Below are 137,230 nucleotides of genomic sequence, written 5' to 3'. Positions count from 1 at the left end.
TACCTTGATGAACGCCATATGGTCATTAAGTGAACCGGCCTTCCCCATGGACTTTTGCTTGTCAAGACGGTCGCAAAAGAGGATTGCCTCACCCCTGGCTAACACTGCAACCGTCATAACTATGAATCAGTTGGCAAGCATTTGAATTTTGATCGCATACGTGTGAAAAACAATCATAAGTTACCTTTTTTTTCAGTACCGTTGTAACGGTCAGTAAATGAATTGTTATAAGTTCATTGCCTGTAGTGGGCTAGCAAAATGCCGGGGCCATAATTTGCATGGACATCCGAAAGGCATTTGAAAAAAGTAGACCACAACCTACTTCTTGGTATGCTAGAAAAAATGCATGACAGCATCACCACCAGATGGATTTGCAACGGACTGCCAAACACCGTACTCAATGAGTAGTCCTCAGTGTTACTACAACTACATGGAGGGAAGTAAGCAGTGGGGTACCACAAGGTTCCTTCTTAGAATAGAATTTTTATTGGCCAAGTGTGATTGGACACACAAGGAATTTGTCTTGGTGCATATGCTCTCAGTAGACATAAAAGAAAAGATACCTTCATCAACATTTACAACACAATTGATGGTCAATATATCAATATAAATCATAAGGATTGCCAGCAACAAGTTATAGTCATACAGTCATAAGTGGAAAGAGATTGGTGATGGGAACTATGAAACGATTAATAGTAGTGCAGATTCAGTAAATAGTCTGACAGTGTTGAGGGAATTATTTGTTTAGCAGAGTGATGGCCTTCGGGAAAAAACTGTTCTTGTGTCCAGTTGTTCTGTTGTGCAGTGCTCTATAGCGTCGTTTTGAGGGTAGGAGTTGAAACAGTTTATGTCCAGGATGCGAGGGGTCTGTAAATATTTTCACGGCCCTCTTCTTGATTCGTGCAGTATACAGGTCCTCAATGGAAGGCAAGTTGGTAGCAATTATTTTTTCTGCAGTTCTAATTATCCTCTGAAGTCTGTGTTTTTCTTGTTGGGTTGCAGAACCGAACCAGACAGTTCTAGAGGTGCAAATGACAGACTCAATAATTCCTCTGTAGAATTGGATCAGCAGCTCCTTGGGCAGTTTGAGCTTACTGAGTTGGCGCAGAAAGAACAATATCTTCATAAACAACTTAGATGAGGGCATAGAAGGGGAACTCACCAAATTTGCAGATGATATTAAACTGGCAGGAATAGCTAACATCCTAGAAGATAGGCTCCAGATCCAGATGGATCTTGGCAGACTTAAACACCGGGCCCAATCTAATAAAATGACATTCAACAGAGAGAAAAGTAAAGTCCTACACTTAGGCAAGAAAAGACAAAAGGACACATATAAACTGGGGGAAACCAAGCTTAGTAGCAGTAAGTAACCAAGTTGTTAATACTTGGAATACACTACCTGACTCTGTAGTCTCTTCCCAAAATCCCCAAAGCTTCAACCAAAAACTGTCTACTGTTGACCTCACCCCATTCCTAAGAGGTCTGTAAGGGGCGTGCATAAGAGCACAAACGTGCCTACCGTTCCTGTCGTATTGTTTCCTTTTGTTATATCCAATTAATATAGTTATTCCATACTCATGCTTATATATTATTTAGTTATTTCATGCTTATGCTTATATATACTGTGTGACAAAAATAAATAATAAAAATAAATAAACTACGAGAGGGATCTTGGAGTCTTAGTGGACAACCAGCTAAATAAATATGAGCCAGCTGTGTGCAGCAGAAGCCAAAAAAGCCAATTCAATCCTAAACTGCATTAAAAAAGGGATACATAGAATCAAGATCAAAGGAGGTGCTAATACCACTCCATAAAGCCTTAGTAAAGCCACACCTTACTACGCGTGCCATAGGTTCACCATCATGGACCTATAAGGTCTCTTCAGTGGTGGGATTCAAATAATTTAACAACCGGTTCTCTGCCCTAATGATTTCTTCCAACAACCAGTTCACCAAACTGCTCAGAAAGTTAACAACCGGTTCTCCCGAAGTGGTGCGAACTGACTGAATCCTATCACTGAGTCTCTGTTAATCTGTTAAAATGAAGTTCAATGGAGAGAAAAGTAAGATTTTACACTTAGACAAGAAAAAACAGATGCACAAGTATAGGATAGGGGGTACCTGGCTCAATAGCAGTGACCGTGAGATGGATCTTGGAGTCCTAGTGGACTAGGGGTCTCCAACCTTGGTCCCTTTAAGACTTGTGGACTTCAACTCCCAGGACTCTGGAAGTTGAAGTCCACAAGTCTTAAAGGGACCAAGGTTGGAGACCCCTGTAGTGGACGATCGCTTAAATCTGAGCCAGCCGTGGGCTGCAGCTGCCAAAAAGGCCAATCCAATCCTAGGTTGTATGAACAGAGGGACAGAATTAAGATCCCTTTATAATACCTTGGTAAGGCCACACCTGGAATACTGCATCCAGTTTTGGTCACCGTATTATTTTTTTAAAAAGGCGAAAGTTTTATACCAGGGGTCTGCAAACTTGACTCTTTTAAGTCTTGTGGACTTCAACTCCCAGAGTTCCTCAGCCAGCTTTGCTGGCTGAGGAACTCTGAGTGTTGAAGTCCACAAGTCTTAAAAGAGCCAAGTTTGCAGACCCCTGGTTTATACGATCTGAAGAGAAACCAGAATAGCATTAAAAAGATGTTGAGACTCTGGAAAAAGCACAGAGAAGAGCAACAAAGATGATTAGGAGTTTGGAGGGGCTGCGGCTGCCTCAAAGAAGAAGATGTATGGTCCAAAGCCCCCTGAAGAAGGATAAGAAGCAACGGATGGAAACTAATCGAGGAGAGAAGCAACTTGGAATTGAGGAGGAAAATTAAAACTCAATCAGTGGATTGGCTTTCCTCTCGAAGTGGCGGGTGCTCCAATCGCTGGAGGTTTTTGAGAAGAGACTGTAACAGTTACAGCAACGGAGTTGGAGGGGACCTTGGAGGTCATCTAGTCCAATCCCCAGCCTAAGCAGGAGACCCTACACCGTTTCTGACAACATGTTGTTGTTTTTTTTATATCGTGGTGACCAAAACTGGATACAACTTCTGGATGGTTGTGAATGCTCCAATGCTGGAAATTTTTAAGAAGCGATTGTACAACCATTTGTCTGAAATTTTTTATTTTATTTTTTATTTTATTTGCATTTATATCCCGCCGTTCTCCGAAGAGTCAGGGCGGCTTACACTATGTCAAGCAATAGTCTCATCCTATTTGTATATTATATACAAAGTCAACTTATTGCCCCCAACAATCTGGGTCCTCATTTTACCTACCTTATAAAGGATGGAAGGCTGAGTCAACCTTGGGCCTGGTGGGGCTTGAACCTGCAGTAATTGCAAGCAGCTGCTGTTAATAACAGACTGCCTTACCAGTCTGAGCCACAGAGGCCCTATAAATGGTTATAGGGTTTCCTGCCTAAGCAGGGGGTTGGACTAGATGACCTCCAAGGTCCCTTCCAACTCTGTGATTCTATTCAATTCAATATTTCCAAGTGGGGGGGTGGGTGGGTCCCTCACCAAGGCATTATGGTTCCATGTTGGTTGGGGAATTCCAGAAGCCCACAAGTCTTACAGTTGCCCACTTTGGAGGACCTCGGCGGTCGAACACGGGCATCAACTACGTCGCCACACGGGTGAGAAGTTCTTCCGCAGAACGTCCTACCAGTTCCTGGCCGCAGATTGTGATTGTGGTTGTGGTGTTGAACTCAGCATCTGCTGACTGAGTTCCAGGAAAGCCTCGAAATTTTGCCATCAGCAATTTTGCAGAATATGGTTGTCCCCGTTACGAGTCATATGGTCCAACTCCAGCGCTGGAGGAAAGGCCAAAGCGCGCTCGGTTTCAGAAACTAAATTTGGAGAAAATCTACGCAGAAAACAGAAGCCTTTGTCATGACGCAGGGACACACACCCCTCAGGAATTCGGAGGAGGGAGGGGGGGGGGTCACTTAAGGTCCCAAAATGGAACCCCCCCATCTTGAATTAGCCAAGACTGAGAAAAACGCTGCTGTAGATTGTTTTTTTATTTAATTTTGTCACAACAGTATACACAAACATTGTCATAAGTAAAAAAACATATCATGACGAATATATATATATAGATATATAAGTAAAGAATATGCATTAGCTATATTAATTTGATATAATAAAGGGAACAATAGGACAGGAACGGTAGGCACGTTTGTGCTCTTATGCACGCCCCTTATAGTCCTCTTAGGAATGGGGTGAGGTCAATAGTAGACAGTTTTTGGTTGAAGATTTTGGGATTTTGAGTAGAGACTATGGAGTCAGGTAATGAGTTCCAAGCATTAACAACTCTGTTGCAGAAGTCATATTTTCTGCAATCAAGTTTGAAGCGGTTGACATTAAGCTTGAATCTATTGTTTGCTCTTATAATATTGCGATTGAAGCTGAAGTAGTCATTTATAGGAAGGATATTGCAATAGATGATTTTGTGGGTGGGGGAGAATTTCCAGAAATAATTATTCAAATAGAAGAGAATATTTGTAGATTGGGGATCGTTTGTGGGGTCCTTGGTGCTCTCTGAGCTGGGTTGTTTTCTTCCAGACGTTTCATGACCCAACTAGGGAACATCATCAGTGCTAGAAGGGAGGGGGGTTTGTGGAATGGAGGAGTGGGGGGGGGAAAGGAGGAGGATTGTGGGATCCTTGGGGCTTTCTGAGCTTGGTGGTCTACTTGCACCAAGCCCTCCCCCTTCCAGTCCTTGTAGTCCTCCTCCTCCTCTTTAAAAATTCCTCTCCCTTCTAGCACTGATGATGTTCCTTAGTTGGGTCATGAAACGTCTGTCAGACAAACCCCAAGTTCAGGACCACACAGTCCTCCTCCTCCTCCTCCTCCTGCTGTTGTGGTCCGCCAGCAGCCTGCGGAGCTGGCAAAGGACTCAGACAGCGATGAGGCCGAGGAAAAGCATGGGCCAGTCCTGGAGGCTGGGGAAGGCCGGGATGAGAACTCTGCGTCGGAAGCAGAGGTGGGGCCAGGGCCATCGGGGAGTGAGGTGCGGACTCTGGAGCCTCCAGAGGCTGACGGTAGAGAGGCAGAGGAAATGGAGGAGCCTGTTCCTAATGCATGCATGAGAAGAGCTGCCAGAAGGCAAGAGCAGCTCAAGCAAAAAGGACGACTCGGGAGTAAGGCCAAGAGATGATTGGCCCCTCCCATAAGGCTTAAAAGACCAGCAACAGCATTTGGGCTCTTTGTTGGAAAACAACGCTGATAGCTTTGCCTTCTTGCATTTATTTTGTATCGGCGTCTTCTGAACTTTTGCCAAGAAAGTTTGCCTAATTGGACCAAGATTTGCGATAGGACTGAGGAATTTGTGTTGGGAGGAATTTGCTTTGATTTAATTTGGACGAGGCTGAGAATGGAGTAATTCTCAGCTGTTTTAATATAGTCTGTTTTTTTCACAGACTGAGTTTCCTACTACCTACTTGGGCCTCTTAGCACTGATGATGTTCCCTAGTTGGGTCATGAAACATCTGCAAGAATGTCACCACCAGAGAGCACCTAAGACTCCAACCTTGTTTGATCTTGATACATACAAATTCAAATCACCGGGACTTGATGGATGACATCCCAGAGCTCTTGTTGGAAGAAATATCCATCTGGGTTCAGTTCCAAGTGGGGACAAAGACACTGGAAACATGGAGGCTGCTTGGAAAGATGGTTTAATGGTGGTCAGGATCACATGGCTTGAGTTCCTGAACAGAAAAGGGCTGAGATCCTGTGCGCTCCCTGGCTTTATGCTTTCTCTGAGCTTTGAACTTTCTGGGGCACAGGAAGAGTATCCTGATTGGTTGTCAAACTCCCAGGTGGTCTAGGGGTCTTAGCTAACATTGTAGGTTGTCCCTCAAGCTTGCCTGAGCCTTGCCATGTGGTGAGTTTCAGTTGCTAGATGGGTTCTATTATGATGCAGATGATGGTTGACAAAGGTGGGGGGGGGGAAATGAGTGAGCTTAGCTGAGGCTTTAATGGCCCATTGACAAAGGTGGGGGGGGAGTCAGGAAGCTGCTTTGTCTTTAAAACATGTTTCTCCATTTCTCATCCAGGGAAATTTATTCTGCCCTTTTTAATATTTTCTAAAATATTTCATTCTTCTAGGAGGGGGGTGGGTGCTAAATTCCTACGCTCTGAAGGAGCTGGAAGATGTCATCTCAGAACCACTGCACCACATCTTTCCAAAATCCTGGAATATCAGGGAACTCCCAGAGGCCTGGAAAAGAGCTGATGTGGTTCCCAGCTTCAAAAAAGGAGGGGGGAAAAAAAACAGACCCAGGAAACTACAAGCCAATCAGCCAAACACCAATACCTAGGAAGATCCTGGAAAAGATCATCAAAAACAGACCTGCCAACACCTAGAAACGAATAAAGTAATCACTACAAGTCAGCAGGGGTTTGTTAAAAACAGGTCGTGCCAAACCAATCTTATCTCACTCTTCAACGTAGTGACTAAATTAGTAGACCAGCGAAATACTGTGGACATAATACAAGGCATTCGACAAACTAGACCACAACCTACTTCTTCGTAAGGTACAAAAAAGTGGGATAGATAGCTTCACCACCAGATGGATTTGCAACAGACTGGCAAACCGTACTCAATGAGTAGTCCTCAATGCTACTACCTCAACATAGAGGGAAGTAAGCAGTGGGGTACCACACAAGGCTCCGACTTAGGCCCAGGACTCTTCAATATCTTCATAAGGAGGAGAAGGAGAACTCACCAAATTTGCTGGTAGAATAGAATAGAATAGAAATGTTTATTGGCCAAGTGTGATTGGACACACAAGGAATTTGTTTTGGTGCATAGGCTCTCAGTGTACATAAAACAAAAGATATCTTCATCAAGATACAACATTTACAACACAAATGACGGTCATAGGGTACAATTTAACACTTAATGATACAACATTTAATGATAAGCACTTAACGATAAGCAATCAGGAACAATCTTAGATGATACTAAGCTGGCAGGAAAAGCTAACAGGCTAGAACAGGAGTCTGCAAACTTGGCTCTTTTAAGACTAACTCTGGGAGTTGAAGTCCACAAGTCTTAAAAGAGCCAAGTTTGCAGACCCCTGCCCTAGAAGATAGGCTCCAGATCCAGATGGATCTTGACAGATTTGAACCCTGGACCCTATCTAACAAAATGAAATTCAATGTAGAGAAAAGTAAAAGTCCTACACTTAGATAAGAAAAACCAAAAGTACACACAGAGACCAGGTTCAACCCGGCTTAATAGCGGTCACTGTGAGAGGCATCTTGGAGTCTTAGTGGACAACCAGCTAAATAGGAGCCATCCGTGTGCAGCGGCAGCCAAAAAAGCCAACACAATCCTAAACTGCATTAACAGAGGGATACAATCAAGATCAAGGGAGGTACTAATGCTACTCTATAAAGCCCTAGTAAGACCACACCTAGAGTACCGCATCCAGTTTTGGTCATCAGACTATAAAAAAGATGTTGAGACTCTAGAAAAAGTGCAGAGAAGAGCAACCAGGATGATAGAATAGAATAGAATTTTATTGGCCAAGTGTGATTGGACACACAAGGAATTTGTCTTGGTACATATGCTCTCAGTGTACATAAAAGAAAAGAAAAGATACGTTCATCAAGGTACAACATTTACAACACAATTGATGATCAATATATCAATGTAAATCATAAGGATTGCCAGCAACAAGTTATAGTCATACAGTCATAAGTGGAAAGAGATTGGTGATGGGAACTATGAGACGATTAATAGTAGTGCAGATTCAGTAAATAGTCTGACAGTGTTGAAGGAATTATTTGTTTAGCAGAGTGATGGCCTTCGGGAAAAAACTGTTCTTGTGTCTAGTTGTTCTGGTGTGCAGTGCTCTATAGCGTCGTTTTGAGGGTAGGAGTTGAAACAGTTTATGTCCAGGATGCGAGGGATCTGCAAATATTTTCACGGCCCTCTTCTTGATTCGTGCAGTATACAGGTCCTCAATGGAAGGCAAGTTGGTAGCAATTATTTTTTCTGCAGTTCTAATTATCCTCTGAAGTCTGTGTTTTTCTTGTTGGGTTGCAGAACCGAACCAGACAGTTATAGAGGTGCAAATGACAGATGATGAGGGGAATGGAGGCTAAAACATACGATGAACGGTTGCAGGAACTGGGCCTGGCTGGTCTAGTGAAGAGAAGGACCAGGGGAGACAGGAGAGCATCTTCCAATATTTGAGGGGCTGCCCCAGAGAGGAGGAAGAGGGTCAAGCTGTTTTCCAAAGCACCCAAAGGCCAAACAAGGAATAATGGATGGAAACTGATCAAGGAGAGATTCAACCCACGGGGCAGAAGTTGCCTTCAGAAGTTGTGGGAGCTTCATCTCTGGAAGCTTTCAAGAAGAGACTGGACTGCCATTTGTCAGAAATGGTGCAGGGTCTCTTGCTTGGGCGTGGGGTGGGACTAGATGACCTACAAGGTCCCTTCCGACTCTGTTAATCTGTACATCTGTACATTCTTCCACACCGCAACCTCCCCTCCCTTCCAGCCCTGATAATGTTCCCTAGTTGGGTCATGAAACGTCTACCAGAAAAAAAACAAAAACTAAGCTCAGAGACCACAAGGGGCCCCACCCTACCCCACCCCCTGCCCAGAATTCTTCCAAGACAGGTGGAATCCGTTCCACCTTCTTGGGGGTCACAATTCATAGACGTTCATCGAATGCGAAGGCTGGAAGGGACCGCGGAGGTCTTCTAGACCAACCCCCAGGGGTCCAAGACAGGTTATTTATTTATTCCATCCTGGATGGACTCCAAATGGTCACCATCATTATGACTAGCTCCCTCGTTTCGGTCTTTGTCCAGAGATCGTCCAACCAATGGGCCACAGCTTGTCTCTGCTTAAAAGCATTGCGCCAGCTAAAAAACCCACGAATTATGGTTCATGAGGGTTTGTACGGTCGCTTATCTGTCTCTATTGCGTCACATTTTGAGGGTTTTCAGTTCCTCTCTTGGAGGAAATGCTCTTTTCAAGGGGGGAGGGAACCCCCCCAGAGTTGAGGGAGGGGCTGAGCGTGGAGCCCAATATAAAGTGGGGGGTGGCGGGTGCAGGCCGAGCTTGGCGCTTCTCTTTTAGCAAACTTCGGACAAACTTTGAAACTTTGTCCCGCAGGAAGAACATATTGACAGGGCAAAGATCAAGAGAGGAAAAAGTGAAAGGTTGCCCAGCAAGAGAAAGGGCCGTCCCGCTTCCAACCTCAACCAGGACTAGCTTCATCCCCGCTGCAGGTGGGATTTCATTTCTCTCTGGGTCGGTTTTGGGGGAGGTGGGGTGGTGGTGGTGGTTGATCTTGGACTCGCTGAGCCAGGAGCCTTGAAAATAAAATTTTTAAAAAAATATGACTTCAAAGGCAGAAAAGATGTTGCGAGATTGAAAAAGATGACAGGAGGAATATTCGCAGCTCGGGGTTCAAGTGAAGGGGTGGTCTCTGAGCTCGGTTGGGTTTCTGGCAGCCGTTTCGGGACCCGACGAGGGAATATCATCAGCGCTAGAAAGGGTTTGTGAGGAGGACAAGGATAGGGTCCTTGGTGGTCTCAGAGAGCTTGGGGGTTTTCTGGAAGACGTTTCATGACCCAGCTAGGTTATATCATCAATGCTACCGTAGAAGGCAATGGGGTTTGTGGAGAGGGGGAGGGGGAGGAGGAAGAGAACTGTGGGGTCCTTGGCGGTCTCTGAGCTTGGGAGTTTTCTTGCATCGATGATGTTAACCAGTTTGTGTCTTGAAACGCTTGCAAGAAACCCCCTCAGTTCAGAGACCACCAAGGGCCCCTCAGATTATAGGATTACATGTACAGCAGTGGCCAAAATTGTGGGAACCTTTTGGGAAAAGTGTATTTTTTAAAAACTAGCTCATAACACCACTTTTTTTGGGGGGGGAGTAGTACCCTAAAATTATATATCCATGGAAAGATAATTTGATCGAGAATGTAATGCAATAATGGATCTTTTAGGAAGGATCTGCTCTTAGAATAGCACTTATAGTAGAAAGAAGAAAAGTGAAACACGTAGAAAAAACGAGATATGCAAAAATGATTCCCCATATCAGTTAATCCTTCGTTGGGCAACCTTGCGCATGAATTACGGCCTTACAACCAAGTCTTTGAGTTCTGCAGCTGTTCTCATGTGAAACCAAGATGGAATGTTGGCTTCGATTAACTGGGTTTTATTGCTGGGTCGCTTCTGACTAACCAGTTTCTTGAGTCGGCTCCCTAGATTTTCCGTTGGGTGAAAGTCTGGGCTGTTCCCAGGGCCATTCCAGCAGTGGAATAGGACGATCTTGAAACTCCCCCCAAAAAAGTGGTGTTATTAGCCATCCAACTTCAAAAAGACACTTTTTCCAAAAGGTTCCCACAATGTTGGCTACTACTGTACATGAGGACCGTCTTTGGCTTGTATGAGAATTGGGGGGGGGGCTTTGAGGAGTGAAGGGGACAGGGGGGTCCAGCCATTTAGGAAAAAAACCCCACCCGGATAGAAAGGATGGTGGCCGTGTCACCCATGACAAATAAAGCAAGATAGAATAGAATAGAATAGAATTTTTTTATTGGCCAAGTGTGATTGGACACACAAGGAATTTGTCTTGGTGCAGATGCTCTCAGTGTGCATAAAAGAAAAGATACGTTCATCAAGGTACAACATTTACAACACAACACATGAACGGTTTAGGAGTCACCTCGGGCGCCGCTACGTTTGTCTTCCGGGAAAGCAGCCATGTTGGCTTTTTGGTGTTTGCCAGCACCAAGAAGCTGCCTCGGTTTCCCCTTCGGCAGAGCAAGGGACGGTCGCTGAAAATCTGAGTGTCAGGAGAGGAAGAAATGAGGCTGCGGAAGGCAAAAATCTCCTCTTCTCCTAAAATTAGAATTTTAGCTTCCTTCATCCCAAAGTTTCTTCTTCAAAGGCACTTTGGAGACAGCCTGTTGTTTTTTTTCCTGCCGAAAGGAAAGAATGGAACGTGGTCGTGGTGGGAAATGTTGGGGTGGAGGGGCTTGGCGGGACCTTCAGAGGTTCTGCAGAAGGTTCCCCAAAGAGAGAACCTTCTCGTTCGCCGTTCTGGGTTGTTTGTGCCAGGAGAATTTGATTGGGGTGGGGGGGGGGGCTTGGAAAAGCTGCCGGGAGTTGTGAACCGTATACCCAAATAACACAGGATAACAACAGAGCTGGCAGGGACCTCGGAGGTCCTCTAGTCCAACCCGCTTCTCAAGCAGGAGACCCTATTCCGTTTCAGAGACACGGTTGGCCAGTCTCTTCTTAAAAACCTCCAGTGTTGGAGCAACCTGCAACTTCTGGAGGCCGGCGGTTCCACTGTCAAGAACGGGGGGCAGCCGGTATTCCTTGACCAAAAGGCCAGAAATGATTTTTGAGGCTAAGGAGGTCCTACAGACAGAGCCCAGGAGGAGCCACGGGGTTCAGAAGCGATAAAGGAGAAGATTTGTAGCTCAGGGTTGAAATGAGGGCTCCTTGAGCTGGGTGGTTTTCTTGTAGACGTTTCATGACCAAACTAGGGAACATCATCAGTGCTACAAGGGAGGAGGAGGAGGAGGAGGAGGAGGAGGAGGAGGAGGAGGAGGAGGAGGAGGAGGAGGAGGAGGAGTGGAGGAATGAAGATTATGGGTTCCTTGGTGCTCTCAGAGCTTGAGTGAACTTAAAACCTATTTGTTTCGTCTCGCTAGACTGGCTTGATTTTTTTAAAATTTTAATTTGATTAATTGGGGTTTTAAATTTTCAGTAATTTATAGGGTGTAACTGTGTTTTAGTTTTGGCCAATTGAATGAGTTTTTTAAGGGTTGTTTTTAATATTGTCTGTATTTTAACTGGCTGTTCACCGCCCTGAGTCCTTCAGGAGAAGGGTGGTCTATAAATTAAAATATTATTATTATTATTATTATTATTATTATTATTATTGTTATTATTGTTATTATTGTTATTATTGTTATTATTGTTATTATTATTATTATTGTTATTATTGTTATTATTGTTATTATTATTATTGATGCTTTTCTTGAAGACGTTTCATGACCCATCTAGGTAACGTCATCAGTGCTACCTAGAAGCGCCTGCAAGAAAGCAGCTCCTGAAAAATTATGGAAGGAGGACCCACGGTCCACGAACTGAGTGTCTCTGTGTGTGTGTGTGTGGTCTTGTGACCCTTGTGTTGTGCTTCCAGGCCTTTGGGGAAAGGTCTCAAGATGATCCGCGACTACCAGGATCTGGCCACGACGTTTGAGTCGGAAAATGAGGACGCCCCCCGGATCAAAGGTTGGTGGGCTTTAATTCAGAGAAGAGCTTCCCAGATTCTCTCGCAAAGGGCCTCCTTCCCCGAAGCCCCCAGACCACGCTCTGGCAAACCACGATCCGTGGCTCCATCTTGCCCCCCCACCCCACTCCCCCAATTCTTGAAAGGTCCTGAATAAGTGACAAAGGACTTTTTTTTTAAAAAAAAAAGAGGAACAGCCATAGTTAGCAATTCAACCACAGCTGTGTTGTGAAATGCCACGATTTGTGGGTTTTGTGGCGTTTGCCTGGCCTCTCCCCCCCCTTTTTTTTTAAACTTCTCTTTCTTGCCACAGGTTTAAGCGAACCCACCCCCGTTGTTAAGTGAGCAACGTGGTTTGTTAAGCGAATCCGGCTTAACCTCGTCAACTTGGCATATATATATAATTATAGGCTACATCTGGAATTACTAGGACTTTAATGCTAGGGCAGATACTTCATCTCGTTTATTACTCCACGGTGTCCTAATTCCTATTTTTCTCCTCCTGTCCTTCCAGTTTTTATTTTTTTTCCGCTGACCTGCTCTACTTCCTTCCTTTATTCACCAGGGTTTTTTTGCAATTTATTTTATTTATTTTATTTCATTTCATTTTGTCACAACGTTGTACACAAATCGTACAAACTGTACCAATTTTGTTTGTACAAATTTTTACAAAGTTTGTACAGATTGTACAAACACAAATTGTAGCACCTTTCAAACAGCTTCCTTCACTGGCTGGGGAATTAGAATAGAAGAGAGCCGGAAGGGACCTTAGAGGACATCCAGTCCAACCCCCTGCCCAAGCAGGTGTCCCTACCCCATATCTGACCGATGGCAGTCCAGTCTCTTTAGAATTAGAATCATAGAGTGGAAGAGCTAGAAAGGATTTTGGAAAGGAGTCAGTCTTGTTTTTCAATCTTGGCAGCTTTTAAACTGGGTGGACTCCAACTCCCAGAATTCCCCACTGGGGAATTCTGGGAGTTGGAGTCCACCCAGTTTAAAGTTTATTTAGATATTCCTTACGGCGTCCAGCAAACAAACAAACCTGATTATTATGGTTTGGGAAAGAAACCCATGTTGGCTCCCTCTTTTCTTAGCCCCTCCGAAGCTGCCCCAAAGCCAGACGTGGCTCCAACGTACATTCCCCAGCCGGCGCCTGGTTCTAATCCTGCTGGTTTTGAGTTTCATCCTCACCATCTCCGTGATGGTCTTTGGAGTCAAAGGTGAGTTTCGGGTGGCTACGCCCGAAAACGGCATCCTACGGTCGGAGCAAACAACAAAAGTCGAGGGGAGCGGTGACCACCAGGTGATCACCAACGGGGCCCAAATGAGACAATTACTCTCCCTCAGCCGTTTTTGTTTTTTCTTTTTCCTTTTCCTCTAATCAGGACATTTTTACAACTCGGAGTTGAAGGAGACCCAGGACAGCATAAACAGCCTCAACCAAACCGTTGGGAAGCAGTTCGCCAACCTTCAGGATAAAGGTAAACTTTGCCCAGATTAACAGAGTTGGAAGGGACCTCGGAGGTCATCTAGTCCAACCCCTCCCTCCCCCCCCCGCTCCCGCCCAAGCAGGAGGCCTTACTGCATTTCCGACAAATGGCAGTCCAATCTCTTCTTGAAAGTCCACTCGGGCAGAATTGAAAACTCAGTTGGGCTGGTTCTGAGTTCTGATCTCCAGCCAAATATTCTTAACCTTCAATCAGAAGAGAGCCAGGAGGGGCCTTGGAGGTCTTCTAGACCAACCCCCTGGTCAAGCGGGAGACCCCATACCGTTTCAGATTTTTAAAAAAACCCTCCAGTAATGGAGCGTCCACAACTTCTGGTGGCAAGTAGTTCCACTGGTTAATTGTTCACACTGTCAGGAAATTTCTCCCTAATTCCAGGTTGATTAGTTTCCATCCATTGTTTCTTGTCCTGGTGCTTTGGAGAACAGGTGGAAACCCGCCCCACTCCACTTCTTTAGGGCAGCCCCTCAAATACTTGAATTCTGCTATCCTGTCACCCCAAGTCCTCCTTTTCACTAGATTAGAAGAGACTGGATAGCCACTTGTCTGAACTGGTGTACGGTCTCCTGCTTGAGCAGGGGGCTGGACTAGAAGACCTCTAAGGTCCCTTCCAACTTTAGTTCTGATTTCTGAGCTCACGTCTGAGTCTTGCTTGTCTGGACTACCTCGCAGGGCCGATTTTCATTCCACCTCTGTTTTGCAGAAAACAACGCAGACGCGAAACTCAAGGAACTGGAAGGGAAAGTGAAGCAGTTGACCGAGGAGGCCAACGTGGGTAAGGAAGGAAAACCCAAATTGACCAGGTCCAATTACAGGCAGTCCTCGACTTACGACCACAAACGAGCCCCCCACGTTTCTGTCGCTAAGCAAGACCACTGAGTTTGGATCCGTTTTACGACTCTTCTCGCCACCGTTGTTAAGCGAATTGCTGCAGCTGTGGAGTGAGTCACGCGGTCGTTAAGTGAACTCAGCTTCCCCGTTGACGGGGATTGTCGGACGGTTGCAAAAGGGGATCCCGGGACCCCCACAACCGTCGTAAGTTCATGCATTTGGGTGCCGAGCGCCCGAATTTGGATCACATGACCATGGGGAGGCTGCAACGGTCGTAAGTGTGAAAAAACCGGGTTTCCGATGCCGTTGTAACTTGGAACGGTCACTAAGCGAATCGCTATAAGTCAAGGGCAACCTGTCTGGCTTTGATCCCTGGTGGAAGCAGCCGAGCCACGAGGAGGGTGTAACCTCTGGGTAGAATTCCACCCTTCCTGCCTGGCACCCGGGGGGGGGGGGGGACGGCTTGGATGCCAAGACAGCTTTCATGTGGCCCGGCTGCCTGGCACCAGCGGTGGCTCCTCTTCTGGGGCATTGGCAAAGGGCCGGTTTTTCCCCCATGGAAAACAGGGAATAAAAGAATAAAATAAAAGAATAGAATAGAATAAAATAAAAGAATAGAATAGAATAAAATAATAAACTGAAAGAAATTAGGGAAATGGACTCAGCCCATTTCATTCTATTTTATTTTATGTTTTATTATTTCTTTCAGTTTATTATTCTATTCTTTTCTTTTATATTTTATTATTTATTTCAGTTTATTATTCTATTCTATTCTATTCTTTTCTTTTCTTCTTTTCTTTTATGTTTTATTATTTAATTTCTTTCAGTTTATTATTTTATTCTAACAATAATAATAATAATAATAATAATAATAATAATAATAATAATAATAATAATAATAATAATAATGATGATGATGATGATGATGATGATGTTTTAATTTGTATACCGCCCTTCTCCCGAAGGACTCAGGGCGGTGAACAGGCAGATAAAATACAAACAAACATACACAATAATTAAAACAACCCTTAAAAAACTGATTCAAATTCTATTCTATTCTTTTATTCTTTTATGTTTTATTATTTCTTTCAGTTTATTATTCTATTCTATTCTTTTATTATTTCTTTCAGTTTATTATTTTATTCTATTCTATTCTTTTATTTTATTCTTTTATTTTATTTTATGTTTAACTATTTCTTCCAGTTTATTATTTTATTCTATTCTATTCTTTTATTTTATTCTTTTATTTTTTATTTCATTTTATGTTTTATTATTTAATTTCTTTCAGTCTATTATTTTATTTTATGTTTTATTATTTAATTTCTTTCAGTCTATTATTTTATTTTATGTTTTATTATTTAATTTCTTTCAGTCTATTATTTTATTTTATGTTTTGTTATTTAATTTTTTTCAGTTTATTATTTTATTTTATTCTATTCTATTCTTTTATTTTATTTTATTCTATTCTTTTATTTTATTCTTTTATTTTTTATTTCATTTTATGTTTTATTATTTAATTTCAGTCTATTATTTTATTTTATGTTTTGTTATTTAATTTCTTTCAGTTTATTATTTTATTCTATTCTATTCTTTTATTTTATTCTATTCTATTCTTTTATTTTATTCTTTTATTTTTTATTTCATTTTATGTTTTATTATTTAATTTCTTTCAGTCTATTCTTTTATGTTTTGTTATTTAATTTCTTTCATTTTATTATTTTATTCTATTCTATTCTTTTATTTTATTTTTTATTTTTACTTTTTTAATTTCTTTCGGTTTTGGGCGGGGGGGGATTGTTTTGTTCTGTTTTGTTTATAGGGTCTCCCTCTCACTTATCCAGAGAGACTCTGGGGTGGCTTACAATGCAATAGAAATAGAAATAGAAAAGCAATTATGAAAAGCTGCCCACCCCGACAATCTAAGTTGTGAAACTATTCCTAATTGGGGGACATTTCATCCGTCTTTTTAAAATATGTTCTCTTTCTTTCTTTTTCTTTCTTTCTCTTTTTTCTTTCTGTCCTTCCTTCCTTCTACCCTCACTCCCTGCATCCTTTTCTTCCTTCCTTCCTTCCTTATCCCCTTCCCTCGTTCTTCCTTTCCTTTCCTTTCCTTTCCTTTCCTTTCCTTCCCTTTTCTTCCCTCTATCTTCCTTCCCTTCCCATCCCTCTATTTCCCTTTCCTTTCCTTTCCTTTCCTTTCCTTTCCTTTCCTTTTCTTTCCTTTCCTTTCTTTTCCTTCTCTTTCTCTTTTTCTCTTTCACAGCCACAACCCACCTCCTAAACCAGTTGAAGGAGCTACGGAAGAATAACATCGCTCTCAATTGTGACTTTCAGGATTTCAAACTCAACCGGACAGGTGCGGAGGGAGGGGGCGGTGGGGGGGGCATGCCAAGAGTGAGGCCTGGCACAGATTGGCAGAAGGAGCAGGTCCCTACTCATCTTCTTTCGCCAGGGTTGGCACCCACAGCTTCCTTGCCACGCCACGGCCTCGGGTTCAAAGGTGTGGGGGGGCTCTTTGATTTTTCAGCATTTTAATATTTGTAGTTCAGGGTTGGGCTGTGGGATCCTTAGTTAGGGTTAGGGTGAGGGTGAGGGTTAGGGTGAGGGCGAGGGTGACGGCTAGGGTGAGGGTGAGGGTGAGGGCTAGGGTGAGGGTGAGGGTGAGGGTGAGGGTGAGGGCTAGGGTGAGGGTGAGGGTGAGGGTGAGGGTGAGGGCTAGGGTGAGGGTGAGGGCTAGGGTGAGGGTTAGGGTGAGGATTAGGGTGAGGGTGAGGGCTAGGGTGAAGGTGAGGGTGAGGGTAGGGCTAGGGCTAGGGCGAGGGTTAGGGTGAGGGCTAGGGTGAGGGCGAGGGTGAAGGTTAGGGTGAGGGTGAGGGCTAGGGTGAGGGTTAGGGTGAGGGCTAGGGTGAGGGTGAGGGTGAGGGCTAGGGTGAGAGTTAGGGTGAGGGTTAGGGTGAGGGCAAGGGTGAGGGTGAGGGTGAGGGCTAGGGTGAAGGTTAGGGTGAGGGTGAGGGTGAGAGTTAGGGTGAGGGTGAGGGTGAGGGCTAGGGTGAGGGTGAGGGTTAAGGTCTCCGAGCTCGGTGGTTTTCTGGCAGACATTTCCCCACCATTATCATAACATCATGCTCGAAACGTAAATCCCACTCTGTCCTAGGACCGATGATGTTATCTAGTTGGGTCATGAAACGTCGCAAGACACCCTGAGAGCACCAGAGACACTACAGACCTCCTCCTCCTCCTCCTCCTCCTCTCCACAAGCCCCGTTCCCTCCTGGCACTGATGATGTTCCCTAGCTAGGTCATGAAACGTCTGCTAGAAAACCCCCAAGCTCAGAGGCCATCAAGGACCCCACAGTCTTCCTCCTCCTCCTCTTCCTCCTCCTCCCTGCAAACATCTGCCAGGAACCCACCCCCCCAATTCACAGACACCCCCACCACCACCTTAGCCTTCCACTTAGCCAAATCGCACCCGTGCTGCTCGGCTGCTTCCTTCTGCGGTCGGCTCCCGAGTAGGCGCTGAGGATGCTGACCCCCAGTGCATGATGGGAATATCCCTCCCCTTGGTGCCCAGCAAGGTTAACCGATGGCTTCAGTAGCTTGGAACGAATTCCGGGATGAATCACCAAGGATGGGAGGAGTCCTCCTTTTCATCTCTAGGGAACTTCTCCCCATCCTTTTTTTTTTTTCCCGGCTGGCAAACATCTTAAGGTGCCACCTGCATTTTTTGGGGCACCTAAAATAATTCCTGTAGGGCGTTTGGAGCCTCGCCCTGAATTTGGGCTCAACCGATCCGGCCAGTTCTGCCACATAATTGTTGTTTTTCGGATGTTTTCCCCTCTTGCTTTTATTCCCTGCCAAGCCTCCTAGCATCCTGGATGGGCAGCCCTATAAACAGAATTAGAGAATAACATCGGTCGACCTCGACTTACGACGATCCATTTAGCGACCGTCGGAACGGCCCTGAGAAAAAGGGGACACGATAAATTTTTCACACGATCGCAGCCTGATCAAAATTCAGGCGCTGGGCCGTATTTACGACGGTCACAACGTCCCGGGGCGGGGTGGGGTCAGGGTCAGGTCAATAAATCCCCCTTTTGCGACCTTCTGCCGCAAGCAAAATCAACGGGGAAGCGTGATTCGCTTAACGACCGTGTGCTGCGGCCAGAAGGGTCTTAAAATGGGGAAAAAAACTTCATTGAATGAATGTCTCACTTAATGACGGCAATGTTGGGCTCCGTTGCGGTCGTAAGCCGAGGACCCCCCGTACATGAAAGAAGTATTTTCCCTCCCCAAAAATGGCACGAGAGGAAAACTTTATGATGCCCAGCAAAGCTCTTATCGATCAATGACAGGCTTTTTCTAACCGCCCAGAAGGAGAGGCAGGGCTAGCTCAGCCTGATGGGTCTTGTAGTCCAGCACAGCTGAAGCTCTTTCTGTCTCTCTCTCTCTCTCTCTCTCTCTCGTCTTAGCTAGTTTTCTTCTTTTTCCACCCAGATCGGAAGGAGGCCTGCTGTCCCAAAGGCTGGGATGCATTTCGGAAAAGCTGCTACTGGGAAAACCGAGAGGGGAAATCGTGGCAGGAAGCCAAAGCCGAGTGCGAAAGCTACGATGCTCACCTGGTGATCATTAACTCCTATGAGGAGCAGGTAGGTGCTGATAGGTTCCTACCTGTGTGGCTGTTTGGTCCAGGAAGCAGTTGGATTCGACCACTGGACTCCAGATGTGGCCCCTTTAAGACTTGTGGACTTCAACTCCCAGAATTCCTCTGTAAACATTGGCCTTAAAGAGGCCAGGTTTGCTGGCTGAGGAATTCTGGGAATTGAAGTCCACAAGTCTTAAAGAGGCCAGGTTTGCTGGCTGAGGAATTCTGGGAATTGAAGTTCACAAGTCTTAAAGGGGCCAAGTTTGCTGGCTGAGGAATTCTGGGAATTGAAGTTCACAAGTCTTAAAAAGGCCAGGTTTGCTGGCTGAGGAATTGAGAATCCCCCTGTAAACATGGCCTTAAAGAGGCCAGGTTTGCTGGCTGAGGAATTCTGGGAATTGAAGTCCACAAGTCTTAAAGAGGCCAGGTTTGCTGGCTGAGGAATTCTGGGAATTGAAGTTCACAAGTCTTAAAGGGGCCAAGTTTGCTGACTGAGGAATTCTGGGAATTGAAGTCCGCAAGTCTTAAAGGGACCAAGGTTGGAGACCCCTGGATGAGACCAATATTTTTTCAACTTTGCCCATTTTAAGCGGAGTGGACTTCAACTCCCAGAATTCCTCTGTAAACATGGCCTTAAAGAGGCCAGGTTTGCTGGCTGAGGAATTCTGGGAATTGAAGTTCACAAGTCTTAAAGGGGCCAAGTTTGCTGACTGAGGAATTCTGGGAATTGAAGTCCACAAGTCTTAAAGAGGCCAGGTTTGCTGGCTGAGGAATTCTGGGAATTGAAGTTCACAAGTCTTAAAGGGGCCAAGTTTGCTGGCTGAGGAATTCTGGGAGGAATTCTGGGAATTGAAGTTCACAAGTCTTAAAGGGACCAAGGTTGGAGACCCCTGGATGAGACCAATATTTTTTCAACTTTGCCCATTTTAAGCGGAGTGGACTTCAACTCCCAGAATTCCTCTGTAAACATGGCCTTAAAGAGGCCAGGTTTGCTGGCTGAGGAATTCTGGGAATTGAAGTTCACAAGTCTTAAAAAGGCCAGGTTTGCTGGCTGAGGAATTCTGGGAATTGAAGTTCACAAGTCTTAAAGGGGCCAAGTTTGCTGACTGAGGAATTCTGGGAATTGAAGTCCGCAAGTCTTAAAGGGGCAAGGTTTGCTGGCTGAGGAATTCTGGGAATTGAAGTCCACCAGTCTTAAAGGGACCAAGGTTGGAGACCCCTGGATGAGACGAACTCCCCAGGACTCAACAACTTCGGACCTCAACCTTTTAGCGAGCTTAAAACTCACTTATTCATCTGCGCTGGACTGGGTTAGTTTTAAATTTATGGGTTTTTAATGGGTTTTATTCTAAATTTTAATCTTGGCCAATTCAATAAGTTTTTTTTTAACTGTATTTTAATTGTATTTATTGTATCATTGTGTATTTAAAGAGGCCAGGTTTGCTGGCTGAGGAATAATAATAATAATAATAATAATAATAATAATAAGTCCACAAGTCTTAAAGGGGCCAAGTTTGCTGGCTGAGGAATTCTGGGAATTGAAGTTCACAAGTCTTAAAAAGGCCAGGTTTGCTGGCTGAGGAATTCTGGGAATTGAAGTTCACAAGTCTTAAAGGGGCCAAGTTTGCTGACTGAGGAATTCTGGGAATTGAAGTCCGCAAGTCTTAAAGGGACCAAGGTTGGAGACCCCTGGATGAGACCAATATTTTTTCAACTTTGCCCATTTTAAGCAGAGTGGACTTCAACTCCCAGAATTCCCCAGCCAGCCAAAGTTTACCAAAATTTAGCATGAGTAAATATGGCTAGATTATTTTTTGCATTTTTGGGGCACCTAAAATAATTCCTGTAGGGCGTTTGGAGCCTTGCCCTGAATTTGGGCTCAACCGATCCGGCCAGTTCTGCCACATAATTGTTGTTTTTCGGATGTTTTCCCCTCTTGCTTTTATTACCTGCCAAGCCTCCTAGCATCCTGGATGGGCAGCCCTATAAACAGAATTAGAGAACAACATCGGTCGACCTCGACCTACGAGGATTCGTTTAGCGACCGTCGGAACGGCCCTGAGAAAAAGGGGACAGGATAAATTTTTCACACGATCGCAGCCTGATCAAAATTCAGAATTCAAAATTTACGACGGTCACAACGTCCTGGGGCGGGGTGGGGTCAGGGTCAGGTAAATAAATCCCCCTTTTGCGACCTTCTGCCGCAAGAAAAATCAACGGGGAAACGGGATTCGCTTAACGACCGTGTGATGGATTTAACAGCTGTGGCGATTCGCTTAGCAACGGTGGCCAGAAAGGTCACTTAAATGGGGAAAAAAAACTTCATTGAATGAATGTCTCACTTAATGACGGCAATGTTGGGCTCCGTTGCGGTCGTAAGCCGAGGACCCCCCGTACATGAAAGAAGTATTTTCCCTCCCCAAAAATGGCACGAGAGGAAAACTTTATGATGCCCAGCAAAGCTCTTATCGATCAATGACAGGCTTTTCTAACCGCCCAGAAGGAGAGGCAGGGCTAGCTCAGCCTGATGGGTCTTGTAGTCCAGCACAGCTGAAGCTCTTTCTGTCTCTCTCTCTCTCTCTCTTCCTTTCGTCTTAGCTAGTTTTCTTCTTTTTCCACCCAGATCGGAAGGAGGCCTGCTGTCCCAAAGGCTGGGATGCATTTCGGAAAAGCTGCTACTGGGAAAACCGAGAGGGGAAATCGTGGCAGGAAGCCAAAGCCGAGTGCGAAAGCTACGATGCTCACCTGGTGATCATTAACTCCTATGAGGAGCAGGTAGGTGCTGATAGGTTCCTACCTGTGTGGCTGTTTGGTCCAGGAAGCAGTTGGATTCGACCACTGGACTCCAGATGTGGCCCCTTTAAGACTTGTGGACTTCAACTCCCAGAATTCCTCTGTAAACATTGGCCTTAAAGAGGCCAGGTTTGCTGGCTGAGGAATTCTGGGAATTGAAGTTCACAAGTCTTAAAGGGGCCAAGTTTGCTGGCTAAGGAATTCTGGGAATTGAAGTCCACAAGTCTTAAAGGGGCCAAGTTTGCTGGCTGAGGAATTCTGGGAATTGAAGTCCACAAGTCTTAAAGGGGCAAGGTTTGCTGGCTGAGGAATTCTGGGAGTTGAAGTGCACATTCTGGGATGCTTTGTGCACAGTCACTCACGCCCTTGTGACGTCTCGTCTGGATTACTGCAATGCTCTCTACATGGGGCTCCCCTTGAGGGGCATCCGGAGGCTTCAGTTAGTCCAGAATGCAGCTGCGCGGGTGATAGAGGGAGCCCCTCGTGGCTCCCGTGTGACACCTATCCTGCGCAGGCTGCACTGGCTACCTGTGGCCTTCCGGGTGCGCTTCAAGGTGTTGGTGAACGTCTTCAAAGCGCTCCATGGCATAGGGCCGGGCTATTTACGGGACCGCCTGCTGCTACCGGATACCTCTCACCGACCCGTGCGCTCTCACAGAGAGGGACTCCTCAGGGTGCCGTCGGTAGCGACAGTGTCGTCTGGCGGCGCCCAGGAAGGGCCTTCTCTGTGGGGCTCCCGCCTCTGGAACGAACTCCCCCCAGGACTCCGTCAACTTCCGGACCTCCGAACCTTTCGTCGCGAGCTTAAAACTCACTTATTCATCTGCGCTGGACTGGGTTAGTTTTAAATTTATGGGTTTTTTAATGGGTTTTTATTCTAAATTTTAATCTTGGCCAATTCAATAAGTTTTTTTTTTTTTTTTAACTGTATTTTAATTGTATTTATTGTATCATTGTGTATTTTAATTGGCTGTGAACCGCCCTGAGTCCTTCGGGAGAAGGGCGGTATAAAAATTTAAATAATAAATAATAATAATAATAATAAGTCCGCAAGTCTTAAAGGGGCAAGGTTTGCTGGCTGAGGAATTCTGGGAATTGAAGTCCACAAGTCTTAAAGGGGCAAGGTTTGCTGGCTGAGGAATTCTGGGAGTTGAAGTCCGCAAGTCTTAAAGGGGCAAGGTTTGCTGGCTGAGGAATTCTGGGAATTGAAGTCCGCAAGTCTTAAAGGGACCAAGGTTGGAGACCCCTGGATGAGACCAATATTTTTTCAACTTTGCCCATTTTAAGCGGAGTGGACTTCAACTCCCAGAATTCCCCAGCCAGCCAAAGTTTACCAAAATTTAGCATGAGTAAATATGGCTAGATTATTTTTTGCATTTTTTTGCATTTTTTAATATTGAGTAACTTTCTTAATAGACGGTGGGAATTGATGTAATATATCTTGATTTCGGCAAAATGAAGGGGGAGGAATCATCTATGAGAAACTAAATTAATAAACAGATTAAATATGGGCTAGATCAGGGGTCTCCAACCTTGGTCCCTTTAAGACTTGTGGACTTCAACTCCCAGAGTCCCTCAGCCAGCTTTGCTGGCTGAGGGACTCTGGGAGTTGAAGTCCACAAGTCTTAAAGGGACCACGATTGGAGACCCCTGGGCTAGATGGCCTGACAATTAATTAAAGAGGAAACTGATATGCTGGATAGGGAATTCTGGGAGTTTATTTTATTTATTTTATTTATTAATCATACTTATATACCACACCATCTCCCGTAGGACTCAGGGCGGTTCACAGGCATATTAAAACAATATAATAAATAAGCATTAAAACCCGGTTAAAATTAAATATTTGTTGAAGTCCATATAGTTGAAGTCCACCCCACTTAAAGTTGCTGAAATAGAGATATTTCTATCTATCGATTTCACTTCCCAATGTATTTGACTGGATATTTTTAATTATATTTATTGTTCTATGCCGGGATAGACATTTCTTCACTGGTAGAGCAAGATTTTCGGGTGCTGGGGTGCCTCCAATTTTCCACTTTTCTTCTTTTCCGACAGCAATTCGTGGCGGTTCGTGTCAGGCCAGAGTATATGTGGATCGGGTTGACGGACAGTAGCGGCAGCTGGAAGTGGGTGGATGGCTCATCCTACACAATGGTGTCACGGTAGGTTCAACTGGAACCCCACCCAAAACCACCCAGAATTCCTCATCCATAATCAGCCTCAAGGGGAACTCTTGAGGCCATCTACACCAACCCCACCCCCCCACCCCTGCATTTAGCACAGCAGGGGAATTCTGGGAATGGAAGTCCAGGCATCTTCAAGCTGCCGACAGATTGTTCTACACAGGTAGTCCTCAACTTACGACGGGTTGCGTGATGGCAGACTTTTTAACACCTACTTATGACCTGTCCTCACAGTTAACTTTACTTCGTTTTACTTTATTTTAATTATTTTGTTTTATTTTATTTTAGCTGTTTTTTTTTTATTTTGGTTTGGTTTATTTTATTTTATTTTATTTTATTTTATTTTAGTATTTTATTTTACTCTATTTTACTTTATTTTATTATATTTTATTTTATTTTTATTTTATTTTATCTTGTTTTGTTTTAGTATTTTATTTTACTTTATTTTATTTTAGTATATGATTATATTTTTATTTTATTTTAGTATTTTGTTTTGTTTTATTTTATTTTATCTTGTTTTGTTTTATTTTTTTAGTATTTTATTTTACTCTATTTTATTTTATTTTATTTTAGTATTTTGTTTTATTTTATTTTGTTTTGTTTTAGTATTTTATTTTACTTAATTTTATTTATTTTATTTTAGTATTTTATTTTACTTAATTGTAGTATATTTTATTTTATTTTATTTTAGTATTTTATCTTGTTTTGTTTTAGTATTTTATTTTATTTTAGTATATTTTATTTTATTTTTATTTTATTTTAGTATTTTGTTTTATTTTATTTTATTTTGTTTTAGTATTTTATTTTACTTTATTTTATTAATTTTGTTTTAGTATTTTATTTTACTTTATTTTATTAATTTTGTTTTAGTATTTTATTTTACTTAATTTTAGTATATTTTATTTTATTTTTATTTTAGTATTTTATTTTATTTTGTTTTAGTATTTTATTTTACTTTATTTATTTTATTTTAATATTTTATTTTACTATTTATTTTATTTTAGCACCTTGTTTTATTTTGTCTTGTTTATTTTGTTTTGTTTTATTTTAGTATTTTATTTTACGTTATTTTATTTTAGTATATTTTATTTTAGCTTTATTTTATTTTAGCATCTTGTTTTATTTTGTTGTAATTTTATTTTATTATTTTATGTTTCATTTTATTTCACTTTAGCATTTTTGTTTTATTTTATATTTTGCTTTTTGGTTTTGTTGGAAGGCGTGAAAATCTTAACCAAACCTTAACCAAATCCCCCTGCCCACCCCCACCCACCCCCGCGGCCCCAGGCCCAATCTCACGGCACCCGTCTTGTCTCCCTGACGCAGGGACTGGTGCCCCGAACAGCCGGACAACTGGTACGGCCACGAACTGGGAGGCGGGGAGGACTGTGCTCATCTTCACCACAATGGTTGCTGGAACGATGACCACTGCAGCCGGCTCTACGGCTCCGTCTGCGAGATGGAGGTGAATAACTAAGGGGAGCAGGAAGCCCACCCACCCAGAGATCCCTAAAACCGACAATCGACAATCCTGGTTTGGACCGGATGCTGGCTAGATTCCTTGGTTCGCCCTCAAGGTGGTCTCTTCCATCTTGAAACTGGGACTTCCCGCCTTCGACAGCCTCCATTCTCCCTCCCTTCCTCGCTCCGTCCCCGGCTTTACAGGTAGTCCTTGACTTACAACCGTTCATTTAGTGATGGTTCGAAGGCCGCGGGATCAAAATTCGTAGGCTTAGCAACTGGCCTGCCCTTTTGCGACCTTCTGACAAGCGAGGTGGATGGGGAAGTTCGGATTCACTTAACAACCGCGTGACCCGTTGAACAACGGCGGTGATTCGCTTAGCAACGGTGGCCAGGAAAGTCGTACAATGGGGCAAAACTCACTTAACAACTGTCTTGCTTAGCAACCGGAACGTTGGGCTCAATTCTGCTCGTAAGGTAGTCCTCAAATTAAGACCAACATGGAACCCAGAATTTCCATTTTAAGTCAGGACGGTCATAAATCAAGGTACGCATTATGACCTGATCCAATTTTATGCCTTTTTTTTTTGTGGTGGTCATTAAGTGAGCCACAACTGTTATGTGAATGCCATGTGTAAGGAAATCAATGTATTCCTATGTACATGTTTGGCTGGAAACAGGGAAAAATGTATTATCAAGATGGGTGGCCCAGAAGTTTTACAAACAATCAAATGAATAAATAAATAAGGGTCACTTGACCGCAGAACTGGATTGTAAATAGCTTTTGGGGTGGTCCGTCGTAAGTCTCAACAGTCGCTAAACTCGTTGGTCGTAAGTCGAGGATCACCTGCCTGCTTTGACTTCAAACTTAGCGGAAGGGGACAACGGTCAGATGTCCGAGTTAAGTTTGACCTCTTCCCTGGCTAAGAGAGACTATTTTGCTCATGTGTATCTTAGATGTAAATGTATTAAAAGATTCCCTGATCCATCAGATCCAGATCCCGTCGTCAGCATCAGTTAGGCAGGTAATCTGGTTGCCTGGAGGAATAAGCCTGCTTTGGAGAGTGAGGACAGCAGAATGCAGAATAACAAGAGTTGGAAGGGACCTTTGAGGTCTTCTAGTCCAATCCCTCTACCTTTTCAGGCAAATGGCTGTCCAATCTCTTCCTAAAAACCTTCCAGTGTTTGAGCACTTACAACTTCTGGTGGCAAGCTGTTCCACCGGTTAATTGTCCTCACTGTCAGGAAATTTCTCCTTCGTTCCAGGTTGCTTCTCTCCTTGATTAGTTTCCACCCATTGCTTCTTGTCCTGCCTTCAGGTGCTTTGGAGAATAGCTTGACTCCCTCTTCTTTGGGGCAGCCCCTGAGATACTGGAACATAGCTATCATGTCTCCCCTAGTCCTTCTTTTCATTAAACTAGACATACCCAGTTCCTATAACCGTTCTTCATATGTTTTATAGCCTCCAGTCCCCAATCATCTTTGTTGCTCTTCTCTGCACTCTTTCTAGAGCAGGGGTCTCCAACCTTGGTCCCTTTAAGACTTGTGGACTTCAACTCCCAGAGTTCCTCAGCCAGCTTTGCTGGCTGAGGGACTCTGGGAGTTGAAGTCCACAAGTCTTAAAGGGACCAAGGTTGGAGACCCCTCTTCTAGAGTGTCCACATCTATTCTGTATCGTAGCAACTAAAACTGGATGCAATATTCCAGATGTGGCCTTACTAAGGCTTTATAAACAGTATTAATACTTCAAATGATATAACAGAGTTGAAAGGGACCATGGAGGTCTTCTAATCCAACCCTCTGCCCAAGATCATAGAAACATACGGCTGGAAGGGACCATGGAGGTTTTCTAGTCTAGTCCAAATCCCTGCCCAAGATCATAGAAATGTAGGGCTGGAAGAAACTTTGGAGGTCTTCCAGTCCAATCTCCTGCCCAAGATCATAGAAACATAGACCTGGAAGGGACCTTGGTGGTCTTCTAGTCCAGGGGTCTCCAACCTTGGTCCCTTTAAGACTTGTGGACTTCAACTCCCAGAGTTCTTCAGCCAGCGAAGCTTTGCTGGCTAAGGAACTCTGGGAGTTGAAGTCCACAGGTCTTAAAAGAGCCAAGTTTGCAGACCCCCGTCCAGACAAATGGCTGTCCAATCTCTTCTTTAAAAACCTCCAAGTGATGGAGCATCCACAACCTCTGGAGCGCCTACAACGTTTTGGCGTCTTGAGGTTCAGAGAACCCCGCCAACGGCTAGTCCGAAGGTCTCCAAGTCCCGGCAGACGTGACTGGCAAAGTAGCAGCCGCTTGGGGAGGTGCCCAGACATGTCCTCTGGCCCAGGTAGGATGTGCCGAGCCGTCTGTCGCGGAGCAGAAAAGGATGTGAGACAACCTTTGTGATGTTTTTTTTTTGATTGACTCACCTGCCTCAAGTCCGGGCGTGAAACCAAAGTCGATTTGTCCAACGGTTTGGATTAAGGACCTTTCTTCCTTTAGCACGATGGAGCATCTTCACGGATGACCATCTCCAAATGTTATACCTTATATCTCCAGACTTGAAATCCTGGGTTTAGAAAACTTAGAACTCCGCCGACTCCGACAAGACCTGTGTTTAACACACAGAATCATCTATTGCAACGTCCTTCCTGTTAAAGACTACTTCAGCTTCAATCGCAATAATACAAGAGCAACCAATAGATTTAAACTTAATGTTAACCGCTTCAATCTTGATTGCAGAAAATGTGACTTTTGTAACAGAGTTGTTAACCCTTGGAACACACTACCTGACTCTGTGGTCTCTTCTCAAACTCCCAAAAGCTTTAACCAAAAACTTTCTACTATTGACCTCACCCCATTCCTAAGAGGACTATAAGGCACAAAAGTGCCTACCGTTCCTGTCCTATTGTTTTCTTTCATTATATGTGCTTGTACATAATGTTGTGACAAAAAATAAAAAAATAAAAAAATCAGGAGAAAGGGACTTTGGAAAGTGGGATCAAGTCAAATCCAGCCGGGTTCTTCAGGAAGCTCCCAGGGTGGCCCTTTGGAGCCATCTCGGCTGGAAATATCTAAATCAGATTTTTTTTTTCCTCTGGGAAATCGGAAAAGATAACAGGGTTAGGAAAAACTTCTGGAGATCTTCAAAGGCAATTTCTCAACCTCGGCAATTTTAAGCAAAGTGGACTTCAACCCCCAGGATTCCCAGAATTCCCCAGCCAGCCAGCCATTCTGGGAGTTGAAGTCCACCTCTTTTAAAGTGGCCAAGCTTGAAAAATACTGATTTATGGAGTACTGAGCCCATCAGTTTCCAGCTTCAAACCTTTATTGTCAATGCACAAGATGTCCACAATGAGATTGGCTGAGCCTCTGGGAGTTGAAGTCCACCTCTCTTTAAAGTTGCTAAGTTTGACAAACATGAATTTAAACCAGGGGTCTCCAACCTTGGCAACTTTAAGACCTGTGGACTTCAACTCCCAGAATTGGAGTCCACAAGTCTTAAAGTTGCTAAGGCTGGAGACCCCTGGTTTAAACAGCACAGGGCCTGTCTTGCAGAGCATTGCTGAGGAATTCTGGGAGTTGAACTCCACCTCTTTCAAAATTTCCCAACCTTGGCAATTTTAAGTGACGTGGACTTCAACTCCCAGAATTCCCCAGCCAGCCATTCTGGGAGTTGAAGTTGGTTTAAGCAGCACTCGCAAAGCATGCTGGCTGGGGGGATTCTGGGAGTTGAAGTCCACCATCTCTTTAGGTGAGATATTCTGCCGTAGACGACGGCGCTCCTTCCCCCGCGCCGAGAAGGCTGGGGTGACCCAAGGCTGCTGAATCAGGTCGCAGGCTCGGTGACTCACCCAGCCGGTCTGAAATTCCCTGCAGGTTTGGCAACGCCACCGGAAAAGACAGTGGGTCAGCGAATGTGTGCGTTCAGACAAGCACGACAACTATTACGTGCCGCTGGAAACGAGGCCCCGGCATGGCGCTGCGGAGGCGGCCTGCTTTTTATTTAGGGATCAGGTTTGTTTGGTTCCCTACCTGGGAAACAGGGCTGGGCAGAGACGGGGGCGTAATTAGCAGTGGAATTTCGTTCGCGCTATAAGAAGAAAAACCTTCTGCGGCGGATTTGAGGCTGGTTGTAAAATACCAGCAGTCCTCGCCTTACGACAGTCCAATTAGTGACCGTTCAAAGTGACAACTGGAAAAAGGGACTTATGACCGTTTCTCGCCCTTACGGCCGTTGCAGTCGTGCGATCCAAATTCAAATGCTCGGCAACTGGTTCCGTATTTGTGACGGTGGCAGCGTCCCGTGGGCGGGAAGGGGGGGTCACACGATCCCCTTTTTGGGACCCTGTGACCAGCAAAGTCCATGGGGGAAGCCAGATTCGCCTTACGACACTGTCACTAACAGAGCAACGGCAGCGGTTCGCTTAACAGCCGTGGCCAGAGAAGGTCGTAAAATGGGGGCGAAACTCACTTCCCTGAGCAACCGAAGTTTTGGACTCGACTGTCGTCCTCAGTTAAAGTTGACCTGAGTATACAGTATTCCCTCCTGCCGTTCCTTCCCACTACAACCTCCCTGCTAGGTAGGCTGAGCTGCAGGGGGAGAGAGAGAGAGAGAGAGAGAGAGAGAGAGAGAAAGCGAGAGAAATAGAACGAGAGAGAGAGAAAGAGAGAAATAGAAATAGAAAGAAAGAAGGAGAGAGAAAGAGAGAGAAATAGAAATATAAAGAGAAAGAGAAAGAGAGAGAGAAAGAGAGAGAAAGGAAGAGAGAAAGTGAGAAAGAGAAATAGAAAGAGAGAGAGAGAAAGAAATAGAAAGAGAAAGAGAGAAAGAGAGAGAAAGAGAAAGAGAAAGGAAGAGAGAGAGAGAGAGAGAGAGAGAGAGAGAGAGAGAGAGAAATAGAAATAGAAAGAAAGAGAAAGAGAGCGAAAGAGAAAGAGAAAGAAAGAGAGAGAGAGAAAGAGAGAGAGAGAGAAATAGAAATAGAAAGGAAGAGAAAGAGAGCGAAAGAGAAAGAGAGAGAAAGAAAAATAGAAAGAGAGAGAAATAGAAATAGAAAGAAAGAGAGAAAGAGAGAAAGAGAAATAGAAAGAAAGAGAAAGAAAGAGAGAAAGAGAAAGAGAGAGAAATAGAAAGGAAGAGAGAGAGAGAGAGAAAGGAAGAGAGAGAAAGAAAGAGAAAGGAAGAGAGAGAAAGAAAGAGAAAGAAAGAAAGAGAGAAAGGAAGAGAGAGAGAACTGGGACTGGCCCAAAGTCTCTCAAGAACTCAGGGGAGATTTGAACCCGGGTTCCCCACTTTCCCACGCAAAACTTTTCAAAAGTTTGCGCGGTCCAAACCCCGAACTGCTGGGGGCTCCCCCCTCCCCCCCACCGTCCCTGTCGCCTCCAACCCCGAATGGAGACCCTGCCGGGAGAGGCGACCTCCGGGACCCCAGATGCAAGACGCCCAAACCCCAAACCCCAAGGCCCACCGCCCACCGCCCATCATCCACAGCCGCCGGTCGGAGGCTTTCTTCTACGGGACGACGATTCGTCGGCGGGATGGCATCGCTCCAGCCGGGTCGGGCTTGGGGCGGGATGATCGCGGGGGGACGACCACCGGGGTGGGTTAGAATTAGGGGTTCCTCACCCCCTCCAGCCGGGGGTCCGGGGTTGGAAGAGGCAGGAAAGGTGGAGACCCCCCCCCGGGACCCCGGAGGAGGTCTTAGACCAGCCAGGTGGATGGGTGGGTGGAGGGGGGCTCGGCTCCGGATTGCGGCGAGGCTCCGTCGCTGAGCGGGGCAGAAGCGGCGTCGGCGGCGCCCCCACCCCACCTACCGGCCGCTTTCCCGGGGCGGGGAACGAATCCTGCCCGCCCCCCCCGCTCCCGCCCCTTATAAAAGAGCCGCCGCCGCCACCGGCAGCGCCCAGAGAAATCAGATCGGACCAGCCGCGCTGGCTTTTCCCGCACCGGAGACCCCCGCCAGGTAAGGAGACCCCCCCTCCCCTCCCCTTCCCATCACACCTGCCCCCCCATCCCCCCACTCGCTTCTTCTGCGCCCCTCCCCCCCCGCTGGACAGATCACAGCCGGGGAGCCTCGCCGCCCTCCAGCCAGCGCGGGTGGGGGGCTTCCCAGGACGAGCCCCTCCCCCGCTTTAGGGAGGTGTGTGTGTGTGTGTGTGGAAGAGAGGAAGGACTCCAGAGCCCATCCTCCTTCGCCTTGATGGGAGCGGAGTCCCCGGCCTGCCTTCTCTTCCCTCCCCCACTTTTACAGCTGGACTTGGTCGGATGTTGCCCCCTCCTCTCCCCCCTCCAGGACCTTGGCGGGTGGGGAGGGGGCGGAGAAGAGGAAGGGCCGGCTGCCCACCCACCCACCCAAAAAGCTCTCCTCCGTCCAGCCCCCCCCCCGGGAGCAGGAGCCCCCCGGGACGTCCCAGCCTGGGAACCGCCCCGACCTGGCCAGGGAGGCGCCCTTCCTGCCCCTGCCCCCACCGCTTTGCCTGGGATCTCTCAGCTCTGCGGGCGGCCTTCAACCTCCCCCCCCCTTCCCTTCCCTTCCCTTCCCTTCCCCACCCCGATAAGTGTGGGTAGAGGGAAGGGAGAGCCAACAATGGGTGGCTGGAAGGAGTTGCCGAGATGTTGGTTTTTTTCTCCCACGTTGGAAAAAATACCAGGTGCTGCTGGAAACTTTTTCGTTTCTTTTTTCATTGGTTTATTTCTCTCTCTCTCTCTCTCTCTCTCTCTCTCTATCTATCTATAGTTCTCTATTTTTCTACCTTTCTCTCTCTCTCTCTTATTTTTCCTCTCTTTCTATTTTTTGTCTGTCTGTCTGTCTCTCCCTCTCTCTCTAGTTCTCTATTTTTCTATCTCTCTCTCTATTTTTCCTCTCTTTCTATTTTTGTCTGTCTCTCTCTCTCTCTCTCTATCTATAGTTCTCTATTTTTCTACCTTTCTCTCTCTCTCTCTCTTATTTTTCCTCTCTCTTTCTATTTTTTGTCTGTCTGTCTGTCTGTCTGTCTCTCTCTCTCTCTAGTTCTCTATTTTTCTACCTTTCTCTCTATTTTTTCTCTCTTTCTATTTTTGTCTGTCTGTCTGTCTGTCTGTCTCTCTCTATTTATAGTTCTCTATTTTTCTACCTTTCTCTCTCTCTCTCTTATTTTTCCTCTCTTTCTATTTTTTGTTTGTCTGTCTGTCTGTCTCTCTCTCTCTCTCTAGTTCTCTATTTTTCTATCTCTATTTTTCCTCTCTTTCTATTTTTGTCTGTCTGTCTGTCTCTCTCTCTATCTATCTATCGTTCTCTATTTTTCTACCTTTCTCTCTCTCTCTCTTATTTTTCCTCTCTCTTTCTATTTTTGTCTGTCTGTCTGTCTGTTTCTCTCTCTCTCTAGTTCTCTATTTTTCTATCTCTCTCTCTATTTTTCCTCTCTTTCTATTTTTGTCTGTCTGTCTGTCTCTCTCTCTCTCTCTATCTATAGTCTCTATTTTTCTACCTTTCTCTCTCTCTCTCTCTTATTTTTCCTCTCTCTTTCTATTTTTGTCTGTCTTTCTGTTTCTCTCTCTCTAGTTCTCTATTTTTCTATCTTTCTCTCTATTTTACCTCTCTTTCTATTTTTGTCTGCCTGTCTGTCTCTCTCTCTCTGTGGTATCTATCTTTCTCTCTTTAACTCTCTTTTTCTCTCTTTCTATAACTATCTATCTCTATCTATTTTTTTATCTATAACTATTTTTGTATCTTTATCTTTCCCTCTCTCTTTCTAGACTTCTATCTCTATTTTTGTTTCCTTCTCTCTCTCTCTCTCTCTCTCTCTCTCTGGTATCTATCTTTCTTTAACTCTTTCTCTCTTTCTATAACTATCTATCTAATCTAGTTTTATAACTATTTTTCTATCTTTCTCTCTCTATTTTTCCCTCTCTCTCTCTCTCTCTCTCTCTCTCTCTCTCTCTCTCTCTCTCTCTCTGGTATCTATCTTTCTCTCTTTATAGTTAACTCTCTCCTTCTCTCTTTCTACAACTTTCTATCTATTTTTTTAATATAAATCTCTATTTTTCTATCTCTCCATTTTTCACTCTCTCTCTCTCTATCTATCTATCTCTCTATCTTTTTATCTTTCTCTCTCTCTCTCTTTCCAGCTGTCTCGTTATGGTATCTATCTTTCTTTATCTGTCTGTCTGTCTATCAAATTATTATGCTCCCCCCCCCCCTCATTGTTACAGTGACTCTGGATAGCTCACAATACAGGTAGTCCTCAACTTTACAACCATTCGTTTATAGAGATCATTCAGAGTTATGACAGCACTGAAAAAAAGTGACTTATGACCATTTTTCACCCTTAACTTTTGCAGCATCCCCTTTTGTGACCATCCGACAAACGAAGTCAACGCGGGAAGCCCAATTCCCTTAACAACTGTGTTGCTCCCTTAACAACTGCAGTGGTTCACTTAACAACCATGGCAAGAAAACGCGTCAAAATGGGGCTAAATTGGATTGATAAGTCGAACACTATAATATCAATCATCCTCTTTTAACGACCCCATAATCCCTTGCAGGGTGGAGTCGGGACAACTGAATGGAGCTGAGTGATTACTGGCCGGATGCCCTTCCTGTTGCGGAGTTCAGCAGATATATTCTCATTGTTCCCAGAGAGAGAAATATCGGCCTCTACCTAGGATCGAACTCACAGCCTCCTGATTGTGAGGCGAGAGCTCCACCTCTAGGCCACCGTCCCACTCCTGAACGCTATAATATCAATCTGTAATAAATATTAAATGTAAATATAATAAAAACATACCAAACGATTAGAATTCAGAGGATGAAATAGGAAGTTTGGGAAAACAGCTGGTGGACCCATCTACCACACCCCAAATCACGCACCCCATCCTCGTCTCCCCACAGGTGTCTGCGTGAAGATGCCAGATACTTGCCAGGGTCCAGGCCGGCCCGGCCCCCTGGTGACCCTAAATGTGGGGGGGAAGCTCTATAGCACCACTCTGGAAACCCTGACTCGCTTCCCCGACTCCATGCTGGGCGCGATGTTCCGAGGTCCCCAACCGGCCCTCCTCGACAGCTGCGGGAACTACTTCATCGACCGTGACGGCAAGACTTTCCGCCATGTCCTGAATTTCCTCCGGTTTGGCCGTCTGGACCTTCCGGAGGGCTACGCCGAGCTCTCCCTGCTGCGGGCCGAAGCGGACTTCTACCAGATCCGCCCGCTCCTGGAGCAGCTGCGGCAGGTCGAGGCGGAACGATGGCGCCAGCGGAGCAACGCGGTGCTCCACGCCGATGTGGACGTGACCCCGCGCCGGCTGCATTTCAACGTGCGCCGTGGACCCCAGAACTACGAGCTCAGCTCTTGCATCGTGGAGATCTTCACCGCGAACGTCTTCTGCACCGACCGGCACTTCCTGGCTGTCCTGCGTAGACACCTGGGCCGCCTTGAGTGTGTCAACGGGAATGTGGACGGAGGGTCTTCTGACGGACATCCGGACCCGTCGCAGAAAGGATCAGGCCTTCCCAAAACTCAGGCAACCCTCCAGGAAGGCGGAGGGAGGAACAGATGGTCTCCTAACGGCGACCGGAGAATTTGTCTGGACAACTCCACGGATGAAGACGTGGAGACGGATGATGAGACGGTGGACGGTTCTTCGGAAAGGTCCCGTGTGGAAGCCACCACGTGCCACCATCTGTGCTTGGAGTGGGCCCCGTGCCCAGCAGCGCTGCCCGCCGCGGAGTACGCCAAGCAGAAGTTCCGCCGGCTGCGGGTGGACGGACGAGAGATCAGGTCCTCCAACCAATTCCTGGAAGAGGTCCTCAAGGCGGCCTTGGCACAAGGCTTCCGAGTGGATTCGGTCTTCCCAGATCCGGCCGATATCCTGAACGCCCGTTCTTTGCGTTTCGTGCGACAGTGAATAGCTCAGCCGAACATCGGGGCAGAGGCAGCCCGTGGCAGCCGACGCTACCTCCAGACGGACCGAGACGGTAAGCAGGAGCGTCTCTCTGAAATGGTGTCTAGGGTTTATGTACAGTATTCGTTTGAAATGATCTAAGGGTTTCCTGCCTGAGCATGGGGTTAGAGTAGAAGACCTCCAAGGTCCCTTCCAACTCTTATTCTGTAAGGGTCTTCCTGCTTGAGCAGGGGGCTGGACTAGAGGACCTCCAAGGTCCCTTCCCACTCTGTTATTCTGTAAGGGCTACCGGCCGGGGAGGCCTGAGCGGAGAAGAGCTACACGGCCCAGGCAGTGAGTGGTACGTGGTGATGTTCGGAGGTCAGAGGGAGGAGAAAACCCGCCCCGGGGACAAACCGGGCTTTGTTTGAAGCGCCCGGCTGGCTCCGGAATCCGCCTTTGTGTGCCTTGACTGAGAGGCCTCTCACGGTTTTTCTCCCCCGTGTCTCGCCCACCCCCCTTTTTTCTCCTCCCCCCACCCCCACCCTCTCCTCTCTAGGTCGCACCCGTAGCCTGAGAGCTTTCGGCCTCCGGACGCAGCTGACGCGGAAAAGCCATGGAGGAGGTTTCCCTCCTTCCTCCAAACATCTCCCATCTTTGGCTTCGGCGAGGAAGGGTCTACGTGGGAGCCGATGGACGAGGAAGGCTTGGGGAGGGAGGGGGGGAAGAATGACGTCACCCTGCGAATGATGACATCACAGGGTCCTTGGGTCAGTGACACAAACATCTGCGCGGGTGGCAGCATGCAAGTCCTACATAAAGAAGTCCTCGACTTACTTAAGCAACAGTTCAGAGTTATGTCCGACTATTATAGCGGGGGTTGGTCTAGACCAGGGGTCTCCAACCTTGGTCCCTTTAAGACTTGTGGACTTCAACTCCCAGAGTCCCTCAGCCAGCAAAGCTGGCTGAGGAACTCTGGGAGTTGAAGTCCACAAGTCTTAAAGGGACCAAGGTTGGAGACTCTGGTCTAGATAACCTACATGATCCCTTCCAATTCTGTTAATATGTAAATATATAAAGCAGACCCCCTCCAAAAAAAAAAAAGATACAGGTAGTCCTCGGCTTATGACCCCAACTGAGCCCCGAATTTCTGTGGTTCAGCGGGACATTTTTTTAAAAAGTGAGCTTTGCTTTGTTTTACGCCCTTTCTAGCCACGGTTATTAAGCAAATTGCCGCGGTGGATAAGTCACGAATATGGTTGTTAAGTGAACCCGGATTTCTCCCCGCCCCACTTAGCTTGGCTTGACAGAAGGTCGCAAAAGGGGGATCTGCTGCAACCGTCATAAGTACATGCCAGTGGCCAAGCGTTAGGAATTCACATGACCGCTGCAGCGGTCGTAAGTGTGAAAAACGGTCGCTTTTTCAGGGAGGTCACTTTGAACGGTGGTTGTAACTTGAGGAGTAGCTGTAAATCCACATCGGGGGGGTGGGTGGGAATAAATGGCAATCCAGGAGAATTTAAGGGATGCCGCTAGTCCTTGACTTAGGATCATTCACTTAGTGACTGTCCAGAATTACAACAGACCTCCACAGGGCGGGAGGTGTACTTAACAACCCAGTTCCAAAGTTGTGACACACCCCCATCCTGTGGTCACCTGACTACAAGTCCGGTTCCTGGAAACCGGCCTGTTTTTTTTCAGCCATTTGTGATATCCCATGGCTATGTGACTCGTTTAATGACCGAAAACTGGCATTTGCTTTTAGTCGCTTTTGGCAAAGCCGGCCCGTACACAACCATTGGTTCATTGAACGACCGCAGCAGTCCCTTAACCACGACTGCAAACAACATCGCAAAATCTGGTTGGCGACGGCCACGTTACGACCGTGTTGACTTACGACCGCGATGGGCGGGTCCCAGGACAGTTGTAAATCGAGGACTACCTATCATGAAATAATCCTGGCTAAGTCTTCAGGATTCCCCAAATGTTTCCAATGATGGTTTCTGTTGGCGCTTCCGCCGTTTTGTAATTAATATAATTTCGGGCGGGTGGGATATGCCTGTAATTAATTAATGGGCTGTTTATTGTCCCCCGTCCTCTTTTCTTAACTTATTTTGCTTCTAATTTATGGCGTGTGTTCTCACACAGCAGCTTCCCATTTCTGCACACAAAGGGGGTGCGTTGCAAAGGGCGTGACTCCCGCTGGGGACGATGGGAGATGTAGTCCAACCCCCTCGGAAAGGCAGAGGGATTCGGGGGCCCTGCCTGGACGGCTCCCTTAGGAACTGAGGTCATGTGTGTTTTCGTCTGTTGTTGGCAAACGAGACACACAAAAGAACGAACTAATTAATTGTGTTCATGGGGAAGAACGTCACACCAAAATTGTGTGGGTTGACTTCACACACACACACCCCCTTCGAGAGCAACACAAGAACCTGCCTGTTTGGGATGGGGTAGGGTGGGCTTTGCAATACCTCGCAAGAATGCAAAAACCCCTTGGGTGCACAATAGCCACGTGACAATAAAGCTCAACAATTTTCCCTGTGATCGTCCTCCTCTTTTAACGACCCCATAATCCCTTGCGGGGGGGTGGAGTCTGGGCAACTGAATGGAGCTGAGTGTTTACTGGCCGGATGCCCTTCCCTGTCGCCAGTGCGGAGTTTTGTCCAGCAGATATTTTCTCATTGTGCCCAGAGAGAGAGAATAAAATATCACCCTCTACCTAGGATCGAACTCACAGTCTCCTGATTGTGAGGCCACTGCATCACTCTCTTCTCCCCTGTTGTCCTGTCTCGGTGTGAAATCTGGGGTGACTGTATTTGGAGAGGGGGGGCGGACACGTAGAGACACCCCAGCATCTTTGTCAGATGGTCACAGAAAGCTGGGAAAAGAGTCGGCGGGGGCTGGGTCCAGATTCACCAGCCCATAGAGAACCGTTGCTTCATTTAATGACCGAGGTGCTTGCTTTACAACCATAGCCGTCACTTAACGACCACCAGCCACGCGGAAAAAGGTCCTACGATCACAGAATCGCTCTTCAGGTATTCCTCCGTTCCTGTGCGTGAAAATTAAATTAAACCTGCAGAGGCTGGGGGTGTTGGAAGTGAGATTTTGGGGAGCTGCATCGGCATCAATTCTCGGGCTGCATTAGGGACCCTCGCCCAGGGTTTGGGGGGTTTGGGGGGGGCACAACGGCTTAACGTGCATGGGAACAAGGATGGATTTGAGAACAAGAAGAAGGGGGCTGCTTCGGCCATCGTGAGACCCCCTCAACCCAGCTTCCTAAAACAGCTGTGCACTCCCCCCACCCCAGGCCTCGGCCAGACGTACGGACTACAAGCCCCAGAATTCTCAACTCAACATGGCTGAATTGTTTTGAGATCCATGGGGCTGGGAAACGATAAACTGGGTTAGTTCTTTCTAGGAAAGCTGTTGGTCAACAGATCCTTTGAACCCAACCTGCAGTAGCACCCATTGGCCAGCAGAGGGCAAGAGCTTTCATTATATATATATACCTGCAGTAGCACCCATTGGCCAGCAGAGGGCAAGAGCTTTCATTATATATATATATACCTGCAGTAGCACCCATTGGCCAGCAGAGGGCAAGAGCTTTCATTATATATATATATGTATATATATATATTTATATATATATATATATATATAAATATTATTATATATATATATATATATATATATATATATATATATATATATATATATATTGCTCCCAGAAGCACGAAGCTGAAGCCTGAAGATGACGAATGAGACTTCGTCGAAACGTCGCCAAGACACTTCCAATTTTACACGGGAGAAAACCCGAACAACCAAAGAGCTATATATTTGTTTTCTGAGGTTTTATATATATAGTGAATCTCCAACTGGCACTCCCGGGACAGGAAGTGTGGGGGATTCGGCTTATTTGGGCGCCCAATGCAGGATGGGGGGGTTATTGAGAGCTTTAAAGAGGACTGAAGGGGAAAAGGTACCAACAGGAAACCCTTATGGGATTCCTTAATTCAATGGTTCTCAATTCCTGCCACTTTAAGAGGAGTGGACTTCAACTCCCAGAATTCCTGCACCTTTAAGAGGGGTAGACTTCAACTCCCAGAATTCCTGCACCTTTAAGAGAGGTGGACTTCAACTCCCACAATTCCTGCCACTTTAAAAGGGGATGGACTTCAACTCCCACAATTCCTGCCACTTTAAGAGGGGATGGACTTCAACTCCCACAATTCCTGCCACTTTAAAAGGGGATGGACTTCAACTCCCACAATTCCTGCCACTTTAAAAGGGGATGGACTTCAACTCCCACAATTCCTGCCACTTTAAAAGGGGATGGACTTCAACTCCCACAATTCCTGCCACTTTAAAAGGGGATGGACTTCAACTCCCACAATTCCTGCCACTTTAAAAGGGGATGGACTTCAACTCCCACAATTCCTGCCACTTTAAAAGGGGATGGACTTCAACTCCCACAATTCCTGCCACTTTAAAAGGGGATGGACTTCAACTCCCACAATTCCTGCCACTTTAAGAGGGGATGGACTTCAACTCCCACAATTCCTGCCATTTTAAGAGGGGTGGACTTCAACTCCCACAATTCCTGCCATTTTAAGAGGGGTGGACTTCAACTCCCACAATTCCTGCCACTTTAAGAGGGGTGGACTTCAACTCCCACAATTCCTGCCACTTTAAAAGGGATGGACTTCAACTCCCACAATTCCTGCCACTTTAAAAGGGGATGGACTTCAACTCCCACAATTCCTGCCACTTTAAAAGGGGATGGGCTTCAACTCCCACAATTCCTGCCACTTTAAGAGGGGATGGACTTCAACTCCCACAATTCCTGCCACTTTAAAAGGGGATGGACTTCAACTCCCACAATTCCTGCCACTTTAAAAGGGGATGGACTTCAACTCCCAGAATTCCTGCCACTTTAAAAGGGGATGGACTTCAACTCCCAGAATTCCTGCCACTTTAAGAGGGGATGGACTTCAACTCCCAGAATTCCTGCACCTTTAAGAGGGGTAGACTTCGACTCCCAGAATTCCTGCACCTTTAAGAGGGGTAGACTTCAACTCCCAGAATTCCTGCACCTTTAAGAGGGGTAGACTTCAACTCCCAGAATTCCTGCACCTTTAAGAGAGGTGGACTTCAACTCCCAGAATTCCTACCACTTTAAGAGGGGATGGACTTCAACTCCCACAATTCCTGCCACTTTAAAAGGGGATGGACTTCAACTCCCACAATTCCTGCCATTTTAAGAGGGGTGGACTTCAACTCCCTGCCACTTTAAGAGGGGCTAAATTCTGACAAAACGTAATCCACTGGAGAAGGAAACGGCAACCCACTCCAGTATCTTTGCCATGAAAACCCCATAGACAGTACAAAAAGGAAAAAAGAGATGACGCCGGAAGATGAGCCCTTCAGGTCTCCAATATGCTACTGGGGAAGAGCAGAGGGCTAGTACTAGTAGCGCCAGAAAGAATGAAGCGACTGGGCCAAAGCCGAAAGGACGCTCAGCTGTGGATGCATCTGGTGGTGAAAGGAAAGTCCGATGCTGTAAAAAAAATTTTCTCCATAGGAACCTGGAATGAGAAGATCCATGAATCAAGGCAAGCTGGATGTGGTCAAACAAGAGATGACAAGACTGAACATCAACATCTTAGGAATCAGCGAACTAAAGTGGACAGGAATTTAATTCAGATGACCATCAGGTATACTACTGCGGGCAAGAATCCCTCAGAAGAAATGGAGTAGCCTTCATAGTCAATAAGAGAGTAGGAAAAGCAATACTGGGATACAATCCCCAAAATGACAGGATGATCTCAGTCCGAATCCAAGGCAAACCATTCAATATCACAGTAGTTCAAGTCTATGCCCCAACCACTGGTGCTGATGAAGATGAAATTGACCGGTTCTATGAAGCCCTACAGCACCCGATAGAATTAACACCAAAAAATGATGTCCTTATCATCACGGGAGATTGGAATGCTAAAGTAGGAAGCCAAAAGATAACCGGAATAACAGGCAAGTTTGGCCTTGGAGTACAAAATGAAGCAGGGCACAGGCTGATAGAATTCTGTCAAGATAATACGATGGTCATAGCAAACACTCTTTTCCAACAACCTAAGAGACGACTCTACACATGGACATCACCAGACGGTCAACACAGAAATCAGATTGACTATGTGCTCTGCAGCCAAAGATGGAGAAGCTCTATACAGTCAGTAAAAACAAGACCAAGAGCTGACTGTGGCTCAGATCATGAGCTTCTCCTTGCAAAATTTAGGCTTAAACTAAAGAAAGTAGGGAAAAGCACCAGGCCACTCAGGTATTAACTAAATCATATCCCTGATGAATATACAGTAGAGGTGACAAATCGATTTAAAGAATTAGATCTGATAGACAGAGTGCCTGATGAACTATGGACGGAGGTTCGCAATATTTTACAAGAGGTAGCAACTAAAACCATCCCAAAGAAAAAGAAAGGCAAGAAAGCAAAGTCCGAGGAAGCTCTGCAAATAGCTGAGGAAAGAATGGAAGTGAAAGACAAGGGAGAAAGAGAAAGATACACCCAGTTGAATGCAGAATTCCAGAGAATAGCTAGAAGAGATAAGAATGCATTCTTAAATGAACAGTGCAAAGAAATAGAAGAAAACAATAGAATAGGGAGGACCAGAGATCTATTCAAGAAAATTGGAGATATGAAGGGAACGTTTCATGCAAAGATGGGCATGATAAAGGACCAAAATGGCAGGGACCTAACAGAGGCAGAAGAGATTAAGAAGAGGTGGCAAAATTACACAGAAGAACTATACAAGAATGAGCTTAACATCCCTGATAACCACGATGGGGTGGTCACTGACCTTGAGCCAGACATCCTAGAATGTGAAGTCAAATGGGCCTTAGGAAATCTGAGCAACAACAAAGCTAGTGGAGGAGACAGTATTCCAGCTGAGCTATTCAAAATCTTAAAAGACGACGCAGTAAAAGTGCTACACCCAATTTGCCAGCAAATTTGGAAAACTCAACAATGGCCACAGGATTGGAAAAGGTCAGTTTACATTCCAATTCCAAAGAAAGGCAATGCCAAAGAATGTTCAAACTATCGCACCATTGCACTCATTTCACATGCTAGTAAGGTTATGCTTAAAATCCTACAAGCTAGGCTCCAGCAGTATGTGGATCGAGAACTACCAGAAGTACAGGCAGGATTTCAAAGAGGCAGAGGAACTAGAGATCAAATTGCCAACATACGCTGGATCATGGAGAAAGCTAGGGAATTCCAGAAAAACGTCTACTTCTGCTTCATTGACTATGCGAAAGCCTTTGATTGTGTGGATCACAACAAATTGTGGCAAGTTCTTAAAGAGATGGGAGTACCAGACCATCTTATTTGTCTCTTGAAAAACCTGTATGCGGGTCAAGAAGCAACAGTGAGAACTGGACACGGAACCACTGATTGGTTCAAAATTGGGAAAGGAGTCCGGCAAGGCTGTATACTATCGCCCTGCCTATTTAACTTATATGCAGAAGACATCATGAGAAAGGCGGGGCTAGATGAATCAAAAATTGGAATTAAGATTGCCGGAAGAAATATCAACAACCTCAGATATGCAGGTGACACCACTCTAATGGCAGAAAGCGAAGAGGAACTAAAGAGCCTCTTGATGCGGGTGAAGGAGCAGAGTGCAAAAATTGGCTTGAAACTCAACATTAAGATAACTAAAATCATGGCATCCGTCCCTCTCGATTCCTGGCAGATAAACGGGGAAGAAATGGAGGTAGTGACAGATTTTATTTTCCTGGGCTCCAGGATGGGGACTGCAGCCAAGAAATTAAAAGACGCTTGCTCCTGGGGAGGAAAGCTATGGCAAATCTAGACAGCGTACTAAAAAGCAGAGACATCACCCTGCCAACAAAAGTGTGTATAGTCAAGGCTCTGGTTTTCCCAGTTGCAATGTATGGCTGTGAAGGCTGGACCATAAGAAAGGCTGAGCGCCAAAGAATGGAGGCCTTTGAACTCTGGTGCTGGAGAAGACTTCTGCGAGTCCCTTGGACTGCAAGGCCATCCAACCGGTCAGTCCTAGAGGAGATCAACCCTGACTGCTCTTTAGAAGGCCAGATCCTGAAGAGGAAACTCAAATCCTTTGGCCACCTAATGAGAAGGAAGGACTCACTGGAGAAGAGCCGAATGCTGGGAACGATGGAGGGCAAAAGAAGGAGGGGACGACAGAGAACGAGGTGGCTGGATGGAGTCACTGAAGCAATAGGCGTGAGCTTAAATGGACTCCAGTGGATGGTAGAGGATAGGAAAGCCTGGAGGAACATTGTTCATGGGGTCGCGATGGGTCGGACACAACTTCGCAACTAACAACAACAACAGATTCTGGAAGTGGAATTCTGGGAGTTGAAGTCCACCCCCTCGTAATGTTGTCCAGATTGAAAAAAAACACTGATTTAAAGATTGTCCATTATAGTTTTTTTTTCCTATTACCTGCTTTTATCATATTTTATCTTGCTTTGAACTCCATTCATCCTCCCTCCCTCCCTCCATCAATTAATATCCCACCTGGCCCAAATTCCAGAATCGGTGCCTTCTGGGTTCCGGAATCTCTCTCTTTTTTTTTTTTTTGGCATCTTTGAAGTCCTGTTCCAAGTTTGGGCAAGTTTCTTATTTTTGAGATCGAGAAATAGTACGATTTATTTTCTGCGCATCCCGATGCTCTTGATGGGGTTTTTTTTTTGGAGGGCCAAAATCGCACAGGGCGAACGGGGCCACCCGCAAACGGTACAGCCAACCTGGCAGAGCAAGGTGTAATTTTTGATAAGACGAATGGTGCAAGTGTGTTTTTTGCACCGCTCCCTTGTGGGTGTGACTCACACAGCCCCGAGCAGAGGTGGCTGTTGACCTACATTCTCCTTTGGGTCTGAGTAAGCCTCCTACTCCGGGCCGGGTTCTCCTCCGCACGGCTCTGACACGCAAAGGTGTCTCACGTGGTCCCTGCTCACACCTCACCTGGGCACTTGTGCGGGTAGAGTTGTTGCTTCCGAGGACGGGGTGTTTAGACCCGAAGGTTTGGGGCAGGAGAGGATGGGGTTGAAAGCGGGGAGGGGGTTCCACCGCAATCAAGCCAAGGAGGCCCCCGAAGCACCTGGTCCAGCTGGAGGGCTGTAGGTGTAGAGGGCCAGGTAGAATATCCCCTCCCCTCCCCATGGAGCATGTACAGAGGGCTTCTTCGACTTTCAGGTCACGTCGCTTTGAAGCTGATGAGGTTGCCTAGTTGGGTCATGCAAGGAAACCACCCAGCTCAGAGACCACCCAGGACCCCACAGTCTTCCTCATTCCTCCTCCTCCTCATCTCCAGAAATCCTGATGATGTTACCTAGTTGGGTCATGAAATGTTTGCAAGAAAACAATCAAGTTCAGAGAGCACAAAGGACGCCCCAGTCTTCTCCTTCCTCCTCCTCCTCCTCCTTCCACCACTCAGTGAACTCCTTCTCTTTTCTAGCATTGATGGTGTAACCTAGCTAGGTCATGAGATGTCTGCAAGCAAACCATCGATCTTAGCACCAAGGACCTAGAGTATACACCTCCTCCTCCTCCTCCTCCTCTTCCCCCTCTCCTTCTCCTTTCTCCTGCACCTCGCAAACCTCCCTCCCTTCCAGCACTGATGGTGTTCCCTAGTTGGGTCATGAAACGTCTTCAAGTACCCCGAAACTCCCTTCTTTGAACCCTGAGCTACCAACCCTGAGCTACCCTTGTTGGGTTCAGTTCTGCAACCCAACAAGAAAAACACAGACTTCAGAGGATAATTAGAACTGCAGAAAAAATAATTGCTACCAACCTGCCTTCCATTGAGGACCTGTATACTGCACGAATCAAGAAGAGGGCCGTGAAAATATTTGCAGACCCCTCGCATCCTGGACATAAACTGTTTCAACTCCTACCCTCAAAACGACGCTATAGAGCACTGCACACCAGAACAACTAGACACAAGGACAGTTTTTTCCCGAAGGCCATCACTCTGCTAAACAAATAATTCCCTCAACACTGTCAGACTATTTACTGAATCTGCACTACTATTAATCTTCTCATCGTTCCCATCACCAATCTCTTTCCACTTATGACTGTATGACTATTAACTTGTTGCTGGCAATCCTTACGATTTATATTGATATATTGACCATCAATTGTGTTGTAAATGTTGTACCTTGATCTTTTCTTTTATGTACACTGAGAGCAGATGCACCAAGACAAATTCTTTGTGTGTCCAATCACACTTGGCCAATAAAAATTCTATTCTATTCTAAAAAAATATTCTCTTCCTTTGGTACCTTCAAGCCGAACATCGCTGAGGTTCTCAGAAGGGCCCAGGTTCCATGTGTTCCTGCCTGCTCCTCTTTGACCCATAATCCTGAGCAAGCAGCCAGATGGGACCTTCCAGGATTTCTGAAGGATACTTTCTCAGCGATGCTCTTAAACCCCGGTTCCAAGGTGGCTTGCGGTCACTCTCTGTGGTGAGTCACAGTCTAAGACAGGCAGTCCTCGACTTAAAACCACAATTCAGCCCAAAACCTCTGTTGTTAAGTGAGGCATTTGTTCAGTGAGTTTTGCCTCCGTTTTACGACTTTTCTGGCCACGTGAATCGCTGCAGTTGTTGAATTCGTAACCTGGTTGTTAAGTGAATCACTGCAGTTGCTAAGGGAGTCACAGGGTTGTTAAGCGAATCGGGCTTCCCCGTTCACTTTGCTGGTCGGAAGGTCGCAGAAAAGGGGATCACGGGACACCCCCTCCCGCACCCGGATCGCTGCGACCGTCATAAATACGAGTCGGTGGCCGAGCGTCCGAATTTTGATCCACGGGGAATGCCGTAAAGGTCGCAAGTGGGGAAAAACGGTCGTAAGTCCCTTTTTTTTCAGTGCTGTTGTAACTTTGAACGGTCACTAAATGAACCGTTGTAAGTTGAGGACTGATTGTATCTTTAGGGGGCCAGGCAGGACTGGGAAATTCCCCATCCAGGCAACCGCCTTTAAATCTCTTGATTAGAAGTAAGAGTAAGAGTATAACAGAGTTGGAAGGGACCTTTGGAGGTCATCTAGTCCAACCCCCTACAGGAGACCCGTACTAGGAGGGATTCGAACTGCCGACCTTTCTGATCGACAAGCTCAGTGTCCTAGCCACTGAGCCACCTAGTCAGTCAAGACTGAAAGGCCTCCCATCGGGCCTTTGCCAGCTGGGGGAATTCTGGGAATCGAAGTCCACCCAAGGCTGAGTAACACCACACCACAATCGCAACTGTCGAGGCGCCGCAGAGCCCACACAGGCTGGGGAAACTCCTCTGCCAGACCGATGCCTCGAATTATGCACTTGGAAAGTACCCTCAAGGGTCATCTAGCCTAACCCTGGGCGGGAAAAACCAGTCAGACCATTTCGGAGAGCTGGCGCCCGGCTTCTTCTCCGCAACTCCTGCTGTGATGGCCAAAACCTGGTTTGCTGCGAACAACAAAATCGCTTTGAAGGTCAGAAGCCGGCAAAAAGCCACCGATTAAAAACAGTCCTCACTTAGTGACTGTTCCGAGTTACGACGGCACTGAAAAACAGCGACTTACGGCCATTTTTCACACTTACGACCGATTTTATGAACCAAATTCAAGACGACTCGTATTTATGACGCTCACGGCGTCCCTGGGGCCCCTGTGTGATCCCCCTTTTGCGGCCGCCTCGCAAGCAAAGCCCACGGGGAAACCAGATTCATTTAACAACGGCGCGTCTCGCTTAACAGTTGCAGAGATTCACTTAGCAACGGTGGCAAGACAGGTCGTAAAACGGGGGGGAAATTCACTTGACAACTGCTTCGCTGCGGTCATAACCCGAGGACTTCCTATACGCTAAACTCCCGGTAAAGCTTTGCTGACCAAAAGCAGACCCAGAATTTATGTCCATATACAGAATAACAAGGGTCGGCAGGAACCTTGGAGGTCGTCTAGTCCAACCCCCAGCCCAAGCAGGAAACCCTACCCCATTTCAGTCCAGTCTCTTCTTGAATGCCTCCGATGATATCATATAGTATATAAATATATATCCGTATTTAATATCTCTGAAATACATCTCTATCTTCCCTTCATTGATTAAATTATTTGTCCAGGATGGTAGAAGGACTCCTGCCTTGGGCCCCTACGGGGGTCAGTCTGGAAGACCTCCAGGGTCCCTTCCTGCCTTAATGCTTTCTATGATTCTAAGATTCTTGCCGCCCACTCAGCCCCAAACGACACACTTCTAGATCTAGAACTCGTGGCCAAACAGACCATGGAAACGGGGTTCCGGATAACCCCCAGGGCCCCGCCCACCCTTTCCTGGCTCCACCCACCTGGTACTCCCCATGGGCCCTCCAGCAGCTCCCTGCCCAGGGGGTCCATGATGCCATCGCCCAACCCACCCGTCCTCTTCTTCCTCCTCTTCCTCCTGGCCGGGGGGCCCACGGAAGGCTGCCTCCACTGCGGGCACGAGTTCAAAAACCTGAAGATGCGTTTTGCCCACCTCTGTGCCCGCTACCGAGAGCGTTTCGCCCGGGGGGGCTGCTCCAAGTACCCCTGGGGGGCAAAGGCCGTCCGGGACTTCGCCTTAGGTAGAGGGAAGAGACCCCAGGATTTCAACCGGGGGTGGGGGGGGTGATGGAGAAGGGGGAGGCACCCCACTCAATACCCATAGGAGGGAAGTCACCCTACACCCGGGGGGGCGGGGATGGGGGGGGGCCTTTAAGTTCCAATGTGCCCCCCACACCTGGCTTTTTGGACTTGCAGGGAGTCATTGATCGTCAGAACTTTAGATCCAGGTCATAAGTCCCCTTTTTTCCGGTTGGTCGTAACTTCAATCAATCAATCAATCAATCAATCAATCAATCAGACTAGATGTCAGGCTAGGAGGTATTTCTGGAACCATGACACTAGAGCTGAAAGGGACCCTAGAGATCCTCTAGTCTAACCCCCTGCTCCCGATCCCAGTTCGGACAGGTGGCTGTCCCGCCTCTTCTTAGGAACGACTTAAGGACGATTTGTTGCGTCGGGTTTTGTCAGCCGGGTCCTCCGGTCGCTAAGCAAGCGGCCGTTAAGTCGAGGAAGCGATGCGCGCGCGAGGCGTCGCTCTTGCGGGCCTCGCGCAACTTCGGTGCCAATCGCCTTCCCGCAATGGCTGTGCTTCTGCCGGCGGGTTTTCGCTGGCTGCCGAGTCTCGTAACAACAGCCCTGCGAGGTAGGACGGGCCGAACCGCACAGAATTGGCACCCTAAGCTGGTTCCGGGGCTTCAGGATCAAATAGGGTTGGGCTACCGACTTTTCCACACACACACACCCCTCAGGCAGATATCCCACAGGTCCAACCCCGGCTTGCAACAAGGCCCCTCCGTTCCCTGTTTTCTCATCCCTAGACGAGACAGCTCTGGACCTTGTCCTGGAGAAAGCCCATCGGGTGCTGAGAGTGATTGGTAAGGGAGTCCCCGGGGGCTTCGGCCGGGGTTCAAGGGCCTGGCTGGCCTCCAAATCCATTGCTCCAGGCCAGGGGTCTCCAACCTTGGCGAATTCTGGGAGTTGAAGTCCACAAGTCTTAAAGTGGCCAAGGTTGGAGACCCCTGCTCCAGGCAGCTTTCGTGCATGGCCGGGGATGCTGGGAGTTGTAGTCCACAGCTCCGGAAGACTCCTCCCCCCCACCCCCTCTTTCATTTCCTTAGAAATAAAGCAAAGTTTGACGGATCTCCCGAAGTTTTGGAACTGGCTGCACGAGGTGAAGATGCCAAGCGAGACCCGAGAAGGTGGGGGAATCCGCACTCGGCACATCGGGGAGGCGGGGTTTGGCCTGGGGGCGGGGTCAGTCGGTCTGCCTGCCTTGCCTGCCTGCTTTCTTTAAGGTGGGCTGTTTCGCACTCGGTACCAAGAGGCGAGTTCGGATCGAAGCCTGCCGATCGTCTCCGAGGGACGTCCCAAAGGGGACTCTCGGCAGCCCCCGTTTCAAATAAGGGTAGTCCTCAACTTACGACTGCAACCGAGCCCTGGATTTCTGTCACTAAGTGAGACAGTTGTCAAGGGGGCCGGGCCCCCTTCGATGACCTTTTTTTTGGTGCTATGGTTGTTAAGCGGATCACCGCAGTCATTCAGTGAGTCGCACGGTCGTTAAGTGAATCCCGTGGACTATGCTTGATATGAAGGTCGCAAAAGGGGATCCCGCGACCCCCTGAGATGCCGCAACCGTCATAAATATGAGTCAATTGTCTGAATTTTGATGATGTGACCACAGGGACACTACAATGGTCATTAAGTGTGAAATGTGGCTCATTTTTTTCAGTGCCGGTCACTAAATGAACGGTCACTAAATGAACGGTTGTAAGTTGAGGACTGCCTGTATTTTACAACCAGCATCAACTCCAGGGTTTGGGTGCAGAAGGGTTTGGATCATGGCGACCTTCCTCAGAGAAAGAGCTGAGCTGGCAGGGCGGGTCAGACTAGATGACCCTGAGGGTTCCTTCTGATCTTGACATTCGGGAATCCTGTCTGCAAAGGGCATTGACGCTCAGAACCAAATGATCTTACAGACACCAGGAGTTACTTATTACGAAGGGAGGATTTAAAAAAACAACAAAATTCAAATAAATAATGATACATCTATCAGGAGATCAGCTGGCATGGATAGAATAAATTTTAAAAAAAATAAATTTTAAAAAAATAGTATTGGATAATGGACAGGCCTCAAGGTATTTGCAAGGTTGTCATTTTGGATGGCGTGGGACGGGCGGGCAGCATATAAATTCAATTCATTGATTTTAACAAAATAAATGTGCAACAAGCAGCACGGCTGAATTTCCAAAGCGTCCTTTTGTCCTAGAAAGATTTGCAAATCGCACAAGGTTCTAGTCCTCAGTGGCTTTCAGACAAAGGTTTGCTCTGAATTTTTCATTCTTTTGGGGATATCTTGTTTGGGAGACTCTGCTTTCATTTTTATGTGATTTTTCTTCTCTCTCTCTCTCTAGCTCTGTGCCCACCTACCTGTTGTAAGTTTTCTTCTAAAAACCCTTGGATGGATAATTTATTTTAATGACCAGCGATTAATCTTAAAAGGCCGGTTTTGATTTTAATTGCATGGGTGTTTCTGTTTTGCATTTTTAAGTTCTGGTAAGCCGCTGTTACTTTTTACTTTCTGGGGACAGAAAGGTGTAAAATAATAATAATACAAATAATAATAATACAAATTCAAATAATACAAATACATGTAAATGTTAAATAATACAAATACGTGTAAATTTTAAATGTTCAGTTGACTGAGTTTCATGTTTTATGAATAAAAATATATAATAATAATGAGGATGAGGATGATGGCAGATCCCCTTGTAATTAGATAGTCCTCGACTTAACGACCACAAGTGAGCAAAGCAACAAATTTGTTAAATGAAATTTTCCCTGTTTTATCGTCTTTCTTGCCACCGTCGTTAAACGAATTCCTGCACTTGTTCAGTTAGTAACTCGGTCGTTAAAGTGAATCCGGCTTCCCCCACTGACTTGGCGGGTCGGAAGGGGAATCCGTAACCCCCTAGGACTGCGACCGTCGTAAACGTGAATCAGTTGCCGAGCATCTGAATTTTGATTGGGTGACCGCGGGGATGTCCGCGACGGTCGTAAGTGTGAAAAAACGGCCGTCAGCCACATTTTTCAGCGCTGTTGTAACGGTCACTAAGCGGACGGTCGTAAGTCGAGGACCGTATGACCTAGGAACTCCAAGGAGGTCAGGAGAGGTCAAGGCGGCCCTCATGGTCGTGCCACAACCATATCTAATTTTTACATGTGGCTGCCATTTTGACTTTTTTGCCCTGCTAGGATTCAAATCAGGGGTCTCCAGACACGGCCACTTCCCAAGACGGGTAGACTTCAATTCCCAGAATCCTCAGCCTGCCATGCAATCGAAATGTTGTGTCCCATTGTGGTCGTAAACTATAATCTCTTTGTGGGTTCCTTCCTCCAGATGTGGTGGCCTCTCTCTTCAATTGTTCCACCTGTCGCAGGGCGGAGATTCCCTGTTGGGATATGAGGACCTGCTATCCAGGTGAGGGGCTGGCCCCGCCTCCTTTCTCCCCTGACCCCCTGGGGGGTTGGAAGTAGGACCCTCCCTCCCTGGCTGAGCATCCCCAGTTCTCCCAGTTTCCTCCCAATTCCCCCCCCCCCGCCTGCAGCCTCTTTCTAAGGGGCTGTTCCTTTTTTCCCTCCTTCTCTGCTGCTCTAATACACACACCTTGTGGCGGGGAGTTCCGCCTGTGCTGCACAAATGCACAAATGCACAAATGCACAAATGCTAAGAGTGGGGTGGATCCCCGCTCTCTTGGACCACTGCCCTCAATTCCTGCCCCCTTTCCTTCCCCTCCCACCCCTCTGCAACTCCGTCTGCTTCTCCTCCACCCCACAGAATACCAGGGGTTGCCAAAGGTCATCCAGCTGTGCCTCTACATTTCCGGGTCCTGCTTCTTTCTCGGATTGGTCTCCTGTGCAGTGGAGTGAGTGGATGTCCCACGGGAGAGGGGGGGGCAGATATCCGCGGGGGGGGGGTGTTTCTATCTGGGGGTCTGGTTTGAATGGGGAAGGGGCTCTTCCATGGCACCATGGGAACAAACCCCTTCTCGGATAAACCCCAAAACCTTGTTTCAACATCTAAATAGTGAATCAAAGTTTGTAGAATCCTGGCTTGGCCGAAACAATGGTTAGTCTTTTTCAAACATGGCCACTGGGAGATTAAAGGACTTCGATTCCCATAATTCCCCAGCCGGCATGCTGGGAGTTGTAGTCCACCCATTTACAAGCGGTCAGGTTTGAAAAAGATTGGCTCAGTTCGAACGACGTTGGCTAGACTAGAAAGACGATAAAAACGGAGCAAATTTCGTTTAACGGCGTCGCTTCGCTCGATTGGGGTACTAAGCCGAGGACTTCATCACGGTGTTGCCACCTTAACCCCTGCAGCGATTCGCTTAACGACGGAGGCAAGGAAGGTCGTAACACGGGGCAAAACTCACTTTTAAAATGTCGCACTCAGCGTCGATTGTGGGCGTAAATCGAGGACTACCCGAACCCACCTCAGCATCCTACGTCCCCCCAACTCCAGTGTGTAATTTCCCAGAATTCTGAGCTAGCACCGAGCAGGGGATTCTGGGAAATGCCGGAGTGGCTCTGGCGTGCAGAGCGCTTCACGTGGCATGTTTGACATGCGTGTAGCATGAATCACCTTCCAAAAACAGGTCACTAAACATTGATTGTCTGGACAGAAATTTTTCCCCCCTTTTTTTTCCTTTCAGGTTTCGGTTCCATCCTCCGGTTGGAAGAAAATAGAAGTCAGGGAGAAAACTCGTAATCTTTTGTGTGTCTTTAGGCACACCAACAGCAAGTGTGCAAGAGGGAAGAGACGTAGAGCGTGGGTGTGCAAGAATGCAGCCGGCCCCGTAACTTTTCCCACCCAGGGAGCCGGCTGTGTTTACAAAAACAGGCACGCGTGTATATATATATTTTTAAAAGTATATTTTTTAAAAAGTGGTTTTTATTATTGAATTAAACTGGCCATTGTTTCATACATTCTAACCTGGATGACCGTTCATGTTTTAATTCTTTTCCCTGGTTTTATAACTTTGGGAGTTGTCGCTTCGCAGGGAAGAACGGACAGCATCAAAATTTAATAAAGAAAATAATAAGCATAAATTACAGATAGTTCTCCTCTTACAACCGTTCAGGGTTTACAACGGCGGTTGTGGTCGTTAGTAAAATTAAAATATGAAATTAAATTTACAAAGTAAAACAAAGCAATGCAACGCAACGCAACACGATAATAATAAAAAAAGAAAAAGTAATAACAAGTAATAAAATAAAATAAAGTTATGGTAAGTTAAGCTACATTAAATTAAAAAGTAAGATAAGGTAAGATGAAAAGATGAGATGAGATAAGACAATCCAATTCTACTAGTAAAATCGTAAAATAAAATATAAAATAATAAAATAAAATAAAATAATAAGCGGGACTGGCTTAATTTTAATATTCTAAATTTTTAAATGTTTAAATTTTAATAATTTTAACTGGTGTATTTTATTGATGGGTCAAATTTGACGGTTTTAATTTTCGGCCATTCATAGAATATGTGTTATTTTAACTCTGGTTTTAATCTGTATATTGTTCTGTTTTAATCTGGCTGTACACCGCCCTGAGTCCTTCGGGAGAAGGGCGGTATAAAAATCTAAATAATAAATAAATAAATAAATAAATAAATAAATAAATAAATAAATAAATAAATAAAATAAAATAAAATTACATTAAATTAAAAACAAAATAAAAAATAAAGTAAAAAACACAGCTTCAAATGCTAATACCCAAAGAAGAGACCTGTGTTTGTGTGTGTGTGAACTCTCTGAGCAAACGTAAACACACCTTTGTTCACATTGGGTGTGCAAGGGCGGAGTTGGCAGAGCAGGGGTGTAAACAACCCTTTCGCCACGGATGGAGGACCTCTGGGGGACCCCTGTGGCGTGTGCACAACAGCGTTTTGGCACTCCTTCCGCGTTTGCGATGCGTTTGTGATGCAGACGGTGTGTCAGCACAGCTCTCGGTTCGTGGCTTGGGGCGATTTGCGTGGGTAGCAGAAACAAACAGTTACAGCCAGGACTCCGGCTTGGCAAGGGATAAACCGGCGTACCGCACAACCGATTGCGTCGAAACCGCACAGCTGGGGCTTGTCGGTGTGAGCAGCTGCAACACACCGAACCTAGGAACCCTTTAAGCTCGCTGATTTAAGACTTCCAGTTCTCTAAGTCGAACCGTTCCGCAGAATATACAGGCGGTCCACAACTGAGCCCACAATAAGAGAGCTGGAAGGGACCTTGCGGGTCATCTAGTCCAACCCGAAGGAAGGAAGGAAGGAAGGAAGGAAGGAAGGAAGGAAGGAAGGAAGGAAGGAAGGAAGGAAGGAAGGAAGGAAGGAAGGAAAAAAGAATAGTAGAATAACAGAGCTGGAAGGGACCTTGGAGGTCATCTAGTCCAACCGGAAGGAAGGAAGGAAGGAAGGAAGGAAGGAAGGAAGGAAGGAAGGAAGGAAGGAAGGAAGGAAGGAAAAAAGAATAGCAGAATAACAGAGCTGGAAGGAACCTTGTAGGTCATGTAGTCCAACTGGAAAGAAGGAGGAAGGAAGGAAGGAAGGAAGGAAGGAAGGAAGGAAGGAATAGCAGAGTAACAGAGCTGGAAGGGACCTTGTGGGTCATCTAGTCCACCCCTGCCTTGCCCAAGCAGGAGAATTTCCATTGCTAAGCGAGACAGTTGGGAAGTGAATTCTGCTCCATATTACGACCTTTCTTGACGCTATTGTGAAGCGAATCACCGCCCTTGTTCAGTGACTCCGGCTTCCCTCTGAATCTCTGCTGGTCAGAAGGAGAGGAGATGACTTCGGGACACTACGACCGTCATAAACACGAGTCAATTGCCAAGTGTCTGAATTCTGATCACGTGACCATGGGGATGGCTGCAACGGTCGTTAAGTGTGAAAAACTGTCCCATTTTTTTTTTTTAGTAACTCCGAACAGCCACTAAACGAACGGTGGTAAATTGAGGATTACGTGCATTCAACAGGTCTTAAAAGCAGAGCATTAAATCCCTGGATTTAGAGTGCCAGGTAAGGATTTGCAGGCCAATATTTGGGGAATAAGCCCCTTCCCCACTGCAACAGCCCTGGGTGGGCTCTCTCCTTGAGCCCCAGACAAGACCCCCAAAGGGGAGGGGCCAGAGTTGTAGGGGGAGGGGCGCAGCAGTCTCCCCCCCCCATGTCAATCAGAGCCATCCAAAGACAACAACATCATAAAAGTTTTATGCAAAGCACCACAAATTGCATTTTATGCAGGAAAAAAAAAACCCCAAAGGGCTCCTTCACCTGAAAGCATCCAAATACAGGTATCAGCAGGGGACGGGGGGTGCTGGGGGGGTGTCAAAAAAGTCAAGATGGCGACTGGAACTGAGCAAGGAAAGCCCCGCATTTTTCGGCTTTCGTGCCCCACGGTGGGTCCAAGGGTGAGCAGAACCAGAAATATTCTTGTTAGGTATTTTACTAGTAAAATAGGATAAAGGGAACACATATTTAGAATAACAGAGCTGGAAGGGACCTTGGAGGTCTTCTAGTCCAGCCCCCTGCTCAAGCAGGAGACTCCAGGGTCTCCAACCTTGGTCCCCTTTAAGACTTGTGGACTTCAACTCCCAGAGTCCCTCAGCCAGCAAAGCTCTCTGGGAGTTGAAGTCCACAAGTCTTAAAGGGACCAAGGTTGGAGACCCCTGTCCTATACTATTTCAAACTAGAATAGAATAGAATAGAATAGAATAGAATAGAATAGAATAGAATAGAATAGAATAGAATAATAGAATAGAATTTTATTGGCCAAGTGTGATTGGACACACAATCACACAAGGAACTAATGGCCTAGTTTTACAGGTGGTAACAGTAGCGAGAATTGTTTTTGCACAACAGTGGGAAAAAAAAAAGATCCCTTCAGAGGAAAGCGTAATAAATATATATATATATTAGAATGAGCAGAGACAGATAGATTAACGCTCAAAAGAAAAGAGAAGGAAGGAACAGAATATTTTTAAACATGGAACTCCTTTTATCAATGGTTACTTGACAGACAGACGCTAGAAACTCAAAAGTTTAAAAGAATGATTAACTACCGTTATACAATGAAGGCCTATTAGTATGGATAAGCAAATAATATTATATTATTAACCATTAACTAACTAAATAATATTAACTATTATTATTATGTGATTATTTTCAATATTATGAATATTACCGTTATTACGATGATTATTTCTCAAAACTAACTGTACCCAGACAACGCATTGATTCATGCAAATACTGAGTTTTGATGTTTACTAAAGAAAAACGCATTAATAATTTTTTTTTTAGAATAGAATAGAATTCTTTATTGGCCAAGTGTGATTGGACACACAAGGAATTTGCCTTAGGTGTATAGGCTCTCAGTGTACATAAAAGAAAAGATACCTTCATCAAGGTAAAATATATTTTTTTAAAAAGATACAAGGGTGAGTGGTCACAGCACAGTTGCATGGTTGCTAGCCATGGACCCCTCCCCACCCACCAACCCTCCCCCCCTGTTATGAGCCCCCCACACACAGATGGCCTGCCAAGTTCCAGCTGTCTGAATTGGGGAGGGGCAGCTGGAGGGGGCCCAGATGTGGCTTTTTGGGGAAGGGAGTCTGAATGCCAGGCTGGATGGGGAGGGGGGGCCAGAAGCAGCCCCATGTCCCAAAACCCAATCGAGGGGCAAACCTCCCCGATTTTCCTCCCCCACCCCATCATCCATCCATCCCCTCTCCAAGTCGACCTTCGCATCCCAGCAAGACAAAAACCAAAAAACCACGCAGAGTCCAAAGACACGCGCGCATCCAAAAACAGAGAGACGCACAAAAAAAGACACCAACGCGCACAAAACGCACAAGCGCAAAAGGCAGGTCCGGGGGTCTCGAGAGAGAGACAGAGAGAGAGAAAGAGACCCCCGCGGTAGGGGGGACAAAAAGCGACCTGCTGGGCCAGCGGGATTTTTCCTCCCACCTGCGTGGCGCCTCACCTGTCCCACGCAGGTGGGAAGTCCCGGCGGCCCCGGGCGGGCAGCTTGTCCCGGCCCAACCCCGCCTCCGCCTCCTCCCACCTGGCGGCCAGGTGAGGCGCGGGGGAGGCGAGGGCGAGCCGCCCGCCTTCCTTGGCTGCCCGTCCAGGAAGGAAGGGAAAGAAGGAAGGAAGGAAGGAAAGGAAGAAAGAAAGAAAGAGAGACAAAAGAAAAGAAAAGCAGATTCGGTTGCCACCACAGACGGAGAGAAACTCTTTGCGCGGATCGCAGGTGAGTGGGGGGGCAGAGAATCTGGGGGTGGACGAGGGCGGAGAAGTCCCCCAAAACTTCCAAAGAGTTCCCGCTTTCCCGTCCTTTCTCGGGCCAGGTGTGTGTGCCCTTCCTTCCTTCCTCCCTCCCTCTCCCCCTCCCTCCCCTCTTTCTCCTTCCTTCTTTCCTTCTTTCTTTCTAACCTATATCTCCTTCCTTCGTCCCTCCCTCCCTCCCTTCACATTTTCCTTCCTTCCTTCCTTCCTTCCTCCATCCCTCTCCCCCTCCCTCCCCTCTTTCTCCTTCCTTCTTTCCTTCTTTCTTTCTAACCTATATCTCCTTCCTTCGTCCCTCCCTCCCTCCCTTCACATTTTCCTTCCTTCCTTCCTTCCTTCCTTCCTTCCTTCCTTCCTTCCTTCCTTCCTTCCTTTTCTTCCTTCCTTCCTTTCTCCCTCCCTCTCCCCTCCTCCCCTCTTTCTCCTTCCTTCTTTCCTTCTTTCTGTCTAACCTATATCTCCTTCCTTCGTCCCTCCCTCCCTCCCTTCACATTTTCCTCCCTTCCTTCCTTCCTTCCTTCCTTCCTTCCTTCCTTCCTTCCTTCCTTCCTTCCTTCCTTCCTTTTCTTCCTTCCTTCCTTCTTTTTCTTCCTCCCTCCCGCCTTCCCTTTCCTCCCTCCCTCCGTTTGATCTCTTAAATTTCTTAATTCAGAAATTAAATCTGCCCGCTCAGCTTCTAGTTTCTGCGCTGGGCTTTTATTTTGCCAGCAATTCTGCTCACCTTCCCTTCCTCTCTTGTCTCTCCCCCCCCCCACCTGCCCGCCCCCTCCCTGCCTCCTTTTGCATCCAGGATTTTTTTCCCAGGGGAAAAAAAGTTTTGGAGTCTTGGCTCACCTGGCGTGGCAGGTAATCGTTAAAAGCCCTGTTTTTGCAAGGGGAAGGAGTCACAAATGTAGACATTTCTCCCCCACCAAACCAGCCCCCAGGTTCTTCCAAGGGTGACTCCAGCCTTGGCCCCCTGCCAGCTCCCCAAAGGCGCCTTCAGAGTTTTACATTAACTTTTTTGTGACACACACCCACACCCCTCGACAACGCACTCCTTTAATTTCTCCTTGTCTGGGTTTTTAATATTTGTCTTTCTCTGCTCCGATTCGGCCTGGGACAAAAAAAGCCTTCCTTAGCTTGTGCCCATTTCTCCAGGGAAGACCTAGAAAGTGGGGGGGGGGGGGAGGACAGTTTGAAACCGCTTCAGAATTGATCCCGGAGATCTTTTTTGATCAGCGGCTGATGAGGTCAGAGATCCCTTTGAAGCTCTCCTCCCCCAAAATCTCCCCCTCCCGAAAAATTCAACAATAACAACACACACCATCGAGTCCTAACTGGCTGGAAGGGACCTCGGAGGTCTCCCACACAGGGTGTCCTTGACTTACGGCGATTCGCTTAGTGACCGTTCAAAGTTACAGCGTCACTGAAAAAAAAGGGACACGATCATTTTTCACACTTCCGACGGATGTGGTGGTCACGAGCTTCGGACTCGTATTTAGGACGGTCGCAGTGTTCACGGGGTGGGTGGTCACGTGATCCCCTTTTTGCGACCTTCTGATAAGCAAGATTCACTTAACGCTGTTACTAACGTAACCACTGCGGGGATTCAATTAACGGCGTTGGAAATGGGTGCAAAATTCACACGTCTCGCTTAGTAACGGAGGCTTTGGGCTCAGTTGCGGTCGTAAGTCGAGGACTAGCCGTACTCCAACCCTCTATTCAAGGCAGGAGACCTTCTGGTCAAATGGTTGTCCAGTCCAGTTTTTTTTTTAAACCTCCAGGGATAGAGCACCCATAACTTCTAGTGGCAAGCAGTTCCACTGGTTAATTCAATGAAACCATTCCATAATTTAAAAAAAAGTCTAAAGGAGAGAGTTACCCTGTTTAGATAGTCCTCGACTTACGACCACAATTGAGGCCCCCAATTTATGTTGCTAAGTGAATTTTAGTCCTGCTTTACGACCTTTCTCGCCGCAGACGTTAAGTGAATCGCTGCCGTTTTTAAGTGAATCTGGCTTCCCCATTGACTTTGCCAGCCAAAGTTCTGCTCCGACACATAAGAAATAGTCCTGGGTAGAAAAGGAGGTACAGGCAGTCCTCGTTTTACGACCAAAATTGGGACCTGAATTTTCGTTCTTCGCCAAGTTGATTATTATTAAGTGAGTTGCCTCCAATTTTATGGCCGTTTTTGCCGGCCTTGTTCAGCAAAACACTCTACAGGTACACGGTTGTAAAGCGAATCAGGTAGCCCTTAAGTGAAACACTGTTAAGTGGTCGTTAAGCGAACCCGGCGTCCCCCCATGGACCTGGCTTGTCAGAAGGTCTCAAAAGAGGATCACGTGACCCTGGGACAAGACAACCGTCATAAATACGAGTCGGTTGGCCCCGCATCCGAATTTTGATCATGTGACTTTAGGGAAACTCTGAAGACGGTTGGAAATGCGAGGATTGGTTGTAAATTACTTTCTCCGGTCACTAAATGGATGGCCGTAAGTCGAGGAGGGCCTGGGCCAGTTTCTTGTGGTTTTTCTGACCCTCCGCGGTGGCAAGAATTCGCTTTTCATGTCAAATTTTAACGCCCCCTTGCCTCTATTTTAAAAGTTTCACGCTTCATTTTTATTTTATTTTTTTGGTGCAGCATTTCTGGGAGGGAGACGGGCGGGTCCTAAATTGCCATAAACAAATAAATGAAATTAAATGAGTCAAGACAAGAGAAGACTCTGGCTGACGAAACCAACCTGCGGAAGGGTTTTGTGAAAGGGAAAACTGAAGAGATGTATGTGGATGAATGGGAGTCCAGATATCTTACAGCATAATAGCTGAGGAATTCTGGGAATTGGAGACCAGACATCTTAAAACATGGCTGCCTGGGGAATTCTGGGAGTTTGAGCCCAGACAGCTATGATGGCTGGGGAATTTTGGGAATTGGAGTCCAGACATCTATGATGGCTGGGGAATTTTGGGAATTGGAGACCAGACATCTATGATGGCTAGGGAATTTTGGGAATTGGAGACCAGACATCTATGATGGCTAGGGAATTTTGGGAATTGGAGACCAGACATCTATGATGGCTGGGGAATTTTGGGAATTGGAGACCAGACATCTATGATGGCTAGGGAATTTTGGGAATTGGAGACCAGACATCTATGATGGCTAGGGAATTTTGGGAATTGGAGTCCAACCAGCTTAAAGCATTGCTGCCTGAGGAATTCTGGGAGTTTGAGCCCAGACAGCTATGATGGCTGGGGAATTTTGGGAATTGGAGTCCAGACATCTATGATGGCTGGGGAATTTTGGGAATTGGAGTCCAGACATCTATGATGGCTAGGGAATTTTGGGAATTGGAGTCCAACCAGCTTAAAGCATGGCTGCCTGAGGAATTCTGGGAGTTTGAGCCCAAACATCTATGATGGCTGGGGAATTCTGGGAGTTTGAGCCCAGACATCTATGATGGCTGGGGAATTCTGGGAGTTTGAGTCCAGATATCTATGATGGCTGGGGAATTCTGGGAGTTTGAGCCCAAACATCTATGATGGCTGGGGAATTCTGGGAGTTCGAGTCCAGATATCTATGATGGCTGGGGAATTCTGGGAATTGGAGACCAGACATCTATGATGGCTAGGGCATTTTGGGAATTGGAGTCCAACCAGCTTAAAGCATGGCTGCCTGAGGAATTCTGGGAGTTTGAGCCCAAACATCTATGATGGCTGGGGAATTCTGGGAGTTTGAGCCCAGACATCTATGATGGCTGGGGAATTCTGGGAATTGGAGACCAGACATCTTATAGCATGGCTGCCTGGGGAATCCTGGGAAGCTCGCCAGAAGAGAATATTGGTAGCTCCAATCCTGGGAGTGGAAGTCTCCAATCCTTAGTGGGTCTTGCATGAAAAGGGGGTTGGACTAGATGTCCTGGAGCGACCCCCACCTCTGATTCTATGACGCCCAGATTACAGGAAATACATGAAAAAGCCCCAGCATCCAAAGAGGGTCTCTGGGGGGAGGGTGTCTTAGGCCTCCTGCAGAGCCAAATGACCCCTTGGTTGTTTTTTTTAAAACATTAGCAGGATTAAATTCCTTTTCATTTGCAAACCTGCAGGGGCCCCTGTGGAAAAAGCCCCCTTAACATCCAGCTAAGGCCTCCCTCCCCTTTCCTGGCACTTTCCAGCAAGGAGAGGGTGGGGCGGGGGGGGGGTTGCCCACTTGGCAGAGATGCCCAGCTGAGACACTTGTGGCTCCCTTCGATGACTTGAGCTAAGGACTCCTGCCAGTCCTTATTGGGGGGGGGGGGAGGGGGAGATATATCTAAGGGTGATGGGACAGTGTCAGCTGCCAGGGCTATATGGCTATCGGGAGAAAGACCTCCACCCCACTGGGGACTCTGGGGGCAGCCCCCCCCATTCCTGCTATATCCAATCTTGGAAAGAGGGGGGGGAGCCCTATGGAGAGAGGTGGGACAGCCCTCATGGGGGGAGGGGGGATCGCAAGAAAGGGTTGCTGGACTGCTTTTCATGCAGGAACTCAAGGCGGGGGTGGGGCCTCTGGCAGCCCCTTCCCCTGCTCCTCTTCACAAAGACAGCTGAGGACCCCCCCCTCCCTCCCCAAACAAACCCACACAAGGTCTCCCAGTGTCAATTTGGGGTCAATAGGACCAAATGACCCTGTTCCAATATTTGCATCTGGCTGGGAAGACTTTACTGGGGAGGGGGCTCCCATGGGGGAAATGAGGGGTGGGTGGGATAGACTCAGAAGGCTGGGTAATGCGAGAAGGGAATAGGGTCAAAAAAGATGGTGGCCCCAAGGCTTCTAAAAGGCCCACATTATACAATATTGTATGTGTGTGTGTGTACTTACAATATGACATAGATAGACAGATGATAGACAGAGAGATAGATAGATAGATAGATAGATAGATAGATAGATAGATAGATAGATGATAGAGATATGATAGAGATAGATGATAGATAGATAGATAGATAGATAGATAGATAGATAGATAGATAGATAGATAGATAGATATGGATGATAGATAGATAGATAGATAGATAGATAGATAGATAGATAGATAGATAGATAGATAGATAGATAGATGATAGAGATGTGATAGAGATAGATGATACATAGATAGATAGATAGATAGATAGATAGATAGATAGATAGATAGATAGATAGACAGACAGACAGACAGACAGACAGACAGACAGACAGAGATATGATAGAGATAGATGATAGATAGATAGATATACATAACAGAGAGAGAGATTATAGACAGACAGACAGACAGACAGATAGATAGATAGAACTAGATAGATAGATAGATAGATAGATAGATAGATAGATAGATAGATAGATAGATAGATAGATAGATAGACACAGACAGACAGACAGACATGCACAAACATGTACACATCAAATACCACATTACAAAAAAGATGTTGAGATTTTTGGAAAAAGTGCAGAGAAGAGCAACTCAGAGGATCAAAGGCCCGGAGACTAAAACATAGGAAGGACGGTTGCAGGATTTGGGTTTATCCGGTCTAGAGGAAAGAATTATTAGGGGTGACATGATAGCAAACGTCCAGCATTTGAGGGGCTGCCCCAAAGAAGAGGGTGGGGGTGGGGGGGTCAAACTATTCTCCAAAGCACCAGAAGGCAGGACAAGAAACAAAGGTTGGAAACTGAGCATGGAGAGAAGCAACCTGAATGAAGGAGAAACTTCCTAACAGGGAGGACAATTAACCAGTGGAACTCCTTGCCACCAGAAGTTGTGGGTGTTCCACAACTTGTCTGGAATGGTGTAGGGGGTTGGACTAGAAGACCTCCAAGGTCCCTTCCAATTCTGTTATTCTGTTAAAAAAGGGACAGGAGCTCCGAGGAGGGGCCATTTTGACTTGTTTTTTTACCCCCCCCGCCCCTCTGACGGCCCTTCCCCAGCAATCCCTTCTGCACCTATATTTCCACTTTGGCTGGTTTAGCGTTATCTAGAGGCGATGATTGCATCTGTTTGTTTATTTCTTAAGACTTAGAACCTTAGACTCGTCTGGCGATTATGAAGGGGGTTCCTGGACTTAAAATAAAAATAACACACTCTAGAAAATTTTTCAAACTGTTAACGGCAAATATACGGCAAGCTTCTAACAAAGGCATGGCCGTGGGAGATATAATTCTGCACAGTTGGAAGATGCCACCTAAGAGAATGGAATGGAATAGAATATAGAATTGAATAATGCATGGAATAGAATAGAATAGAATAGAATAGAATAGAATAGAATAGAATAGAATAGAATAGAATAGAATTTGAAATAATTATAGAATAGAAATAGAAATAGAACAGAATAGAATAGAAAATATGGAACAGAACAGAACAGAACAAAACAGAATAGAATAGAATAGAATAGAATAGAAAAGAAAAGAAAATATGGAACAGATCATAACAGAACAGAACAGAACAGAATAGAATAGAAGAAGAATAGAATAGAATTTTATTTATAGTTGTTGATTACCTTCAGCCTGGGAAGGAGGTTTGCCATAGCCGGTGATATTTTTAAGAGTTTTCCACATGTTTGCTGGTTCATTTGCTGAAAATTGATTCTTTAGCTTTTCAGAGTAGCTTCTTTTTGCTGCTCTGATCTCCCTTGTTAGTGCATTTCTGGCCTGATTGTACAGCATTTTATCACCTTTTTTGTAGGCTTCCTCTTTGGAATGTCGTAGCTGCTTAAGTTTAGGTGTAAACCAAGGTTTGTTGTTACTGTGTATTCGCAAGTTCCTTGTAGGTACACATAGGTCTTCACAGAAGCTGACATATGATGTTACAGTATCTGTGAGTTCATCCAGGTCTGCAGAGAATAGAATAGAACAGAACAGAACAGAACAGAATAGAATAGAATAGAAAAAATGGAATGGAATAGAATAGAATAGAATAGAAAATATGAAATAGAATAGAATAGAATAGAATAGAATAGAATAGAATAGAATAGAATAGAATAGAAAATATGAAATAGAATAGAATAGAATAGAATAGAATAGAAAATATGAAATGGAATAGAATAGAATAGAATAGAATAGAAAATATGAAATGGAATAGAATAGAATAGAATAGAATAGAATAAAATAGAATAGAATAGAATAGAATAAAATAGAATAGAATAGAATAGAATAGAATAGAATAGAATAGAATAAAATAGAATAGAATAGAATAGAAAATGCAGAACACAAATAGAATAGATCATAACAGAACATAGAATACATAAAATACAGAATACAGAGAAGAGTATAAAAGAATAGAACAGAACAGAACACAAAACTATTTAGCCAAGTGTGGTTACCCACACAAGGAATTTACCTCCGGTGCAGCGTATTTGCAAAACAACAGAGAAAGTCATAATGATAGTTTTCACTCCTGCAATCTGTGGGCAGGCCATAGATCCACTTAAAAAAAAAAAAAGATCGCTCTAGTTAGCGAGCCAAGCTGCATGCCTAGCAGGAGAAGAATTGGTAAAAAAAATAAAAAAAAAAACTTTCTGCCAACCAGTTGATCTGACCTGGGCAACAAATTCTGGACTGAGTTTTGGGCGGCCCTCCTTGCGCTTTCACCCTAATGTGAGGCTTGTCTACTCCTGTGCCCCGTAGCTGCCCCCCCACCCCGCCCCTGCCCCTGATGGCACCAGACGACGGGACCGAATGGCTGCTGCAGCTGCTGAGCGAAATCCAACTGGAGCAGTTTTACACCAGGATCCGCGATGAGCTTCACGTCACGCGCCCCAGCCATTTTGACTACGTCAAGCCCCTCGACCTGGACCGCATCGGCCTGGGGCGCCCAGGTGAGGCAGGGAACGCGGGGTTGCGATGCATTGGTAGCGAACGATCACCCTGCTCAGAACTGACACCTCTCGCAAGACTTCCAAAGGTTCTAGTCCTCATGAGGTGCAGGGAGGGTTACAAAAGGAGGATGGAACCGGAGGGCAAAATTGCGCCTATGTTTAAAATAAACAAATATACAGTTAGGCCTCGACTTAGGACCACAACAGAGCCCCAGATTTATGTTGCTAAGCGAGGCGGTGGTGAAGTGAATTTTTTGCCCTGTTTTACGACCTTTCTGGCCACCGTCGTTAAGTGAAACACTGCAGTTGTTAAGGGAGTCACACGGTGGTTTGGTGAATCCGGCTTCCCCCCGTGGACTTCGCTGGTCAGACGGTCGCAAAAGGGGATCGCGTGACACCGCCCCGTTGTATGACTGCAACGGTCATAAATATGAGTCCGTTGCCAAGCATCCAAATTTCGCAAGTGTCACAAGTGTGGAAAGCGGCCATTCGTCACCTTTTTCAGGGCCGTTGTAAACTCGGAATGGTCGCTAAATGGTTGCAATTCGAGGATGCCTGGAATGGAGGAGTCTGTTCAGAGATGCTATCTCTCACAAGACTCCCAAAGTTTCTAGTCCTCATGAGCGCCAGAGAGAAAAAGCTGGGGAAGATGGCCGGTATAATACAGGCTAATACAGGGGTTCAAAAGGGACAAATGTCTATTTATATTGGATATAAAGGTCTCCCCTTTCTGCGAATTGCTATCAAGTGGATAAAAATAGAGTTTTTTCCCCTTAATTTACTGTTCACCTATAGCAGAGGTCTCACCTTGCTAACTTTAAGACTTGTGGACTTCAACTCCCAGAATTCCTCAGCCAGCAAAGATTTACCCAGAATTCAGCATGGGCAGGACAAGAAAAAATGTAAATAGACACCTTTATCACGTTCTTTTCTTTTCATAGAGTAAGTTTCTTAATAATAGACGGTGGGAATGCGGTAGTAGATGTAATATATCTTCAGGGGTCTCCAACCTTGGTCCCTTTAAGACTTGTGGACTTCAACTCCCAGAGTTCCTCAGCCAGCTTTGCTGGCTGAGGGACTCTGGGAGTTGAAGTCCACAAGTCTTAAAGGGACCAAGGTTGAAGACCCCTGATATATCTTGACTTCAACAAAGTGGGGGGGGGGGGGAAATGGCTGGCTGAGGAATTCTGGGAGTTGTAGTCTACAAGTCTTAAAAGAGGCCAAGGTTGGAGGAGACCCCTGACCTATAGATTGGAAACATTTCCAAGAGATCAGGGAGCCCCCTTAAGTCGCCATCGAGGCAAAGAGAGCAAAGGCAGCATTATTATTATTATTATTATTATTATTATTATTATTATTATTATTATTATTATTATTATTATTATTATTATTATTTATTAAATTTTTATACCGCCCTTCTCCCAAAGGACTCAGGGCGGTGTACAGCCAAAAGATAAAAAACACAAAAATATACAATTAAAACAACAATTTAAAACCGAGCATATTAGAAAAAATGGCCAACATTTAAAAATTTAAAATTTTGAACCCTAAAATATTAAAACCCCAGTTAAAAATATTAAAAATATTAAAAATATTAAGCCAGTCCCGCTTGAATAAATAAGTGCGTTTTCAGCTCACGGCGAAAGGTCCGAAGATCAGGCACTTGACGTAGTCCAGGAGGAAGTTCGTTCCAGAGCGTAGGCATCCTTGACTTGGGTTCGAATTCAGTTTTCTCTGGACTGAGGCATCGCCCTACCGCTTGGTGCTTTTACCTTACAGGTCAGCGGCGGCTCGAAGAGGCCTTGAAACGGCGGAAGGGTCAAAGCCAGCGCCCCAAGTCCTGGGTCTATAAGGTGAGCGCCGGGACCCTCCCTCGAAGAGACGCGCCGGGGGGGCTTCGTAGACTATGCTCGCCCTGGGATTTCTGCAGCTGTGGGAATCGAGCTGCAGTCCTGGGGCAGATCTGGGGAAGCGAAAGACAAGTGGATTTAATTTTTTGGGGAGGGAAGGAGTGATACCACAACCTGCCAATAGAGGAGAATCTTTGTAGGTTTGAACTCTGGGGTCTTTGATGTTCTCTGAGCTGGGTGGTTTTCTTGCAGATGTTTCGTGACCCAACTACGTAACATCATCAGTGCTAGATGGGAGGAGGTGGAGGGAGGAAGAGGAGGAGGATGGGGGACAACTGTGGGGTCCTTGGTGATTTATTTTTTTTATTTATTTTATTTTGTCACAACAGTATATATAAGCATAAGCATGAAGTAACTATATAATATATAAGCATATATATAAGTATGTAATAACTATATAAATTGGATATAATGAAAGGAAACAATAGGACAGGAACGGTAGGCACGCTTGTGCTCTTACAGACCTCTTAGGAATGGGGTGAGGTCAACAGTAGACAGTTTTTGGTTGAAGCTTTGGGGACTTTGAATAGAATAGAATAGAATAGAATAGAATAGAATTTTTTATTGGCCAAGTGTGATTGGACACACAAGGAATTTGTCTTGGTGCAGATGCTCTCAGTGTACATAAAAGAAAAGATATGTTCATCAAGGTACAACATTTACAACACAATTGATGGTCAATATATCAATATAAATCATAAGGATTGCCAGCAACAAGTTATAGTCATACAGTCATAAGTGGAAGGAGATGGGTGATGGGAACTATGAGAAGATTAATAGTAGTGCAGATTCAGTAAATAGTCTGACAGTGTTGAGGGAATTATTTGTTTAGCAGAGTGATGGCCTTCGGGAAAAACTGTTCTTGTGTCTAGTTGTTCTGGTGTGCAGTGCTCTATAGCGTCGTTTTGAGGGTAGGAGTTGAAACAGTTTATGTCCAGGATGCGAGGGATCTGCAAATATTTTCACGGCCCTCTTCTTGATTCGTGCAGTATACAGGTCCTCAATGGAAGGCAGGTTGGTAGCAATTATTTTTTCTGCAGTTCTAATTATCCTCTGAAGTCTGTGTTTTTCTTGTTGGGTTGCAGAACCGAACCAGACAGTTATAGAGGTGCAAATGACAGACTCAATAATTCCTCTGTAGAATTGGATCAGCAGCTCCTTGGGCAGTTTGAGCTTACTGAGTTGGCGCAGAAAGAACATTCTTTGTTGTCCTTTTTTAATGATGTTTTTGATGTTAGCTGTCCATTTGAGATCTTGCGATATGATAGAACCTAGAAATTTGAAGGTTTCTACTGTTGATACTGTGTTGTCAAGTATTGTGAGAGGTGGAAATATGGAAGGGTTTCTCCTAAAGTCTACCACCATTTCTACGGTTTTGAGTGTGTTCAGTTCCAGATTGTTTTGGTTGCAGCACAAGGCTAGTCGTATATAAGCATAAGCATGAAGTAACTATATAATATATAAGCATATATATGAGTATAAGTATGCAATAACTATATAAATTGGATATAATGAAAGGAAACAATAGGACAGGAACGGTAGGCACGCTGGTGCTCTTACAGTCCTCTTAGGAATGGGGTGAGGTCAATAGTAGACGGTTTTTGGTTAAAGCTTTGGGGATTTTGGGAAGAGACAACGGAGTCTGGTAGTGTATTCCAAGCATTAACAACTCTGTTACTGAAGTCATATTTTCTGCAATCAAGATTGAAGCGGTTCACATTAAGTTTAAATCTATTGTTCGCTCTTGTATTGTTGTGATTGAAACTGAAGTAATCCTCAACAGGAAGGACATTGCAATAGATGATTCTATGAGTTAAACACAGGTCCTGTCGAAGGCGGCGGAGTTCTAAATTTTCTAAACCCAAGATTTCAAGTCTGGTGGCATAAGATATTTTGTTGTATTCAGAGGAGCGGAGAACTCTCCTTGTAAAATATTTCTGGACACGTTCAATTGTATTGATGTCTGAAACGTGGTATGGGTACCAGACAGGCGAGCTGTATTCAAGAATTGGTCTAGCAAATGTTTTATAAGCTCTGGCTAGTAGTGTAATGTTTCTGGAGAAGAAGCTACGCAAGATTAGGTTAACAACTCTTAATGCCTTTTTAGAATAGAATAGAATAGAATAGAATTTTTATTGGCCAAGTGTGATTGGACACACAAGGAATTTGTCTTGGTGCAGATGCTCTCAGTGTACATAAAAGACAAGATACCTTCATCAAGGTACAACATTTACAACACAATTGATGGTCAATATATCAATATAAATCATTTTAAATTATAAATTTTTTGCAATGTAGTTGCAGTGGGCTTTGGCACTGAGATCATTGGATATGAAAACTCCAAGGTTTTTGACAGGGTGGGGGTCATCCGTAAGGTAATGTCCATCGAGTTTGTGTAAGACAGAGCATTTGCTGGTTGAGATTTGGAGTTGCCAAGTTTTAGACCATTCTGAAAGTCAAGGTCTTTTTGAAGGGTAGCCGTATTGTTGGTAGCGTTAAATAGTTTGACATCGTCAGCAAAGAGAACACAATTACTTTTAATGTGGTGATGTCTGAGCTTGGCTATTTTCTTGCAGACGGTTCATAACCCAACTGAGAAACATCATCAGTGCTAGAAATCCAACCCTGCCCCTTCCTTTCGTAGCACTGATGCTGGTCCCTACTTGGCTCATGAAACGTCCACAAGGAAACAACCAAGCTCAGCCAGCTCCGAGGACTCTCCGCACATTAGCACGTTGTGCAAGTGGAATTTGCAACGGGCAAGTGAGCCAAACCCCGTCCAGGGTCATTTGAGCCGTGACCTCATGACTTTGTCATGTCCGGCGGCAAACACGACAACCCGGCGTGTTCTTCCTTGCCTTTAAGACCTTCCGCGACCCGTCGTCAGCTGCCCCTGGAGGGCACCGAAACACGTTAAGCTGGCTGGCTTTGCCAGGCTGGCGACGAAAATATGCCCTTCCTGACTGCTGTTTGGAAGGAAGTTTTAGGATGTGCTTATTATTATGTTGCGTGTATTATTGCTGTTGTGGTTGTTGCTGGTTGTTTTACAGCCAGCCAGATGTCCAGATTTCTGGAGTCCTTCCCAAACTCCTAAAATAGGCAGTTGTGGTTCTTTGATGTGTTAAATAAAAGGTTATCCGTGTGAAATGGAAGCTATATTTTTATTTATTATAATTGGGTTCCAAGACAGACAGATGCTCAGGCTGGGTTTTATTATATTTTTGTTCCTTCCTCCGGTCCTTCCCAAACCCCCTAAGATAGGCAGATGTGGCTGTTTGATTGCATTGAGGAGGGAAGCTCTGTTATTACGGTTGGTTGCAAAATCAGACAGATGTTCAAACTGGATTTGGCCTGTTTACCCAGCTCCCCAAAGCTGTTTGAAGGCTCTTAAGGGTGGACCCGATATTATGGTTGGTTGCAAAGTCAGCAAGATCTTCAGACTGGATTTCATTATATTTTTGTTCACGTCTCCTTTCCTTCCCAACCCCCCTAAGATAGACAGATGTGGCTGTTTCATGGTGTTAAGGAGGGAAGCTCTGTTGTTATGGTGGATTGAACAGTCAGCCAGATGTTGAGAGTGGATTCGGACTTTTTTTTTTTAAAAAAAATCCAGCTCTCCAGTCCTTCCCAAACACCTGGAAATTGTTTGATCGATGGCGTTGAAGATGGGAGCTCCCTTATTACAGTTGGTTGCAAAGCCAGCCAGATGTTGAGAGTGGATTCGGCCTGTATTTTATCCACCTCTCTAGTCCTTCTATTTATTTATTTTTATTTATTTTATTAGATTTTTATACCGCCCTTCTCCCGAAGGACTCAGGGCGGTGTACAGCCAAATATTAAAAAGCCCGCAATATACACATTAAAAACAAAACTAAAACAAGCATATTACAAATGGCCGAAAATTTAAAACAATTTAAAATTATAAAATTATAAATAGCCCCAATTAAAATTAATAAGACATTTAAGACTTTCAAGCCAGTCCCGCTTGAATAAATAGGTGCGTTTTCAGCTCACGGCGAAAGAGAGACACTTAAGAGAGACAGATGTTCTGTTGTTGGTTTGCGCTCCAAGCTTGGCGATGTGGTTGCGAACGTTTCGTCCCCGTTCGAGGAGACAACGTCCGTGCGCTTTGGATTGTGCAGACAGATGTGGTTGTTTGACGGTGTTAAGGGTGGAAACTATATTATTAGGGTTAGCTGTAAAGTCAGCCAGATGTTCAAACTGGATTCGGCCTGTTTATCCATTTTTCCAGTCCTTCCCAAACACCAAAGGTAGACAGATGTTGCGTGACGGTGTGGTTGAAGATGTCTCTGAAGGATGTCAGCTCCCTCAAGCAAAGCTGCCTTCTGCAATTGACCGATGGCGAATTTGTCAATGCCGACGATATTCCAGGGATGCTCCAGAAAGTTTTGGGATTGCACCCAAGGCGCCTCTCGCTATTATGGTTCGTTGCACACTGAGCCAGATGTTCAGACTGGACTTGGCATTTTTGTCTACCTGTCGAGTCCCTTCCGAAACACCTAGACAGGCAGATGATGTTAAAGCTGTCACTGCAGGATGGAAGCTGTATGGTTAATATATGGGGTTCAAAGTCATCCAGATGTTGAGGCTCGATTTGGCCTTTTTATCCATCTATCAAATCCTTCCCAAGGACCTGGGAGAGACAGATGTGGATGTTGAAGGGTTAAAGGTCTCCTTGCAAGATGTCAGATGTTCCAAGTCAAGTTGCCTTTTCTTTCTTTCTTTCTTTCTTTCTTTCTTTCTTTCTTTCTTTCTTTCTTTCTTTCTTTCTTTCTTTCTTTCTTTCTCCATCCCCTCCCTTTCTCTCATCCCTTTCTTTCATCCCTTTCCCTCTCTCCCTCCCTCCTTCCTGCCTTCCTTCCTTCCTTCCTTTTTCTTTCTTTCTGTCTTTCTTTTTTCCCTTTTTTCTTTCTTTTCTCTTTCTTTCTTTTCTCTTTCTTTTCTTCCTTCCTTCCTTTTCTTTCTTTCTTTCTTTTCTCTTTCTTTCTTTCTTTCTTTTCTCTCTATTCCTTCCTTCCTTCTTTCCTTTCTCCATCCCTCCCTTTCTCTCATCCTTCCTTCCTTCCTTCCTTCCTTCCTTCCTTCCCCTCTCTCTCTTTCTTTCTTTTCTTTCTTTCTTCCTTCCTTCCTTCCTTCTTTTTCTTTCTTTCTATGTTCCTTTCTTCCTTCTTTTCTCTCTCCATCCCCACCCTTTCTCTCATCCCTTCCTTCCTTCCTTCCTTCCTTCCTTCCTTCCCTCCTTCCTTCCTTCCTTCCTTTCTTTTTTCTTTCTTTCTTTGTTCCTTTCTTCCTTCTTTTCTCTCCATCCCCACCCTTTCTCTCATCCCTTTCTCCTTCCTTCCTTCCTTCCTTCCTTCCTTCCTTTCTTTCTTTTCTCTTTCTTTTCTCTCTATTCCTTCCTTCCTTCCTTCCTTCCTCCTCCCCTTCCTTCTTCTTCCTTCCTTTCTTCCTTCCTTCCTTTCTTCCTTCCTTCCCTCCCTCCCTCCTTTCTTTCTTTCTTTCTTTTTCTTTCTTTCTTCCTTCCTTCCTTCCTTTCTTTTTTCTTTCTTTCTATGTTCCCTTCTTCCTTCTTTTCTCTCTCCCTCCCCACCCTTTCTCTCATCCCTTTCTCTCCTTCCTTCCTTCCTTCCTTCCTTCCTTCCTTCCTTCCTTCCTTCCTTTCTTTTTTCTTTCTTTCTATGTTCCTTTCTTCCTTCTTTTCTCTCTCCATCCCCACCCTTTCTCTCATCCCTTTCTCTCCTTCCTTCCTTCCTTCCTCCCTCCCTTCCTTCCATTACAATTTATGACTGTGACAGACAGGCTCCATGACAGTCATAACTCAAGGACGTTTTTCTGTTGTGCTGTTGCTTTTTGACTCTGTTAGTGGCATTTTCCTGGCATCCTGACGGGCACGGTGCCCTTATCTCTTTTTTTGCCTCTGCCAGATGTTCACAGGGGCGCGAAGCCCAGAAAACGAAGAGACCCCCAACTCCCAGCCCCCGGTCCCTCCCCGGCTGGAGACGGACGCCTCCCTCAAATGCTTGATCAGCGAGTGGGACCTTCACCTCTGCGAGCGGCTGGGCGACGGATGCTTCGGGGTGGTGCACCGGGCCGAGTGGCGCGCGCCTGGCGGGGCCTTGGTAAGCCCCTGTCCCGCTGGCCCATCTGCTGCTAAACCATCTGGTTTTCTTGGCCTGCGCCTGGCCGAACTAGGCGCCTGTGTCTAGTCCTCCACTTACAACGGTTCACGTAGCAACCAAAGTTACAACAGCCCTGAAAAAAAGTGACTTAACAACCGTTTTTCACACTTACGACCGTCGTAGTAATCCTGCGTGACCAAAATTCAGATGCTTGGCCGCTAACCCCTCATTATGACCGTTGTAATGTCCCAGGCTTATGTGATCCTCTTTTTATGACCTTCGTATTCGCTTAATGACTGTGTAGATCGTTTAACCGTCGCGGTGATGCCCTTGACAACCGAAGAGAGATCGTAAAAGAGGGGGAAATTCCCTTCACAGAGGTCTCACTTAGTGACAGAAATTTGGGGCTCCAGTGGGGTCGTAAGTCGAGGACCATCTGTAAGAGGGAAACGGGTTCAACTTGGCCAAAGAGACGGTCTTTTGCTGTTGTTCCCATTACAGGCAGTCTCCGACTTACGACCGTTTAAAGTGACGGTGGCAAAAAAACCCTGATTTACGACTGATCCTCAGGCTTACGACCTGGTTACATAACCAAAATTCAGGCACGTGGCAGCCGGCATGTATCTACAAGGGTTGCAGAGGGCTTGGGTTGTGTGACCGCCATTTGTCTGGCTTTTGACAAGCAAAGTCAAGGGTGGGGGGGGAAGGGAAGCTGTGTTCACTTAATGACCACATGATTCACTTAACAGCCGTAGGGAGAAAAGTTGTCTAATTGAGCGAGACTCTCTCGATAACCGTCTGGCTTGGCAATGGAAATTCTCGTTCCAACTGCAGTAATAAATCGAGGACTGTCTGTCCTGGAGGGTGCGGGTGGGGGGACACGCTGCTATTTGTCAGAGAGCGTATTCTGTGTCACAGCCCCCACCCCCCCACCCCCCACCCCGGGAGAAGGACCTTCCCTGTATTTCCGAAAGTCTTCTGCAGATCAGAATAGCCAGGAATACTGGGAGCAGGAAAGGGCACCTCCAGGTGATCCAGTGCGGAGCCACTGAAGGCCCAATCGGCAACTGGCGGCCAACGGAGATCTTTCAGCCCACCAGAATCACGTGATTCTGGGTTCTTGTGCCGGTCAGTAATCCGGCCGCTGTATTTCGCACAGGTTGCCCTTTCTGGAACTTTCTCCCTATAAAGCGGGCTGCAGTGTCACAATTCGAAGGGGACCAAGAGGTGATCCCCTCGTCTGACTCTGGCATCCCCGAAGCACCCCGAGCGTTGCGTCTCCTCCGGCCGGTAGCCGACTTTTCTTTGCCTCTCTTAGATCCCGGTGGCCGTCAAGACGCTGCGTTCGGATGTCTCCTCCGACCCGGGGGCCCTGATTGACTTCCTCAATGAGGTCAACGCCATGTGCTGCCTGGATCACCCCCATCTCCTCCGCCTCCACGGCGTGGTGCTCACCCAGCCCCTCAAGATGGTAAGGGGGGGACGCCACGGACTCGCCTCCAGAGGGGGTGGGGGCTCCAAACTTGGAGGACTGGACAAGCATTGGTCTGCTCCTTGAGCAGAGGGTTGGGCTAGATGACCTCCGGGGGTCCCTTCCGACTCTATTATTCTGGTATGCTGAGGAGGGGGTTGGACTAGATGACCTGCAAGGTCTCTTCCAACTCCTGTTATTCTGTAAGGGTCTGCTCCTTGAGCAGGGGGTTGGATTAGATGACCTCCGAGGACCCTTCCCACTTCTGTTAAATTTTCTAGTCTCCTTCCAAACTTTTCCTGGGGGCAGGAAGTGGGGGAGAGGTTGAAGACCAGGAAGGTCCGAACATCCGCTGAGTTATTTGGGGGTTCAGAAGACGAGGCGACGCATCTGTGGGAGCCACGGTTAACCCCTTCCTCTCGGCAGGTCACGGAATTGGCCGCGCTGGGTTCGCTCTACGACCGTCGTAGTAATCCTGCGTGACCGAAATTCAGATGCTTGGCCGCTAACCCCTCATTATGACTGTTGTAATGTCCCAGGCTTACGTGATCCTCTTTTTACGACCTTTGTATTCGCTTAATGACTGTGCAGCTCGTTTAACCGTCGCGGTGATGCCCTTGACAACCGAAGAGAGATCGTAAAAGAGGGGGAAATTCCCTTCACAGAGGTCTCACTTAGTGACAGAAATTTGGGGCTCCAGTGGGGTCGTAAGTCGAGGACCGTCTGTAAGAGGGAAACGGGTTCAACTTGGCCAAAGAGACGGTCTTTTGCTGTTGTTCCCATTACAGGCAGTCTCCGACTTACGACCGTTTAAAGTGACGGTGGCAAAGAGACTGATTTACGACTGATCCTCAGGCTTACGACCTGGTTACATAACCAAAATTCAGGCACGTGGCAGCCGGCATGTATCTACAAGGGTTGCAGAGGGCTTGGGTTGTGTGACCGCCATTTGTGTGGCTTTTGACAAGCAAAGTCAAGGGGTGGGGGGGGGAAAGGGAAGCTGTGTTCGCTTAATGACCACATGATTCACTTAACAGCCGTAGGGAGAAAGGTTGTCTAATTGAGCGAGACTCTCTCGATAACCGTCTGGCTTGGCAATGGAAATTCTCGTTCCAACTGCAGTCGTAAATCGAGGACTGTCTGTCCTGGAGGGTGCGGGGGGGGGGACGCTGCTATTTGTCAGAGAGCGTATTCTGTGTCACAGCCCCCACCCACCCCCCACCCACCCCAGGAGAAGGACCTTCCCTGTATTTCCGAAAGTCTTCTGCAGATCAGAATAGCCAGGAATACTGGGAGCAGGAAAGGGCACCTCCAGGTGATCCAGTGCGGAGCCACTGAAGGCCCAATCGGCAACTGGTGGCCAACGGAGATCTTTCAGCCCACCAGAATCACGTGATTCTGGGTTCTTGTGCCGGTCAGTAATCCGGCCGCTGTATTTCGCACAGGTTGCCCTTTCTGGAACTTTCTCCCTATAAAGCGGGCTGCAGTGTCACAATTCGAAGGGGACCAAGAGGTGATCCCCTCGTCTGACTCTGGCATCCCCGAAGCACCCCGAGCGTTGCGTCTCCTCCGGCCGGTAGCCGACTTTTCTTTGCCTCTCTTAGATCCCGGTGGCCGTCAAGACGCTGCGTTCGGATGTCTCCTCCGACCCGGGGGCCCTGATTGACTTCCTCAATGAGGTCAACGCCATGTGCTGCCTGGATCACCCCCATCTCCTCCGCCTCCACGGCGTGGTGCTCACCCAGCCCCTCAAGATGGTAAGGGGGGGACGCCACGGACTCGCCTCCAGAGGGGGTGGGGGCTCCAAACTTGGAGGACTGGACAAGCATTGGTCTGCTCCTTGAGCAGAGGGTTGGGCTAGATGACCTCCGGGGGTCCCTTCCGACTCTATTATTCTGGTATGCTGAGGAGGGGGTTGGACTAGATGACCTGCAAGGTCTCTTCCAACTCCTGTTATTCTGTAAGGGTCTGCTCCTTGAGCAGGGGGTTGGATTAGATGACCTCCGAGGACTCTTCCCACTTCTGTTAAATTTTCTAGTCTCCTTCCAATCTTTTCCTGGGGGCAGGAAGTGGGGGGGAGAGGTTGAAGACCAGGAAGGTCCGAACATCCGCTGAGTTATTTGGGGGTTCAGAAGACGAGGCGACGCATCTGTGGGAGCCACGGTTAACCCCTTCCTCTCGGCAGGTCACGGAATTGGCCGCGCTGGGTTCGCTCTACGACCGGCTCGAGCCGCCCTTCCCTCTGCACCAGCTCTGGAGCTACGCCGTGCAGGTGGCGGGGGCCATGGCTTACCTGGAGTCCAAGCTCTTCGTCCACCGGGATCTGGCCGCCCGTAACATCCTCCTGGTCTCCGAGGACCACGCCAAGATTGGCGATTTCGGCCTGATGCGCCCGCTGTCCAGCAAGAGTGACCGCTACGTCATGTCCGCTCACCGGCGCATCCCGTTTGCCTGGTAAGGCACCCCGAAGCGGGGGAGGATTTAACCGCCTCTTCCCCCCCCCACGTCTCCTCAGGCTGCTGTTGAACCCTCATGAGGACTAGCGCCTTGCCATGTGCTGTCAAGACCTGAAGGAAGGAACGTACCACGCCAGGATTTAAGGGGGAGATCTGGGATGGGAGGGGTGAAATGTTGGGGGGGGGTCCCTGAGCACCCCGAAGGTTCTCTGAGCAGAGAAACACACCGGCCATCCTCTTACTAACTAACCCCTTTGCAAATCATGATCTGTTTGTGCTTAAGAGCAAATCTCGGCTTGAGAATAATAATAATAATAATAATAATAATAATAATAATAATAATAATAATAATAATAATAATAATAATAATAATAATAATAATAATATCATCAGAGTTGGAAGGGACCTTGGAGGCCTTCTAGTCCAACCCCCTGCCCAGGCAGGAAACCCTACACCATTTCAGACAAGTTGTGGAACACCCACAACTTTTGGTGGCAAGGAGTTCCACTGGTTAATTGTCCTCCCTGTTAGGAAGTTTCTCCTTCATTCAGATTGCTTCAGGGGATCATGTGAAACCCCCCCCCCTCCGGGACGCTGCGACCGTCATAAATGTGCATCAGTTGTCAAACATCTAATTTTTGATCCCAAGGCTGCAACGGTCGTAAGTGTGAAAAATGGTCGTAGCTAAGTCACTTTTTTTTCGGAGCCGTTGTAACTTCGAACGGTCACTAAGTGAACCGTTGGAAGTAGAGGACTGCCTGCCTGTGCAAGTGGTCCTCGACTTACGACCGCAATTGAGCTCCCAATTCCTATTGCTAAGGGAGAGAGTCAAGTGAGAAATTGGGCGCTAAACTGCGGTCGTAAGCCGGGGACTGCTTCACTTTAACAACGGCGTAACTCATTTGAACCTGCCCTTCCCAGGTAAGCCCCCAAGCCCCAGCAGGTGACTGACAGCCCCCCCCCCTTTTCTGCCCTTCCAGGTGCGCCCCCGAGAGCCTGCGCCTGGGCATCTTCACCAGCGCGTCGGACGTCTGGATGTTCGGGGTGACCCTCTGGGAGATGTTCTCCTACTGCGAGGAGCCCTGGGTGGGCTTGACCGGCAGGCAGGTGAGACCGAGAGGGGAGGGGAGGGGAGGGGGCGGCACATGGGGCCTAGTGGTTAGAGCCCAGAGCCTGCCTGGGGCATGATGGGAACTGTAGTCTGAGACCTCAATCGGCCCATGGAACAGAAGTTCATCCCTGGAAGCTTTCCAGAAGAGACTGGACAATGGTGTAGGGTTTCCTGCTTGGGAGGAATGGGGGTTGGACTAGATGACCTCCGAGGTGCCTTCCGACTCTGTCCTCTGTAAAACCTTGGGAGGTGGTAACGGGTCAGCCAGCTACGGGGCCAGAATGGGAAAGGTTGAGAAGCAGCATGCGTTCCGATACGGCCAATGGAGGCAGAGAGGCTTTGCCAGGGAAGGGCAAAAAAGTCAAGATGGCGGCCAGGCAATGGGGCACTTAAAAAAAACCCTCAGTTTGGTATTGTTGTTTTTTTCATGCATAAAAACGGATATGAAATGGGGAAAGGTTTGAGGACGGCTGCTATCTAGAGGCAGTTTGGCAGTGGTTAAGGCTAAAAATCAGGAGACCGTGAGTTCTAGTTCCACCTTAGGGATGAAAGCCAGCTGGGTGACTTTAGTCCAATCACCAGGAGGCTGAGAGTTCTAGTCCCATCTTAGGCACAAAAGGGACCGGGGGACTTTACTCCAATCACCAGGCGACGGTGAGTTCTAGTCCCACCTTAGGCATGAAAAGGACTGGGTGACTTTAGTCCAATCACCAGGAGGCTGGGAGTTCTAGTCCCATCTTAGGCACGAAAGGGACCGGGAGACTTTACTCCAATCACCAGGCGACGGTGAGTTCTAGTCCCACCTTAGGCGTGAAAGCGACTGGGTGGCTTTGAGCCAATCCCGGGGAGATGGTGAATTCTAGTGCATAAAGCTGGCCCGGTGAGTCCCTGGACTAGTTCCTCTCTCAGCCCAATCCACCTCGCAGGGTTGTTGTGGTGGGAAAAATAGGAAGAAAGGAAGGAATATTTGAGCTGTTTGTTGCCTCGTTAATCAAAATAACGAAGACGGCATTAAAAAAAAAAGTTTTAAAAGGCTCCTCTGGGGATCTCACCTGAGTTCCTCATCAGCAGAACCTTAAAAACATGTTTTTTTAAGAAAAAGAAAGAAAACCTTTTAAGAGATTCTAAGGCACTTACCTAATTACTGATCAAACCATCAGTTGCTTAGCTAATCTATTTCCTCAGTGAGCAACTAATGCTGGCTGGCTTTGCTGGCTGAGGAACTCTGGGAATTGAAGTCCACCCATCTTTTAGCAGACAAGGTTGAGAAGCAGCATGCGTTCCGATACGGCCAATGGGGGTGGAGAGGCTTTGCCCGGGAAGGGCAAAAAAGTCAAGATGGCGGCCAAGCAACAGGGCACTAAAAAAAAACCCTCAGTTTGGTGGTGTTGTTTTTTCATGCATAAAAACGGATATAAAATGGGGAAAGGTTTGAGGACGGCTGCTATCTAGAGGCAGTTTGGCAGTGGTTAAGGCTAAAAATCAGGAGACTGTGAGTTCTAGTTCCACCTTAGGGATGAAAGCCAGCTGGGTGACTTTAGTCCAATCTCCAGGAGACTGGGAGTTCTAGTCCCACCTTAGGGATGAAAGCCAGCTGGGTGACTTTAGTCCAATCTCCAGGAGACTGGGAGTTCTAGTCCCACCTTACGCACGAAAGGGACCGGGTGACTTTAGTCCAATCACCAGGCGATGGTGAGTTCTAGTCCCACCTTAGGCATAAAAGAGACCGGGTGACTTTAGTCCAATCACCAGGCGACAGTGAGTTCTAGTCCCACCTCAGGCACGAAAGGGACCAGGGGACTTTACTCCAATCACCAGGCGACGGTGAGTTCTAGTGCATAAAGCTGGCCCGGTGAGTCCCAGGACTAGTTCCTCTCAGCCCAATCCACCTCGCAGGGTTGATGTGGTGGGAAAAATAGGAAGGAAGGAATATTAGACCTGTTCGTTGCCTCGTTAATCAAAATAACGAAGACGGCATTAAAAAAAAACACTATTTTTTTGTTTAAAAAATTACAGACGGACTTTTGAGCTTTGTTTGCAGATTTGGTCTGCTCCGCCTAAGCTTCCAGTGGATGTTTTATTTCTCATTCCTGACCCCCCCCACTATCCAGATCATGATCAAAATCGACCGAGAAGGAGGCCGCTTAGAAAGGACCGACGATTGCCCCAAGAGCATCTACAACCTGGCACTGAAATGCTGGGCTCACAACCCCGACGAAAGGCCCAAATTCCGGGAAATTATCCACCTATTGCAGGAGGTGAGCAGAAGGCTGCGTTCACATGACACCTGGGATGTTCTGGGTGGGGTGGAAAGTCGGGGGAAGAAGACCATCTTGGTGCCTAGAATATCTAGATTCCTGTCTGGCCAGGTTGGGACTGCCTGGCGGCTGGCATCGGGCCAATTTAGGGCAGCAACCACCAAACATTAGCCCTTTTAAGGCCCCGTGGGCTTCAACTCCCAGAATACCCTCGCCAGAATGGTTGAATGGGGAATGCTGGGAGTTGAAGTCCACGCGTCTTTGGAGTCCCTTGGTTAGGGTATATAGCAGGGGTGAAATGCTCCCGGTTCGGACCGGCTCACCCGATCCGGTAGCGATCTCCGACTGCTGATTCGGAGAACCGGTGGCAAAAAACCCCTGGCCCCGCCCCACCCCGCCTCTGCTGAGCCGCACCATCAGCAGAGTTTTTTTTTTTTACTTTTAAAAGCAGTTTTTCTTCAGCCGAAAACATGCCTTTAAAAGTAAAAAAAAAAAAGCCGTTAGGATCCCGCCCCTCAGCTGAGATCGGTAGAGCCTTTAAACTTAAAAAAAAAAAAAAGTTTTAAAAGGCTCCTCTGGGGATCTCACCTGAGTTCCTCATCAGCAGAACCTTAAAAAACATGTTTTTTTTTTAAGAAAAAAAGAAAGAAAACCTTTTAAGAGATTCTAAGGCACTTACCTAATTACTGATCAAACCATCAGTTGCTTAGCTAATCTATTTCCTCAGTGAGCAACTAATGCTGGCTGGCTTTGCTGGCTGAGGAACTCTGGGAATTGAAGTCCACAAACCTTAAAGTTACTAAGGTTGGAGACCCCTGATCTAAAAAAATATAAATAAAATACAATAATAAAATATTTGTGCAGCTTTCTGAGATTCGGTGTGTTTCTGTAGTGTTTCACTCTAACTACACAAACACACAAAATCTCACAAACCTGTATCTGGCATTTTGTGTGTGTGTGTGTGTGATTTGTGTTGTGTGTGTCTAAAGTGTGTAAGTTCTAGTCCCACCTTAGGCGTGAAAGGGACTAGGTGGCTTTGGGCCAATCACCAGGAGGCTGGGAGTTCTAGTTCCACCTTAGGGATGAAAGCCAGCTGGGTGACTTTACTCCAATCACCAGGCGACGGTGAGTTCTAGTCCCACCTTAGGCGTGAAAGGGACCGGGCGGCTTTGAGCCAATCCCGGGGAGATGGTGAGTTCTAGTGCACGAAAGCTGGCCCGGTGAGTCCCAGGACTAGTTCCTCTCTCAGCCCAATCCACCTCGCAGGGTTGATGTGGTGGGAAAAATAGGAAGGAAGGAAGGAATATTAGACCTGTTCGTTGCCTCGTTAATCAAAATAACGAAGACGGCATTAAAAAAAAACACTATTTTTTTGTTTAAAAAATTACAGACTGACTTTTGAGCTTTGTTTGCAGATTTTGTCTGCTCCGCCTAAGCTTCCAGTGGATGTTTTATTTCTCATTCCTGACCCCCCCCACTATCCAGATCATGATCAAAATCGACCGAGAAGGAGGCCGCTTAGAAAGGACCGACGATTGCCCCAAGAGCATCTACAACCTGGCACTGAAATGCTGGGCTCACAACCCCGACGAAAGGCCCAAATTCCGGGAAATTATCCACCTATTGCAGGAGGTGAGCAGAAGGCTGCGTTCACATGACACCTGGGATGTTCTGGGTGGGGTGGCAAGTCGGGGGAAGAAGACCATCTTGGTGCCTAGAATATCTAGATTCTTGTCTGGCCAGGTTGGGACTGCCTGGCGGCTGGCATCGGGCCAATTTAGGGCAGCAGCCACCAAACATTAGCCCTTTTAAGACCCCGTGGACTTCAACTCCCAGAATTCCCCAACCAACATAGCAGGCTGGGGGATTCTGGGAGTTGAAGTCCACCCATCTTTCAGCAGACAAGGTTGAGAAACGTTGGGTTAGATTATGGGGGTCTCTTTAAACCTGGCCACTTTAAGACTCGTGGACTTCAACTCCCAGAATACCCTCGCCAGAATGGTTGAATGGGGAATGCTGGGAGTTGAAGTCCACGCGTCTTTGGAGTCCCTTGGTTAGGGTATATAGCAGGGGTGAAATGCTCCCGGTTCGGACCGGCTCACCCGATCCGGTAGCGATCTCCGACTGCTGATTCGGAGAACCGGTGGCAAAAAAACCCTGGCCCCGCCCCACCCCGCCTCTGCTGAGCCGCACCATCAGCAGAGTTTTTTTTTTTTACTTTTAAAAGCAGTTTTTCTTCAGCCGAAAACATGCCTTTAAAAGTAAAAAAAAAAAAAGCCTTTAGGATCCCGCCCCTCAGCTGAGATCGGCAGAGCCTTTAAACTTAAAAAAAAAAAAAGTTTTAAAAGGCTCCTCTGGGGATCTCACCTGAGTTCCTCATCAGCAGAACCTTAAAAAACATGTTTTTTTTTAAGAAAAAAAGAAAGAAAACCTTTTAAGAGATTCTAAGGCACTTACCTAATTACTGATCTAACCATCAGTTGCTTAGCTAATCTATTTCCTCAGTGAGCAACTAATGCTGGCTGGCTTTGCTGGCTGAGGAACTCTGGGAATTGAAGTCCACAAACCTTAAAGTTACTAAGGTTGGAGACCCCTGATCTAAAAAAATATAAATAAAATACAATAATAAAATATTTGTGCAGCTTTCTGAGATTCGGTGTGTTTCTGTGGTGTTTCACTCTAACTACACAAACACACAAAATCTCACAAACCTGTATCTGGCATTTTGTGTGTGTGTGTTGTGATTTGTGTTGTGTGTGTCTAAAGTGTGTAAGTGTGAGGTTCCTGCTTGTTGCAGGGGCCATTTTGGGTGAAGTGCAGCTGCTTTTACATTGTGTGTGTGTCAGTTGTGTTGTGTTGTGTTGTGTGTAAAGTGTGAAAGATGGTTTTTGGTACCGCTTATTGTTTTGTATACTTTGTTTATTATTTTTATTATTTATTGTTATTGGCCACGCCCACCCAGTCATCTGACCACCAAGCCACGCCCACCAATTAAGCCACGCCCACAGAACCGGCAGGGGAAATTTTTAGACGTGGACTTCAACTCCCAGAATTCCTAGCAGTGCCCATGCACGACCACTGCTAGGGATTCTGGGAACTGAAGTCCACACTTCTGGAAGGCGGCATTGGCCAGGCTCACAGTCACGTGATCAAAATTCAGGCGCTTGGTCCCCGGTTCCTCTTTATGACGGTCGCAGCGTCACACGATCCCCTTTTGCGACCTTCGGACAAGCACAGTCCGTGGGGGAAGCCGGATTCGCTTAGCAGCCGTGTGCGACTTCTTTTTAACGACGGCAGGGGTTCGCTTAACAAGCGTGGCAAGGAAGGTGGTTCACTTAAGAACTGCCTCGCTTAGCGACGCAAGCCATCTTGCCTTTTTTTGTGACACAGCTCCGTCCCAAAGAGATGACGGCCAACCGCGGGTTCGGGGAGCCCGGCTGGCTGAGGCTGGAAGCGAACGACCCGGTCACTATTATCGAAAGCGGGTGAGTGAGACCCTCTTTTGGGGGAAGCGGGGGGGGGGGGCCTGCTCTCCTCCAGCCCCCTTCCCAATTGCCCAACCTTGCTATCCCTTCAGCTCCATCCGGTTTTTTCAAGTTTCTAGTCCTCAGTACCCGGTCCGTTCTTCGCTTTTGATCGCGCCTCGCCCCTATTCCCAGAGTGGTTGGAGGGCAGAGATCCTTGAGGTCATCTAGACCAACCCCCTTCCCTGTTCATCTCTCTCTATCTATCTATCAACGTAGCATCTCGTAAAGATTTCTAATCATCTTGGTTTATTTCTTTGTCCCTGATTTTTTGTGCTCCGGCTGAGATATAGTAAAAAAAAAATACCACAAATTCCCTTTCATCCAAACCCTTCCCCGGCTTTCTAAGTTGATGGGAGTTGTAGTCCAAGATGGATCCTGAACTTTCTCGCCCTTCCAGCCCCGAATCCTCCACCTGGCGGGGGCAGAACAAGCGGACTCTCAAAGTTGGCATCTTCCCGTCTTCCGTCGTGGGAGCAGTCGAGGAAGGAGCGCCCCCTGTTGGAGCCCCGCGGATCAGCCACCCCATCCGAAGTTCCTTCCTTCACCTGAGTCACGGGGATATCGACCCTGAGCGGGGATGGGGGTCTCCAGACCAGAAGGAGGAGTATGTTGGGGCTGGGGCAACACACATACACACACACACAAAGAGAGAGACAGACTAACATTGAAAAAGAGGGCCTTAGGATCCCTGCAGAGCAAATATCCAGTATTTGGGTATATCATGCCACCCAGTGGCCAGCAGTGGTATTGCATTTTCTGTCCAGGCTGCAGTAAATGGGGCTAATGCCATCCCAGCAAGGGGAGGAGCCTGGAAAGGGGAGGGGCAGCTGGACCCCCCCCCCATCCCAGCTCTCTCACTGACCCCCAGGGGAGCCACGTGGGTGGGATCAGGGATCAACCGAGGCACCAGGTTTAATTTCTGCCCCCTGAAAGGAGTTATAGATAGTCCTCGGTTTACAACCACAATTGGAAGCAGAATCTCACTTGCTGAATGAGACAGTTGTTAGGTGTGGTTCAGCTCCATTGACAACCCGTCTTGCCACGGTTGTGAAGAAAATAACTGCCGTTAAGTGAGTCATGTGGTCCTTAAGTGAATCCAGCTTCCTCCATTGACTTTGCTTGGCGGGGAAGCCATCCGGAAAAGGTCAACATGACCCATCATAAATATGTGTCGGTTGCCAAGCGCCGGAATTTTGATCCCGTGACCGCAGGGGTGCTGCAACGGTCGTAAGTGCGAGGACCGGTCGTAAGTCATTTGCTCCGTGCTGTTCTAACCTGAAACGGCCATCGGTGCGAGAACCAGTTATATGTCACTTCTCCCATGCCGTTCTAACTTTGAACGGTCGCAAGTGTGAGAACCGGTTTTAAGTCACCGTCTTTGTGCCGTTGTAACTTCAAACGGTCATAAATCTGAGAACCGGTTATATGTCACTGTTTCCATGCTGTCGTTGTTAACTTCGGTGGCTAAAGGAATGGTTGTACGTAAGGTAAGGACTGCCTGTAATCGGCCGTCACTAAACGAAACATTGATGTTTGTCTCCTTTCTCCTAGAAAAAAGCCGAAACCGCACGGCGGGAATCTGGGTCCCAGCAAGAACAAGCAGCTACAGCAACTAGCCCGTGAGTCTCCCACTCCCCTTCATGGGTGGGTGGGGGGGATCTTCTCCTCCCCCCTTTTATTAACCCCCCACTGCTGCCCCCTATAGGCCTCTCCAAAAGCTTGGAGTCCATTTCCGAGTGGTCTATTCTGCGCCACAAGCCGAGATTCCCCCCCTTCCGGACGGACGGGCCCGGTCGGACCCCCCAGCGGCGCTTCAGCGACCTCCCCACCCCCCTCCCGTCGCCCCCCCAGCCGGACAGCCGCAGCGCCAAACCCACCGCCCGCATCCCGAACCCGGCTCTGCCTTCCTGGGCGCTGCCCAAGCCGGAAGCCGCGGGGGCCAAAGAGAAAGACCAGCGGATGGGCCGGATGGGCCCCAAAGGCGCCGGGGGGCCACACCCTCCCGGCGGGCAGAGGCTGACCATGGGGGAGATCGAGAAGAAGATCAAAGAGGTAAGATGCCTACCGGCCTCAACGGGGCATCGTGAGGGCATCCATCCGGGCCTTGACCTCCCCGTCTGGATCTGGGCTGCTTGGGGGTCGTTTTCCCCCCCCCCGGGTTAGGGCTTAGCGGGCCGGGGAGGGATCGGCGGTGAACTGGGCAGCTTGAAATAAAGAGTTTCACGAAGGAAAAAGAGACCACCAGGAGATGTTCGCAGAGCCGATCTCAGAAAGAGAGTGGGAAAACCCCGTGGACAAATTCTTTACAGGGCGTCCTCGACTTACGACGGTTCATTTAGTGTCCAAAGTGACAAGAGAACGTTCGAAGTTACAACGGCACGGAGAAAGTCACTTATAACCGGTCCTCGCACTTAGGACCGCTGCAGCATCCCTATAGCGACGTGATCCAAATTCAGACGCTTGGCCACTGGCATGTACTTACGACAGTTGCGGTGTCCCGGGGGAGGTGGGGGGGTCACCTGATCTCCTTTTGCGACCTTCCGACGAGCAAAGTTGGTGGGGAGGCCACTTATTCACTTAACGAACACGTTCCTAAACTAACGTATTTATTCTTCCGGCATAATATGGCTTTTAAATTGGATTTTAAACGGGGTTTTATATCAGGTCTTTTATAGTTTTAATTTGGCCAAGGTTGAATAAGTTTTTTAAATGGGTTTTATTGTATATTGTATTGTATTTTTATCTGGCTGTTCACCGCCCTGAGTCCTTCGGGAGAAGGGCGGTATAAAAATTAAATTATTATTATTATTATTATTATTATTATTATTATTATTATTATTATTATTAGTAGTAGTAGTAGTAGTAGTAGTAGTAGTAGTAGTAGTAGTAGTAGTATAACAACGGCCGCAACCCACTTAACAACCGCGGCCCGAAAGGTTGCAAAACGGGGTGAAACTTCTCGATTAGCAGCGGAAGTGTTGGGCCCGGTTGCGGTCGTAAGTCGAGGACCACCTGTATGAAATGTGTTCTTTATACATTAAATTTATACATTTAACTTTCGGTGCGGTTTCCCGAAATCCGCCTGGGCGGTAGGGAAGCCGAGTCCCATCGTTCTCCTGCATTCTGTTTGGCCCCTGCTGGGGGGAGATGGGTTTTGTAGTCCCAAAGAAGTGGCATCGGAAGGCCAGCCGAGCCATGAAGGGAGAGAGGAGGCTCATGATCGGCAGCCCCTTCCCCATTGGCCACCGTTTCTTCTCCTGAGCCCCCCACCCAAGTGAAGGGTTTTTTTGGGGGGGCTCGGCTGACGTTGCCCCCTTCCCCCCCCCCCGGCAGGTGGAAGAGCGGGTGCACGGAGTGACCACTGAGGAGTGTCTGGAGGCCCTGCGGATGAACGCCTGGGAGGTCCCCAAAACCGTCCAGTTGCTGAAGGTGGGAAGAATCCTAACGACCCCCCTGCAGGGTTGGCCGGCCGGCTGCTCCAGCTGTGCCGCCTGGGAGGGGAGGGCATGGCAGGGGGAGAGGGAGGGGCTTCTGTGCCCAGCGGTGGCTTCTTGGAATTGGGGGGGGGGGGGATTGGCACCCTGTCTTTGGCCTGGGGCCAGAGAAGCCTCGGTGTGACCCGTATCTTCCTTCCTCTCATATTTTTTTCCTTCCTTTCTTCCTCCTTGCCTTTTTTCCCTTCTTCCTCTCTCCCTCCCTTTCTTGGCTTTACAACCCTTTCCTTCCTTCTTGTTCCTTTCCTCCTTTTTCCTTCCTTCCTCCATCTCCCTCCCTCCCTTCCATCTTCCCTCCGTCTCCATTCTTTTCATTTTCTTTCCTCCCTCCCTCTTGCCTTCTCTCCTTCCCTCCCTCATTTTCCTTCCTTCCTTCCCTCCTCCGTCCTTTCCCTTCCTTCCTTCCCTCATCCTCCATCCTTCCTTCCCTTTCCTTCCACTTCTTTCCTCTTTTCCTTCCTTCCTTCTTCTATTTCCTCCCTCCCTCCCTTTTCTTTCCTTCCTCCCCTTTTCTTTTTTTCCTTCCTTTCCCTTCCTTCCTTTTCCTTCTATTCCTCCCGTCCTCCATTTTCCTTCCTATCTTCCCTTTCCTTCCTTCCTTCCCTCTTCCTCCCTCCTTCCTTTTCCTTCCTTCTATTCCTCCCTTCCTCCATTTTCCTTCCTATCTTCCCTTTCCTTCCTTCCTTCCCTCTTCCTCCCTCCTTCCTTCCTTTTCCTTCCTTCCTTCCCTCTTCCTCCTCCTTCCTTTTCCTTCCTTCTATTCCTCCCGTCCTCCCTTTTCCTTCCTATCTTCCCTTTCCTTCCTTCCCTCTTCCTCCCTCCTTTCTTTTCCTTCCTTCTATTCCTCCCTTCCTCCATTTTCCTTCCTATCTTCCTTCCTTCCTTCCTTCCCTCTTCCTCCCTCCTTCCTTCCCTCTTCCTCCCTCCTTCCTTCCTTTTCCTTCCTTCCTTCCCTCTTCCTCCTCCTTCCTTTTCCTTCCTTCTATTCCTCCCGTCCTCCCTTTTCCTTCCTATCTTCCCTTTCCTTCCTTCCTCTTCCTCCCTCCTTCCTTTCCTTCCTTCTATTCCTCCCTTCCTCCATTTTCCTTCCTATCTTCCCTTTCCTTCCTTCCTTCCCTCTTCCTCCCTCCTTCCTTCCTTCCCTCTTCCTCCTCCTTCCTTTTCCTTCCTTCTATTCCTCCCGTCCTCCCTTTTCCTTCCTATTTTCCCTTTCCTTCCTTCCCTCTTCCTCCCTCCTTCCTTTTCCTTCCTTCTATTCCTCCCGTCCTCCATTTTCCTTCCTATCTTACCTTCCCTTCCTTCCTTCTCTCTTCCTCCCTCCTTCCTTCCTTCCCTCCTTCCCGCAGGTCCACCAGCTCTTCAACCTGAGCTCTCTGTCATGGGACGAATGCCGTCGGATCCTGGAGAAGCACCGCTGGAACCTGGCCATGGCCTCCCGTTACGTCCTCAGCCGGGGGCTCCGGACCTGAGCAGGAACCTGGGGAGTGGAGGGGGGCCCCCAAGGCCCATCCTGAAGGGCCCAGGATCCCCACTCACCTGTGCCAGTGGGCAGGAAAGCACACCTGGCCTTCCCCAGCGCCCTCCATGGTCTCCTGGCCGATTGTCCAGCCACTTATGACGATGGCCACACGGAGGGGGCAGCCCAAACGCAAACCAGCCACCCCCCCCTCCTCTTCCTTTTGGCCAGAGAGACTCCGAAGACGATGGTCCAGTTGACCAGCCTGCGAATGCAGCCCTCCTCTGAACCTCAGGACACAAGGTCCTAGTCCTCTTTGAGGAGGGCCACCTCAACTGGGCGTTTTCTAACTCCCAAAGATCTGCAGGTTTCCTTATTTATAAGCACGGCTAGCTTGGACTCTTTAGATTTATTTCTCCTGCATGAACGCTCGCTGTATTTGGGGAGGGGCAGAGGGGGGGAAGGCAAAGCCCCCTCCCCAAATGCCCATGTGCCCGAAGGGGTGGGGGCTCTTGGATGGAAGGGCCTCTCTGATGTAAATATGGGGTCATCGGACAATAAAGGTGAGCATCTGTTAGTGCGCTCCTGGGGTGTCTCTAAAAGAGGAGGATGAGGAAGAGGGGAAGAGAGGGAAGTGGAGGTGAACTTGTGAGGAAGAGAAGGGGGAGGGGGAGGGGAAGGAGAAAGAAGAGGAAGAGAAAGAGAAAGAAGAGGAAGGGAAGAAGAGAAAGGAGGAAGAGGAAGGAGGAGAAGAGACAAGGGGAAGAGGAAAGGAAGGAGAAACAAGAGAAGGAGAAGAGATGAGGGGAAGAGGAGGCAAAGGAGGAGGGGGAGGAAGAGAGGAGGGAAGAGAAGGAGGAAAGGAGGAGGAGGAAGGGAAGGAAAGGAGGGGAAGAGATGAGGAAGAGGAAGGGAAGCAGGGGATAGGGAAGAGGAAGAGAAGAGGTGAGGAGGAACGGGAGGGGAAGGGAAGAAGAGGAAGAGAAGGAGAAGAGGAGGAAGGGAAGGAGGAGAAAAGGAGGAGGAGAAAGGGAAGTGGGAAGAGGAGGAGGAAAGGAAGAGATGAGGAAGAGGGAGGGAAGCGGGGAAGGGAAGAGGAAGAGAAGAGGTGAGGAGGAACGGGAGGGGAAGGGAAGAGGAAGAGAAGGAGAAGAGGAGGAAGGGGAGAAAAGGAGGAGGAGGAAGGGAAGTGGGAAGAGGAGAAGAGGAGGAGGAAAGGAGGAGGAAGGGAAGGAAAGGAGGGGAAGAGATGAGGAAGAGGGAAGGAGGAAGAGAAGGAGAAGAGGAGGAAGGAAGGAGGAGAAAAGGAGGAGGAGGAAGGAAGTGGGAAGAGGAGGAGGAAAGGAAGAGATGAGGAAGAGGGAGGGAAGGGAAGGAAGAGGAAGAGAAGAGGTGAGGAGGAACGGAGGGGAAGGAAGAGGAAGAGAAGGAGAAGAGGAGGAAGGGGAGAAAAGGAGGAGGAGGAAGGGAAGTGGGAAGAGGAGAAGAGGAGGAGGAAAGGAGGAGGAAGGGAAGGAAAGGAGGGGAAGAGATGAGGAAGAGGGAAGGAGGGAAGCGGGGTAGGGAAGAGGAAGAGAAGAGGTGAGGAGGAACGGAGGGGAAGGAAGAAGAGGAAGAGAAGGAGAAGAGGAGGAAGGAAGGAGAAAAGGAGGAGGAGGAAGGAAGTGGGAAGAGGAGGAGGAAAGGAAGAGATGAGGAAGAGGGAGGGAAGGGAAGGAAGAGGAAGAGAAGAGGTGAGGAGGAGGAGGAAGGGAAGAGGAAGAGAAGGAGAAGAGGAGGAAGGAGAAAAGGAGGAGGAGGAAGGAGGAAGAGGAAGAGGAAGAGAAGAGGTGAGGAGGAACGGAGGGGAAGGGAAGGAAAGGAGGGGAAGAGATGAGGAAGAGGGAAGGAGGGAAGCGGGGTAGGGAAGAGGAAGAGAAGAGGTGAGGAGGAACGGAGGGGAAGAGGAAGAGAAGGAGAAGAGGAGGAAGGAGAAAAGGAGGAGGAGGAAGGAAGTGGGAAGAGGAGGAGGAGGAGGAAGAGGAGGTGGAAGGGAAGGAAAGGAGGGGAAGAGATGAGGAAGAGGGAAGGAGGGAAGCGGGGTAGGGAAGAGGAAGAGAAGAGGTGAGGAGGAACGGGAGGGGAAGAGGAAGAGAAGGAAGGGAAGGAGGAGAAAAGGAGGAGGAGGAAGGGAAGTGGGACGAGAAGGAGGGGAAGAGAAGGGGAACTGAGGAGGAAGAGGGCGGCAGGGAGGAAGATTCATTCAGAAGAAGCTTTCTGTTCTGGATTTACAGGTAGTCCTTGACTTATGACCATTTATTTAATGACATTTGAAGTTACAATGCACTGAAAGTGACTTCTGACCGGTTCTCGCACTTATGGCAGCATCTCCAATGCTGCAATTCATCGATAACTCCGCTTAATATTACACACCCCCTACCCCTACCCCACATCTTAAATGTCGCCGTGAATGAGACTCCTTCGATAAAGGTCACCGGGCCCAGCACGGACTCCATCTAACGATGAGAACCAACCCTTCGAGGTAGGCCGGGTCAGGGCCATTCACCCCTTTCACCAAGATCATCTCGTACTTGTCCTGTTCAGGTCCCATTGAGCCCCCCACCTGACCCATTTCGTAAAGGAGATGATGTGTATCGCTAGAAATCCAGCTTGCGATCAACTATGTCTCCAGCCGAACCCCCCCGTCCCATCTACTAAATTCAAAATTCCGCCAGAGATAAAAGTTATACATCAATAGTGATGCATTGATGACATTAAGATAGTTTATTATGGTTTTCAGAGTTTCTCAGGCTTCTCCGGTTGTCCCCGTTAAAAAATTTTCACCCGCCGGAAATCCTTCCCCAAGTTCTTAAGCTTGCTTGAAATTTAAGACTCTTTTAAAGCCTGAAGAGGCGATTATATTCCATTGTTTTCTTGTTTTGCCTTATATTGAATTCCAAGATCAGAGCTCGCCTTCAGAAGTTGCGGGAGCTTCATCCCTGGAAGCTTTCAAGAAGAGTCGGTTAGAAACGGTGTAGGGTCTCCTGCTTGGGAGGAGGGAGGGGGCTGGACTAGATGACCTCCAAGGTCCCTCCCTTCCAACTCCGTTAATCTGTTCAATAGAACGTGGTCTCACTCTTCGTCCAAAATCCCGGCCACTTCAACCCCATCCTTTCTTCTCCGTTAGTAAGGATTGTAAGTCCAGTCCAGATAACGCTTGACGTACGACCGTAATTGAGCCCAAAATTCCGGTCGTTAAACGAAACACTTGCGAAATGGTGTTTCGCTCCATTTTACAGCCTTTCTTTCCACAGTTGTTAAGCGAATCACTGCAGAAGTTCAGCTAGCGACACGGTTGTTAAGTCCATCCGGCTTCCATCTTGACTTTCCTCATCAGAACGTCTCAAAAAAAAACAAAAACCTGACTCTGGGACACTGCAGCCGTCATAAATATGAGTCAATTGCCAAGCATCTGAATTTTGATCACGTGACCACAGGGATGTGGCAACGGTCATAAGTGTGAAAAACCTTGACAATCAGTTTCCAAGACTGAATTTTGATGATGGGACCACAGGAATGTGGCAACGGTCGTAAGGGTGAAGCGCGATCCTAAGTCATTTTTTTTCAATGCCGTAACTTTGGTCACTAAGGGAACTGTTGTAAGTTGAGGGTTACTTTGGTTTTCTGTTCGCTTTGGTTGCTTTTTAAGATTTGACACCCACTTTCACGCTGTTATCAGTCCAATAAAATCAACAGTTCATCCATCGAAGAGGGGGGAAAAAATAGCAAATGCTACATATTTATTCATTTTTGGTTCAGCCTGGAAACTCAAAAGCTCCGTCGTTCGCCAGACCCAAAATTGCATCCTTCCGCCCGCTGGACCTTCCAAAATGAGGTCCAAGCCTTTCTCCAACATGGGGTGGAACTACAAATCCCATCACCCGTGCCAGAGGTCGGAGAAGACGGCCTGAATCGGAGGAACCCCGAACTCAGAAACTCCAAATTTATCCAAGCAAGCATCAACTTCAAGAGTCCATCTTTCCTTTTTTCCCTGGCTTCTCCGCGGTTGACCTACGAGAGTTGTGGGGTACAAATTCACCCCACGCCACCCCAAATATTTGGTAATTAAATACAGTACATAAAAAGACACCAAATATTATGCAAGACATTGAAATTCGGGGCAGGGGGGGCGGCGGGAAAGGGGTGGGTTTGCCTCGCCATGACCCCCAACCCTGAGCTGATTATGGGGAGACCCTAACAGCCCTCAAAAGGTGAGGAGGTCTTGCTGGTTTAGCGGTTAAGGCAACGTGGCGACCCATTGCAAACATCCACGCCCGGCCAAGACATTGAAACAGGAATTAAAATCCCGGTTCGCAGAGCAAAATCATCCACAAATTTACGCTGGGAAGAGGAAAAGCCCCGAACATTTCGCTCAACGTATCCATAATGTTTTGTCCTTCGTGCCAACAGTTCTGCGCCGCGCCGACACCTGCAAACACCCGCCGTCCATCATCCAGACAGTCTCACGCGCCCAAAGCACCATCCCATTCGCTCCCTTCGTGATTGGCATAAGACTATAACGCCCATCCCTCCCAGGGCAGCCCAGCCTATCGCCCGAGGGCTCCAGGTTACTGAAAACAAGTCCAACCACGTCCCGTGCCAGCAATTTAAAAAAAAGAAAAAAAAAGAATTGTGAATCAGCAATTGAGACAGACAGATGTCTCCAGATGTGTTGGTTTCCAAACTTAGAGGCACCCATTCGCTCGGCGCCTTGTCTCGCCATCATATGATTTGGGTCCAACAATTAGGCCTTTGTTAAACTGAAGTTGGCTTGTTTTGTTTTTCTTTTTTAACAAGCAGACATTGTATTTTTTTTTCCCGTCCTAATTTTTTCAGGGAATTTTATGGGAAGGACGATGGCACGGCTGCCAATATATAATTATATTTATTCTGCCGTGTCCTTTTATGAATTATCCACCTGGCATCTCTCTCTGATAGGGGATTTTTTTACTGTTCCCTCCCAGCCTCTTTGCTTGGAGGTCTGGAGAATCTGTGGGGCACGGAAGCACCCATCCCCGGGAATTACTAACTCCACACCCAAGGAATAAACCTCACTCTAAGGCAGTAGTTTTCAGACTTGGCACCTTTAAGATGCGTGGACTTCAACTCCCAGAATTCCCCAGCTGGCTATGTTATCCTTGATAAAGGAAACTATCCCTAGAAAGCCAGCTTCAGATAAACTATTTCTGCAAGCGTACCCCTAATCTACTACTGAGTCCATAATTCTATTTTAGCAATTCTGGGAATTGAAGTCCATACATCTTAAACTCGCTGAAATTGAGAAAGAGAATTCTCCAGGATTAGAGGGTGAAACTCTCCTGTTTTATGTGCAACCGTTTTGGTCACACAATAATCTACCGTTCTGAATTTTTTTTGACCAGACCCTAAAACAGCCTTGGTCCCCGCGCCCCAAAAACCTGAGCAAGCACCCCAACTCATTTGAGTACCCACAACGATCTCCTGTGCCAAAAACGTCCCTGGAGATCACAACTTTAAACGCGTAACAGCAGAACATCTAAACCAACACCTTCCCCAACTTCTTCTCTCCTTGAGAGAGCTGGACTTCAAGTCCCATAATCCCTAGCCTGAAGACGACAGATAAGAGTGTGCAGGATAAGAGTCTAACAAGGTTTGTGCAGAAGTACAAGCCAACAAAAAGGTTTTTGGGAACCGAAGCTACTAGGATAGAGACCCAATTCTTGGACACTTGGAAACCTTCCAACTGGGCAGTCTGCCATCTGTCAAAAATGGGGTTGGGTCTGCTTGGGCGGGGGAGGGGGGGTTGGACTAGATGACCTACAAGGTCCCTTCCAACTGTGGTAACCTGTTAAAACTGTTAAGCGCAACTGCGCAACAACTGGAGACAGACGAGGAAGAGAAGACAATTCTGAGCAACCATCGCTGTCAGACCCAAACACACCTAAACACACATCCTCTACACACACAAAAACACATATAGACACTCTCTTTCTCTCTCTCTCTCTCTCCATCAGGTCAGAACCAGGAAAATTGTCCCTAATTTGAGATGATTTCAGCTGGACAGCACAGAGGTCCTCTGGCCAACTTCTCCCGTCTTCTCGAAAAACATAAAATCCTGCAAACAAAAAAGAGGTAGAAGAGAAGTTGCTGGAGCGAAGTGCCAGACGGTCTCATTTGGGGGGGGGGGGAAGGTGTAGGGAGAAGTGGATCCCCCACCCCAGATCTTATCCCCTTTCCTCAACTCCGGAGCCAGACTCACAATGAGGAAGCAGGCGCCCAGCAGGATCGCCTTGACCTTCACGTCCAGATCGATGGGGAACTGGATCCCAAAGTTGTCAGTATCCGTGAAGACTTCCTTCAGGAGACCGCTCCACTGCTTACTGATCCGGCCCACCCCGCGGGACTCGTCCCGGGTCTTCACCTGCAGAAAGAACACATTTAGGGTTGGGTGAAACCAGGCTTAATAGCAGTCACTGTGAGAGGCATCTTGGAGTCTTAGTGGATAACTGATTAAATAGGAGCCCTCCGTGTGCAGCGGCAGCCAAAAAAGCCAATGCAATCTTAAATTGCATTAACGGAGGGATACAATCAAGATCAAGGGAGGTGCTAATACCACTCTGTAAAGTCTTAGTAAGACCACACCTAGAGTACTGCATCCAGTTTTGATCACCACACTATAAAGATGTCGAGACTAGAAAGAGTGCAGAGAAGAGCAACCAGGATGATTAGAGGACTGGAGGCTAAAACATGCGATGAACGGTTGCAGGAACTGGGCATGGCTGGTCTAGTGAAGAGAAGGACCAGGGGAGACATGAGAGCATCTTCCAATATTTGAGGGGCTGCCACAGAGAGGAGGAAGAGGGTCAAGCTATTCTCCAAAGCACCCAAAGGCCAGACCAGAAATAATGGATGGAAACTGACCGAGGAGCGATTCAAGCTAGAAATAAGGAGAAAATTTCTGACAGTGAGAACAGTCAACCGATGGAACAGAAGTTGGCTTCAGAAATTGTGGGAGCTTCATCACTGGAGGCTTTCAAGAAGAGACTAGACTGCCCTCGGTCAAAAATAGTGTAGGGTTTCCTGCTTGGATGGGTGGGGGGGTTGGACTAGATGACCTACAAGGTCCCTTTCAACTCTGATAATCTAAATCTAAGGATATGTGGGAAAGAGGGTTGAGTTTATGCTCCGGATGGCGACCACGAAGGGACGTCTCTCTGTGACCTCCTGTCGAACGTACACCGTACTTCCATCTTCACAAGACGCAGAAAGCGAATCTCCAATTTTCTTTTTGAGATCGAGTAAAGGAAAGAGGGTTCTTGAGCATGTGCAAAAGGCCCCTCCCCCCCAATTTGAGCCCAGGACTGTTGCTGTTTTCTCTCAGGGCCTGGGGTTCTCAACCTTGGGCATTTTAAGTTGTGTGAACTTCAAATTCTGGGAGTTGAAGTCCACACATTTTGAAGACACTACAGGTAGTCCTTAACTTATGAGGACAATTGAGCACAAAATTTCTGCTGCTAAACGAGACATTGGTTAAGTGAATTTTGCCTCCGTTTACAGTCTTTCTTGTCACAGTTGTTAAGTGAATCACTTCAGTTATTAAGTTAGTAACATGGTTGTTAAGTGAATCTGGTTTTTCCATTGACCTTGACAGAACGTCACAAAAGTTGATTGCATGACCGCAGGACACGGCAACCGTCATAAATATGAGCGCCTGAATTTTGTTCACGTAACTCTGGGGATGCCGCAACGGTCGTAAGTGTGAAGAATGACCTTGTCGCTTTTCTCAATGCCGTCGTAACTTCAAAACGGTCACTAAATGAACCGTTGCAAAGTCGAGGGTTGCCTGTATTCTACGCGCACCTCAAAGCTGACGTCCCCGCCGCAACTGCAGGCAAAGCAGGGCCCCAGAACCCGCAGCACCGTCTCCTTCTCCACATTCTGGATGGAGAACCTGGGCATGAAGGGGTGCCAGGTTTGTACCACGTAACCAATGGTGGCCCCCGGCGGGCACTGGACTTCCATCTGGGTGAAGGGAAAGAAAAGTCGGTATCAGAAAAAGGAGGTTGAGAGGCTCCCCAAGTTGGTCACAAACGCTCGGACAAATAAGTTCTCTTGCAACCCGGCGGGAGGGGAGGGAACTCACACAATAACACAACAGGCGCATGCACAATGGTTAAATCAAGAGTTTCGCTTTAGCTTAGTCCAACCGGGTGAGAGATAAATTGGGGCCCCGAGTTAAAAAAACCGTCAAGTTGCAGAGATCTCGAGAACCGGATTTTCATTCCTTTTTCATAAATCTTGTTAAAGAAAACTTGGGAGGTATTTATTTCCTGATTGGTTAAAGTTGGCTGTGAAGAGATTGACAGGATATCAATCCACCAGGAAGGATATGGCAGCTTTAAAAGGACAGGGGGGAAACTTTCCCACGCTACCACAGGGCTAATCACCTGGAGATAAGAGAGTTCTAGTCCTGTTTTAGGCATGAAAGCTGGCTGGGTGATTTGGGGTTTTCACGCCTAAATTTCACACGACTAGAACTCACCATCTCCTGGTGATTGGCCCAAAGTTACCTAACTGGCTTTTATGCCTAAGGCGGGACTAGAATTCCTCAACACCTGGTGATTGGCCCAGTCAACCAGCCAGCTTTCATGCCTAAGGCGGGACTAGAACTCACCAGCACCTGGTGATTGGCCCAAACTCACTCAGCTGGCTTTCATGCCTAAGGAGGGACTAGAACTCACCGCCTCCTGGTGATCGGGCCAAAGTTACGGAGCCAGCTTTCATGTTTAAGGTGAAACTAGAACTCACTGCCTCCTGGTGATTGGCCCAAAGTTGCCCAGCTGGCTGTCACACCTAAGGCAGGACTAGAACTCATCCTCTCCTGATGATTGGCCCAAAGTCACCTAGTTGCTTTCATGCCTAAAGAAGGACTAGAACTCGCTGTCTCCCGGTTGAGCCTGGGTGCAGTTGCCCACACTAGACCTCACTCGCTGTGTTACCTCTTGAAGGCAGCAGGGGAAAAGGCAGCTGACGCATTTCAGTGGACGGACCAATCGGATGACTTCGCGGCCGCTGGGATCGTCCAGCCTCATGGAGAAGCGGCGTAGCGAGCCGCAGCAGTTCCGGGTGCAACAGTCGTTCTGCTCCTCCGCGTGGAAGATGTGCTGGCCGAGACTGTTTCGCACCTCGTACTTGTTGTTGCCTTCGAAGCCGATGAAAGCTGCGGAGAGAAAGGGATAAAGGAGAGCGAGAGGCGCTCAGTGCAAAGCGTTGTTACGGGCTCTGCAACAGGCTGCTGTGGGGATGTTCAACCAGCCTGAAAATGTGAGTAAGGACCACCACCACCCTCCCCAAGGATTGACCAGATTTCAGGAGGGGCAGAACAAGAACAAATGTGGCTAGACTATAATCACATTTTTTGATTCGGTAACTTTTCTTAAGAGAAGGTGGGAATGAAGTCGACGTAATATATCTTGACTTCAGCAAAGTGAGAAAAAAAATGAGTCGGCTGGGGAATTCTGGGAGTTGAAGTCCACAAGTCTTAAAGTCGCCAAGACTGGACACCCACCCCAATCTCTAGTGTTCCCCAACTTCCACTTTCTGACGTCACAACTCCCCCCCCCTCCCCCAGTTCAAGGCCTCAGGGAAGCTGAGACCCGGGCAAGCCCCGCACTCTGTCCACGCACAAGGTCTCCAAAAATAAATCAATAAATAAATGCCTTTGACACCCCCCCCCCATACCTTCTACAAGTTCCACCTTCTGATGGATCAAAATTTGGTCCACCTGAAGAGACAAAACAGAACCGAGTCAGAGAGGGGGACAATATCATCGTCAAGGCAAAAACCATTGGAAGTTTGTGAGGAAAATTGAAAAATGAGAACAGCAGTATGCTAAAATGAAAGGGGGAGGGGGAAAGTGAAAAAGAAAGAAAAAGGAGCATTGACTTCCAACTCTTCCCGGATACCCTACAAGATACACACACTCAACGTTTTGCTTTTACGCGTTAAGATATAATTAGCCATTTCTATAATGCCACATCTTTCTAATCCACGAAACCGAAATCAAAGTTTCCTATTTTTCTTCCCCTTCCCAAGCCCAAATTCCAGAAGTGATCTCCAAATAAGGACAGATTTTTCCTCTTTCAATAAAGTATTCCATTTCACCCATTCCTGCTCCACCTTCCTTGCTATGGAAATAACGTTGCATTTGCACCAATTTTTGTGAACTTTCACCATTTTTATTTACAAAATTTATTGTAGTCTTTCAATTTCTTTGGCCTTACTGCGGAAATTTTTTTTAAAAAGGGGGACCTTATTTCTTTTTAAAATATTATTATGTTTTCTTTCACCCTCCTTTTTCCTTCAGATTTTTGGTAAAAAAAAAGCACGATTTAAAAAATTCAAAACTTTCTAATACATCTTATGCTTTGCCTTTAACATACAAGCTTTAAACTTTAATGTTCCATTTAGCTCCCTCCCTTCCAAACTACCCTTATAGAATCATTATTTTCTTTTATAAACATCCTTTTTAACGTAAATGGGTACCTCGTTTTCTTTAACTTTCTCTTAATACAAGTACTCTCAAATACATTTTCAATAGCTTTTGCCTACTTTGGGAATTACCTTAAGCATTATATATATGTGTATATATATGTATATATGTAGGTCTTTCGTTATTCGGGTTTTCTCCCGTGTAATATTGGAAGTGTCTTGGCGACGTTTCGACAAAGTCTCATTCGTCATCTTCAGGCTTCAGCTTCGTGCTTCTGGGAGCAATGTGTGATCGCAGAAGCACGAAGTTGAAGCCTGAAGATGACGAATGAGATCGTCAACGTAAGACATTTCCAAGAGAAAACCCAACAACCAAAGACCTACATACAAACACCTGTAAAAAGCTCAGAAAATAAATAAATATATATATATATATATAGGTCTTTGGTTGTTCGGGTTTTCTCCCGTGTAAAATTGGAAGTGTCTTGGCGACGTTTCGACGAAGTCTCATTCGTCATCTTCAGGCTTCAGCTTCGTGCTTCTGGGAGCAATGTGTGATCGCAGCTGTTTCTTCCTTTTAACTGCTAGTGGGGGTTTGAACTGATTGGGTGGGAGCTTGGCTGTGCTCTGATTGGATGGGGGTTTTCTGTGCTCTGATTGGCTGGGGTGTGTCCTGTGTTGGTGGGGGCTTGGTTGTGCTCAGTCTAGTCTGTGCTGCAGGGGGATTTGAGCTGGTGAGCTGCATAGCTGTTGTTTGGCTTTGTGGTCGTGCTACATCTTCATAGTGGGTGTCAGTCTGCTGCATGAATGGATTGGAGGGGTTTGAAATGGCTAATGTTGCAGCTGCGGTCTGGCTTCTGGTCCTTGGTCGTGCTTCATGATCAGTGTGGGTTTGGGTCTGCTTTCTGGGTGGATGTGCGGTGGTGACATCCTGTGTGGACCTTGTGAGTGTGGGTCTGGTGTCATTCCTCGTGTTAGGGACTCGTTTGTCAATAAGGGCGGGTTTCCAAAGGGCGGGTTTGATATATATATATATGCATGTATCAAGCAGGGATAGAGCCACATATCATATCTTTTCCCTTTACTTCCCTTAATTTCCTATTTTCTTTTCTTTCTTTCGTTTTGTACGTTATACAATAAAAATAAAAATGATGAAACAAAAGAATAGCAATAGGCATTCCTTTACAATCTGGGGTTCGGCTCTGAGAACCAGTCACTTAAAACACATCAGAACCGGAGATGGGATTCAGCCGGTTCACACCGGTTTGCACAAACCGTTGGTGGAAATTTGGCCAAGGTCGCCGAACTGGTAGCGATGGATGGCTGGCCCCGCCCTCAAATCGGTCGCCACTCGCTTGCCCCGCCCGCCATGTTCATCACCATGTTCCGCAAAGCTGGCTGGGGAATTCTGGGAGTTGAAGTCCGCCAGGCTTAAAGTTGCCAAGGTTGGAGACCCCTGCCCTAAAGCACCCATCCTTGTGCTTACCTGGGTCAGGTACTCCAAGCCAGGTGGGATGCTAGCCGAAACAGGCAGGTAAGGGGTGATGGCCGCGTGGGGATCGGCGGACTGGGGGTGTTGTGGGGAAGCAGAGTGGTCCCGGTATCCTCTGGGTGGCGGCTGGGGGGCAGCCACGTAGCCGGGTCCGGGGCTGGCGCCGGGGTAGACGTTGAACCCAGGGGTGGGGGCGGAGGGCCCGGTGTGCGCTGGCGGCACGACGGGATAAGGCGGAGAAGCCGCCGGGTATCCTGGCTGTGGAACATGGTACCCTATCAAGAGGACAAAGAGAAATTTATTTATTTTATTTTATTTGTCACAACAATATATATAAGCATCACACAAAAAGACTATACAGTATATAAACATATATATGAGTAAATATAAGGAGGTATAAGCATATATATAGGAAGAAGAAAAGAAAAACAATAGGACAGGAACGGTAGGCACGTTTGTGCGCTTATGCACGCCCCTTATGGTCCTCTTAGGAATGGGGTGAGGTCAATAGTAGAAAGTTTTTGGTTAAAGCTTTTGGGATTATGGGAAGAGACCACAGAGTCAGGTAAAGTATTCCAAGCACTGATGATTCTGTTACGGAAGTCATATTTCCTGCAATCTAGATTGAAGCGGTTAACATTAAGTTTGAATCTATTGGTTGCCCTTGTATTATTGCAATTAAAGCTGAAGTAGTCTTTGACAGGAAGGACATTACAATAGATGATTCTGTGAGTTAAACTTAGGTCTTGTCGAAGGCGACGGAGTTCCAAGTTTCCTAAGCCTAGGATTTCAAGTCTGGTGGGATAAGGTATTTTGTTGTTTTCAGAGGAGTGGAGAACTCTTAAATAAAGGCTCCGTTCCTGAAACGTCACCTGCAAACAGTGGCAAGTTATAACAGACGTAACAGAATAATAAAAGAGTTTGGAAGGGACCTCGGAGATCATCTAGTCCAGCCCCCTGCTCCAAGCAGGAGAACCTTACAGAAGTTGAGAACCTTACAGGAGTTGGAAGAGACCTTGGAGGTCTTCTAATCCAGCCCCCTGCTCAAGGAGGAGACCCTAGTCCTTTCCAGACAAATGGCTCTCCAATTTCTTCTTAAAAACCTCCAGGATTGGGGCACCCACCGTAACCGTCATACCTGTGAGACCGTTGCCAAGCACCTGAATTTTTATTATTATGACCGTACGGACGGTCACTAAGAGGGAGAAATGTCCGTAAGTCACTTTTTCAGTGCGTGGTAAATTCGGTCCTCAATGAACCCGTCGTTAAGGCGAGGACTACCTGTACCACTTAGCCTCTTGTATTCGGGATTTCCAAGAGGCCGTCCAATTTTATTTAATATTATTATTATTATTATTATTATTATTATTATTATTATTATTATTATTATTATTATTATTAATAATAATAATAATAATAATAATGTTTTAATTTGTATACCGCCCTTCTCCCGAAGGACTCAGGGCAGTGAACAGGCAAATAAAATACAAACAGAAACATACACAATAATTAAAACAACCCTTAAAAAACTGATTCAAATATGCCAGAAAATTTAAAATAACATTACACCCCATAAAAGTACAGAAATTTCATTTTGTTCACCCACAGGTGAGAGATTCCAGGCAGCTTGCAAACTTTAAAGATTAAAAATCCATCACCGTGATAAAACTCATTGCAAAAAAATGGTTAGGGTCTCTCTCAGCAGGGTGTGGGTCGGTATGATGTTCTAGGGCAGGGGTCTCCAACCTTGGTCCCTTTAAGACTTGCAAAGCTGGCTGAGGAACTCTGGGAGTTGAAGTCCACAAGTCTTAAAGGGACCAAGATTGGAGACCCCTGTTCTAAAGCTTTGCTGGCTGAGGGACTCTGGGAGTTGAAGTCCACAAGTCTTAAAGGGACCAAGGTTGGAGACCCCTGTTTTAAAGGGTGACAGGAGCAGGTTACATCAGAGGAGGGGGGAGGCGTTCACTCTGCCTCCCCCCCCACCTAACCTGTCCAGGTGCATTCCAGCCACGCCCTCCATCCACCCTCCCGGCTCTGCAGATGGGAGTGCCCGCATCATCGTCCTAGCAACCTTCCCTTTCTGTGAATCACCTGTGAATTCTGCAGGCATACGGGTTTAATCAGATTCGAGCGGGAGGGGACCTTGGAGGTCTTCTAGTCCAGCCCCCTGCTCAAGCTGGAGACCCTACACCAGTTCAGACAAGGGGCTATCCAATCTCTTCTTCAAAACCTCCATTGATGGAGCACCTGCAACTTCTGGTGGCTAATTGTCCTCGCTTTTAGGAAATTTCTCCAGTTCCAGGTTGCTTCTCTCCTTGATGAGTTTCCATCCGTTGCTTCTTGTCCTGCTTTCGGGTGCTTTGGAGACTCAATTGACCCCCCTCTTCTTTGGGGCAGCCCCTCAGATACCGGAACGCTGCTATCATATCCCCCCTAGTCCTTCTTTTCAAGCATTTATTCATATGTTTTAGTCTCCGGGCCTTTAATCATCTTAAGTTGCTCTTCTCTGCACTTTTTCCAAAAGTCTCAACATCTTTTTTTTTGTAACGTGCGGACCAAAACTGGATGCAGAATATTCCAGGTGTGGCCTTACTAAGGCTTTACAAAGCGGTGCTAATACTGCAAGCAATTTTGATTCTGTGTTTCTCTTTATGCAACCGAGGATCGTATTAGGTTCTTTGGCTGCGGCCGCACACAGCCGGCTCACAGTTAAAGGATCGTCCGCTAGGACTCCAAGGTCCATCTTCCAGTTCCTGTTTTGGAGCCAGGTTTCGCTCAATACTTGCATCCCGCACCCCCCCGGGCTTTCTGGAGAGGGGTGGGTACCACAAGTCCCATCCTCCCCATCTCACTGTCCCAAAAAGGACAGCACCTAACGGGCAGAAGGCAATCATTTCTGGAAAGTTGGCATCAAAAGAACTACTACTACTACTACTACTACTACTACTACTACTACTACTACTATTATTATTATTATTATTATTATTATTATTATTATTATTATTATTATTATGCTGATGTCATTCTCCCCTTTCCGTTGCTGGTTTCGCACCTGCAGCAATTAAACAGCTGCACCTGGTGGAAAGTTAAGACTTAAAAGCAATTAAAAACAAATTTTAAAAAAAGAAAATGCAAAATGAAAGAGTTGGCTAGGCCTCCTGGGTGATTCACAAAGACGATGGGGCTCCAGTTAGGTCACAGGTCTTTGCAAACAAAGCAGGATTTCTCCTTTGAGAAGATGTAAAATTAAAATTGTATTTCTCAGAAGCATTACTGTATAGAGAGAGAAATTCGCGTTTTTCCTGTTTCGACAGCCTTCCGGCTCCATCAATTTTCACGGTCATCTTCTTTTTTTTCCAGGAAGTATTAACTTAAGTTGTATCAGAAAGAGAAAACATCTTGAGTTTCGTTTCTCTTCTGTGCTTAGCCATCTGTTGCTGCAGACAAGCGGTAAAATGCTTTTTTAAAAAAAATTCATAGTATTTGCAAAGAATATAAAAACGGAAGGGGCGAACAATTGGGTGGAAGTTCATGGCTACAGAGATTTTTCCTCCTAGCAAATGATCAGGAAATTCAGTCGTTTCATTCTAAAGTTTAATGAAAAGAAGGACTAGGGGAGACATGATAGCAGTCTTCCAATATCTCAGGGGTTGCCACAAAGAAGTGGGTGTCAAACTATTCTCCAAAGCACCTGAGGGTAGAACAAGAAGCAACCAGTGGAAACTAATCAAAGAGAGAAGCAACTTAGAACTAAGGAGAAATTTCCTGACAGTTAGAACAATCAATAAGTGGAACAACTTGCCTGCAGAAGTTGTAAATGCTCCAACACTGGAAATTTTTAAGAAAATGTTGGATAACCATTTGTCTGAAATGGTGTAGGGTTTCCTGCCTGGGCAGGGGGTTGGACTAGAAGGCCTCCAAGGTCCCTTCCAACTCTGTTAGTATGTTACGTTAAAGCAGGAATTGTGCCTTGTGGCAAGGAGTTCCAAAGTCTATCTCTGGACCCTGCTGAGGGTTTTCTTTTCCCTTTTTTTTTTCTGTCCTGATTCTTCCACTGATTTTAAACCTTGCAAGTGATGGCTAGGTCTACAAGAAGGGAGTTTGTCAACACTGGCAGCTTGAAGACGTGTGGACTTCAACTCCCAGAATTCCCCAGCCAGCATATTTTCCCCCCCCACTTTGCTGAAGTCAAGATATATTACGTCTACTGTATTCCCACCATCTATTAAGAAAGTAAAAAAATATATATCAAAAAATGTGATAAAGTACTTAATAACTGCCGCAAGACTATTGATTGCACAATATTGGAAGAAAGAAGACTTACCTACAATTGGAGAATGGATTAGTAAAGTATCAAATTTAGCAGAAATGGTAAAAATTTCTGCCTATTTGAAAGACTGTACACAAGAAAAATATATTTTGGAATGGAGGAAGTGGATTGACTATATTCAAAATAAGTATCAGATTAAAAAATATCAATTAGTTTTTGAGTGAAGTTAGGAATTGCTATGTATTAGTTTAAGAAAGAAGGGAATTGATAGTGTGATGGTGTGAAATGGAATATGTTTTATGTTATATTTTAGATTATGTTTGTTAGTTACAATACCCTGTATTCTGTTCTGGGAAGTCTTGTGGGGAGGGGGAGGAGTGGGGAAATGGGGGGGGGGGAAGGGGAAGACTATAAATTGATTGGTTGCCATTGTACAGGAATAATGGTAGAATTAAACAAGTTGGAATGGTGTAAAGTCGGGACTGCTCGGTAACCACTCCCGAAGGGAAAGGATAAGGAAAGAGGAGTAAAGAAGGAAGAAAGTAGGTAGGGAGGTGGGTAGGTAGGAAAGAAGGGAGGGAGAAGAAAGGATAGGAGGAGGAGAAGAAGGAGAAGATAGAGGGTTAGAAAGGATGGTAGTGAGAAGTGGGAAAGAGGTGGGGAAGTAGGAAAGCGAGGAGAAGGATGGTGGGGAAAGTCGAAGAAGGATGAGAAGGGAAGAAAGGATTAAGGGAGGGAGTGGTGGTCGAGCAGCCCTGATTGAGTATAATTTGAGTATAGGATCGATTGTTGGATAAGTGATTGTATTGTACACTGGTCAAATTGTGGGAATTATTATAGAAAATAAAAATTTTGATTTAAAAAAAAAATGTGATAAAGTAATCAAGTCACATTTTAACAGATTAACAGAGTTGGAAGGGACCTCGTAGGTCATCTAGTCCAACCCCCCCCAGCCCGCCCAAGCAGGAGACCCTACACTGTTTCTGACAAATGGCAATCCAGTCTCTTCTTGAACGTTTGTTCTTGTCCTGCCCTGTCCTGGGGAACCCCTTGCTGGCTGGGAATTGTGGGAATTGAAATCCACCCGTCTCACATTTGCTGAGATTGAAGTAAAGAAGTAAACACGAATAGTGCCTGGAAAACGTGCAGCTGTTAGGAATGTACCAGTTGGGGACGAAGGAAAAATTACAGCCAAAAAGAGAAAAAGAAAACAAATTTAGTATTTCCATCTGTGGATCCAGAGATGAACTCTGGACTGAACTGAATTTCCGAAGGGAATAAAATTTTTCAAAACATAAAATTACAGTTGAATTTGCCAAGGGAGAATTTCTATTTTCCTCCCCCCTCCAAATCAGGACGGTCAAATCACTGACCAATTGCCTGATGCAAATTTGAACCCGGGACGTCCTCGATGTACAACCGTTCATTTAGTGACCGTTTGAAGTTACGACGGCACTGAAAAAGGCGACTTGGGACTGTTATTCACACTTACAACGGTTGCACACTTATGACTGTTGTCATCAGGAACAATTATTTTGTAAAACCAGCCGCAGTTCTCTTAACAACCGCCTTGCTTAAGGACAGAAATTCTGGGTTCCAATTATGGTCATGAACGGGGCATCGCAGGGGGGCAGAGCTGCGAGAGAATCACCCACCTGGAGCTGCCATGACCCCCCGACTTCAGAGTAGGATCCCCACCCCCGGCCGACTTCAGATCAACACCGGACTCTTTCTTCCATCTGCAAGATCCCTGTAAGGGAGTTAAGAGAAGTTTTCGGTTGTTTTCATTGGGAATGTGGTGTGGAACAGGGACTTCCTTTAACAAAAAGGGGAGCCAGGGGTGTGTGTGTGTGAGCACCTGCCCCCCCAAAAAAAATCTTCAGGAATTTTGTTTTGTTTTGTTTACATTTATATCCCGTCCTTCTCCGAAGACTCAGGGCGGCTTACAATGTATAAGGCAATAGTCTCATTCTATTTGTATATTTTTTTTTTACAAAGTCAACTTATTGCCCCCCCAACAATCTGGGTCCTCATTTTACCTACCTTATAAAGGATGGAAGGCTGAGTCAACCTTGGGCCTGGTGGGGCTCGAACCTGCAGTAATTGCAGGCTTTGTGTTCTAATAACAGGCTTCTCTATTGCCTGAGCTATCCCGGTCCCAATTTGGGACCCTAACCCTCCTGGCAATAAAGCAACACATCATATTGTGTGTATGTATGTATATATATATGTGTGTGTGTGTGTATTTACTTGCAATATGAGATATTGATAGACACACAAACACACAGATTCTAGCTCCCTCCTACAGCAAACCAACACACCATATTGTGCATATGTATGTATATGTGTGTGTATATATGTTTACTTACAATATGAGATACAGACACACACACACACACACGATTCCAGCTCCCTCCTGCCACAAACCAGCTACAGGCAGCCCTAGACTTACAACATTTCGTTTAGTGACCGTTGCAAGTTATGACAACACTGGGAAAACGTGACCGAGGGCCGTTTTTTTCACACTTAACGACCGCGATCCCCGCGGTCACACAATCAAAATTCAGATGCCGGGCAACAGACTCGTTGGAACCTTGACACTCGTATTTACGACGGTGGCCGTATCCCGGAGTCCCACGATCGTCCTTCCGCCGGGCAAAGTCAAGGGGGAAAGCCGGGTTCACTTAACAACCCATACGACTCACTTTAAGCACTTCACTGCGGTGGCAAGAAAGGTTGTAAAATTGGGCAAAGCTGACTCGGCAACTGCCTCATTTAGCAACGTAAATTGGGGGCTCGGTTGTGGACGTAAGTCGAGGACTACCTGTATGGATTCATCCACCCCTCCTGCTTGGAGCTTTGCAGAAGGCGTGGAACTACAGCCTCCATAAGGCTCTGCCACCACTGACCCCCCCATCCCTCGGGTTGAGCAGCCTGGGAGTCGGAATCCAATACCTTGGAAAAGTTGCTGGTTTTGCAAGCAATGCCACCCATTGCACCAAGCTTGTGCTGGATCCAAAAACACACACACACACATTTTCCCTGGGCCAAGTCAGCTGCTGGGCCTCTCCTCCACACCAAAATCTCCCCCCACGCACCCCCCCCCTTCCAAAGCTGGCCTTGCTCTGGATTTTTACCAATCTGCAGCATGTGTGTGTGTGAGGGGGGGGGGAACGCACACCGAGATTGCCAAGGCAGCTGGGGAAGGCACAGCCAGACACCCATGTAGTAAGGCCTCCCCTCCCCCCTAACTTGAGGCCAACGGGAAGGGGTTGCCCTGAAAAACAGGGGCCGCCCCCCCAAAAAAAAGCAAGGGCCAAGCCGAACGTCTCCTCTGCACCCTTTTCAGGAAAGGGAAGGGAGCGAGGGGGGGGTTTCCAATTCGAATCCAAACCCCAACCCCTCCTTTATGTGGAATAGCTGCAAAAAAAAAGAAAGAAACCCTGCGAACCCGTACCGTCCCTTTCGCTCCAAACCCGCTCTCCAAGCCCGGCGCGGAGGCGTCAGTCGGAGGGGAGACCTTGCAAAGCAAGGACGAGTCGCACGTGATCGCCGAGAAACTGGATCCCCTTCCCCGTGGTTGCCTGGGGGCGGAGAGGAAGGGAGGAGGAGGGGGAGAGGGAGGGGGAGAGCAGCCCTGCAGCGCCTTCCTGCCGACCTCGGGCCTCTCTTCTTCCCCAACCGGGCGCCCCCAGCTAAGATATGCCCGCCAAGCAATCCCCGCTGGTAAAGGAAAAGGATGGGAGGGTCCCGGCCGATGATCTAACCGCTAAGCCACGCTCTCGCTTGCCTCCCCCCCCGCCCTCCTCCTCCTTCCCAGCCTTGCCCAAACCTCGCCCTGCCGCCCGCGGGGCTTTGGGAAAAAAAAACCACACACACAACGCACACAATGTTGCTTTTTGCTTAAAAACACAAACAGACACACACAAGGGATGCCCTTCCCTGCGAAACCGGGGGCGGGGAAGGAGCAGAAAACGGGGCTGGGGCGGAATCGTTGCCCCCCACCCCACCCTCCACCCCACCCCCCCAATGCCAGCAGCCCCCGGTCAAAAAATAGGTAGGTGTGTGTGCGCAGGAAGGGTTTGGTTTCCTAGCGGAAAAACGCAGCGATTTTCCGCTTGACTTCGATGGATGGCAAGAATGTTGCGGAGTTTTGTTTTGTCAACTGAAAACTTTCGAGTCGGCATCCCGAGGGCATCCCGAGCTTCTACCCTCGACTCGCGTTTCTTCGCCTCGGCGTTAGTGGTTGTGTGTTGTTGATTCTGGAGCCTGCCAGCCAGCCAGCCTAGTCCTTTGATGCCGGCCCTTCCCCGTCCAAGCAGGCCACACCAGCAAGGAGGGCGCAAAACGGGGAGGCGTTGCGGGGGAGGGAGGGAAGGATGGATGGATGGAAGGAAGGGAGGAAAAAGAAAGGCAGGAAAGAGGGGCAGGAGGGAGAGAAGGGAGGGAGGGAAGGAAAGTAGAAAAGGGAAAGGAAGGAAAGAGAAAGGAAAAAAAGGCAACAGGAAGGACCGAAAGAAAGAGGGGAGGGAGGCAAAATAGAGAAGAGGAAGGTAAGAAGGGAATGGAAGGAGAGGAAAAGGGAAAAGAGGAAGGAGAGAGAGGGAAGGAAGGAAGAAAAAAAGGAGGGAGGGAAAGAGACAAGGAAGGACAAAATAGAAAAGGAAGGAGAGAAAGGAGGGAAGGAAGGAAGGAAGGAAGGAAGCCCATTTCCCAAGGTAAGAAAGGAATAGAAGGAAAACAGAAAGAAAAGCGAAAGTGGGAGGAAAAAAGGAGGGAGGGAAGAAGGCAATAGGAATGAGAAGGGAAGGAAGGAAGGAAGGAAGGAAGGAAGGAAGGAAGGAAGGCAATAGGAAAGAGGAAGGAAGGAAGGGGCCCACTTCCTAACCAGAAAACGAAAGGAACCAGACCTTTCCCGCTAGCGATGACTACGTGAAAACCACGATCAGGCCGGCTCCTTCCTGGACTCAATCCAACACGCAGTCCGCTGACTTTCACAGAATTCCTCGTCGGGCGGAACCGACCGAGGAACCGACCCAAAAGGGGCTCCGCTCCGGGATTGGAAAGAGGGCAGAGCGGGCATCGGTTGGCCAAGCCTGGCTACCTGGACGCAAAGAGGGCGCGGGGGGCGATCACCCCCGTTTCTCAAGCGTTGATATTGGGGAGGGGGCGGAGGGGTGTTTAAAATGAAGAGCCGGGAGCGGCTGGGCCGAGCCTGCGAGGTTTAGCCTCGGTGGGTCGCGGCCCCGAGAACTCAGCCTTATGGGTCCGGCGATCCCTACCCTACAACACCCCGGCAAGGTAGGCCACATTCCAGGGCCAAAAAACTGGGAGCCGCCCGTCTCGGAGAGCTGCCGCCAAACAAAGAAAACGGCTTACCCTGCCGCCCCCGGGAACCACCCCGCCCATCATGGCCGGGGATGATGGGCGGGGTGGTCACACAGCTCGAGCTGCGCAGCCTCAAGGAAAACCAAAGCAGCGGACCCCGGGGTGGGGGCTTGAGAATCGGAGCCAAAGCGACCCCCGGCGGGGAAGGAGAGGGGAGGGGACCCGCGACCCCCGGCCTTGGGTCTTCCCTTCGCGGATCCTCCCCCCTTTATCGCTCTCCAGCCCCCCCTTCCCGTTACCTGCAGAGTGCAGACCCAGAGGAAAGCGAGCGGTACCCAGCCGGTGCGAGGAATCCACACTTGTCGGAGGCGCGGCGTGCGCGGCCCCGCCGCTTTTTGTTCTGTTTTGGGAGGGGCGGAGCTGGAAGGATGCGGGGAGGGGCTTCGAAGGAGGGTTAACCCCTTGGGGTGGGGGTGGGGGGGCTGCCGGCTCCACCCTTCGCCCACCCGCTGAACGCATTGCCTGCAGGTCGGAAGGCTGTTTTCTCTTTCAGGTTAAGAGAGTTGGAAAGGGACCTTGAAGGTCATCTAGTCCAACCCCCCTCCGCCCGCCCAAGCAGGCTTTCACCCCCTACCCACCCCGGTCTGTCCTCTCCGCCGGCGCTCGGCCCCGCCCGGCCTGGCCTTTATGCCAGCCTCCACTGCCGCGCCTCTTCCGCGAGGCATCCTTGCAGAGGACTTTCACTACAACGCCCATCAGCCCCAGCCACGCAGCGGCCCTCGGGAGGAAAACCGAGGCTGCGGGCTTTTTCCCCTCAAATTCTTTCTCCGTCTGGAAGCCTGCAAAGCCACAGGCCCGCAAAAGTTATGGGCATGAATGAGTCAACCAGGCTGGACGTGGGAACTCTTGAACGCAGCTCCCGAAGCTCAGAGAAGTGCCTGACCTCTGGGCTATGCAGTTTTCTTGGGTCCCTGTAAATAAAAGGCCTTTAAATAAAGGTGATTCTAGGCACTGGCCCATGTGTGAGTTGGGCGGCTATGTAAAAATTGTTTAATAAATAACAATAAAAATATGTACAAGTAGTCCTCGATTTACAACCACAGTGGAACCCCAAATGTATGTTGCTAAGCAAGACAGCTGCTAAGTGAGTTTTGTCACACTGCTATTAAGTGAATCAATGCAGTTGTTTAGTAACCTGGTTGTTAAGTGAATCAATGCAGTTGTTTAGTAACCTGGTTGTTAAGTGAATCAATGCAGTTGTTTAGTAACCTGGTTGTTAAGTGAATCTGGCTCCTCCATTGAGTTTGTTTTTCAGGGGATCACATGACCCCGGGGACACTGTGACCGTCATAAAAGTGAGTCAGTTGGCAAGTATCTGAATTTTGATCATGTGGCTTATAGGTGTGCTGCAACGGTCGTAAGTGTGAAAAATGGTCATAAGTCACTTTTTTCAGTACCTTTATAGCTTGGAATGGCCACTAAAAATGGTTGTAAGTCAATTTGTAATAATAATAACAACAACAACAACAATAACAATACAACCACCAAGTTGCTAAACTAATCCACTGGTCATTGTGTAAAAAATACGACAAAAAGTCATGGGAACATAAAAGTGGAAAAAGTTATAGAAAATGAGAAGGTGAAGATCTTGTGGGACTTTCGAATACAGACGGATCGTCACTTGGAACACAACACGCCAGATATCACAGTTGTGGAAAACCAAAACGTACAATTTATTGACATTGCGGTACCAGGAGATGCCAGAGTCGAAGAAAAAGAATTGGAAAAAAATCACGAAATATCGCGACCTGGCCATCGAAACTACACGGCTATGGATGAAACATGTCACAGTGATACCCATCATCATCGGGGCACTTGGTACCACGTCCAAGAATTTTATAAGATACATCAACAAATCGCAGCTTCCTGCAATAACACCAGCGGAACTGCAAAAAACTGCGCTACTCAGAACATGGTCCATCTTAAGAAGGTCCTTGGTTGATACCTTGGACGCTGGCAGCAACCCGTATCAACCATCAGCACCAGTCAATGGTATTTGGGATGTATTTTTGAATGTTCAGTTGACTGAGTTTCATGGTTAATGAATAAAAGTTTATATTATTATTATTAATAATAATTATTATTATATAATAACAAATAATAACAAATAATAACAATAACAACAACAACAACAACAACAACAATAATAATAATAATAATAATAGGAGAGCTGCTTTTCTCCATTATACGTTCTTCAACCTGCCACCCAACTTCTATCTAATCCGGGGTGTCTAATCTTGGCCCCTTTAAGACCCCTGGACTTCAACTCCCAGAATTCCCCAGCCAGCATGGGGAACTCTTACAGTGGCCCAAGATTGGATACCCCGAATAGGATCTAATAGAATAGAATAGAATTTTTTATTGGCCAAGTGTGATTGGGCACACAAGGAATTTGTCTTGGTGCAGATGCTCTCAGTGTACATAAAAGAAAAGATACGTTCATCAAGGTACAACATTTACTATTTCCTTAGGTTTCAAAATTTGGAAGAAGTGGACCAAGAAGACTTGAGAGATGTTGTGACTAAATTGTTGGGAGAATTTCTTGGGAGAGGTGTTGATTTCATGAATTGGGATGTGGATCGAGTTTATAGAGTTAATTCGCAATACGCACGCACGCATGCAGTTCCCAGAGAGGTTCATGTCAAATTTGTGAGAAGAGAGACGAGAGATGAAATTCTTAGAAAACATAGGAGTGGGGCACTGATTTACAGGGGCAGGGAGATAGCCATTCTGAGGCAGATTCCCAGACAGGTACGTGAAAAAAGAAAGAAATATTATTTTTTGTCAAGCAAATTGTACCAGAAGGGAGTGGGCTTCAGATGGCTGATGCCAGAGGGATTGATGATTTTCCGGGAGGGCATTACGAAAAAAATCAGTACAATTGCGGAGGCTACGGCCTATGTGGAGGAACACAAAGCCCTCCTGGAATTAGATGATCCAGGAATTGAAGAAGGGGAGGTTATAGATCATGGGGCGGAAGCGGCTGCCGCTGTTGCGGCCCTGGAGTTGGGTCAGGCTGAACCCAGAGTTCTGAGATCCAAAACTAGGAAGTGATAAAGATATTTGGGATTGTGTTGGTTTTCCTTATTCTCTTTTGTACGATATTCTGTTTATTCTTGACCCTTCTTTATTACGTATTTAAAATTTGTAAACTTAGCTACTTCGTGTCACCTGCTTGCCATACGGCTGTTGTATGTGTTAAAAAATTTGAGTAAAATTCTTATTTTAGATAAGAAAAATGAAAATTTACCATACCTGATATGTATTTGTATAAACCTTATTTTTGACTAATAAAAACTTTTTGAATACAAAAAAAAAAAAAAAGGTACAACATTTACAACACAATTGATGGTCAGTATATCAATATAAATCATAAGGATTGCCAGCAACAAAGTTACAGTCATAAGTGGAAAGAGATGGGTGATGGGAACGATGAGAAGATTAATAGTAGTGCAGATTCAGTGAATAGTTTGACAGTGTTGATGGAATTATTTGTTTAGCAGAGTGATGGCCTTTGGGGGGGGGGGAACTGTTTTTGCTCCACTTAAGAGTTAAAGGACAGAGACACTGGATTTAAAATAAAAACAAAATAAAAATAAATAAAAATGCAAGAGACTGCACAGCCACTTGTCTGAAACGGTAGAGGGGCTCCTTCTTGAGAGGGTTGGACTAGAACAGGGGTCTCCAACCTTGGTCCCTTTAAGACTTGTGGACTTCAACTCCCAGAGTTCCTCAGTGCAGGGGTCTCCAAGCTTGGTCCCTTTAAGACTTGTGGACTTCAGCTCCCAGAGTTCCTCAGTGCAGGGGTCTCCAAGCTTGGTCCCTTTAAGACTTGTGGACTTCAGCTCCCAGAGTTCCTCAGTGCAGGGGTCTCCAACCTTGGTCCCTTTAAGACTTGTGGACTTCAACTCCCAGAGTTCCTCAGTGCAGGGGTCTCCAACCTTGGTCCCTTTAAGACTTGTGGACTTCAACTCCCAGAGTCCCTCAGCTGGCTGAGGGACTCTGGGAGTTGAAGTCCACAAGTCTTAAAGGGACCAAGGTTGGAGACCCCTGGATTAGAAGACCTGTAAAGTCCCTTCCAGCTCTATTCTGATTGATGGATTGAAATAAAATAAACATGTCACTATTTTTAGGCCTCAAATGCTGGAATCTGGCCAGTTCTTTCGGTTTGCAGAAACTCTCAAGGAAGGAGGGAAGGAAAGGCAAGCGTGCCCTACGCCCTAAAACTGTCTCTATTGCAGACCCACAAAGGGCACCTCCTTCATTGCATCACACCAGGAAATTCCAGGTTTTGCCCTATTTAAACCTTTCAAATTCTCCAGCCTTTTCAATTCACCAACCAAGGGTGACTTCTTCAAATGAACCCCAAAATCTCAGACTTGGGAGGGAGGGTTTAAGCCCATCCTTCCTTCCTTCCTTCCGCCCAGCGGGCTAGTTTTCAGGGGCTGTGAGAATGTCACAAATTGGGTTGCTCAGTCTTGCGACATTCCCCAGAAGTCATTTTTTTTTGTTTGCGGGCGATCACTCTTTAGTGACTCAGGCTCAAAAATCTCAAGACTCGACACATCTGGGGAGAAACTTCCTTTGGGAAATTTAACCAGATCGCTTCTGTGTTTTTAACTCTTTTCGGGGTTTGTTTCGACATTTGGGGTGACCCCAATTTTTGTTTCCATGGGATTAATGTTGACGCAATATTTTAAATATCGCTCTTGGGATGTTTTGACGGGTGTTTTTAGGGAGTTCAGAATTGTAGAGCCTCCCAGTGTCTCTCGGTTGAGTTGGGTGGCTATAGAAGCTGAATTAATAATAAATTGATAATAAATAAGATGAATAAGGGAGCCCATGGTCAGTGTTTTAATTCTGAAGTCTGTTTAGCCGTTAATCTGGGGGTCACCCTAATTCAGAGGGGGCCACCTCCCATGTGATGTGTTGGACTATAATATGGAATTTGTAGACTCCTAGGACTGGGAGGGACCTTGGAGATCTTCTAGTCCAACCCCCAGGGGCCCGAGGCAGGAGTCCTTCCAGCTTGGACAAATGGTTGTCCAAGCTTTTCTTGAAATCTATAGACCAGAGGACTCCAACCTTGGCAACTTTAAGCCTGGCGGACTTCAAGTCCCAGAATTCCCCAGCTGGGGGATTCTGGGAGTTGAAGTCCGCCAGGCTTAAAGTTGCCAAGGTTGGAGAGCCCTGCTATAGATAAATAGATAGACAGACCAACAGACATGATGGATGGAAGATAGGTAACCAGCTAGCTGCTAGACAGACATGGAAGATAGCTAGAGAGACAGACAGACATGATGGATGGAAGGTAGATCGTAGAACCCTGGGGCTGGGACTTTGGAGGTCTTCTAGTCCACCCCCTTTCCCAAGACCTTATATCATTTTGGACAAATGACTATCCAATCTTTTCTCGAAAACGTCCGATGACCGAGATCCCACAACTGCTGGAGCCAAGCTGTTCTACGATCCATCAACCTCAGCCTGCATATCCCCAACCCCAACCTCCTTTGACCTCTATTGTAAGCCAAGTTGCTTAAGCCCAGAATCCCCCACTCCAGGTTTTCCATCTGGGTGGGAGGGAAGCCAAGACAGACCCCGGAAACACACCCCTAACCCACCCACCCCACTTTGCCCTATTCCTCAACCGGGGGCTGCCCGAATCTGCCCCCAAAAAGACGTGCCTGGGAAGAGATAAAAGCAAGCCCGTTTATTAAAATCACAATTAAAGCTGCATGATTCTGTACAGCCGCCCAAAGCCGAACAGCCTCGGCACGGCCCCATTCCTCCCCGTTACAAATCTGGAGTCACAATAATATTAATTTAATCATTTTTTTTGTTTTGTTTTTAAAAAAGAGACGATTCGGCTCTTCCAGGATTTAATTCCAGTGCAGGTTTTGGGAGAGGCCTCCGCTGCTCCAGGCTTGGCCCAAGCCCCTTCCTGACACCCCCCCCCCAAAAAAATGGAGAATGGTGGGAAGGTCCAGTGGGCAGAGCAGAGGTTCTTGGTTTGGCCAGCCTTGGAGTGGGGGGGGACACACAGACGGAGATTGGCCAGGGGTCGTTAGGGAGCCAAGGCCAGCCAGCCAAGGATGAGGAGGCTCCCGCCGTAGGGTGCCACGTGGGTGAAGGCTGGCTGGCCGGTCATCGCGTGGTAATAAAAGGGTCCGCAGAAGAGCCCCATGCCCGTCGATAGGATTCCGCCAGCCTATCAAAAAACAAAGAGGGCTTTAATGTCTGCCCCTCCCTGCAAACCACAGACGTCCCTTCCTGTGCCAAGCCGGGAAACGCCTGGGGTCCGTTTGCCCCATCTGGGTGTATATACAGCTCGCCTGTCTGGAACCCACACCTCGTTTCAGACATTAGTACAATTGAACGTGTCCAGAAATATTTTACAAGAAGAGTTCTCCGCTCCTCTGAATACAACAAAATACCTTATGCCACCAGACTTGAAGTCCTGGGTTTAGAAAATTTAGAACTCCGCCGCCTTCGACATGACCTGAGTTTAACTCATAGAATCATCTATTGCAATGTCCTTCCTGTTGAAGACTACTTCTTCAATCACAACAATACACAATAGATTTAAGCTTAATGTTAACCGCTCCAATCTTGATTGTAGAAAAATATGACTTCAGTAAACAGAATCATCAGTGCTTGGAACACACTACCTGACTCCGTGGTCTCTTCCCAAAATCCCCAAAGCTTCAACCAAAAACTGTCTACTGTTGACCTCACCCCATTCCTAAGAGGTCTGTAAGGGGCGTGCATAAGAGCACAAACGTGCCTACCGTTCCAATATATAAATATATATATATATATATATATATAAAACCATAAGTATGTAATAACTATATATCCTGTCCTAATGTTCCCTTTGATTGTATCCAATTTCATATAGTTATGAAATATATATATAGTATAGTTATTTCATGCTTATATATAATGTGACAAATAAATAATAATAATAATAAAAAAATAGATGGAGAAGCGCTTATCAACTTTGGCCAGTTGGAGAGGGGTGGGACTTCAACTCCCAGAATTCCACAGACATCATCATCATTTAGTGTAGGATGAGAAGATGACAGAAGTAAACCTATAAATGCAGCCCATGTAATTATAAGCAAAACTTCTGAGGGGTTATGGCCACTGGAAGAGAACTGGACTTCAACTCCCACAATGCAATGAAAATAGAAATGGACTTCAACTCCCAGAATTCCACAGCCACAACCGCCACCACCATCATCATTTAGTATATGATGAGAACACGATAAAAGAGAAGGAAACATACATACGCAATCCACGTAATTATAAGCAAAACTTCTGTGGGGTAATAGCAACCAGAAGAGCGCTGGACTTGCCCAGAATTGCCCAGAATTCTGGGCATTCACACCTCTTAAAAGGTGCCAAGGTTCAAAAAAAACGATGCTATAGAGCAGGGGTCTCCAATCTTGGCAACTTTATAAAGACTCGTGGACTTCAACTCCCAGAATTCCACAGTCAGAATGGAATAGGAATGGATTTCAACTCCCAGAATTCTGAGCGTTCCCATCTCTTAAAGGTGCCAAGGTTCAAAAAACCCCCATCAAATCTGGCTGAGGAATTCTGGGAGTTGAAGTCCACAAGTCTTAATAAAGTTGCCAAGACTGTAGAGAATTTACAAACTCTCAAAATGTTGGCTTGGAGGTCTTTTCTTAGGTTGGGATTGTAATGCCACTTGCTAGAAGGGTGTGGCTGGCTTCTTCAACTTTTTATCTTCCTTTTCTTCCTCTCTCCGCGGGAGCGGCAGACTGTGAAAGCTGTCTGAATCAGGAGTTCCAAATTTTGGGTAGTCGGAGCATCTAATCTTTGGAGTTTCTTCCGGATATCAGGGACGTTTTTGTCCCACAAAAATCCTTTTCAGAATTACTTCATTCTTTGGGGCATCCGGAACAAGGTCTGTGAAGCGCCGAAAGCCATTTTTAAAAATCAGTTGGGTTTTCTTTTGGCTGTTGCATAATTGGGTGCACCTGATGAAAATTTTAGGTTTTTTTGGTACTCCTTTCTCGAGACCCTGAATAAGGGTTCCTGAGAACTTCCGTGCCTACGGGGTCATTGGCATTGATTTCAAAGGCTGGAGACAATAAATCTGCAACCTGAGACCAGCATCCTAACGGAGGCTTTGTCACATTTTTTCTGCTGGCTCCAAACCTTGCCGCTTTCTCCACTGTGGGAAGCCAGACTGGTGTTTTCATATCATGTTTTGCTTTAAACAGTTTTCCCATATTAAGAGTAGAGCCCTCCTTATACATAATGTCTTGGAAAAGCATCTATGTATTTCATTATTTATTTATGGCAATTTTTTTAAAATGCCACCTCCGGAGGGCATTTAACTTGCAAGAGCTGCGCTTGGAGGAAGAAACTGGAATGGGTGGGGGGAGTGTTGTGGTCTGCCAGCAGCCTGCGAAGCTGGCAACGGAGTCGGAGAGCGACGAGGCTGAGGAAGAGCATGGGCCAGTCCTGGAGGCTGAAGAAGGCCCGGATGAGGGCTCTGCATCGAAGGCTGAGGTAGGGCCAGGGCCATCGGGAAGTGATGTGCGGACTCCGGAGCCTCCAGAGGCTGATAGTAGTGAGGCAGAGGAACAGGAGGAGCCTGTTCCTAATGCACACATGAAAAGAGCTGCCAGAAGGCAAGAGCAGCTCAAGCAAAGGGGACAACTCAGGAGTAAGGCCAGGAGATGATCGGCCCCTCCCATAAGGCTTAAAAGACCAGCAATGGCGTTTGGGCTCTTTTGTCGGAAAACAATGTCGATAGCTTTGTCTTGTCGCATTTCTTTCACATTGGTGTCTTCTGAATTTTTGCCTTTGGCAGTTTGCCTAATTGGACCAAGGTTGGTGATAGGACTGAGGAATTTGTGTTTGGGAGGAATTTATTTGGACTATGCTGGGAATGAAGTAATTCCCAGCTGTTTGAATAAAGTTTGTTTGTTTTTACACTGACTGAGTTTCCTACCATCTACTTGGGCCTGGGCCACAACAGGGAGGAGGGGGGGAGCAGGGGTGGGGTTGAGCCTCCTCCCCCCACCCTCCCCCCGAAGAATACCTACCAGCATAGGGTAGCGGCAGTGGGGCACTGCCAAGAGAGCCAGGCTGTGCAGGAAATGGTACTTATTGGCTGTGTCGTACAACTGGGGAAGAGCAAAAACAATGAAGCATCAGAACTGTGGGAGACTCGAACAGCCCACCCCAGGACTCCCCCAGCCGTCCCTCCCAGAGCAGGCAGGGGTTGTGTTGTGTGGCAGGACCCCACTGGGACCTCCAATGTGGGGGTCACTTAGCCGACGGCAGAGGGGAGACGGGCGGCATCGGAGCTGCCGGCGACATCCAGCTGGTTTCCTCGGGGAAAGGTCTGGGCGGGTGGATGGGGGTCTTTTACCTCTTTCAGGTACTCCGGCTGTTCCTTGGGATGGAAGCCTGGAAGGAAGAGGAGGGGGGGGGTTATGAGGGAGAGGAACAGGGGGGCACTTTTTGCACCTGTCCAGCAAGACCCCCTGTTCTTGCCTGTGCATTGCTTCCCCCAAGCGAGAGCCACGGGAGGGGGGGTCTCTTTGCTCCGGGGAGGGGGGACAAACCCCGAAGGCTCAGTGGCCAGTTCAGACAGACCCCTCCAGACACGGTTCCCCCCCCCACAACGACCGCCATTGCAAACTGGATTAGATTTTAAAGTTATGGGTTTTAAGGGGTTTTTATTATTTATACTATTTTAAATTTGGGGCAATAGAATAAGTTTTTAAATTGTTGTTTTAATCTGTATTTATATGTATTTTAACTGCCTGTGAACCGCCCTGAGTCCTTAGGGAGATAGGGCGGTATATAAATTTGAAAAATAAATAAAATAAATAAATAAATAAAATGAGGACATCTGCAGGGGGAGGGTGACGTCATGCCGACATGACGTCACGGGGTCCCCTCCCCCCAAAAAAGGGCCCAGAATCAGAATCGAGCTGGAAGGGGACCTCAAGAGGTCGTCTAGTCCAGCCCCCCTGCTTGTACCATTTCAAGACCGCCGCTAAGCGACCACCCCCGTCTTAAAACGAGCAGCACCTCCCACCCCCGGAGTTGCAGGAGCGAACCCCGCAATCTGACTCCCTCCCCCCTCCCATAAAGACCCCTCCCCAAATTTGCAGCCGGCTCTTCTCTCTCTCTGTCCAAGCACCCCCACTGGTTGCATCCCAGCTCCGGCCGGGCCGATCCTTCCTAAGCAAAGCCAGCCAGCCCCCCAACCACCCACCCTCGGGTCGCTCACCGTGCGCCCCATAAGCGGCCGCCCCCACCGCCGACGCCCCGCTCAGCGCCCCGAGGCGGCGGAAAAAAGTAGCCGCGGCCGCCATCCTCCGCTAGGTTCGAACGTTTCCGACTACGTGCGTCTTAGCCAATCGGCGACCGCGTGGCCTTATTCATATGCAAGCCGCGCCCATCCAGCGCGTCCCACTCAGCCAATCAGCGCTTTGCTATCCGCTTCCTCGAACGGCGGCCCTTTCGCAAGCCCCTTGGAGAAGAGGAACCGGACTCCGGCCAACTATCCAATGGGAAAATGAGTTCCTTTCCTTCCGTTTCTTTTTTGCGTGTGTCCTCCAGTCCGATTCGCCTACGAGATTGAGCCGGGAACGTCAATCACGGCACAGTAGCCAATCCCAGGAAGCCCGAGGGGTGGGCGCGGTTTCAGCAATTGCCGGCGTCATTTATTCAAGCGGACAAATTTACGCGTTTTACCCACGGCGCCCTCTGGTGGAAGAGACGAAAACGTCCCTTTGGGGCTTTTCCAAGTGGTGCCCTTTCCTTTCCCCGGCATCTCTGCCTTCGATGCTCTGGCTTTCCTTATTCCAGCACGCGGGAGAGGAAATGGGGGACCCGCGCTTGCCTTTCACGCAACGTCACGCGTTCCCGACGTTAATTCCGGGTTTGTTTGTTTTTTGCACGGTTTCTCCCTGTTCTTCCAGGAAAATTGCACGTGGAAAGCATCAGTTCATCTCTTTAACGACCGCGTTTTGCTGAGCTGCAATGACCTGCTCGGACCGCCAGGGGGCAGCAGGAGTGCAGGGATGGGGGGGTGCCGGGGGGGGGGGAGAACAGGGCGTCTCCATCTTGGACCACAGCTGCCCTGATGTTCCAGCCCGGTCTTCCCCAACATGGAGCCCTCCGGGTCGCTGGATTGACAGCGAACATCACCCGCCCACCAGCGCGGCCCAAACACGCGGGCAACAACCCTGTAACGTGTGAACGCGGGTCCTGTGCCGCCGCGCGACGAAAAGCGCGCAGGGAAACCCACTTCCCGCTGCCACCCCTTCATCCAAGGGAGAAATGACCCGAAGAAGCCTTGGTGGGGGGGGGGCTGTGATCTCATAGCCCCCCTACCCCCACGCAAGGGCCGACTGACTCCTCCGGCTTCCATCGGGAGTCGGGATTCCCACTCTGGGCCGAAACGCCCCTCCCGAGGCTTTTTCGGGGCCCCCTCCGATTGGGAAACTCTCGTCTTCGCTTCTGAAACTTTGGCGCCCACGCAAAAGCTGGCACGCGTGTAACGCCCAGATGATGGGGAAGCTCCCCTGCCTACCCCCTCCCCCAACCCGGCAGATTCCCAAGAACAAAGGGAACCTCCCTGTATAGGAGTAGTCTATCACCGCCAAGAGAAGCTGCCTTCGTGCCAGGCTTCTTGCCCCCCCCCAAACCCATTAGGGGTGTTGGTGGGAAGGGGGGCGGGAGGGGAGGGCTGGCCGGCCTCATCCCGACGATCGGCTGCGAGCCTGGGTTGCCCCTTTTCCAGTCCAACAATCCACCCCTCCTCGCAATTTTTCTACCTCTCTCCGTGCGTCGCGAGCATGTGCAGAGTGCCTCTCGCGTTCCGGGGGTGAGGGGGATGGTGGCGGCGCTCCAAAGCCCCTTCCCTCTCGGGGCGAGACCCCCTCGCTAAGTCCGCGAGCGGGGCTCCAAGAGACGCGTGGCTGACCACCTCCCGTTTATATTGCCCCCGTCTCCCCAAAAAAGCCCTGCTGATGCGCTGCGTGGCTGCCCCACCCTCATCCTCCGTGGCTCGAGACCCTCGTGGTTTCCTGGGTGGACGAAGCCTCTTCCCCTCGGAGCGAGAACCCCACTCGTTGGTCAAGACCCCCTCCCGCTTGTCTCCCCCTCCCCACCAAAAAGCCCAGCTGATGCGCTGCGTGGCTGTTCCAGCATCACCCTCCTTGTTCGAGACCCTCGTGGCTTCCCGGCCGGCGCGCGCGCGTGTGCTCCGAAGCCCCTTCCCCTCGGGACGAGACCAAAGCAGACCACCTCTCCTCTCTTCGCCTCCCCCCCCCAAAAATGCCCAGCTGATGCGCTGCGCGGCTGCTCCATCCTCCTCCAGCCGCTCCCCCCTCTTCTTGGCCCGCGCGACCCTCGTGGCTCCCCATCCCCGTGGCCCCCTCCCCAAATGCCGCTCCGCCTTTCTGCTCTGCAAGAGAGCGGGCAGCGATGACGCCCCCCCTTCTCTTCCTTCGCCGACCCCAGCCTCCCCCCCCCCCTGCCGCCCGCCCCGGCCCGGAGCGCGCATTCGCTGCCTGGGTTCCTGCGAACTGGCGCAGCCTGGATAGCGCGGTTATTTTTAGCAGGCAAGAGTGCGGAGGGGGAAGGGGCGTCATCGGCCTCCTTGCTACGCCCACCGCATCCCCGCCGCCCTTTCCCGCATCGCTGCGGCTCCCTTTCCCCCCCCGCGCGTCCGATGTTTGAAGCCGGGCAGAACCCACCGACCCACCCACTCCTCCCCCCCGGCGCAATTGCGCCCGTTGCATTGAGTGGACGAAGCCCCCATCCCCAATTGCACGAAAATTAGGGGGGGGGGGAAACCCCGGAAGAAGCGGGTGGGGTTGGGTGGGGGGGCAAGAATGAGCGCGCCGGAGGCAGGGAAGGAAGCACGGGTGGGCAGGAGGGACCGCGCAGATGGTGGTTTATCCAGCCAACCGTGGTTACGCAAGCCCTGGCATAATGCGGTGGGCCAAGCCCGATGCTGAGCCTGCAAGCCCACGCCGTCTCTGCTTCGAGGGGAGTCCCGCCACGTGGGGATCCCCTCCCCCCCAAACCGCGGCCAATCCTCGCTTTAAAACGCACCCCAGGCATTCCGATTCCAGAAGGGTTGGCTTGTGGGGGGAGGGGAGGGGGCTTCCATAATTGCAGTCTGACGTCTTGCGGTTTGTGGGATGGTGGAGAGACACAGCTTCTGGGGTCGGGTCTATAATATCCTCCCCCCCCCCCCCATCCAACCCTGCCCCAGAAAAAGCCGATTCAACAATTAAATCTTTTTTTATATTTACAATATCATTTTCCATTTCTTGCAAGGTTTTAAAAATGTGTACAGCATCTCTCAGCTCCATCCCAGCCTCCCCGCGACCAGCCCCGACCCGGAGCGCGCATTCGCTGCCTGGGTTCCTGCGAACTGGCGCAGCCTGGATAGCGCGGTTATTTTTAGCAGGCAAGAGTGCGGAGGGGGAAGGGGCGTCATCGGCCTCCTTGCTACGCCCACCGCATCCCCGCCGCCCTTTCCCGCATCGCTGCGGCTCCCTTTCCCCCCCCGCCCGGCCGATGTTTGAAGCCGGGCAGAACCCACCGACCCACCCACTCCTCCCCCCCGGTGCAATTGCGCCCGTTGCATTGAGTGGACGAAGCCCCCATCCCCAATTGCACGAAAATTAGGAGGGGGGGGAAACCCCGGAAGAAGCGGGTGGGGTAGCGTGAGGGGGCTAGAGTGAGTGCGCCGGAGGCAGGGAAGGAAGATCGGGTGGGCAGGAGGGACCGCGCAGATGGTGGTTTATCCAGCCAACCGTGGTTACGCAAGCCCTGGCATAATGCGGTGGGCCAAGCCCGATGCTGAGCCTGCAAGCCCACGCCGTCTCTGCTTCGAGGGGAGTCCCGCCACGTGGGGATCCCCTCCCCCCCAAACCGCGGCCAATCCTCGCTTTAAAACGCACCCCAGGCATTCCGATTCCAAAAGGGTTGGCTTGGGGGGGAGGGGGCTTCCATAATTGCAGTCTGACGTCTTGCGGTTTGTGGGATGATGGAGAGACACAGCTTCTGGGGTGGGGTCTATAATATCCTCCCCCCCACCAACCCTGCCCCAGAAAAAGCCGATTCAACAATTAAATCTTTTTTTATATTTACAATATCATTTTCCATTTCTTGCAAGGTTTTAAAAATGTGTACAGCATCTCTCAGCTCCATCCCAGCCTCCCCGCACCCCGAGAGTTCTCGTCTTCGGAGGGAGGGTGTGTGCAAACGACCACCCCCTTCCCCTTCCCCTCCCCCCCAAAAACCCCCCCACGCACCGGAGCTTGCTCCATCCATCCATTATCCAGGTCATAACAAACGGGAGGGGGGGGGAAGGGGAAAACCGAGTAAAAGCACCACCTTTAAATCTGTTGGTCGATTCAAATCCCAGGTCTTTACAGAAGCTGGAGGGGAGCAGCCCTCCCCCCTCCCCACCGGGCTGGGAGGGGCTACAAAAGTCTCAAAGTCGGTGGGGGAGAAGGCTCTTTTGAGAGGTGGGGAGGGGTGCAAGAGAGTGTTCCTCAAAGTTAGGTGCAGGGAGATTGCTTGAAAAATTGGTCCCCTCCTGGCCCAAGTCTCATAAAAATAGATTTTTTTTTCTCTCCATTGGGGGAGGGGAGAAGGAGGGGGCCCCGGCCGTCATGCCCAGAATGAAAAATGTCCACAGCAGACAAAGGAGGGTTGGGGGTGGGGGGGCAGGAGGGGGCGGGAAGGCAGCCCCGTCCTCTTCATCATCATTTCTGCAGAAGGCACCTGCCGTGGCATCCATCTTCCCGCTTTCTTGAAGACCCCCAGGGTGGACTGAGGAGGGGGCGCAGGCACCTGCTGGCCCACGGCATCCATCCATTCTCTTTCTTGAAGACACCCCACTCCCAAGGGGGGGCTTAGGAGGGAGGGGGGGGCACAAGTCAGGAGGAAGAAACTCACACACCAAGTTCTCTTGAAAAAAATTCTTCTGCGAAGCCAGGCACGAATTTGGCTGAGATGGAGGGCAGAAAGAAACTGCCCCCCCTCCCCACAGGACCAACGGTGGATCTCCAAGGAAGCCCGGATTGGTGGATCTCCAAGGGAAGCCGTTGGGTGGATATCGAGCAAGGTTGAGTGGATTCCAAGGATCTTTTTCACTTGATAGCTCCAGGGCAGGGAGCTGCCACCTGGGGTTGCGCCCCAAAGCCACCCCTGTGCTTCTCGTGGCGGAGGGAGGGGGCAACCCGGATCAGGCTGTTGGTTGATTTGGGAGGGGGGGTATGAGTGTAGAGGGTGTGTGTGTTGGGGGGGAGGGATTGAGGTTAAGATGGCATTCTTTTTTTCCCCCTTGGCACCTTTCCAGCCAATGTAAAATCGCCAAGCCAAAGAACCGCTGCCCCCTCCTCTTCGAATCTTCCAAACAAGCGGTAGCCAAAAACGCCTCCCCACTCACCCTCCATCTGCCCCCACCCCCACCCCTAACCTCCACTGCTGAGTTTGGCACAAATGTTTGCTTTTTTTTAAATTTCTTTCGCTATTTTTTTTTTGTTTTTGTTACAAAATAATTGTTTTCCTTTTTTAAAAAAACGGATATAGATATATATTTATTCATAACAAAGTCTCTTTTTCTTTTCTTTTTTTTTTTTTAAAAAAAGGAAACCAACGTTGCAAAGAGAGGTGGGGGTCCCCCAATGGCTTAGAACGAAACTCCCCCCCCCTCCACCCTTCCTGTTGCCCCATAATCTTCGCTTTTCCTTCCTTCCTTCCTTCCTTCCTTCCTTCCTTCCTTCCTTCCTTCCTTCCTTCCTTCCTTCTTTCTTTCTCCAGGCAAAGAGTCAAGAGATGGAAAATTCAGGATGGTCTTAAGAAAAACCGGAGAATGGGTGGATGGATGGATGGATGGACTTCCTTCTTCCCGGGGCTCCAGGAGAGAAAATGCATCCAGATTAAATGAAGGAATTATACAGGCAGTTCTTGATTTACCTTTTTCAACGGCATTGAAAAAGGCGACTTGGGGCAGTTTTTCAGAGTTACGTCCTTGGCCGCGTGCCCACGACCACCTGATCAAAATTCAGACGTTTGTTCAACTGACTCGTATTTATGACGGTAGCAATGTCCCTCGGGGGGTCTCGCATGATCCCCTTTTGAGACCTTCCGACAAGCAAGGTTCACTTTAACAACTATGTTCTTAAGAACTGTAACTATTCACTTAACAACCATGGCAAAGGTCGTAAAACGGGGCAAAACTCACTTGGCAACTTAAATTTTGGGCTCAGTGGCGGCTGTCACTGGAAATCGAGAACAAAGGTAGTCCTCGGGTTACGACCGCCATTGAGCCCAACATTTCCATTGTTGAGCGAGACAGTTGTTAGCGATTTCCCCCCCCCCGCCTTACGACTTTTCTTGCCACGGTTGTTAAGTGAATCATGACAGTTGTTGGGTGAGTAACACCGTTGGTAAGTGAATCTGGCTTCCCCATTGACTTTGCTCATCAGAAGGTCGCAAAAGGGGATCCTGGGACCCCGGGCCTACTGCGACCGTCATAAATATGAGTCGGTCGCCCAGCGTGTCGAGTTTGATAACGTGACCAGGTAGGGTCACAAGTCTTCAATGCCGCTGTTAACTGTGAAAGGTCACTAAGCGAATGCTTGTAAGTCAGGGACTGTCTGTTGGGGAAGGCATAGGGTTCTTTGCATGGGGAGGGGGATGCGCCCCACGATTGTTCCCCCCACCCCTGTCGGCCATGGATGGAACCCTTGGGCCCCCACTGCACCTGAAGAAAAGAGCAGATTATGGAGAGAAAAACAGGCGACTCGAGGCAGCGAGCCAAGTCACATCCGGAATGAACGAAGGATCCTTTGCTGGACTCCCAAGGTGGCCAAAAAGCAGAAGAAGAAGGAAGACCAACCTGGCAGGAGGGGGAGGGCAGGAGAAATGGGGATCCCTGCCCGGGAGGGGTGGCCATTTGTGTGTGTGTGGGGGGGTTGTCTACAGTGCCGATTTAACCACAGTGTTGTTGCAACCGTTCAAGAGTTTAAAGGGGTCGGTCAGTTGCGGTGCCCAACCGGACAGGAGGGAGGAAGGAAGGGGTTGTGTGAAAGTGGGGCGAAGAAGATGGTGACAGGATTTGCCAAGATTGAAGGAACAGCTGGAAAGGGCCTACCTAGCAGGGGAGGCTGGATGTTCCGCAGGGCAGGGCAGGCAGTCCCTGCTCCCTTCTGCATCCGGAATTTCCTCCAACAACTGCCCCCCACCACGATCCCCCTAAGCCAGGGGTCTCCAACCTTGGCCACTTTAAGACTTGTGGACTTCAACTCCCAGAGTTCCTCAGCCAGCAAAGCTTTTTTCGCCCTCCCCAGGCTCCAGAGGCTTTTCTTGAGCCTCCGGGAGAGCCAAAACGGCCTCCCCTGGGCACTGGAGGCCCTCCAGAGCAGGAGTCTCCAACCTTGGTCTTTGCTGAGGGACTCTGGAAGTTGAAGTCCACAAGTCTTAAAGGGACCAAGGTTGGAGACCCCTGCCCTAAGCAGCCCCTGGCTTCCCCTGGCGAGGGTGGGTGGGTGGGAGAGCCCATCTCTGGAAGGCCAGGCTCCAGGAAGGGCTGCTTATTCTGAAGCCTTCATCCCCCCCTCCCCCCCCCCCGCAGGGATCTTCCGAACACCCCCAATACTTGGGGAGTCGGCCCCCTTCCCTCATCAGCGGATGAGCCCAGGAAATGGTGGGGTGGTGCAGGAAGGATTCTGCCAGGGCCGGGATGGGTAGGTGGGAGGGCTGAGGCCCCTCTAGAGGACAATAGTTGAACTTGGGGGGGGAGGTGGAGGGTCTCTAAAGGGAGGTGGAGAAGCAGCCCCTCCCCTATTAGGAGTTCAGAGGAGGGAGGGAGGGAGGGGAAAGGAAGAAAGAAGGAAAGGAAGGAAGGAAGGAAAAGAAAAAGAAAGAGAAAGAAAGAAAGAAAGAAAGAAAGAAAGAAAGAAAGAAAGAAAGAAAGGTAAAAGAAGGAAGGAAGTGAGCGATAGAGGAAGAAAGGAAGGAAGAAAGAAAGAAAGAAAAGTAAAAGAAGGAAGGAAGTGAGGGATAGAGGAAGGAAGGAAGGAAGAAAAGGAAGGAAGGAAGAGGGGAAGAGGGGAAGAAAATGCGGGAGGGGGGATGGAGGAAAGAAGAAAAGAAAAGAAAAAGTAACAAGGGAGGGAGGAAGGAAGAGGAAGAAAATGTGGGAGGGAAAGGGGGGATGGAGGAAGGAAGGAAGAAAAGAAAGAGAAGGAAAGAAAGAGGGAGGGAGGAAAGGGGAGGAAAAAAAGGAAGGAAAAGAAAAAGTAACAGGGAGGAAGGAAGGAAGGAGAAGAAAGAGAGGGAGAGGGAAGGAGGGAAGAAAGAAAAAGGAAGAAAGAAAAAAAGGGAGGGAGGGAAAGGGAGGAAGGAAGGAAAAAAGCAAAGGAAGTAACAGAAGGAAGGAAGAAGGGAGGGAGGGAGGGAGATACATACAAGGTGACAGCCAGCACTCGAACCCCTCCCCATTTCATCCTGGAGCTCAGGGGAGGGGTCACCCCGACTTCTTCCTCCACAGACAGGAAGTGGTGGTCCAGCTGTCCCCCAAGGAGTGGTGGGGGGGCTTTTTCTTCTTGGTCCTCCTGGGGAAGGGGCTTTTTCTGAGAAAAAGACGGAAGGAGCCAGACCCACCCTGCTTTCCTACTTGATGGAGTGCCCACCGGTGGGCCCCTCGTCCTCGGGCCCTGGTGCCCTTGACTGCCACCCCCCTCAGATGGAGGGCGGCGGGTCTGTTCTCAGATGGCCTCAAACCCGGACGCTCCTGATCCAGGACCGGCGTGGAGGAGGACACACCAAAAACGTTGAGAACATGGATGACGACCAAGGACCTCTAAACCTCGCCGCAAAGCGGGCGGCCTCCCCCCCCAACCCCTGGATTGCAGCCCAGTCCTGGGCCACGCCCTGTTTGGAACTGGGCCACGCGAGCGGCAGGCGCCTGGGCTCGCACGCACACAGCTCCACTGGCGCGAGCAGCGGGCGCTCTCGCACAAAACACCTGTGCGGTCCCGTTTCCGCCAGCGCCTGCCTGCCGTTCGCACGGCCCCGTTTTCCCTCCGCCCGCTGCCAGTTGGCAAAGTGGGGAAATTGGGAACCGCTGCTCAAACCTCTGCAGAAACTTTGGCTGAGCCGCCTAGCAGGATGGAGGAGAGCAACCAGATGCTGGATGTGTGGATCGAAGAGATGGTGAGGATGGTTATAGAAATGTGGGCAGATCCTTCCTTCCTTCCTTCCTTCCTTCCTTCCTTCCTTCCTTCCTTCCTTCCTTCCTTCCTTCCTTCCTTCCTTCCTCTACACTTCGATAACCACGTTTCCGACATTTCTCTACACTCGAGCGGAAGGACGCCGTTCTCCCCCCCTAACTCCACGCCTTGACTCCTCGGAAGTACGGCGGCTGCCCACGCAGGGTGGGCTTCCGTACCGCTCTACGTCCTGCAGGATGGCGGAGGCACCGAGGTGCCACCGGATCTGGGCGAAGGGGCTGCCGAACCCACCGGGCTCCCCCCCCCGCATTGCCGTTCCCCCACAGTGTGATATAAAAGGCCTTGTACGGGCCACAGGGCGGGAAGAGGGCCTCCCCCTGGCGGGGGGGCAGGAGGTTGGCAAGAGGCCCCCCCTCCCACCGAGGGGTCTTTGGGCACCGAGGACGACTATACACGGGTGGTGGAGTGAGGGTGAGGGAGGGTGTTGTTGTGTCCAGTGGGGAAAGTGTTGAAAGGGTGTAAGGCTTGCATACCCGTGATGGTGCTGGGAATCATGGTAATGGTGTTCGGGGTCATCAAGGGCACATCGTCGGGCGCCCGGCGAAGGGCCAGGGTGTAGTCGGGAGGGCAGGCGGGGCGTAGGATTTCATGCGGTCGTAAGGGCTCCAGATCGTGCGCGTCATGCTCCAAATGTTTGATCTGCAGTGACATGATCTCTTCCTCCTGGCCGCCGTGCACCAAATCGTTGGCGGCGCTGCGTTGAGGACTCAGCCGCCGTCCGCTCCGCAGCTCGTGGCGCTTGTCGCGCTTGTAATAGAGGGCGGCGAAGGCCAGGATGTTCAGGAAGAGCAGGGAGGCGCCCACCGCCACCGTCACGCTGAGTTCGGTGGAATAGTCCCGCGTGTCTCCCGGGAACGGCACGTACCGCGGCGGACGCGCCACGTCGTCTTCGTCCGGAGGAAGGGTGGCGATGGGCTGGCGCGTTGTGCTTGGGCCCACCCGGGTGCTGGGCCAGCGGGTGACGTAAGGGGGCACCCGGGTGGTGGTGGAGGTGTAGGGGGGCTCGTGGAGGTTGTGGAGGTGGGGCACCAGTTCCAGCCAGAAGGCCACTTTGTTGGCTCGGTAGTTGTCCCGTACGCGGGGCTTCAGGCCGATGTGCAGGTACTGCTTGTCCTTGGTGTTGAATTTGGTCCACACCACCTCCTCGAAACGGTTCGGCTTGGTGTGGATGAACTTGGTGTCCTGCGGTACGGGCTGATTGGGGTCGCTGTGGGGCGGGGGGACGGGGGGAGAGAGAAAGAGAGAGAAATGGGTGGAAACTAATCAAGGAGAGAAACAACCTAGAACTATGGAGTGAATCTCCTGACGGTTAGAACAATTAACCTGTGGAACGGCTTGCCACCAGAAGTTGTGAACGCTCCATCCAATACTGGAGGTTTTGGAGAAGAGATTAGATAACCATTTGTCTAAAATGGTGTAGGCCGGTTTCCGGATGGACTAGAAGACCTCCAAGGTCCCTTCCAACTTTGCTATTCTGTTAGTCTAACAACGGGAAGGACTAGGGATGACATGATAGTAGTATTCCAGTATTTGGAGGGCTGCCACAAAGAAGGGGTGTGTGTGAACCTATTCTCAAAGTTCCTGAACGCAGGACAAGAAGCAACGGATGGAAACAACCTGGAACTAAGGAAAGAGATTTCCTAACAGTGAGAACAATTAACCTGTGGAACTGCTTGCCACCAGAAGTTGTCGGTTTCTCCAACACTGGAGATTTTTAAAGAAGAGACAGGACAGCCATTTGTCCAGAAGGGTGTAGGGTTTCCTGCTCAAGCAGGGGGTTGGACTAGAAGACCTCCAAGGTCCCTTCCAACTGTCTGATATTCAATATCTGCTAGTCTGATATTCAATATCTGCTAGTCTGATATTCAGTGCAGCTGACCCAACTCACCAGCAAAAACATCCCCTCCCTGCCTCCGATCCTAGAACTCTTCTCTCAGGGTCCGCAAAACGTGGCCAATTATCTTGTCATTTTGAAGGATTCTGGGAAGTACCGTTAGGAGCTGTTCACGGAGCTGTTCACGGAGTAAAGCGGCCACGTTTGGGAGACACTAAATTTAAACCTGGGGACGTAAATGCTCCTGACTGTTTGCCGACGAAAAGTGCGCCCAAGATGCCAGTTTTCACACGGCACCCTCAAAACCCACGAGAGATTCAGTGCAGAGGTGGGTTTCAAATGATTTTTACCACTGGTTCGCCGTGCCTTCGGCGCATGGGCTTTTGCGCGCGCCTTTCGGGCATGCACCCGGCCACGAAAACGTGGCTAAATAGGACAACATAGTTGGGTGGGTGCGGCCACCTGCGATCTCTCGCTAGCGGTTCGCACGAACCGGTGCAAGCCGGCCGAAGACCATCAGTGATCCAGTGACTGTAACTCAAGGCAACGTACAAGCTGCGCATTTCTGCTCCGGGTCACCTATTCACACATGGCGCAGGCTGCATAAGGATATCTCTGGGCTCCCCTCAATAGTTCTGATTGCAGCTTGATGGCCTCTGCTGCCTGAGGATGATGGGAACTGGGGTTGAGGATACCTGGAGGGGCTCTGGCACCGAGAGGGCAGAGGGCACAAAAACCAAATTTCCTCGGCCAGCCTCCATACAGACATGTCACAGATTCTGGGGGTTTCCCCCCCAACAACTAAGGGAAGGCTGCCCTGTTTTGGGGGGGTGGGGGGGATTACCTGGAGAGGGTTGGTGCCTTGAAATTAGAGCAGGGGTCTCCAACCTTTAAGACTCGTGGACTTCAACTCCCAGAGTTCAGCCAGCTTTGCTTGGTCTTAAAGGGACCAAGGTTGGAGACCCCTGAATTAAAGGATGGTAGGGATAATTGGGATGTTGCCAATCCTCACCCACTTATTTCTTTAAGCCGGGGTGGGGGTGGGGTGGGGGGTGTTCTCCAAATTTGCCCACTTTTAAGACTTGTGGACTTCAACTCCCAGAATTCCCCAGCCAGCAGGAGTTTTACCAGAATTCAGCATGGGTAGGAGAAGAAGGAATGCGGCCGGATTAACTTTTAATCGCCTGTTTTGATAAGGGTACCTTTCTTCATAGATGGTGGGAATGCAGCAAACGTAATATATCTTCACTTCTAAGGATCCCCAGCCTTTATCCTCCTCCTCCTCCCTTCTAGCACTGATGATGTTCCCTAGTTGGGTCGTGAAACATCTCCAAGAAAACCACCCAGCTCGGAGAACACCAAAGACTCCACAATCAATGAGAACCATTAACCAGTGGAACTGCTGGCCACCAGAGGTTGTGGGTGCTCCATCACTTTTAAGGCTTTTAAGAAGAGATTGGACAGCTATATAGGGTATCCTGCCTGAGCAGGGGGCTAGGCTAGAAGACCTCCAAGGTCCCTTCCAACTCTGTTATCCCATCCCATCCTTATTTCTATTCTGTCCTATCCTATCCTGTTCTCTATCCTATCCTACTTCAATCTTCATTCATGACTGCATCTCCAATGATCCATCTGTTAAGCTACTGAAGTTCGCAGATGACACAACAGTGATTGGTCTCATTCGAGACAATGACGAATCCGCACATAGACGAGAGGTCGAACGACTAGCCTTGTGGTGCAACCAAAACAATCTGGAACTGAACACACTCAAAACCGTAGAAATGGTGGTAGACTTTAGGAGAAACCCTTCCATACTTCCACCTCTCACAATACTTGACAACACAGTATCAACAGTAGAAACCTTCAAATTTCTAGGTTCTATCATATTGCAAGATCTAAAATGGACAGCTAACATCAAAAACATCATTAAAAAAGGACAGCAAAGAATATTCTTTCTGCGCCAAGTCAGAAAGCTCAAACTGCCCAAGGAGCTGCTGATCCAATTCTACAGAGGAATTATTGAGTCTGTCATTTGCACCTCTATAACTGTCTGGTTCGGTTCTGCAACCCAACAAGAAAAACACAGACTTCAGAGGATCATTAGAACTGCAGAAAAAATAATTGCTACCAACTTGCCTTCCATTGAGGACCTGTATACTGCACGAATCAAGAAGAGGGCCGTGAAAATATTTGCAGATCCCTCGCATCCTGGACATAAACTGTTTCAACTCCTACCCTCAAAACGACGCTATAGAGCACTGCACACCAGAACAACTAGACACAAGAACAGTTTTTTCCCGAAGGCCATCACTCTGCTAAACAAATAATTCCCTCAACACTGTCAGACTATTTACTGAATCTGCACTACTATTAATCTTCTCATAGTTCCCATCACCAATCTCTTTCCACTTATGACTGTATGACTATAACTTGTTGCTGGCAATCCTTATGATTTATATTGATATATTGATCATCAATTGTGTTGTAAATGTTGTACCTTGATGAACGTATCTTTTCTTTTATGTACACTGAGAGCATATGCACCAAGACAAATTCCTTGTGTGTCCAATCACACTTGGCCAATAAAATTCTATTCTATTCTATTCTATTTCGATTCACAGTCTGGGACTGGTAAAAACTTAACCATTCAGGCCCTGACCAAGGAGTTAAGAGCTCTCAAGGCAGCATCTGAGTATATAGGCAGCTCCAATTAAGGCAGCGGTTCTCAACCTGTGGATCGGGACCCCGTTGGGGGTCGAATGACGATTTGCCAGGGGTCGCCTAAGACCATCGGAAATAGGGGAAGGATACTTGCGAGTCGAAGAATCGGCGCTCCAATGGTTGACTCCACAAGCCGGCTGCGGGCTCTTCAAATCGCGAGCCGAATTCGGCTTCAGGCGCGACGAATTCAAAAAGAGAGAGAAATCTTTGCTCTGATGTCTCCCTCTCAAGCCAGCTGCAATCCCTCCCAATCGCTAGCCTAATCTGGCTTCAGGCGCCATAAACTTAATAGGGGAGGGGTCTCCGCTTTAATGCCTCCGTCCTCCAGGCAATCGCAAGCAGTTCAGATCGCTCGCCAAGATGGTTTCAGGCGCGATCAATTCAAAACGAAAATAATTTTACGGCTGGGGGTCGCCACATCGTGGGGAATTGTATTTAAAGGGGTCGCAGCACTATAAAGGTTGAGAACCACTGAATTAAGGTGTTGTTTTTTTTTTGCAAAGTTGGGATATTCGGGTCCGATAAGTTCAACATGTCCAGCAGTGATGAAAATGCCATTTTTTTGGCTACCGGTTCTGTGGGTGTGGCTTGGTGGGCGTGGCTTGGTGGGGGTCATGTGACGGAGTGGGCGTGGTGTGGTTTTTTGTTTTTTTTTACTGTTTTAAGTATTTTTTTTACTACCGGTTCGCCAGAACCGGAGTGAACCTGTAGCGTTTCAGCCTTCCAACCTTGGTCCCTTTAAGACTTGTGGACTTCAACTCCCAGAGTCCCAGAGCTTGAGCAGGGGGCTGGACTAGAAGACCTCTGAGGTCCCCTCCCGCTCGAATCTGATTAAACCCGTATGCCTGCAGAATTCCGCAGGTGATTCACAGAAAGGGAAGGTTGCTAGGACGATGATGCGGGCACTCCCATCTGCAGAGCCGGGAGGGTGGATGGAGGGCGTGGCTGGAATGCACCTGGACAGGTTAGGTGGGGGGGGAGGCAGAGTGAACGCCTCCCCCCTCCTCTGATGTAACCTGCTCCTGTCACCTTTTAGAACAGGGGTCTCCAACCTTGGTCCCTTTAAGACTTGTGGACTTCAACTCCCAGAGTCCCTCAGCCAGCAAAGCTTTAGAACAGGGGTCTCCAACCTTGGTCCCTTTAAGACTTGTGGACTTCAACTCCCAGAGTCCCTCAGCCAGCAAAGCTTTAGAACAGGGGTCTCCAACCTTGGTCCCTTTAAGACTTGTGGACTTCAACTCCCAGAGTCCCTCAGCCAGCAAAGCTTTAGAACAGGGGTCTCCAACCTTGGTCCCCTTTAAGACTTGTGGACTTCAACTCCCAGAGTCCCTCAGCCAGCAAAGCTTTAGAACAGGGGTCTCCAACCTTGGTCCCTTTAAGACTTGTGGACTTCAACTCCCAGAGTCCCTCAGCCAGCAAAGCTTTAGAACAGGGGTCTCCAACCTTGGTCCCTTTAAGACTTGTGGACTTCAACTCCCAGAGTCCCTCAGCCAGCAAAGCTTTGGAACAGGGGTCTCCAACCTTGGTCCCTTTAAGACTTGTGGACTTCAACTCCCAGAGTCCCTCAGCCAGCAAAGCTTTAGAACAGGGTCTCAACCTTGGTCCCTTTAAGACTTGTGGACTTAACTCCCAGAGTCCTCAGCCAGCAAAGCTTTGGAACAGGGTCTCCAACCTTGGTCCCTTTAAGACTTGTGGACTTCAACTCCCAGAGTCCCTCAGCCAGCAAAGCTTTAGAACAGGGGTCTCCAATCTTGGTCCCCTTTAAGACTTGTGGACTTCAACTCCCAGAGTCCCTCAGCCAGCAAAGCTCTCTGGGAGTTGAAGTCCACAAGTCTTAAAGGGACCAAGGTTGGAGACCCCTGGTCTCAAGGCAACCCAAGGGCTTCTGTTGCTATTGATGCAACCATTGGTTTCTTCTTCTTATTACCGTGTTTCCCCAAAAATAAGACCCTGTCTTATATATTATTTTTTTTTTGAACCCTGAAATAAGCGCTTGGCTTTATTGCCATGCGCTCAAAAGCCCGATTGGGCTTATTATCAGGGGGGGTGTCTATATTTTTGGGGAGCAAACAGGGTAACGGCATCATCATCTCCTCCCAAAGGTGCTTTTTAAAGGCGGCCACTGGACTTTCTGGGTTTTTCTCTGAAGACGTTTCGCGTCTCATCCTGCAGCCCAGGAGGCTCCGTCCGCCCCCATTGGCACCACTCAGGTGAGTCCGGAGGGCAGCGACCAACCTCCAAGTGGCCTCAACGACCCTCCAAAAGGAGGCAAATGACCAGCTGTCTGCAAGGAGCATCAGTCCTTCCCTTCCCCACCATCCAGTCAGAGCCGAGGAAGCTTCTCGGACGAGGGAGGGAAACGCCTTCAAAGGAAAACCAAGACAGTCCAGTTGCCTCTTGGGAAAAAAACCCAGCACCTTTGGGATGACCTTTGGGTTGGACTAGGAGACCTCCAAGGTCCCTTTCCCTCCTCTGATTCTAAAATTCTTTCTTTCTTTTTCTTTCTTTCTTTCTTTCTCTTTTTCTCTTTCCTTTCCTTTCTTTCTCTTTCTTTTTCTTTCCTTCTCCCTCCCTCCC

The 137,230-nt window shown here is 47.9% G+C and overlaps 6 protein-coding genes across 11 annotated transcripts in view; 3 read left to right on the top strand and 3 right to left on the bottom strand.

Moving 5' to 3' along the window:
• The first annotated feature begins 9,019 nt into the window (after window positions 1-9,019).
• On the top strand, window positions 9,020-26,654 carry LOC131197483 (asialoglycoprotein receptor 1-like). Its single transcript, XM_058181597.1, has 9 exons — window positions 9,020-9,253; window positions 12,190-12,281; window positions 13,374-13,499; window positions 13,665-13,760; window positions 14,488-14,559; window positions 16,879-16,971; window positions 19,109-19,260; window positions 24,108-24,214; window positions 25,562-26,654. The coding sequence occupies exons 2-9, from the start codon at window positions 12,212-12,214 to the stop codon at window positions 25,710-25,712; spliced, it is 867 nt and encodes a 288-aa protein (XP_058037580.1). The 5' UTR covers window positions 9,020-9,253; window positions 12,190-12,211; the 3' UTR covers window positions 25,713-26,654.
• A 4,920-nt stretch (window positions 26,655-31,574) lies between these two features.
• On the top strand, window positions 31,575-37,975 carry KCTD11 (potassium channel tetramerization domain containing 11). Of its 3 annotated transcripts, none has more exons than XM_058181245.1 (3): window positions 31,575-31,645; window positions 34,553-35,635; window positions 36,101-37,975. In XM_058181245.1, the coding sequence occupies exon 2, from the start codon at window positions 34,567-34,569 to the stop codon at window positions 35,563-35,565; it is 999 nt and encodes a 332-aa protein (XP_058037228.1). In that variant the 5' UTR covers window positions 31,575-31,645; window positions 34,553-34,566; the 3' UTR covers window positions 35,566-35,635; window positions 36,101-37,975. The 3 variants fall into 3 exon arrangements, with proteins under 3 accessions (XP_058037228.1, XP_058037229.1, XP_058037230.1); XM_058181246.1 differs by having other exon boundaries at window positions 31,589-31,645; window positions 34,207-35,635; XM_058181247.1 differs by lacking the exon at window positions 31,575-31,645 and adding an exon at window positions 33,915-34,427.
• A 19,293-nt stretch (window positions 37,976-57,268) lies between these two features.
• TNK1 (tyrosine kinase non receptor 1) lies at window positions 57,269-90,218 on the top strand. Its single transcript, XM_058180334.1, has 15 exons — window positions 57,269-57,456; window positions 65,104-65,294; window positions 67,074-67,147; window positions 73,150-73,344; window positions 74,663-74,815; window positions 77,001-77,269; window positions 78,252-78,378; window positions 80,494-80,640; window positions 82,126-82,272; window positions 84,031-84,125; window positions 84,565-84,771; window positions 85,719-85,786; window positions 85,873-86,219; window positions 87,501-87,596; window positions 89,008-90,218. The coding sequence occupies exons 2-15, from the start codon at window positions 65,132-65,134 to the stop codon at window positions 89,128-89,130; spliced, it is 2,211 nt and encodes a 736-aa protein (XP_058036317.1). The 5' UTR covers window positions 57,269-57,456; window positions 65,104-65,131; the 3' UTR covers window positions 89,131-90,218.
• A 1,647-nt stretch (window positions 90,219-91,865) lies between these two features.
• Window positions 91,866-111,250, bottom strand: PLSCR3 (phospholipid scramblase 3). Of its 4 annotated transcripts, none has more exons than XM_058180491.1 (8): window positions 111,016-111,115; window positions 107,044-107,138; window positions 101,113-101,393; window positions 98,877-98,919; window positions 98,135-98,355; window positions 96,996-97,157; window positions 95,395-95,556; window positions 91,866-95,250 (listed from the first exon to the last, which is right to left on the bottom strand). In XM_058180491.1, the coding sequence occupies exons 2-8, from the start codon at window positions 107,054-107,056 to the stop codon at window positions 95,188-95,190; spliced, it is 945 nt and encodes a 314-aa protein (XP_058036474.1). In that variant the 5' UTR covers window positions 107,057-107,138; window positions 111,016-111,115; the 3' UTR covers window positions 91,866-95,187. The 4 variants fall into 4 exon arrangements, with proteins under 4 accessions (XP_058036474.1, XP_058036475.1, XP_058036476.1 ...); XM_058180492.1 differs by lacking the exon at window positions 111,016-111,115 and adding an exon at window positions 108,846-109,176; XM_058180493.1 differs by lacking the exon at window positions 111,016-111,115 and adding an exon at window positions 108,344-108,759.
• Window positions 111,251-116,471: 5,221 nt separating this feature from the next.
• On the bottom strand, window positions 116,472-121,282 carry TMEM256 (transmembrane protein 256). The gene is made up of 4 exons (XM_058180496.1): window positions 121,059-121,282; window positions 120,189-120,226; window positions 119,860-119,940; window positions 116,472-116,984 (listed from the first exon to the last, which is right to left on the bottom strand). Exons 1-4 carry the CDS (start codon window positions 121,141-121,143, stop codon window positions 116,841-116,843), a joined length of 348 nt encoding a protein of 115 aa, XP_058036479.1. The 5' UTR covers window positions 121,144-121,282; the 3' UTR covers window positions 116,472-116,840.
• A 9,075-nt stretch (window positions 121,283-130,357) lies between these two features.
• The window catches only part of NLGN2 (neuroligin 2), a 63,430-nt gene continuing 56,557 nt past the window's right edge, over window positions 130,358-137,230 (bottom strand). The window contains exon 7 of the mRNA XM_058180485.1: window positions 130,358-131,305. Coding sequence (XP_058036468.1) covers window positions 130,486-131,305 — 820 coding nt within the window. The 3' untranslated portion in view covers window positions 130,358-130,485. The remainder of the gene's footprint in view (window positions 131,306-137,230) is intronic.

Source organism: Ahaetulla prasina, chromosome 4 (assembly GCF_028640845.1).
Source record: "Ahaetulla prasina isolate Xishuangbanna chromosome 4, ASM2864084v1, whole genome shotgun sequence".
NCBI lineage: Eukaryota > Metazoa > Chordata > Lepidosauria > Squamata > Colubridae > Ahaetulla > Ahaetulla prasina.
Note: the sequence above shows the minus strand (reverse complement) of the source record. Positions and strands in the feature narration are given on the sequence as shown.

Coding starts and splice junctions, on each gene's coding strand:
- LOC131197483 (XM_058181597.1), top strand. CDS start 12,212: ATGATCCGCGACTACCAGGATCTGGCCACGACGTTTGAGTCGGAAAAT. Junction 12,282..13,373: donor GGACGCCCCCCGGATCAAAG/GTTGGTGGGCTT, acceptor CTCTTTTCTTAG/CCCCTCCGAAGCTGCCCCAA. Junction 13,500..13,664: donor GATGGTCTTTGGAGTCAAAG/GTGAGTTTCGGG, acceptor TCCTCTAATCAG/GACATTTTTACAACTCGGAG.
- KCTD11 (XM_058181245.1), top strand. CDS start 34,567: ATGCCAGATACTTGCCAGGGTCCAGGCCGGCCCGGCCCCCTGGTGACC.
- TNK1 (XM_058180334.1), top strand. CDS start 65,132: ATGGCACCAGACGACGGGACCGAATGGCTGCTGCAGCTGCTGAGCGAA. Junction 67,148..73,149: donor CCAAGTCCTGGGTCTATAAG/GTGAGCGCCGGG, acceptor TGCCTCTGCCAG/ATGTTCACAGGGGCGCGAAG. Junction 77,270..78,251: donor CGGCGCATCCCGTTTGCCTG/GTAAGGCACCCC, acceptor CTGCCCTTCCAG/GTGCGCCCCCGAGAGCCTGC.
- PLSCR3 (XM_058180490.1), bottom strand. CDS start 111,235: ATGCGTTCAGCGGGTGGGCGAAGGGTGGAGCCGGCAGCCCCCCCACCC. Junction 101,394..111,015: donor TCTGGGTCTGCACTCTGCAG/GTAACGGGAAGG, acceptor TCCTCTTGATAG/GGTACCATGTTCCACAGCCA. Junction 97,158..98,134: donor TCCCCTGCTGCCTTCAAGAG/GTAACACAGCGA, acceptor CCCTTCACCCAG/ATGGAAGTCCAGTGCCCGCC.
- TMEM256 (XM_058180496.1), bottom strand. CDS start 121,143: ATGGCGGCCGCGGCTACTTTTTTCCGCCGCCTCGGGGCGCTGAGCGGG. Junction 119,941..120,188: donor AGCCGGAGTACCTGAAAGAG/GTAAAAGACCCC, acceptor GCTCTTCCCCAG/TTGTACGACACAGCCAATAA. Junction 116,985..119,859: donor ACTGCCGCTACCCTATGCTG/GTAGGTATTCTT, acceptor GTTTTTTGATAG/GCTGGCGGAATCCTATCGAC.